Source organism: Micrasema longulum, unplaced genomic scaffold, assembly GCF_059751315.1.
Source record: "Micrasema longulum isolate JH-2025_06_02 unplaced genomic scaffold, ASM5975131v1 h1tg000366l, whole genome shotgun sequence".
NCBI classification, from domain to species: domain Eukaryota; kingdom Metazoa; phylum Arthropoda; class Insecta; order Trichoptera; family Brachycentridae; genus Micrasema; species Micrasema longulum.
In genome coordinates, this window is record NW_028277567.1 from 42,875 (window position 1) to 187,053 (window position 144,179).

General features: G+C 32.0%; 8 protein-coding genes and 1 long non-coding RNA gene across 16 annotated transcripts; 4 read left to right on the plus strand and 5 right to left on the minus strand.

Annotated features, from left to right (window-relative positions):
• Positions 1 to 2,954: 2,954 nt before the first annotated feature.
• On the minus strand, positions 2,955 to 7,568 carry Rm62 (ATP-dependent RNA helicase Rm62). Of its 5 annotated transcripts, none has more exons than XM_088225502.1 (6): positions 7,433 to 7,568; positions 7,156 to 7,260; positions 5,347 to 6,333; positions 4,931 to 5,169; positions 4,068 to 4,246; positions 2,955 to 3,580 (listed from the first exon to the last, which is right to left on the minus strand). In XM_088225502.1, coding segments are annotated over exons 2-6 (1,626 nt in total). In that variant the 5' UTR covers positions 7,158 to 7,260; positions 7,433 to 7,568; the 3' UTR covers positions 2,955 to 3,361. The 5 variants fall into 5 exon arrangements, with proteins under 5 accessions (XP_088081628.1, XP_088081629.1, XP_088081627.1 ...); XM_088225503.1 differs by lacking the exon at positions 7,433 to 7,568 and having other exon boundaries at positions 2,955 to 3,485; positions 3,519 to 3,580; positions 7,156 to 7,284; XM_088225501.1 differs by lacking the exon at positions 7,433 to 7,568 and having other exon boundaries at positions 7,156 to 7,284.
• Positions 7,569 to 10,081: 2,513 nt separating this feature from the next.
• LOC148282181 (uncharacterized) lies at positions 10,082 to 11,966 on the plus strand. Its single transcript, XR_015822155.1, has 2 exons — positions 10,082 to 11,154; positions 11,323 to 11,966. It is a non-coding gene; the product is annotated as an uncharacterized LOC148282181 (long non-coding RNA).
• COX6B (Cytochrome c oxidase subunit 6B) lies at positions 10,093 to 13,918 on the minus strand. The gene is made up of 3 exons (XM_088225506.1): positions 13,848 to 13,918; positions 12,039 to 12,131; positions 10,093 to 10,418 (listed from the first exon to the last, which is right to left on the minus strand). Exons 2-3 carry the CDS (start codon positions 12,125 to 12,127, stop codon positions 10,250 to 10,252), a joined length of 258 nt encoding a protein of 85 aa, XP_088081632.1. The 5' UTR covers positions 12,128 to 12,131; positions 13,848 to 13,918; the 3' UTR covers positions 10,093 to 10,249.
• A 2,279-nt stretch (positions 13,919 to 16,197) lies between these two features.
• Positions 16,198 to 20,942, plus strand: snf (U1 small nuclear ribonucleoprotein A snf). Its single transcript, XM_088225510.1, is given in 5 exon segments — positions 16,198 to 16,364; positions 16,818 to 17,056; positions 19,533 to 19,846; positions 20,495 to 20,555; positions 20,557 to 20,942. Coding segments are annotated over 4 exon segments (669 nt in total). The 5' UTR covers positions 16,198 to 16,364; positions 16,818 to 16,819; the 3' UTR covers positions 20,614 to 20,942.
• Positions 20,943 to 20,996: 54 nt separating this feature from the next.
• LOC148282184 (oxysterol-binding protein-related protein 11) lies at positions 20,997 to 29,597 on the minus strand. Of its 2 annotated transcripts, none has more exons than XM_088225508.1 (6): positions 29,440 to 29,597; positions 28,866 to 29,086; positions 26,306 to 26,467; positions 25,760 to 25,860; positions 24,713 to 24,791; positions 20,997 to 22,911 (listed from the first exon to the last, which is right to left on the minus strand). In XM_088225508.1, the coding sequence occupies exons 1-6, from the start codon at positions 29,453 to 29,455 to the stop codon at positions 22,792 to 22,794; spliced, it is 699 nt and encodes a 232-aa protein (XP_088081634.1). In that variant the 5' UTR covers positions 29,456 to 29,597; the 3' UTR covers positions 20,997 to 22,791. The 2 variants fall into 2 exon arrangements, with proteins under 2 accessions (XP_088081634.1, XP_088081635.1); XM_088225509.1 differs by having other exon boundaries at positions 26,306 to 26,658; positions 29,440 to 29,561.
• Positions 29,598 to 32,641: 3,044 nt separating this feature from the next.
• On the plus strand, positions 32,642 to 53,555 carry LOC148282185 (lysosomal alpha-glucosidase-like). 2 transcript variants are annotated; one of them, XM_088225511.1, is made up of 16 exons: positions 32,642 to 32,944; positions 33,022 to 34,186; positions 34,269 to 34,417; positions 34,502 to 34,676; positions 35,793 to 35,883; positions 37,169 to 37,337; positions 39,012 to 39,081; positions 39,300 to 39,432; positions 40,159 to 40,268; positions 42,467 to 42,583; positions 45,413 to 45,612; positions 45,823 to 45,956; positions 46,045 to 46,196; positions 46,862 to 47,010; positions 51,082 to 51,443; positions 52,261 to 53,555. In XM_088225511.1, exons 2-16 carry the CDS (start codon positions 33,023 to 33,025, stop codon positions 52,515 to 52,517), a joined length of 3,432 nt encoding a protein of 1,143 aa, XP_088081637.1. In that variant the 5' UTR covers positions 32,642 to 32,944; position 33,022; the 3' UTR covers positions 52,518 to 53,555. The 2 variants fall into 2 exon arrangements, with proteins under 2 accessions (XP_088081637.1, XP_088081638.1); XM_088225512.1 differs by lacking the exons at positions 45,823 to 45,956; positions 46,045 to 46,196; positions 46,862 to 47,010; positions 51,082 to 51,443; positions 52,261 to 53,555 and having other exon boundaries at positions 42,522 to 42,583; positions 45,413 to 45,550.
• A 12,203-nt stretch (positions 53,556 to 65,758) lies between these two features.
• On the minus strand, positions 65,759 to 70,385 carry LOC148282186 (uncharacterized). Of its 2 annotated transcripts, XM_088225514.1 has the most exons (3): positions 69,651 to 69,761; positions 67,582 to 69,434; positions 65,759 to 66,100 (listed from the first exon to the last, which is right to left on the minus strand). In XM_088225514.1, the coding sequence occupies exons 2-3, from the start codon at positions 69,113 to 69,115 to the stop codon at positions 65,889 to 65,891; spliced, it is 1,746 nt and encodes a 581-aa protein (XP_088081640.1). In that variant the 5' UTR covers positions 69,116 to 69,434; positions 69,651 to 69,761; the 3' UTR covers positions 65,759 to 65,888. The 2 variants fall into 2 exon arrangements, with proteins under 2 accessions (XP_088081640.1, XP_088081639.1); XM_088225513.1 differs by having other exon boundaries at positions 67,582 to 70,385.
• A 12,460-nt stretch (positions 70,386 to 82,845) lies between these two features.
• Positions 82,846 to 92,630, plus strand: LOC148282187 (uncharacterized). The gene is made up of 3 exons (XM_088225515.1): positions 82,846 to 83,274; positions 87,706 to 87,875; positions 91,463 to 92,630. The coding sequence occupies exons 1-3, from the start codon at positions 83,187 to 83,189 to the stop codon at positions 92,357 to 92,359; spliced, it is 1,155 nt and encodes a 384-aa protein (XP_088081641.1). The 5' UTR covers positions 82,846 to 83,186; the 3' UTR covers positions 92,360 to 92,630.
• Positions 92,631 to 94,413: 1,783 nt separating this feature from the next.
• Positions 94,414 to 95,784, minus strand: Tpc1 (Thiamine pyrophosphate carrier protein 1). Its single transcript, XM_088225517.1, has 2 exons — positions 95,700 to 95,784; positions 94,414 to 95,481 (listed from the first exon to the last, which is right to left on the minus strand). Exon 2 carries the CDS (start codon positions 95,462 to 95,464, stop codon positions 94,532 to 94,534), a length of 933 nt encoding a protein of 310 aa, XP_088081643.1. The 5' UTR covers positions 95,465 to 95,481; positions 95,700 to 95,784; the 3' UTR covers positions 94,414 to 94,531.
• Between the last annotated feature and the right edge of the window lie 48,395 nt (positions 95,785 to 144,179).

Consider the following 144,179-nt stretch of genomic DNA (forward strand, 5'->3'; position numbering starts at 1 on the left):
ATTAAATAGAGTAAATGATTAATACACAACCGTTTAAATACCTCAAATTTTATATCTTCTCATGTTATATATGTTTCAATATATAAATACGAGTGTGTACTGTACAACCAAAATGATCACTCTTAGCGTTGTAGCTTGTAGGTACCTACATCTAATGACTCATCCAATCTAACCCCAAAAATGACTCAACTACATATGAAACTTCTCATGTGTAAACCTACCGAAATTTGATGACGTCACTAAAATAAAAGCTTGCGCTATTTTAAAAGATTATTTTCGAATCATAAAATAAAAAGACAACTTCTTTAGAAATATAAAAATATTATTAAAGGTTAATTCTAACGATAACCTTTGTATTACGAGGGTATTAACGTAAGTTTTTACAGCTACTGTACTTTAGTTCCCAAGCGCGTAGAGTTCCCTATGCTTTATAAAGTACTTCTAATAAAAGCTGCTGCATTTGTGAACAGTAAAGTGTTTCCATGTCTGCCTTTTATACTATCTTTTTTTCTTCCAAAAATGATTTAGATAGAAACCATCGCATCAGCGCGGCGACGCCTAAATCATAGTTCACAAAATAGCATTCAAGCAACCACGATTGCTAACGATAGGCGCCATAGATAATATGAAGAAACTTCTTCAGTAGAAATTACATGTAAAGATTTGTTGAAAATATCTAAACCTTATAGACCAATACTAGATTTTATCAAGATTTATAGATAATTCAACTAAGTCAAATAACTTTTTGAGAAGCAAATATGGAATCCTTCTCAGAGAACTCTCTATCTCGGTTGAAATATCTATCAATCGAAATATTACATACTTGCAATTCGTGGTGTAATGGTCAGCGCGTTTGCCTACTATGCAAGAGGTCTCGGATTCGATTCCCGACATGGTTGATGTGAAGTATTTATTTAAAACGGTGTTTTTACACTAGAATATTTCATAGTCCCTGGACTGGTACCTGAAGCGTAAGACTCATCATCTTACCTGAATGTAAGAAAAATGATCTAAATACGCTGCAATTGATGGATTGATGCAGTGCCCAATGCACCACTAGGTTCGGAAAGATGATGACACTTACATACCTTAAGCAATAAATAGATAAAGAACCCTCCTGCTTGCGAACCATTTTTAATCGAAATAGGTTGTGGTCTCATGGGTAGTGTCGTGGATCGTGGACTCCGGATCAGGAGGTCCGACCAGGTCTACCACAACTTCTTTCCCATTTTCTAAGACGGTTATTAACGACTTTAAGAAAATGGTCTCAAAATCGAAATATTTTGGAAAATCATAAGAACGCAAATATTTATTTAATTAAAAAATTGATCATTTTCAAAAAGAATATAAGGAATTTTTTCATGTCTATGTAGATATATTTTACAAAAGGCATTTTTATTATGTTTTGGAGTAGAGGAGAAAGAAAAAAATCCTCTACTCCAAAACATAATTAAAATGCATTTTTAAAAATATATCTACATAGACAAGAAAAATCCTCATCTGCACCTATTAGCTATTAGCACATAGGACGCTACATTGGTACACCGAAAGCAGCATTTTGTAATATTCATCTTCTATCAACACGTTCGCGGTTATGCCGGCGTATAAGTGTCAACAGCTATGGCCGTTAGTCTCAAAGACGTTGGTAGTGAACAGAAGGCCTGTGTAAAACTGAAATCATTTTAATAAATTATTATGGCAAGACATATTGCGTCTCTATAAGAAACAGTCAGCAACAAGTGTCCCAGTGTGTTAGTTGAGTACTTCAAACTATCAACTGCTGGTTAATTATTTAAAGCTGGTGCGTTCGCAAAACTTACACAAACGCATTGTGTAGTATCTGTGAATAAGCGTATGGTATGACATCGCACGGCATACGCATTATAAACACAATCTGTCTCTCTCGCGCTCAGACATTGACTACTATTGCTTTGTTAGTTGCTAATAAAATATACACAGGATGCTTCAGCGTTCAACTAAATTTTGCTGCGATTCTTAAAAGTTAAAGTATATATTAATTAAGGCATGGATTGAAAACACTGGTTTATAAAGATATTTTGTCATTTAATCTAATCATGTATAGGTCGATTATCTAGTGCTGGCGTGTTTGCAAACTTACACAAACACATTTTTAATGTACAGAATTAAAAAAACTTTCATATTCAATTTGAGTCAAATGTGCTGTTTTTTTTTTTAATCCCTTCTGGATTAGAGCAAAAAATCAGTTAAGCAAATTTCATTCCCAAAAAAAAATCTGCCAAAAATGGCAGCAGAAAACTAGTATTTTTAATATTTTGTTTGTCAAAAATGACAAACACAAAATATTAAATTAAGTAAGAAATGTTCTTGTGAAAAATAAATTAATATACAACATTTTCTAAACCCATTGTATTTTTGTTCATATACACAACCCTCTAATCCAACACGGAATTTTAAAAAACGATGGCATATTGGTAAAAATTTAATATAACCGTATTCGCATTCAATCCCAGAAATATCTTTTTGGAAAGTGTTTATACACTATAAAAGACACTATTTAGGATACAACCTACACTTACTTATAAATGTAGTCATTTAAGATTTGTCCACTAAAATATTCCTCGAATATTATGAAAATGGTGCTATGTAAATTATTTATATTAATAAAAATACAGACAAAATTGTTTAGCATACTTATTAATTTTCGCAATGTAAAATAAAATAATAATAGGGGTGCTTATACAGTTCCAAATTAGAACTGGTTAAAAATGAAAATATTTCATTTAAGGAAATTAATGTTCTCGCACCTTTTTTTAATTTTGTCAGAATATCTCACTAGTGATCAGATTTAATAGTAAACATTTGGCGTAGGCTAAGAAAGTTTTAACAACTTTTAACCTTGATATCCCCCATTCCAATGTGGACAAGTTTTAAATTAAAATGATTTCAGATTGAATAGTAATAAGAACACAAAATTAGCATTATTGTTTTATTTGTCAAATTAACCAACTCATGTTGGAAGGTGTTTAATATCTAGATGTAGTAAAGATATTAATACATTTCAAAAAAATATTATCACAGAAAAAAAACTCCCTCACTGACTCTTCGCGCAGGTACGAACACTCCCCCCGGATGTTGCAGATCCCAGTCACAAACTGACCACTTATTCCATCACGTCCTACAAAGTTCAGCTTAACTCAGCGCCAATAAATAATTAAATATTTGAGAATAAATCATTTTCGATAAAACTAAAAATGGATGATCCTAGGTGATATCGGAATGGATGAGTAAATACTGATGAACTTTAATACACCCTTAAATATTAATGGAATTAAAGTTAACAGATGGTGAGAAATTTTTCCTAGCAACTCTCGTCAGAAACTCAATTCTCAAATCTCTTGTAAGATCCCCCGCCGCGGCCGAATCCCCCGCCGCCCCCCTTGTTGAAGCCACCCCCGCCGCCGCCGCGCCCGAAGTTACCGCCGCGCTTGAAGGAGCCGCCTCCGCCGCCGCCCCCGAACCTGGAGCGCCCACCCCACCCGCCGCCTCCACCATATCCTCCAAAGCGATTGGCCATATCTTGTAGCTTGGGATTTATTTCCTGAAAAAGAAACAGATTGTTTTTAGTTCAACTATCTAAGACGTATATTGCGGCATATAGCCATATTAGCAGGGTTTGTTGCACCTTACGAGGATGGGATCCAGACATTGAGGGTGTGGACACCGAAGGCATTATCAGTTCACTAGTTTTATCTACCTCTCACGCGCATTCATGTCGTGCTATTAAAAAAGCAGGCCCATGCCAAAGGTGAGAGGATAATGACTTTACAATTATTTTACAGAACAGGGGTTTGAAAATTCTGACCAACTAACTGCTTAGTTTACAACAATGATTCTCCATAATAGAGCAGGCAGACTAATAATATTTCAAAAAGTAGGGCTAGAGCAAGAAGACAAAAAATTATATTTAACTTAATGCACGATTTACTGGAATGCATCTGTAGACTACCTCTCGAGATCTGCCGGACCGTATTTTACAAAAACAATAAATTAGAGATAGTAACAAAATTCACATCAATAATATTTACCTGATTAGCTTCCTGTAAGACTGAAACTAAGTCCTTGGCTTGTCTACTGTTGGAAGGTGTAAAGAATGCGTAAGATGTTCCAGTACTTTTAGATCTTCCTGTTCGTCCAATTCTGTGGATATAATCCTCCGAAGAATTTGGATAATCAAAATTGATAACATACTTAATTCCCTCAACATCTGTAAAAATATACAATTTAAAATACATTCCTATATAGAATATACATATAAAAAAATTAATTCATCGCCAATAAATATGAACTTACTCGATTATCTGTAGATAACTTCTACTTAATGTTGAAATACTGTTGACAAATAAGACATTTCTTGTCTCACTAAACCATTTACATTGACTGATATTTGAACTCATCTGTCTAACACATCACAAGAACCCAGGAGATATTGTAACCCACACTGTGGTACGCAGGTTCCAACTCCATGGTGGCCGAACTGATCAGAAAACCCAACTGCATGACTAGTGTTTCCACGGGTAATGGACCGTATGGATGTATCTGACCAGAGAAGGATTCGGCCTCGGTTCAGGATCAGTGATAGCCAGTCAGTATAGAGGCACATGACGAGTTATTGCATTCTCATTCTAGCTTGCCACTTGAGATAGCTTTTACAGACAAAGCCATCAGTTAGTTGCTTTATTTACTAGATCCGGTGCTCAATCACCAATGTAGAACACAATACTCATCCAGCTTGTGCCTCTGAAACAGTGACAGAAAATCATTATGATCTCAATTCACAATCAAATATACTCAGATATAAAAACTTGACTAACTTAAATAAGCAATATTTCAACAAAATCCGAAAAGATATTTTTAAAGGTGAATTATCAACAATATAATGATAACTAACCTAATCCACGGGCGGCAACATCAGTGGCCACCAAAATATTACATCTGCCATGTCGGAATTGGTTCAACACAAAGTCTCGTTGGTCCTGTGTTTTGTCACCGTGCATACACACGGCGTGGAACCCGAACCTCTTGATTATTCGAGTTATATTTTCTACTTTTTTTTTTGTTTCCACAAAAATTATTGTTTTTGCTCCTGGGTCATGAATATTTCCAATTTCCTGTAGAAGATTGTTCAACCTGAAATGCAAATATTTTTCTTTAAAAAAAAAAGAAGAATCTCATGTAAGTATTAAATCACACCTTGCGAGTCAGATCTTCTTAGAGGATAATTTCAATAAAATCACAACATTTCATATACAAGAGTTCATCACGAAAGATTCATAAAAGAGCTTGACAAATGAAAAATGAACTTACTTGTCTTCCTTTTCGTGTTCTTGGCAGACATCTACTATTTGCAAGATGTTGTGGTTAGCTGATAACTCTAGAGAGCCGATATTAATCTGCATATAATCTCCCAAGAAGTCTTCTGCCAACTTTCTAACTTCCCTAGGCCATGTGGCAGACCACATGAGAACTTGTCTATCGGGCCGAATCTGTTCGATGATCTTACGGATCTGCGGCTCGAAACCCATATCCAACATGCGGTCGGCTTCGTCCAGTACCAAGTACGTGCAGCGAGACAAGTCCACTGTTCCCCTTTCCAGGAAGTCAATCAGTCGACCTGGAGTAGCAATGAGAATCTCAACTCCCTGTCTCAGCTCTTGTGCCTGTTTGTGTTTAGGAGCGCCCCCGAACACACAAGCATTCCGCAAGTACGAACGTCCACCAAAGTCTGACGCCACTTGCTGAATCTGCTGCGCCAACTCTCGAGTGGGAGCCAGCACCAGGGCTACAGGTCCCTTGCCACGACTCGTCTCCTGATGATTGATGTGAACGATGGCAGGAAGAATGTAACCGAGGGTTTTCCCAGATCCAGTTTGTGCGATGCCCACCAGGTTGTTACCGGACATGGCAATGGGCCAAGCTTGCGCCTGGATAGGAGTAGGTTCCTTGTATCCTTGAGCCTTAATATCGGTCATGACGTAGTCGGGGAACTTCGCCTCTTCGAACTGTTGGATTGGATTTGGGATATTAGGTCCGCTAACTGTGATCTGATGGGTGCTTCTGAACTGTTCCACCTCTCGCGGACTCCTGTTCAGATTAGACGGGTGAGGATCGTAGAAGTTCTTTTGGAAAGGTCGTAAGTCTCGATCACTCCACTGCCTTCGGTGCAAGTTCTTCCCCAGATCATCCTTACGTCCTCCTCCTCCTCCTCCGCCCCCGCCTCCACCACCACCACCGCCGTATCTGCCTCCCCCTCCCCCTCCAGAACCGCCAAACCGTCCTCCATTTGAACTCTTCCTAAAATAAAAATAAAATCTTAGAAAGAAATTAACATAACACAGTTGGAGGCTAAAAAGACTTTTATACGTGGAAGTCTATTTAAATAGCAAACTTCAATTCAGGCTTCAGACACGCGACATGATAGATGCATTCAAACTACACTTATAACCAAATCAAAAATGTGGTAATTTAAATGTAATATTACTTTATTTAAATAAATATTAAAGCAAATCCATTGAATTACATGTTAATTTACCTCCCTTTTCATACACAAATACCATCAAGTATTCATGCCGTTACGGGAGCATTACAGGGGAAAACGCCGCTGCAATTTTCCGTTCACAATTATATATTTCGACCACGCGTTTTTTAGTATGACGTCATCAGTGACAATACTTTTGACAAAGTGTACAAACTATAAACGAAAGGAAAAGTAAGAAGCCCTACACACCCTATGTAAATCTCCCACTACCTAAAACTATTTCACGTGAAATTACACTAAGCGCATAAATATTAGGCATGTATAAAACGTTACAAACGGACGCGACTCGTGTCAATGGCGTCATAAAAATGACATTCAGCAGCGACGCTGAAACTCAAATGAAAGAAGGCAAACCGAAATAGTATTCTAACGCTTAAAATTAGAAACGCGTGCAACTAAACATGCAATGAAATTGGCAAGTTTAAATACGTTAATTTTTAAAATACAACGACCGGAGACGGTGCAAAAAAAACCAAGCGCAGCCGCCATTGAAAAGTGAGCTTTTAATAAATTAAACAAAACACAAATCCGGAAAATATAACAAAAATCGGAAGCAATAAATACATTTAAATACTTACATGTTGAAGTTTAGCGGAGACTCTGCGTTGATCACGCGATGTAAAGGGATTACACTTGGTATTATTAATCCCGTTTAAGTTGACGGAATGGGCTGGAGCTTATTTCTGTAAAAAAAGGCGATAAATCGTAGATATAAAAACAGGTTGTTACGATAGATGAGACTTATATTCTTCCGTAGGTAGAAAATATACAGATTAACAATAAAATATACTTTAAATCTCTCGATTAAAGTTTCTTATTGAGGATTAATTAAACCACAGTAGGCAACATGCTCACCTGCTGACAGCCAAATTGGTAAAGAAAAATTTTATAACGACACTGAGCTACGAACCGGATGAACAGAAAACCGAACCACCGCTGTGGTACGAGGGACTAGAACTTTACTCGCTGTTCATAAAATATTATCGTCTGTGATTAGTAAGTAGTAAGTACCATAAAAATATTACAATATAAAAATACTTTTTTTTTTTTTTATGATGACAAAGATCAAGATATGGGGCAAAATTAATTATTTTAGAAAATAAGGAATGACTCTGATATATCTTCTATAAATTTACCTTTCTCCAAATATTTCTATCTTACATTTTTTAATTATTTTCGTAATAACATCATAAATGCTTCGAAACAAGTATTCATAATTTATTTTTTATTTTCGTTCTTTTTTTATGTACCTGAATCTGTTTAATTGTGATTTTATGCTGTAAATGACCTTAAGCCCAATGAAAAAAGTAATACATGCTTATTATTTTTATAAAAACGCACTGTCAGTCTACGTCATCTACGGAGTCTACGTTGCGGTGACCGGAATGGCACAGATGAATTTCTAAATCAAATAATACAAAAATAATTACGTTAAATGTTTAGTCTTACATAATTTTTTCGCCCCTTTTCTACAAAAGAAGACTGATTAATATATTATATATCCCTAATACTTATATAATACATTACAGTCATAAACGTAATTCACTGTGGTAATCGAATATTTCCATAAATGATTATCTATATGGATGACACATTTTTTTAAAAAGATTAAAATAATTTTCTGGGAAAAAAACTAAAACCAAAGATAACAAATATCTCAAAGGGCATAAATGGCATCAACTTTTCCTTAGGACAAAAATAATAATCAATCGGGTAGTTATATAGGGAGAAAATTTTTTTTTAGTGCATTTCAACAGAAAAAAAACTATTTAGGAAGATAAGGTTATGGAATCGGACCGATTATTTCCATAACTAATAGTACTAAGTCGTATACCCTCACAACCAGTTTATTTGCATAAACCCCTTAGTACATTTATTCAATTTAAGACCTGTGCGCCGATCAAAAAATGGGGCATAATGACCTAAAATGGACAGCGCGGCGGGTTTTATGAACATTCTGTATAACAGGTCAAATGATATGTTTTTTCTACAAAGTATGGAAAATAGATGATTGCACAGTATTATACTTATGTGTTAAATTTTTGTTTTTAAATACCTGTATTTTAAAATACAGTACCCCTTTATAACCCGGCACTTTACTTCTCCAGTCCTGCCAGTAATTCGGGGTTTCTATACAGGCAGCCAAGTGAGTAGCTCGGTAATGTATACAATAAAACATAGCTTCTGCCGTTTAAATGCGTCATTATTTGGTGATTTTCAGTAATCCGGCAGTGCTCTGGTCCGATATCTGCCGTATTACCGAGAGATGCACTGTATGTAGGCTTTTGCTTAATGAAGCACGACCATTACACCACCGCTTCCAGTGGGATTTTTCAGACAATGAAATATCAAGGTTTTCCATTTCATTTATTTCGAATGAATTAGATACATTAATTTTATCCTTTTTCCTATTAATTTTTCGAAAAGAAACATTTATTGAAAAACAGAGTCAGTTAGCCGAAAAATTAAAAAAGATGAAATCTTCAAAATTTTTTTGAAACCTATTTATAAGTAGCTAGGAAGCCCTATTACAGTGGTTACACAGTAATTATTATAAGTTTATGAAATTACACAGAACATCTAGGCTTGAGAAAAATCACATTGGATTTTTTGTGTTCTCACCGGGAATCGAACCCAGAACCCTTCGTGTGTGAGTCAAATATGTTGGCCATTACGCCACGTGGAAATTGATAAACTGAAATATTGTGATGTCATATTTTTTCCTTTATCACCACGGCATATCCAAGGGATGTCCCCACACTGAGGTTGCGTATGTGACTTGGGTTTCAAAGGTTCCTTAGTGATCGACACTACAGGGGAGCAAATATCACATTCGCTACTACCTAACAAATATTTGCTTTTTCTTTACTTACCTCAGACGACGCAATGAGGAAGTTCAGTGTTTTATTTTATATTTTTATTTGTTAATAGACTATTAAAATAAGCCAAAATTTTTTCATGTATCAAATTATCAACGTTATGTTTTTTGAAAGTATTTCATTTCTGAAATTACTCCGCATTTGACGTCTCAAGTTCTCTTCTGCTTCTTTGCGGTCAGTTCTGCCGATTGGTCTGTTGACTTACCATAAACCGGAAATTTTTCACAACTCTCTTATACCAATGGGTTGATTCCAATTTTATTAATTCTTTTTTTTGTACATTTTCAAGAAACTGCTGTACAATTTAATGCTCTTATTTTTACCGCACATAAGAAAACATTTTTTATACCCAATTTCCCATAGGGCTAAACTTCCTCATTCGCTGTATTATTTCAAAAGCAATAAAAAGACGACCCTAAGATCAAAATTCTACTGAGTAAATTTTGCATTTTCTTTTAAACCGTTGCGTTAATTCAATGGTTAATTCAATTATCCGGATTTGTGAAAATCCGAATAACATCTGGCACTCATTGATCCAGATAATTTGAGTTTTACTGTAAGTAGTAACTTTGACGAGAATTTCACTATAAGGTTGATTTACTTAATAAATATAAATAAATGAATAAAAAAATAAAAAACAGTTTTATTAATGGTTTATTAATATACAACTATGAACATGCCTCCTCGAAAGAAACTTTCATCACAAAACATAAAATAGCAACATATTTAGAAGTGAATAAATATAGGTTGCAAGCAAACTGCTGGCTAAGGATTTGAATATGGAGAAAATAATTTAAATTCTGCCTGGGAAGTTGCCATTGGAGCGCTGCTCATCCCACTTCTCCACCCACTCATCTGGGCACATAGAGGAATACACTCTCCGGAACCACTGGCATGGCTCGTAACTATTTCCCTTCACTTTCTGGCACCTGTGGAAGTCCAAGTAGCTTTGGTAGCAATACCTAGGGAGAAAAGAAACAAGATCATTCATTACACATGGCTAAATGGAAATGTTTTATTGTCACTCACTGGGAAATCGCATGCTGAGGAATACATTTTACAAGTTGTATTTGAGAATTTAAAAAATAAAATATTATGAATATGCAATAAATGCACTAATATTTGGCATAGTGCTATCAATAACCTAATCGATTTCAACCTACAACAATGTTTTGTTTATTTCGCATCATATTTTTATACAAACTTTGCTGAATTTTAATACAAAAAATATTTATCCTTGCTACGCTAAGAATGAATGTCCACCAATACAGCAATAAATCTATGTAAGAGAAGCACGAAGATAGAACTCATAACAAGGAAGACAGAGACGCTGTTCTGTGGCCAGTGTTTGTGTGAAACAGATTCAGTTGGTTATTGATGGTGATAGGGCACGCACGCATGTCAAATGAGCGGTGTATTTATGATATTTAATTTATTATGGTATAACAGGGCTGAATTATGTTTATTTATATAAATTATGGAAAAGGTATAGTTAAACAGTATGTCTCCATGTTTTTTTATTTTGTATCAAATGTTTGAACTTTAGAATATTCTGTCTTTTGGTTGTGGTAACACGATGTTACATCACCGTGCGCAGAGGAAAAAACATAAAACTATGTAGCAAAAACAAACAAGGGCAATAAAATAATGGTATACAATATAATGGTATATAATGGTATATAATGGTATAAAATAATGGTATATAATTGGCGGCCTCCGTGGTGTAGTGGTCAAGACGCTTGACTCACGCTCGGAAGGTTCCGGGTTCGATTCCCGGTGAGAACACAAAAATCAAAATGAATTTTTCTCAAGCCTGGGTGTTCTGTGATGTAATTCACCACTGTAATTGGGCCTACTGGCCTGTAGTGGTGCAAAAAATAAAAATAAAAAAATAAATGAAATATATTCAAGAACACTATCAACTTAAAAGATTTCAAACTAACCTATGCAAATCCATTTTTATCTCACACTGTGTTAACGATAGGAGAATATTAGGAAGTGGATTTTTTAAAACCATGTTCTACAGGTACGTGTGTGATTTGCTAAGCAAGTTTTAAAGAAAGCTATACTAATTAAAACTCGATTTCTTAATTATATTCTCAAATTATTCCAGTGGAAACTAATTTTGGCTCAAAACATACCCTTTTTTTCAAGCTATCAACATCTTCGAAGAATTATGAGGAAAAATAGTATTTCATCCAGAATTGATAAAAAAGATACATCAAAATCTTGTCCATTTATAGCAATCATATTCAGTAGCTCAAAAATGATTTTATTGTATTATAAATCGCTAAATAATTTATTTTATTTTAAATCCACTGGTGTTTTTTAGTATAGCGAAGTAATTTAGTAAGCATAACTTTTTAGAAAGTGGGTTTTAAGAAATTTAAACAAATCTCATCACGATTTAAAAAAATGTTTGATCAGATAGGATGACCCATCTCAGCTTAGTGTTAATTATCTACAGATAAAATAAATACATGATAATATATTTTATTTATTTAATTAGTGGCCAACTTGTAGAACTTCATATGCATTATTGAATTAAAAATGCACATATTTATATTAATACACAACAGTACCTCGTTTGATTCTGATTAGGGAAACGTGGATCGAATGGAGCAGTCCAAAAATCTTCCGGGGATTTGAGTTCCTTCGCTGGCATAGGCATATTGCTGAGGACAAAAGAAAATAAATATTAAAAAAATATACAAGCTGTTTTATACATGAATATAATATTTAAATGTTATTGTAAATAGTGATTTACCATAGAAAAAAAAACAACTGATAATAATAAAAAACTTAAAACTATTAATATGCTATACGTCTATTAAAACAAAGGTCTAATTTTGCGTTCCTCATCACAAAAAGAATCCTTGTACTTTTTTACTTCTTTCATGTAAAGAGACCAAGCATCAGTTGGTGTGTTATCTACAGTTTGTTCCTCGATACTTTTCGGTTTTTTAACTACTCCAGTTTTCAAAACTCTTCCACCACGACGTTTTCCAACCAAAGGAAGAATGGGTTTTTTAATTTCCTCTTGTGTATTGGGTACAGAGGAAGAGGCAGATTCCTCTTGAGCTTTTTGAGCTTCTTGTAATTTTTTAAACATTTCTAGAAAACTGCCATCATTTTTAAATGGTGCAGTTGCAGGAGCTTGGTTTTGTAGTTCTGGATAATTACTTAATTTACTTCGAGATTGGGATTCTGTAGGGGCGATGGATCTCCTTTTGTCCATGCGTTTAAATTGACTGTGTTGTGGTTTCCTTGGATATTTTTTATCTTTAAAGGTATTGTACTGAGGTTCGAGAGATGAACTTCTACTTCGTCGCTGTTTTTTAATTGCACAACTTTTATTAATGTAAGTGCTGTCCATATTTTTTTTTGAAGAATGTTTCCCTAGAATATCATAGGAGTTAGAATTACTACTTTCGTAGGAGTGCGATCTCGATTCAAGTTTGGAAAACCCTGATGGACTGGATTGCAATTTAGCAATGCCTTTATTCTTGGAATCAATGTGAGAATTTTTAAGATGTTCTTTTGACAAAGATTCACTGGATTTGGATGTAGAACTGTCAGAACTTTTTGAACTCGAGGATCTCTTTCGGTATCTGCGAGATTTGTCATGTGTTCTGTGCTTTGGGGAAGAATATTTTTTTCGTCTTCTCGAAAACCTTTCCTCGGATAATGACCGACTTCTTGATTTTCTGTGACGTCTATCGGGAGATCTCGACTTGCTTTTGAATTGAGGTTTTCGAGATTTATCGAGTCTGTAGATCTGCTGCGAAGATAGAGAATAGGTTGATAATGAATTATCAAGATCATTTCTTTTGCGATCTAAATCAACCGATACTTGGGAGTTGAAACCAGGTCTGATAGCTGGTTTATCAGATAGAAAATCATCGCCAGAATAGCCATGAGAGGGCCCGGACGTTTGAGAATGATGACGAAACGAAGTTTGAGCAGTTCGTGGAAGTCCTAGGTTGCATGTTGCAGTGGATTCTGGAGGCGAAGGCGGAGGATCCTCAGCTCCAGGAGCACCCCCGTCCCATGTACTGCCTCCTCTGCCGAGTCGGGACATTGGACACGCAGCTCGCTCAGATAAAACTGCTCTTGTGGTTTGTAGGTTTGGTGACACCTACAAGGAAGAGCACTTTTCGGTGTAAAATTATTTCTAAATTTCGAATTTCGTCTTTAATCCCGCAATGAAGTCCAATAAACGAGACTTATGACTGACATTCATAGATTTCAAAATAATAATTACGTAATTAAACATAATCAAGAATAGGGTAATTTATTCAAAGTAATGAAAAAAGTAGGGTTTCAAAACATTCACTAACTAATTTGACAAAAGTCGGGCTTGTCAAACTGATCAAGTTAAATCCACTTACATGTAGAAAGCTGTCCGACGATTTACGAATTCGCAAAATGGCCGAAGTCGGAAAATACTGTTCACGAAACTGCTTGTCCAAATTCCAAATCTTTCTAAATCGATGGAAAACTATATGTCTTTTTTTGTCTCTGGTAACTGTAGATTATTATTCACAATCTGCAAATGGGTGCGTTCTGTTTTACCACTGTTCTAACACCTGTAGTCTGTGGTTCTAACATCAACGTCATACAAATTCTAGATGATGTTGTTTTATCAAGGTTCTAACTTTGTTTTTCCCTAATACAGGAAGATAATTATTGATTTTTTTTATCTATACCCCTTTTAAAAAAAAAAAATGTTCCAATTAAAATCTTTGGAGTTCCCGGAGTGAATCTAAAAGCCAACAACTAAAATCTTTGTGAAATAATATACCAATAAAGACTGTGATTCCATATTTGTCAACATTTATTTTTAAACAAGAAACAGACAGTAATCTAATTATCAATTATAATGAAACAAAGTAATGTTTGAATGAGCATTCTAGTAAAATGATTGGTAATGGTAATAAGATTACACATTCCCATTCACTATCATAAAACTGCTCAGAGGTGGTATTCTGGATCTTCTCTACCCCCTAGATAGTGATCAATTTGAAGATTTTTACGATAAGAACCCATTTTTCCCATTTGACAAAAAGGCAACAATTATCTCACTTAAAACTTTTTTAACTTATGGGAGACCGGGAATGATAGTAACAAATGAGTTTAAGAAGAAATCAATTTGCTTGTACAAACATTAATGCTGTTGCTAAGCATCTATTCTACTCCTTTCTCATTTCTGTAATGCCCGCTGCGCTGAGATGGATGGTTGTGAGTAAATCGTACAGGTATCGGTATAAAACAACCAAAGTAAGTTTTTAGAGTTTCTTTCAATACTCTGAAAGTTATTTTCAGTATTCGTCATTAATATTTGTCATATAAAACGTAGAAGCAGATCTTTATACCTAAATATTAATGACGAATACTGAAAATAACTTTCAGAGTGTTGAAAAAAACCCTAAAACTTACTTTGGTTGTTTTATATTGTTCTCATCTGAATCTATGAATCCATGTCCGGGAATTTTTCATGTGCGAATGTCAGCTTGATGAGGAAGATTTAAACCATATATTTTTTGGATGCCTTATAAATGATTGTTATCCTGATTTCCTATCTGACCTCTCTGATATTAATATCCCATTCCCCATTCATATTCTAACTCTCTTTTCTCCACCCAATAAACGTGTATTTAAAATTATATGTAAATATCTAATTATAAATGGTGTTAAGCTGTAAATATGTTATATCATTATATGTATATATTATATTAAATTCTAACTTACTAACTTGTATATATATTACTAACACATGTGTCAATATGTAAATCAACTTAACATATTACAACAGAGATGAAGAACATTTAAGAGAAGGTAATATAGAAGTCCTGGCATCTACGGGGCTTGTGACCTGTCAATGGCTGTTTTTATATATTTATTTTCAAAAATATATACAAAATAGTCTTAAATTAAAGTCCTGCTGAGTTTCATACATACAACTCGTCAGCAGGTTCTTATAAATTACATCGATTTTTTACACTTAACCTACATTAACAATAATTTTACTTGAAAAACATTACATATTACATTTTGAAAAACTAAAAACTATCACTAATACAAAAAACTTTTTTCCAATAACCATAATTTGAGCAAAAGTGGCCACTTTACACACTGTGTAACATTCACCATTCTGCCCATATTTGAACATCTATATTCCTTTAATTCTTTCATCTGTTGATGTTTGTGAAGTTAAAGAGCTGAAACATTTATTTATGTGGGTGAGATTCGTCTAATTAAATTATTTCACCTACATACTAGGCAACGCCTAAAAATGATATTTTCTCAATTTCTGTACTTCTTCATGGACCAGGTGGATTTATCAACAATTGATGAAAGAATTGAAGGAATATAGATGTTTAAATATGGGTAGAATGGTGAATGTTACACAGTGTGTAAAGTGGCCACTTAAACCAGCCATTGACAGGTCATAATCCCCGTAGATGCCTGGACTTCTATATTACCTTCTCTTAAATGTTCTTCATCTCTGTTGTAATATGTTAATATAAACAGCTCCCCAGGGAGTTGAATCCAGTTCTTGTCTACAAAAATTTGGACAAACTCAAAATATTGTTGATGTAAATAAACGAAAAAACTCGACACTGGCCAGAACACCCGAGTTGAGAGGTGAAAAGGCCATAAAAAACGATGAAAAAGAAGAAGATTATCAAAGACATTTAAAAAAAATTGTCTTCGTCAGATTTGTTTGTCTATCAAATTATTCTGTAAATTTATTTGCCTTTGATGCCGCATAATCTCTGATCGCCGCCATTTTCGGTTTCGTTTCGTTCTTGTAGAATTTGAGGCTAGGTTAAACGGCGCCGGTGGTGTTGTGTTCTTTGATTATACTGGAATATTATAATACATTTGACTAATCTTCGACCTAAGTATGTATTTTATAATAAAGTGCCATAAACATATTTATTTCTACTGACGAATTTTAGTTTCAAACACTGACGTTTAAATTGACACTAACTTGACCGTACGATTGTATAAAATAAATATATTTGTTGGTTGACTAACTTGTTTTTAAATGTTAATTCCTTATCGTATATGTCAAATAATTTTGCTAAAAACACATTTGTTGTAATGTTATGTTTTAATCTTAGATTTTTATTGTAACCGTAATCGCATTCAATCACCATCTATCCAAGTTCATGAGGACCCGGATTGGATCCCTGGCTGATTTTTTGTTCATGTAATTTAAGATCAAAATAAAGCTCTTTTTAACCCAGTAAAATACCCGACGGCATAAGAATTAGTACGAGTATGCAACTATGTACTAGATACATGATGAATTTTAGAATAATATAAAAGATGCTTATTTTTTTATATTACAGACATGGATATTCGCCCAAATCACACGATATACATCAACAATTTAAATGAAAAAATTAAAAAAGAAGAGTTGAAGAAATCGCTTTATGCAATATTTTCACAGTTTGGACAGATTTTAGAGATAGTTGCTTTAAAAACATTCAAAATGCGAGGTCAAGCCTTTGTTATTTTCAAAGAGATATCAAGTGCAACCATCGCACTGCGGAGTATGCAAGGGTTTCCATTTTACGACAAACCGATGGTGAGTTCATCCTTCATGATTAATTCAAGGCCTTTATGTGACAAAAATAAAGCTATTTAATGGCATTATTTTGTTAAAAAAAAAAAACAGATTTACAAAACGTTATTTCTGCACTATTAAATATATTTGCATGTATTTGTATTTTATTTATTGTTTTTTTGTGTATTTAATTAAAACTTATTAGCTATCTTATCAACATGTCATTTAGTTTATTTTTACTTTATATATTACATACTGAATATAATATAATTAGATGCAGTAAGGTCAATTCTATGTTCTGCTAAAAACAGCCAGACCGCTTTCATACACAAAATTGTAATAAACACATTCTGAAAATAGTGTCAATTACAAAACTGCATTTCTCAATTTGCAAAAAACACCCACAGCACTAGAAAAATCTGACAGTACCTAAAACTGGTCAAATACATAGATTGTTGTTTGTAATAAAAAAAAATCCAATGTATTCATTGTTTGTCATTTGTCGAAGTCAAAAACATTCAAACTGCTGTGTAGATTTGATTATTCACGCGTTTCATAAAGGTGCTTTTATCTCAGTTTCACTTTTCTATGGCTGGCTGCTTTCTACGTAACCTTTCATCGATACCTTCAATTTATCTGTCACCTATAGTATTTTATAGAAATCAGTTTAGAGACACAATTGTTTACATAGTTCGTCGTAATATTATTTTGTGCGGTAATTTAAAAATTAGGATTTTTGAGTTAACCACTTAAACACATCTTCATGCTATCTTCCTCCATGAATACTACAAATAGACAGCTATATCATTCGCGGAGAAGGATACAAAAATGTGTTAGTAGTGGTTAACTCAAAACTGCTGATTTTGAAGGTAGTTGTATTAATTATACCACTATTTCATTTAATTTTTGGTTTTTTATAATTAAACTAATAACATATGCACCGAAACCTTTTTTTTAAAACATTGGTAGGTTGTAATCAATAGAGATCGGATTATATGCAACATAAAAAGCCTGAAATATGCATGAAAAATACTTAAAACATGAAAGTAAAGTGTGAAAATATGTAACATAAAATTACGGTTATTACTTATTTATTAGGAAAAATATAAGCAAGTATTTGTTTTTATTAATGCTAACAATAATCTGTTTTTCTACATTTTCTGTTGTGCGGTTGTGCCTTCTTGCAGTCAACATATTTTTATAAATTGAGAATGAATGTTAAATATAATAAAGCTTTTAATTTGACATAAAGGTTTGAAGCCAGGGTTTTTTGTAAAATATTTTAAAACTTTTCTCTAAGTTTAAGCAGGAATATCTCTGGCAATTCTGAGTTCAATTCAGGCTCAAAATACGAGCCCTGTGTTTCTTTGTTGATGCCGGTTATGACTTACGATTTGAAAAATATCGCAAATATCCCATCGGCAAGTTTTCAATAAAATATGCTAAAACCTGTAAAAAATTGCCAAAATATGCAAATGCAAATAATCTGGTCTCTAGTGATCAATATTGTTATTCTTTCAATCAGAGGCCCGTCTGGCATTTCTGTTTTACACGAATAATGCAAAAGATAAATTTTTTGTATGATTTCTTCCAGTACTACCCTTTATTTGGTCTCTTGCTTACGCACTGATTTGCCCCCCATAATGTTAAACTGGAAGAAACTATAGTAAAATAAAGATTTAAGTGGAAATGCTTAAAATTTGTATGAGGAAATTCAGTGCTACGGGAAATTGTATATCAAAAACTTAATTATAAGCACCTGCCGATGAACTGCATTTTGTGCTGTTCAGTAGGACTTGATAATTTGTATTTCACTTTTTGTATGTTTTTGATAAATAATTTTTTTTTTTTAAATTTTAACAAATAAAAAAATATTTAAAAAACCTGAACTTCCTCATTAAAAAGTTAGGTGTGTTTACCATTTTTACTTATTACCCTTTTTATTGCGCCAATACCAATAAAAACTATTTTATCATGTTTTTACTTTTTAGCAGAGAGAGAAATAATATGTATTATTATTACCATTTTAACAATATATTGTATTACCTCTGATTTTTTTTTAAATGAGTCACATCGCCGACTGTTGCCTGCTTGTAGTAAAATAATAGTACTATTTGTCTTTGGAATTCCCTACATCGCTCTTTTATCTACTAGACATAATATTATATGATAGTGAATAATCTTTGTTAAGTATTTTGTTGTCGTTTTACATTATTTGTTTTTATAAAATTAAGGTACCATAAATAATAAATTAAATGTTTTTGAAATCCCAAGTTGATTTTTATACAAGGAAACCTATCCACTATTTTATTAGTATACTTTTTTTTACACTGTACTGTGTGGAACATATCCACCATGTAAAGAGGTTCCGGTGTACTTACTTAGGTTTTTATTAAATGGCGCTGTTAATATGAAATACATAATATTTATGTACCAAGAGGCCATGAAACTGAATCTAATGTAATCCAATTTGTTTCATAATGGTTATATTTTACAGCACATCCAGTATTGCAAGAGCGATAGTGATGTTATCTCCAAAATAAAGGGAACATTCCAAGAGCGCCCGAAGAAACAGAAACAGCCCAAGATTGTTAATGAAGATGGAGCATCTAAGAAAAAGAAGTCAAAAGAGAACCGACAAAATATATCACAAATGGCACCGAACAACCTTCCCATCGGGGCAACTGTTCCACAGATGAATTCCTTTGGTTTGGCGGGGCCCCCTGCTGAGCAGCCCCCTAACCAAATATTGTTCCTTACTAACTTGCCAGATGAAACATCAGAGATGATGCTGTCTATGCTCTTCAATCAGTAAGTTTTATTTATTCTACAAATAGTACAGTTCTCTTTCTAATCCATCACTCCAAAAACTGGGCAAGTGTCCATTTAGCGCAAGTGGCAGATTATAGTTTATACATACATACTAAAAATAAACTAGTTTATTTATTAAAAAAAAATTAATTGTGAAATTTTTACTTGTAACTGGTAGATTTATTTTATACTTCCGAGTAAAACCATATTTACTATCTTTTAAATAGTAAGTCACTACAAAATTTGACTTCGAAATACTTAATTTGACATACCTGCGGATCATAATAGTTGACAGATTATCAAATGGTGAATTACTGAGAAAATACTGTATTTTTTTCTGCGCACATAGTACAATTTTTACAAATACAAAGCTGCATGATATCAACTGTTTTTAGGACAAAGGCTTTAAACCACAATTTTGGCTAAAGTTGCTTTTTTAATTTTAATGCGGGTCTTAACATTCTGGCAAAAGGATTGGTTAAGAACATTTTTAAAATAATGTAACTGCTTTTTTTGTAATTGTGGCTTGAAGCCTTTGTTCTGAACACAGTCGAAATATTTAAGTAACATGTTAATTTTTTGACTGACATATGAATTGAACAATGAAATTATTTGGATAGGTAAAGTAATGGTTGTAATATTTTATAGATTCCCCGGATTTAAAGAAGTCCGATTGGTACCCAACAGACATGACATAGCCTTTGTGGAGTTTGCTAATGAAGTTCAGTCTGCAGCTGCCAAAGAGGCCCTTCAAGGGTTCAAGATAACTCCCTCACATGCAATGAAGATTTCCTTCGCCAAAAAGTGAAAAGTTAATAAGTATATGTATTGCGATAGTGCTAAAACTTAAAAAAAAACTTTTGTGAACTGTTTTGTGTTTCTCAGTAAGAGACAAGGTAGAACAAATAAGACGGTGTTGCTGAATATGTGTTTATTTAATGATTAAATAAAATCCCATATAGAAAGTAAATGAAAGCATAATACAGTTGTTTACATTCTGTTATGTATTAAACATTTATGAATAAAATATTTCACAAATACAAAGTTCTCTTGGCATTGCACTTGGTCGAAGGTGAACTTTGCTCTTTTATATTTATTACGAGTGTTTTTTTTAAAACTTTAAATATGATTTTAGAAATAAAACACAGTATAAGATAGGTATATATTTACTTGAATAATCATTCTAGTTTCATAATTAAAATAAGATCAACTATAAAATATACGATTTTCAGAAATATGAACCCAAAAACAAAATAAATCAAGAAAAATGTGACTGATGTTGGTCATGATTTTCTCTATTCTTGGGTTTATATGGTCATTAAAACTAATAAACTTGCATTTCGTAAAACAGCTCATTATATAAACAAAGCAGTGAAAATATTATTAACATTTATTAAAAACAATGACATAGATACTCGATAAAAAATACAGTGATATGTATAGATTAGTTTACAATATATGGCAAGACTTGCAGATACATTAACTTCACCTCATAATATACACAATTCCTTTGGAATGTACCCTATTTATAATCTCTAATACACTCAACACATCGTTTTATGACATCATCACATTTTTCTTAATGTCCACTTTAACAAAGAGGCAATTTCAAACCCACGTAAAACTTTCAATAAAAAATGATCTGTCTGTTGTATATATTTTTATTATTCCAAAGTGAATAAACTCAATGAAAACAAAAAATAATTATTTGTTGATGTTGGTTTACTCAAAAAGACTGGAAGACATTATAAATATTAATATTTCGATGCTTCCTCCATAACATAGTCATCTGCAAACTCACTTATTTTTTATTGGGAGTTGACTATAAACATACCATTTATGTTGTTAAGTTAAATTTCAAATGATTTTCCATTCTACAAAATATGAAACCCAGTTGAAATTAAATATAGCATTAAATAAAACTATGTGTGAAAATTATGTTTGATTTTCATTAATGGATATATGTGAAAACAAACCATCATGTCGTTTTAGAAGAAACTATTACACAGACAGGATAGAATGCCATATCACTATGTCTCTGCATACAGGGGTGATATTCTGGATCTTCTCTATCCTCTATAGAGTGTTTAATTTGAAGAATTTTATTCTTTTAAAGTGGCAAGACTTTGCTTCTTATAATGGGCACACTGATGATTATACGTCAAATGGTGTATAAAACTGCTGCAAAAACGAAAATAAAACTAATATAGTTTGGTCAATTCAACTTAATTAAGCGTTTTGAGTAATGCTTAATGTCGCAATAATGTTCTAAATGAAAATTATCATTTTTGATAATTTTCATTTAGATATTTTCATTTTCATATTTTTTGACGTTTAATCATCAGTGTGGCCATTATGTGAAGCAAAGTCTTGTCACTTGAAAATAATAAAATTCTTCAAATTAATCACTCTAGGGGATAGAGAAGCTCCAGAATATCACCCCTGACCTCGCTTTATCTGCATTCATACATCTTCTCATAGTTTTTGACATATCCATCTTCAAGTATTTGTTGGATTTGGTCATGTTATGTCTTTCTCGGAGTTCTTATTTTCTGCATCTATTAACATTCGCATCCTAAATCTGTTTAGCCGTTCTTTCTATGGATACATATTGGAAGAAATATTAAACTGTGCAAATGGTTTCAGGATACATATGAACAGTCTATTAAAAAGAGTAGAAAATTACGAAGGGCTTTGGTGTTCTTATGGAAACAATTCAAAAACATCAGTTTTGGAATGAAATATATCACCATTAATCACAAAACAACCCACATATAATTTTGTGTTTGGTGCACCGGCATCAAAATAAGTTGTTTTACTTTTTTTTGACAGACTGCACTGTATGATATAATTTACAAACAAAACAGTGGACTCTAAATTCTACAGGGTCTATTACACATAATACATTTGAGTAGACAGTGAACACACCCTGCCGAAAGCTTTGTTCAAAACACCGAGTCTGTGTCAACATCACTGTGGGAGATATTCACAGATCCAAATTGCTGTTGTCTGTGTAGAATTCCCAAACACTGGAGTAGGCACTGCATGCTAGCTGCTGATGTTGCCTGAAAACCAGAGATTTGATTTATTTTACATGTATATAAATATACAAAACAGGAGGACATTGTACATTGCAACTTTTATGCTTTACTCTTTTACTCATTTAGTATATTTATATTGCAACTTTTGTCCCCTGTTAAGTTGGGGTAACAAAATGTTATTTGACTTAACCCTTTGAACTGTTAAAAATATTCCTACGCTTCATTACCGTCATTTTGCTTAATCTAATATATGGGTTTAAATCATAATAACGCACATACAATGGTTGTTGTTGAAGAAATCATCACTTAAATCCTGAAGTACAATCCCAAGCATAAATAAACATCTAAATCGTCACTACAACGCAATGACATGTCGAATATTATTTTCCCTACAAATTCATCGTGCTATAGCTGCCATTCGTTATCTCTAGTAATAGGTATGTATTATATTTATATGTCATCTGTAGAGCTGCACAACGGTACCGCACTTCACAATTTAAAAAAATCTTACCAAAATAAAAATAAACTTATACAGCTAATTTTGGTACCTGACATTTTAAACTTTGGAATAAAATGTATTATTTTTTAAAATGTCACTTTTTAAAATTAAAATTCATCATTTGATGAAGCCATAAAGTCACTTTATATGGCGCGCATTATCAACTTTTTTTTCTTGTATTATTACAAATACAAATCTAATTTTTATCAAGTTTGAGTAAATCAACAAAAAAAAAAAATATAATTACAAAATTTTCAATACATAAAATAATTTAAATCTAGCTGCCATAGTGTAATAGTTCATAATCAAATTCAAGCAATCTGTGACCACGAGCCGGAAGATTTGAAACTGCCGATGATTTAATTAAGATTATGACTTTTTGAAGCTTTTTTTGATAAGCTAACAACTTTATTTTGGACTTATGTCACAAGATGTCAGTAGTGTAAAGATTGAACATTCACCGTTTTGTAGTACGATTTTACTTAGTTATTGGGGGAGAAACTTGTGACTCTTATATGAGTCGCCTGATAGGGCAAGTGCGCAGTGACACCAATGGGTTAAAGATATTATATGATTGAGCTTATGCTTGTTATGCTTACCCAAACATGTTTGAATTTTTTAAAAGTGTTTACATACCTATAACTGGGGCAATTACGGATCTCATCGCGGGGTAGAGAAGAAAGAAATTTAGGGACTTTTATTTTTTGCATGCGAATATACTTTGCTTCATATATGGCCACACTGATGATTAAATAAATATGAACATGTGAAATCAAACATGCTGATTTTCATTTAGAAAATTATTGCATTACCCAAAACACTTAAGGTTGAATTGACTAAACCATATTAGTTTTTTAAATAGTTTTATACACCGTTTGACGATTAATCATCATTGTGGTCACTATATGAAGCAAAAAATAATTAACCACTATCTAGGGGGTAGAGAAGATTCATAATACCACCCCTGAGAAACTAATAATTTTATTGGGATTATTTAAGTAAATAATGCTTATACATGATTTTTTTTAATTATCAATTTGCAGAAATTAAATTTTATATTTTTCCCTAAACTCACCCGCAAGAAATCTAAAATTAAAGATAATTTATGAATTGTCAGGTCATAAGCCCTGTAGATGCCTAGACTTCTATATTACCTTCTCTTAAATGTTCTTCATCTCTGTTGTAATATGTTAATTGTATAATATATGAAGCGTGCACAAATACATAAAAAAATTATATGCATTAGCATAATTTAATATCTATGTATGTAGTCAATCTGAGATGGTATACTATTAATGAATAGTTGAAATAAAGGTTCTTTCTTACCTTCAACAAAAGTAAATCTGGGTCAGTGTGAGAAAATGGACTAGGAGCTGATTCTATGGCCCGTGCTAATGCTGCATCACTGCAAGATAAACATATATATATAGATATATATAGTAACGGACGTGCAGATGTTGTTACTTGCCACCAAAATCTTATTATGAAGTCTAGGGAATCATTATTAATGTATGTATACGATACATAAGAACCTCTATGTAAGGTTATATAACTGATGATGTTAGAAAATAAAAACATGTACATAAATGGCCGGTTATAGTTGATGTTTAACATCAAATACAACTTATATCTGTGAGGCTTTCACTGTGGTTGTTTTATTCGGGTGGCTTTGTGTTCTTATGATTTACCCGAATATTTCAATTCTGGGGGCCATTTTCAATGAGTTGTAAATACTCACTATTAGAAAAAGGGAATTAAGTTGTGGTAGGGTAGGGTTCGAACCTCGGACCTCTGATCCGCGAGTACGTGACACTAGCCACGGGTTCACAACCTGGTTCAAACAAAATCGGTTCGATAAGAAAATTAAGCGTTTCGAAGGAAGACTAACAAATAAATATTATAATTGATTACTGATAAGTTATTTAAATACATACATTAAATGCAAAACATTAAAAACAATCTTGTTGTGCAGCGAAAATGTCACCAGCAACTGAAGTTTATTGTGCCATAAGTAAAAAGTAACTTCATCATCATTCCCATATCTGTATCTAACAGTGCATAGGCCACAATATTGGTGAGCCAACAGCAGCGTATTTCTATTATATGTTAGAAAAAGGCAAGAGAATATACAATCTTCTAGTGAAAAAATACCTTTGTAAACAAATATTTAGTGTCGGAATGTAGCATGGTAACTGAGTGTGATAATTACTAAAGCACAAGACAAAGTGTAGTTTAAGTCAATATTTATGAATACAAGGAGTGACAAAGATACTGGTTTGAAGCCAATATTTATAAAAATAAATGGACTCATTTAAATATAAATATTATGGGTAGTAAATGTTTTGAAATAAAATGTAATAATAAAGATAGTACCTTAATTCTGTTTGTTGTAATTGTTGTCTAACATTTGTCATTGCATCTCTTACTGCTAAATGTTCTCTTATTGGTAAAGGAGGACACTGTACACCAATTGCCTGAAAGGTACCAAAATATTACTTAAAATAATAACCTGGGTATAGACGTCTGAAAAAGAGAAATGGAAATTACACTATAATAAATATCATTGATGGAAATTTGGATTGATGTAAAGGAAAAGTTAGTCAGAAGAGCAAAGAGCAAAAAACTACAATATATTTTAAATGTAATGTTTGAATTGAGCTCAATTCGATTTACATAAATGACAAACATCATTAACCATCTAATACACGGTAAAATACAATACTTACATTTGCTACTTCTAACTTCAAGAAAAAAAATCGACCTGATAGATATTTATGCTTTATTTTTAACAGTTGATAAAAATAATGTACAAGATAACATTTTAATGGCAACATGAAATCTTATTTTCCCATAGTGTGTCATTAAAAGTATTTCTAGATAAATATTCCTCAATACTTGCAAAAGTCTGCAAAATTTTACCTTAGTATGTGATTCAGCAATGGCTCGAAGCCCATCAACCCATTCTTGTCTGGCACGAGCATCTGCAGCACGAAGCTTTAACATGTCACCAGAAGCACAGTTGATTGTAAATGTTTTGGAATCTTCGTCACTTGGACACACTACAGCTGCAGCTAAATGGGCCTGTTGTAATTGTAAACCTACATAAAATAATTGTTTTCACGGGAACCTCTTTTCCAGAGCACAGTGATGGATCTGGATTGCACATGAGGAAAGTTTTTTTAATACCTATACACTTTATTGTTTATTTTCTTACAAATTTATCTGCCAGAATTTGCTTGGAGGCAGACCAATTATAATTCACTTTCTTTTTACTGGTAATAAATAAAACAATGACAGTAAAATATTGCATCATAAAGTAAGCACATGTATAAATAATTTTAATGATGTATCTGATACGCATATCCTTATTTTTTTGTATTACATTCTTCAGACACCCTGATACAGTTGATGCTTTGTTAACCTATTCTCAGACTTCAGTGTACAAATCGCTATGACTAGAGATTTCTACACTCAGATATCTGAAACTCATGACCTGTTCCACTGGCTTGTTGTCAATAGTCAGCTTACACCTTAAAGGTAGTCTGGATACTGTGAGACTTTTGACAATACAAGACATCATAACGTATGTTGTGGAAGCACAGGCTGACACTGTTCGTACCAAAGAGCTACACAGAACTGCTGAAATGAAGGTCTTAAGGTCCGCTACTGGAAAAACACTCTGAAACCGAATCCGCAATACTATAATTAGTGATACGTCTGAAATAGAGGATATCCTTTTTTTAAATGTGTTCCTTTTGCAACATTATTAGGTGATGATTATTCATGAATTACATCATAACATTTTTTTTAAAGCGTCCTCGAGGTTATCAATGTGTATAGTCTTTTTGGTTGATCCCCGTAGGTTGGATTAGTTTTAGTTACTGTTGAAAGAGCCACCTTCAGAGTAAACTATGTGTTGTGTAGAAAAAAAAGCAATGTACTTGTAGTTGTACCGTGTTGCAGCGGGAACCGCGTTGAGTTTAATTCAAGTAAGTCATCTTTGTGTATGTAATTTGGGTGTATTTTCTAAACAAACATTGGAATGAATCCAACCTATTTCATTTCAATAATTTATTTTTTATTAACATTAAGATCATTACAGAGTACCTATCCGATTTATTCTTATTACATTACAAAATATACACAACAGATTGATTAAATAGAAGAAAAAAAAAGTCATGTAGAATGAACATACATAATATTACAATTTGTAAATTGCCGTCTTAAGAGAAGTTCACTGATTTTTAGACAGTCAATATCTGAGGTGATACAATTGAATGACACGATTGCTCTACCTACCGGCATAGCCATCTGCAGGTTGGTTCTGCATCGTGGTAGGTAGAACAACCTGTGTTGCCTTTGTCGAAGATAATTATCAGGGACAAATATACTGAATTCATTCAGAATATCTGAATTATGCATGTGACCACCGATTAGTTAAAAAAATAAACACCCAAATGAATATCCCTTCTCCTCAACGATTGGTAGCCCAGCGTTCCTAGTAAGAAGTCGGTCGGGAAAAGTCACAGGTAATATCCATACTCCCCGAGATACAGATAATGCAGACATTTTTTCTGCACTCTCTCTACCATTAATTTGTGTGGTTTCATTTGGCGACCAAATAATGGAATTAAATTCCAAGTGACTTCTTATCAAGGAATTATACAATATTTACAGAATGTGAATATTTGAAAAAATCTTGACATTCCGAAGAACAAATCCAAGCATTTTAAGGAAGTTACTGCGTAGTGAAATTTTACAAAGACTAAATGGTAACATAGCGTCAAACAGCACCCGGAGATCTGAAGACGTAGACACCATTACAAACTTAACTCCATCCACGATATAATGGAAACAAATTGTTTTGGACGCTCTTGTGTACAACATGACAAAGCATTTAGAAACATTGAAAAACAATTTGTTTAGTTTACTCCAGTGTACAATATTTTTTACGTTACACCGAAGCTTCAAACAGTCTAAAGAAGTTTGCATTTCACTGAAAATTCTTATGTCGTTAGCAAATAATAAAAATTTGGAAATTTATGGAAGAACGACGGAAGAGAGGGGACTTGATAGAAACTTATAAGATACTAAATAATTAGTATGACTGCCCCCTGCATGAGATGTACCAATTAAATCCCAATACAAATTTACGGGGTCATAACTGGCAAAAAGCAGTACACAAGATATAGGCGCATCAACAAAGGCTGCCTGTCTAAAACGAATAATAATAATAATGTCATTTATGAATATTGTGAACAACGTTAGTCCTAAGTTAGATCCCGGGGCACGCCTGAGGAGGTGTGAAAAAGTGAGATCACCCGAAGTAGACGATATATATTGATAACAGTGACCGTGAAAATTTGCACACCTGTTCTTGAGGTTATATTACAAAAATGACAATGGCACCATACCAGATAGGTACGTAAAATAATTATAACAGCTGAACAAAAATACTCTTTAAATTTTAAGAACAGACCTCTCCTCGTGGTGGATGTCCTGGGATTACACTATCTCCCGGACCTTCGCACAAGTAGTAACTGAGTACACCACCTTCTGCGTCTACCGAGAACCATCTCTGCTGCCACCCTTTTACTACGTTTGTGTACTTATATAACTGGCCTGATAACTGTCTGTTTATACCGAGGCATGTCTTCATACTCAGATGTGACGAAGACTCCATTTTTTGTTGACTTTTAGCTATAAGAAAAAAAACTTTGAGAAAAGCTATAAAAAAATTAATGTAAATTTTATACATAAAACCATCATAGAACAGTAAAAACCGATGATAAAGTACAAATTTCAATATGTACAAATTTAATAATTAAAGCAGCGGTGTTATTCTGAACGCTCTCGCGGCCGTAGAAAACACTTTTATCTCGCGTATTTTGTATGTAAATACGCGAGATAAGAGCTTTTTCTACGGCCGCGAGAGCGTTTGGAATATCACCCCAGGTAACAAGCAATAAAGACAATTTTTTACATCAACGTTTTGTTAAAATTTAATGCTTGTTTAGTGTTCAAAATAAATGTAAAACATAACAATAACATACTCTCCTTCTGTGACATTAATTTTTGACGTTCACCGTCACAGATTATATATAATTGTTCACCGTTTACCAAGGACACCAAGTCACAAAATTGTCAAACGTCAGATTTTTTAGTACGGTATTTTGACATTTCACCGCTTTAGTTCTATAGTGTGTCAACTAAAAAAAACTAAATCTGATTTGGCAACAAAAAAAAACTGAAAAAAATACTGCAAAATTGAAAAAAAAAACGAAAGGAATTGTAATTTTTTTAAATAAATACACGTTTATTAGTTGGTAACTATGTTGTGAACGAATAATTTAATGTCGTTTATAACATTATTTTTACAAGTCTAATTTGTGGTCTTTAGTAGCGGACATATAGATAAAAGAATATGTATAATTGTCCTAATTCCAAATGATTTTTATCTATCCTTCTCTAATAACGAGCACCTTTCTCCACTAGGTAATTAAATTTCTTTGAAAAAGTTCATTGCAATTTTATAAGGGATTCATGGAAACTGAGTGGATTAAAATAACAGAAAAAATATATTTATGAAATTAAAATAAATTGATATAAATACAAAACACGGGAGGTATCTTGCTGGACACCCCCTGGTAAATACCAGGTTTAAACTGTGCAACTTCGTTAAGCTTAGACTGTACCCAGTAGTTCCTGTCTGCGTAATCAATAGGTGTGAAAGAACTACAATTTATTTTTAATGATATTAATTAAAACGTATAAAACATCATATATTGTACCAAAGAATTATAATATATAGAATGAGCGTATAATTATATAAGAATATTTCGGACTGTGTCCAAAAACTGTCAATCGCTCTCCATGCACTTTCACCGCGTGCATGCGTGAAGTCGCCGCGTAATATTACCAGGTCAATGTGATCCCATCCTATTCCATTTTTATCCCAGCAGTATTTCTACGCTTTAAAATGGAACAATACGGCATAGTTGAATTCAAATCGGGGGTTGCGCACTGAGCGACGTTTACAAAGGAACTAATGGTCAAAATGTAAAACTACGCATTTATGAATAGTTTAGTCGCCTTCAGTTTGATGCGCATATGTGGTTTCTGGACTATTTTTGATTCGATGTATTGTACACATAGAATTAAGAATAGTCCAGAAGGAGCGTAGAATCATATTTGAATATATAGGACTGTGTCCAAAAATCCCCCCACTTTGCCCCACTTTCACCGCGTATGCGTTAAGTCGCCACGTAATGTTACCAGATAGCGAAAAATATAACCATAACACAAATATAAGATAATTATATTTAAAAAAAAAAGCAGTTTGTTAATTTCTCTCAAATCTTATTTTACACGCGGAAACATTGATTGACACAACAGAGTAGAAAAGTAAAGGATCATTTAATAAGAGTAATTGAATTAATGAACTTTGAAATTTAAAAAAAATATTTTACATGAAACTTATATCATATGTTAAATAATATTTGATGTTTTAAAGAAAATGCCGGTCAAATGGCCACCATGGCGTTTAATCCGAAAGGTCAAATTTTCGTTAGTTCTCTGATTAGACGAGCAAAGTGCTAGTCCGTGATTGTAAAGTTAAACTAAATTTTCAAATAGATACCGAAGTGCTGGGCTCCGAGGAATCTTGTATAAAAGAGAAAGAAATTAAAATTTATGCCCTGTCCAAAAGAAAGCCATTTTAATTATTTTCGAGAGAAAGACATCAACGATTTTTTTCGAATGAAGAGTTCAGTAAAACTTTTTACCAATTTCCTCATTCCTATAAATAAAACCTTTTTGATAAGAACATATCAATACAGTCTACCCGATAGTTTTAATTTCCCTTTTGTAATATTGCCCTTTAGAAACAGAACTAATCATTAAAGTTTTACATTTAGATAAATGACTTTTTGTGTCATAAAAACGTTTCTCCTCAAAATGCACTGAGCAAATTTTGCTTCGTTTTGTTGGTTTCCAAAACTCATCTCGCCGTACTCTTTGTATTATTTTTATACACTCCGTTTTCCTTCTTTCATCAGCAGGGAATCTAAAATTCCACTAAATCAATTGAAACTAATATTTTCCTATTAGTAAAAAATAGTGTAAAAAATGGTCTACCCTGGCAATACTAACAAAATGTCAATTTCATTTTCATTGACAATCTGACATGTGGAAAAATAATAGTTTTTTTGAGTACTTAATGCATTTGCAACTTACATATGAATTTGCTTCTTTCAAATGAAATGTGATCCCATACTGTTTATTGTTGATCCCAGCAGAATTTCTATACTTTAAAACGACACTACACGGTATAGTTGAATTCAAATCGGGAGTTGCTCACTGAGTGACGTCTACAATGAAACTAATGGGTCAAAACGTAAAACTACTCGTTTAAGAGTAGTTTAGTCACCTTCAATTTATTCGCGTATGTGGTTTCTGGACTATTCTTTATTCTATGTTGTACATATTTTAATGAAATCATTGAAAATAAATAAACAAAATAGTAGCATTTATAAAACAAAACTTCTAGAAAATAAAAGATAAATAATATCTGATGAACTAAATAATTTAACAGAAATTTGAGATGGGAATACAGAAGTCTATGCATGTACAAAACTTATGATCTGTTTATGATTGGTTTAAATGATCAATTTGCACACTGTGTAACATTCACCATCCTGGACTATATTTAAATAATATGTTTATTCAATTCTACAATCTGTTAATTTTTGTGAAAGAAAAGAGCTGAAGCCTTAATGATGGGGGTGAGATTTTTTCTATTTATTAAAAAAAATAAAAATTTGAAATAGGGCATACATAGATATATTATTATGTGTGCTCTAATAATAACAATGTAATATGATACGGTTTGTTCTCACAAATCAATTGTTTGCTAGCGCGCTAGTAGTAATTGCTCTAGTAAAAAATTGCCATTTGGCAATAATCTCGCCAATGTGCGAATAACATTATGTACAAAAAGTTAAATAAACGATATATCAGTGTCCGAAAATACCTTTAAATCCAATAATAATTTATCGTACAACTGAAAATTTAAGGTTATAGATTTATTTATTTATTATTTAATTTATTTGATACTCTTCAGCATAATCTTAAAGGCCGATGGTTTGATCATGAGGAAGGGTCGCGTTTGCTACAGCGTAATATTGAAATCGAGTAAATTCATTATTTATGGTTTTCATTTATACCTATATTTTACCATATTTGTGCTTGTGCTATATTGTCTATGACTTTTTCTCACTGACCTCTGTTGTGTTTGTCAATAAAAATATTGATATTTATAAAAACAATATTAATGATTCGCGATTAATAGTCATGTGTTAGTGTTACATAAATCATTAATGTTAATACTGTTGTGTATGGTGGTTCACTTTGTAGTGGCATAGTGACAGGTGCTGCATTCTTATTATATTTGAAGATATAGTATTAATGCATTCATGCTGCAAGTTGGAATGATAATCGTTTATTTTTGTCTAATTTTAAATTCACGTTTCTAAGTTCTCGAAGATCAAGGCAAACAAAGTAAGAAAAAAAATATTTATTGCAATTTAAAAGCACGCTTCACAGTTGTTTTTTTTAATGTTTGAAATTATTTTCAGCATGCCGAAATTACCCTTTAAATCTAAAAAGAAATATGATGATGACATTGTATCGTTTGAATCTTTTTGTTACGATACTCCGAGGAGTGGAAGCTCGAAAGATGACGCTTTGACACTAAATGATAATATTAATTACCAATTGTACTACGAAAAGGGAAAATGCTCCGGCGAGTCTTCTGGAGTTCGAGATTTAAAATGCGATAAAGATGAATCCGAGTTGAAAGAAACTTCTCTTTCGGGTACCAGTTCTAAACATCCTTTAAACGTGAAAACCAAAAATGAGTCCAGTCAGGGAAAATTTTACCCTCAAAATGGAAAGTACGCGTTCCTCAATAGGATGAAGCACACCGTTCCCAAGAGGCCCGAGTCACCCGATTCTGGCTCCGAAATAGGCCCGAAGTACGAACGCTTCTCCAGCAGGAACTCCGGTCATTCCAGTCTGCGATCTAAGCTGGCCAGTGTGTGGTCTGGAGTGCTGGTGATGTGTGTGATGTGCGCACTGTGTGCGGCCGTTTGGTGGGGGGTGTGGGGTGTGGTGGGGGGCGCGTGGGGCGAGGAACACTACCGCCGCCTGTGGGAGCGCGCACACCCCCATCAGAACCACCTGGCGCACTACTCCCCCAGTGTCATCGTACACCAGCAACTGGAGCGCCTGGACCCCGTTGTTCCCTTCGAGCCCAAATACCACGACCACAACAACTTGAGCACTAAAAATAAAAATGCGTCCGAAAACATCAAACTTAAGAATAAATCAGACTCCGGCGACCGCGAGTCGAAGAAAAACACAGTTTACGTAGATTTACCTTCGGACTCCCCAGCCGCTCCCGACGGAGAGCAATGTGTGGCGGTACTGGATGACTTCAGGTTAGACTGCTACCCCGAGGGAGGCGCCACGGAGGCGGGCTGCGAGCAGAGAGGCTGCTGCTGGGTCCCGTACAAGAAGAATGTTTACAAGTCCAACAGTTCACCCGGAGAGGCGGTTCTGGGCGTCCCCTTTTGTTTCTACCCTCCCCGATATCGGAGCTACCACTTCACCAACATTACGGAAACGAGACACGGGATGACCGCTTACCTGGAGCGGCAGTTCCAAAGTTACTACCCCGATGATGTCAATGTTGTAGTGATTGATGTAAAGTATCTGTCAGATGATTCCCTCCAAATAAAAGTAAGCTTGCATTTGATTTCCAGGGCAGAAATATTCTTCTGTTGATGAATAAATATTCTGATTTTGTTTTTGATGGTTTCAGATTTATGATGCGGAAAAGCCAAGATTTGAGCCACCGTATCCTGAGGTGCCGACGTTAGCTGGTTCTATTACAAATGCTAAATATCGTGTTATTTTAGAGGCCTCCAAGTTGGGTTTCAAAATTGTGCGCGCATCCGATGGAACTGTTATGTATGTAAAAGTTAAATAAAGAATATCCTCTTTTAAAAACATAATCATCTAATAATAACGTACAATTTTTTTAATGCATTCCAGAATGGACAGTCAAGATGTTGGTGGATTTATATTTTCTGATAAGTTTTTGCAACTTAGTTTCTTACTTCCATCTGCTAATATTTATGGACTGGGTGAACATCAAGGCAGTCTTAAAAAAGCTTCTAATTGGAAAAGCTACACCCTTTTCAACTATGACACTGCCCCAGTGGAAAATGTATGTGCCTCTTAAAATTTTGATTAAAAATTCAGTGTTGTTTTACTATCGTGTACTATCTTAAAACCATCTCAGTTTATAACGATTGTTTTTATCTTATTTTTAAAGATAGGTTAATCTACTTTTATTCAAATGAATTGATGTTTTTTTTATTGTTTTAATTACAATTTTCCGACTGATAAATTTCTTTATTATATTGATTAATTTGTTATGTTAGTAAGATTGCAATAGATAGTTAAAATTATCTTGATTAACCTTCTGTCAGTAATAATACTTACATTTATAATTTGATCGATCATTTTATTATTTGTACTTTTTATGCACGACAAAGTCTTATTTAAAAAATATTTTAAAGGGTTGGTAGATATTACAACAGAGACTATTAAAATTTTAAAGAAGAGAATATTCCATACCTACGTAAATGGTTTATTGTATATGATTATAAACTAATTTTAGAAATACAACTGTTTTTCATTCCGGTGTAAATTGATTTTATTTCTATGGAATATAAAGAAAGAACATAACTTTACTATGTAGGTACTGGTTGCGCGAGGGGTTGATGGGGGAATTGGTTGGTTAGTGGCTGGATGGATGCCAGTGAATAACAGTTTAATGAATTGAAGACTTATGGACATTCAAACATAGATAGGATCGGTAAACAATTTTGTAAATGTGTAACAACGAACTTTTTCATTGATATGAAAGAATTTACTTAAATAATATGTATAAAATTTGGTCAGATATACGTATTACGATTAATAGCCATAGAAACTGATAAAGTGTTTTGTGGTAATACATATTGATAATGGTATATTTTTTAACATTTTACAACAGAGATGAAGAACATTTAAGAGAAGGTAATATAGAAGTCTAGGCATCTACAGGGCTTATGACCTGTCAATGGCTGGTTTAAGTGGCCACTTTACACACTGTGTAACATTCACCATTCTGCCTATATTTGAACATCTATATTCCTTCAATTCTTTCATCTGTTGATGTTTGTGAAGTGTTGAATGGGAGTTGAATCCAGTCCTTGTCTACAAAAATTTGGACAAACTCAAAATATTGTTGGTATATTTTTTAGTTATGCATATTAATAAAGAATATATTTTTTAGAAAAACTTATACGGAAGCCACCCATTCTATTTAGTTATGGAAAATTCTGGTGCCAGTCACGGAGTGCTACTTTTGAACTCTAACGCAATGGGTAAGACAATGTTATTACAGTAAAACTCCAACTATCCGGATTAATAAGTGCCTGATTTTATTGCTTTTGAAATAATACAGCGAATTGGAATCACATTGAAAACAAACTTAAACATGTCTAGCAAAGTTAATTTAACAATTAAATTAAAATGAAGAACTTCTCTTTTATTTTTTATTTCCTGATATTGATCTGGATATTTGGCGATCCGGATGACTGGAGTTCGGATAAACGGAGTTCTCTGTATCGTCTTTAATTTTACAATACATAATTGTTGACAGTTTTACCACAGTGTATATTTTTGTAAGAAAAGATAATATTGTTTATTTGTGCCGTGACACACTTTTTCACTTTATCAGAGTAATAATAATTACTTTTGCAGCAATTATAAATTATTATTGAATACATTAATCATAAAATATATGTAAACTCTTTTGTTTTGTTTATAAGAGATGAGAATAGTTATGCACATATAATTTTAAACTCATTTTGGACAGGTGACAGTATTTATAAAACTTTTACTTAAAATTTATTAGAATGCCAATATAATGCTTTAAAAATATGCTTCTTACCGATTACTTTTTTCTGTATTTTCTGCAGTGTTGAATAAACAAGCTGTATGCATAATTAACGAATGTAATCACTATCTCATTTTTATATCTAATATTATTTTTTGACGAGATATTTGTGTAATTCACTGTCTTTGCTGACTTTTCAGATCGCATTAGAGTGACCATCATCAGAGTGGATGTATGTAATGTGAATTTAAGAAATAATTTTGATACGAGGTAGTAATCAAACTTCCTCATTTCATTGTCTTGTTACTTACCATTGAGCACTTTTAACTAAGCAAACAAAATAAAGTAAATTTGTAAAATGAAACTCCATTTAAAAAGTTATAAATAAGTTGAATTTAGCTCCATTAAGGAAATAATTTATTAATATTGTACAAGTCTGAAACCACACCTATCGACAAAATGAAAAAAAGGATGTTGTGTTTGTTTGGACATGTAGATCAAAAGGATAATGAAAGAACGGCTAAAAATATTGAAGATGCGAATGTCACTAGATGCAGAAAATGAGAGAGGCATGACATGACCAAATCCAATAAATTCTTAAAGATGGACATGTCAGAAAACAGTTGGAAATGCAAAGAATGTGAATTATGTATATATGGTGTTTTATCTTCACTGCCTACATTGGGAATGGCATGATGGCTTGTTTAAAAAGATAATTCAGAAAATCTAAACACTGTTTTTTCTTTGTTCTCATTTAAATTATTTTTCAGATGTAATTTTACAACCTGCGCCCGCTATTACCTTTCGCATGATTGGCGGAATATTCAACTTCCTCGTAATGTTGGGGCCAGAGCCTGCACAAGTAGTTTCACAATACACTGCCCTGATTGGTCGTCCTTTCATGCCGCCATATTGGTCCTTGGGTTTTCATCTTTGCAAGTAAGTTTTTAATTTCAATCTCAAATTTTTGAAAGTTTAAAAATTATACAGTTATATACAACTAGGAATATTTGTCACGGTGTAAACTTAGTTATGTAACATCCGTATTTATTGTTTAGTTTTGGTCAATTTATTTTTTAAAAATATACTTGAATCAATGAATTCTGCACCCAACTTTATTCCTAGCTACACAGGCAATACACTCATTAAAAGTCATTGAAAAATCAAAACTACATAATTGTCATTTAACAATCAATGCCCAATTAATTTATTTTTTATTTAATTTAATTTAACATTAAAATATTTCTTGTAATTTTCTACAAATAACAGATTTATATTCAAAACAAATGTTTGAAAATATGAGGTTAGGGAAAAAGTAATTTAGTATTTTTCGCTTTATTTCAATGCTTTATAAAAAAAGTGTTACAATCATCCGATTTAAGTCAAATATGCGCCGTTCTGTTCGATAACTTCTTGGCAGCGAGAATCCAACTTTATAATGCCCCTCTTGCAGAAGCCCTTGTCTCTATTGGCAACCAATTCTCACATGCGTCTATTGAGGCCAAATTTGTACTCCTAAGCTCGTTGGCCATAGACAGAAACAGGTGGTAGTCACTTGGTGCCAGGTCCGGACTATAGGGTGGATGCATAAGAACTTCCCATCTGAGCTCTCGGAGCTTTTGGCGCGTCATCAAAGATGTGTGCGGCTTGGCGTTGTCCTGATAAAACACGATTCTTCTCCTATTCACCAATGCTGGCCGCTTCTGTTCGATCGCCAGCTTTAAACGGTCGAGTTGTTCACAGTAGAGGGCAGAATTAAGCGTTTGGCCATAGGGAAGCAGCTAATAGTAGAGTATCCCCTGCCAATCCCACCAAACACTCAACAACACCTTCCCAGCCGTCAGTCCTGGCTTGGCCACGGTCTGGGCCGCTTCGTTGGCTTTTGACCACGATTTCTTTAGCTTGACATTGTCGTAAGTGACCCACTTTTCATGACCAGTCACCATCTGCTTCAAAAATGGGTCGATTTTGTTGCGATTCGCAGATGGAAATTCGGTCCATTAGATTTTTTGGCGTCAGTTCGTGTGGTACCCAAATATGGACCTTTTTTAAATCCAGCCTTCTGCAAATAGTTCAAAACGGTTTTATGATCGATATCAGCTCCTGGGCGATGCTACGACTGCTAACATAGCGGTCTACCTCGATAATTTCCATGATTTTATTGACATTTTCAACGGCAGGCCTGACAGAGCGTGGTGCATCATTCACCTCCACTACACCAGAACTAAATCGCTCGAACCATTATTGTGCAGCACGAACCGAAAGAGTATCGGCTCCGTATACATCGAAAAAAATTTTGGTCATTCCCAACGCGTTTTTCCCTTTCAGGTAGTAAAATATGGCGAATTTCTTCCTTTGAGACCTCCATACTCGACGCACGATAGGTCACGACTGAACCAACCAAGCGCAATACTGTCAAAGAAACGTTTGTAGTATACACTCACACCTTTACAACGCCGTATCGTATGATCCGATGTGACTAATAATGAACGAGATATACTTAGTTGAAAAAAAAGGGCGCGAAACACGAAATTACTTTTTCCCCAACCAATATATTATATGCATTGAAATTGTTTTTTTATTGAATAAAATATGTGATCTTTTTATATTTAGATATGGATATGGAAGCTTAAATAAGACAAGAGAAGTTTGGCAAAGGAATCGTAATGCTGGCATACCATTTGTAAGTATTTAAAAATAATAAACTTCAGAACTGGAAATGATCAAAGCTCCATATAATATTCAGATAAACCTGAGCTCAATCTATTTTCTGATTTCCAGCATTGATATTCTAAATTAACATCTTTCATGTATATATAGCATATTAAACAAAATACCTAAGAAAAATGGACAAAAAAAAATATTTTTAATTAAAAAAAATTATATGATTAATCCCTCTAGGATGTTCAGTGGAACGATTTGGATTACATGGATAACGCTAATGGATTTACTTATGATAAGAAGAAGTTTAAAGGCCTCCCAGCATTTGTCAAGGAAGTGCATGATTCAGGAATGCATTATATTGTATTGATTGGTAAGAGCTTTTATTATTTTTGTTACGAGTTTCATCAGTAAAATGTAAATTCCAAACATATACACAAATTTCCGTATTCCGAGACAAAACTGAGGTGTGGATAACTTGAAGGTGCGGATAGTAGAATGTACTTTTCTGAACTTTGTCTCTGAATATGGGCAGTAATTTTAATGATATTTCCTTAGCCAAGAAATTTCCATTTTTTATGTAGGTATGTATGTTTTTTTTAATTTATACAAATTATTTAGTTTTTAAATTAAATAATTTTTATAATGCCATCAAAATTATTATATCTTAGGATATTCTTATATTGCCTTTAAAACATTTCAAATACGAGGGTTGTCCGTAAAATAAGTTTCCCTATTTTTATTCGCAATGAAAACCATTTTTATTTACAACGAGCAATGCATCATTGGAAAGCTTAGACTTTCAGCTATTTTTCTACATAGTTCCCGTTAACTTCGATGTACTTTTTCATCCGGGTCACCATCTTTTTGATTCCCTGGTCATAGAAGTCTCCAGGCCGTGGAGGTAGCTCAGAACCTTCACCGTATGAAATAAAGTGAAACTAAACCGAGAAGTTTTATTTATAACTTTATGAAAATCATTAACTATGTAGTTTTATCAAGAAATATTGTCAAAAAAACATCAATACTATTTGATGTATAATTTTATATAGTTACATTTTCAAATATTCCGTTACTGACATAAAATAAATCATTTTAGATCCTGGTGTTAGTGCTGCTGAAGCTCCCGGTACTTATGTGCCGTATGATAAAGGATTAGAACTTGATGTCTTTATTAAGAATAAAACGGGACAGCCATTTGTCGGGAAGGTATGTTTACAATTATTGACAAGGCTTCTTACACAAATTCAGGGCTCGATTCTTGGTAAGATCACAATAATCAAACCATTTACCACTGTAAATACTTGTATATAATTGGGCCTCCTTTTCTGTGGCGGTATTAAAATAATATTATGAAAAAGTATGTATTTTTTAGAACATATTTTCATGACATTTCTCTAAACTCATTTGGAATAAATCTGTTGCTTTTTTTTTTTTTTTTTATTCAAAAAAGTTGTTTACTAAATAAGAATATAATGATAAATATTTTGTACATAAATAATTAATAATAACATTTCTACCTCTCTTATAGAGTGAAAACTCGTTTTTGGAGAGGGGTTTTTTTTTTTTACATTCATTTTTACTTTGATATATTAGGTTGTTCAAAAAGTAGTTTCGTATTTTGTTGAAGATGGTGTTGAACTTAATTTGCTCTGGCAACACTGAACTGATTTTGACAAATAGGCTCGCGTTGGAAAGGTGACATTTCAAAGAATATTTTTAATGAAAGTAAAGCTTCGTTTTGATCAATCGTGTAAAAGTTATTCCATTTTGAAAATTAATGTGTCGAGTTAGGAAATTCTCGGTATTTTGAAGTTTTACTTCTTTGATGGCAAAAATGCGTCGCAGGCCCGTGAAAAAATTAGTGCAGTTTATGGTGACAATGCTCTAACAACACGTGCGGCGCAACAATGGTTCAAGCAGTTTCGTTCGGGAAATTTCGATGTCAAAGATGCACCTCGCTCTGGGCGGCCCATCACGGAAAAAGTTGATGAAATAATGGAAAAAGTCATAGCGAAAATGGTCATTGAAGAAGCGATCAGGAGCTCCAGAAACAGTCGCAAAGCTAGGATTGAGGAATAAGAAGGTGATGCTATGCGTGTGGTGGGACCACAAGGGTATCATCCACGATGAGCTGCTCCAGCCTGGCAATACTATTGATTTGGATCACTACTGTCAACAACTAACGAGACTAAGTGAAGCAATTAAGAAAAAGCGACCAGAATTGACAAAATCCTATGGCGTCTTCTTTCAGCAGGACAATGCGAGATCACACACATCTTTGGTCACCCGACAAAAACTGGAAAAGCTTGGCTGGGAAGTTTTGACCCACCCACCATATAGGCTTGACCTTGTGCCTTCAGATTATTATTTGTTCCGGTCTCTTCAAAACTCTCTACAATGAATGAAATTGAATTCAAAAATCGACTGTGAAAATCACTTGTCCCAGTTTTTTGCCCACAGACTACAGAAGTTCTATGAGGATGGGATCATGGCTCTACCAGAACGATGGCAAAAGACCATCGATAATTTGGACCCTATTCGGATTGATTCTGTTTATTTGAACAAATAAAAAAATTCATTTGAAATAACTCGAAAAATATGAAATAAATTTTTGAACAACCTTATGTTTATATTTATATATGTGTATTATATTTTATTTACATTTCATTTTTACTATTTAAAACATATTCCTTAAAATTAGATATTAGGGTCAAAGCACCAGCAAATGACCACCCCTTAGTAAATGACCATTGGATAATAAAACACAATATAATAAGAATTGCTACATGTGTCCAGTCAAAAAACTTTTAATACTAGAAACTATGACAAAAGCAGTAGGCGGACACATCTTTTAGTAAGAAACAAATCTATCAGTTTTGAACTGTGAGTTGTCAAAAGGTAATAGTGCGTCTTCCCGTTGTTGTTCTGAGATTGATAGTGTTTTTATAAGGAAAGGTGTGGTTAGTGTTTTATTTGATGCTATTTCTTATGCAATTATTTTAATATATCCATATTGTAATGTGTTAGGGTGTTTTATAATGTTATGATGTAACTAAATCCGAGTATTATTTTTACTGGGGTAGTAGTGGTCATTCACTGGTGATTCTGCTATTTTTTTAGAGTAATATTAATTATAATTGTAATACTTGTATTTCAATAAAAAAGTAAAAAGTAAAGAAACAACTGTGTAATCTTAAAGAGAAATTAAAAATATTTTTCAAAAAGAAAAATCAATTAACAGATATTGCCGGCGCAACAACGATAAATTGAAAACTGAAAGTATTTGAACAATCCTTAAATTTTTGTACTGTGTGAATTAAAAATATTAATTAATTTTATAAATTATGGTATACATTCATTAAGAAAACATTTTCCTATGCATATTTAAAAAATAACATCATTAGGTTTGGAATAAGGCTTCAACTGTTTGGCCTGATTTTACTCACCCAAATACTACAGGATACTGGCTGGACATGTTGTCTTCTCTTCACAAGGATATCCCATTTGATGGACTTTGGATTGTAAGAAAACTTTATATTACATCTATATATATATAAAAGGCGAAGTTTGTATGTGTGTATTCAAAGGACTGAATAACTCGGTAGTCAGATGGCAGAAGGGACCGTCTGTATTTTTGGCTATGTTTTAGTTTTCAAAAGTTTTGATTAATATTTCAGTAAATACACGCAGCAAAAAAATAAAAAAATCAGCGTCATTTAGAATGGCAATTTATTATTGAAAAGCAACACTAAAATATTTTAGTTTGTGGATTAATCAATTGTGGTATTGAAATTGAGACGTATTCCAGCTCCTGAACATTTTTGAAAATTACAGATTGTCCCTTCTGCCACCTGACTACCAAACTATTGGACCTATTTATGTGCGGTACTCAGCGAAATGTAGATCTTTGCCATGAGCATATTATAGCTCTTAAAATCTTCAATTTATTAAGTAGAAAAAATGTTTGGAGCGTAAATGTTTTATTCATCGTTTCACCAGGGCTGCATTCGATGAGAATGCATATACAAAAAAATTAGAATGATGTTATTTTTTGTAAATGAAAATAGTTTGTTTATGAATGTTTACAAACAACATTAGTTTTTTATGGCTCCTAATCAGATTCTTTCCTTAAATTCCTTATAATTATATGTAATTATTTTTATTAATTGAAATTTCAACAAATTTATTTCTTTTTACTGGATTTATGGTAATGCTAAAATAATATTAACTGATATTTAATACATTTTTGAAAATCGCATGACTATATAAAGTGCACCCCTGTTGATAGAAAAGCAGAGTTAGATATTGGCAAAAAGATTTTTTCTATTTTTGAAAATGAATTATTTAAAGTTTTGGAATTCAATAATTTATTTATTTATTTTATTGGGTAAACAAACAGTATGTACACAAATATTGTCAATTTCTTTGTATATTAGTGTAGGACACTCGTGCACACACCAAAAATGGTTTACAGTTAGTACAATAATTTAATTTATGTTAAATGTAACAGATAAGAAATTAAAAATATGTACTTATATATGGATCATAATAAATAATCAATAAAAAAAATATGTATCATAAACAAGTACCTAGGTATCCACTTACTGATGAAAAGTTACAGTATCTTTTTTACATTTTTCTAAACGTTTTTTACATGCTTTGAAGACACAATCAGGCATTTTAGTTTCAAATTAAATGTTAAGCTTACGTTAACCTTTCCCTCACTAAGCATTAAAAAATTACACATGATCCAAACGACCCCAGCGCCTACTTGTATATGGCATCAGGAGAATAAGACATTGGAAGTGTTAATGACCGTGCAATAATTTATTCATGTTTTCGCGTACACATATTTTACTCATTCGTGTATTTTATTCATTTTTGTTAGTTTGCTGAATGCTTATGTACATAAAGTGAAATTGACCAAATCGGTCTATGGGGGAATTCGAATCCCCCCCTTCAGTCTGGCTAGGTTAAAACTCAGCTGGCGGTTAAAGAACGACTAATGTGTTGGGCATGACTGATAGTTTGGGCATGAGTTAAGTGTCATAATTTTAGAGGGCTCAAGGTGCATTATGTGTATAAGTAGGTCAATAAATAAAATAGGTTTAATAAGGTTAATAGGTTTTATTTGAAAGGTTATTAAATAAAACCAAACCTATTTCTATGGTTACGTTAAAGCATTACGAAGCAAAGTTTTGTTAGTAATTTTAATAATGTACAATCTTAAGAAGAATTGCAGTCTGACCTTTCTTCATACAAGCCTATTCTCGTATTTTCTCCCTGGATTATGGCACTAGAGCATTGCTTTTTTTACACACTATAGATATTCACCATTAGCGTGTCCCTATTGTTTTTTTTTTCCTTATAAATTGTTTAGTATAGGAACTAGAACCACCCAAAAACTCATAAAAGCACCCAGTTTTATCTGCTGTCTTCGGGCGCACGGTATACAAATATGATAACTATATTTGAAAAATGTATGGAAAAGAAAATTTCATTCTGATTCTCTGTCTAAAAAAAATTGCAAAATCGGTTCATTTTTGGTCGATTTTAATTAGGCATAAAAGATACGACATGCAGTTCTCTTTTTCGCACAGTATCGGGGAAGCATCTGCAAGACAGTGACAGAAAATGTTCAAATACATATTAATCGAAATTCCCTGTCACCGCATATTGTCAGAATTTATGAAATCCAAAACACAAAAATAAAAATGCGTGTACATATCTAATTTGAACTAAATACAATAATTGATATCAATCTTTGTGTTAATTAAATCTACATACGAGTATATGCTCAAATCTAGCAATAGCAAAGCATTGCCGGGTTCAGCTTGTTTGTTATAAATCTAGGTTTATTTTATGCCTCACATCAAGGGGTTTCCTATTATAAAAGTTTCAGGAAATTTTGTCAAATTGCCTTCTTTTAAATAAAAACAGTGATATTAATTGGTGATAAAATTCATAAAATGAACTTAATAATAAAATGATTTACCATTCAACTTATATTTAAATAATTAAATTAAATATTTTTATTTTAGATTGAGGTTGTTGCAATTTGTTCATTTATCTATTTGGATTAGCGTGAAGTTTATTGAGCCTTTATTAGTCTATATGCATTAATTCATTAGTTTTAGAGTGTCATTTGGTGTGAAGCATAATAGTTGAAATATTTTTATTTGCTCAGTATGACTGCTGCGTAATATTATGTAATTCATTCTTATGAACTTTTAAATTCCGATAATTACATATTCGAATAAACAATAATCCAATGCATTCTTTGATCTCCATTTAGTTTTGTTTCTGTATTATTCTTTCCGAATCGTTTCCTCATATCAAAATGTTTCCAGGACATGAATGAGCCGTCTAATTTCTTATCTGGTCCTTTACAAGGATCCTGCGCTCCAGAGACTTACCCATACTTGCCAAGTATTGGTGGTAAGGAAGGCCTTAAATCTGGAACTATATGCATGGATGCCAAATTTTACGCTGGTGAACATTTCAACATGCATAACTTATATTCTTTGACCGAAGCTATGACCACCAATTTGTGAGTATTGAAGTGTAACAGCAATATGTTGTTCCTCCCCAAAATAGAGAACAACCCCTTGACTTTCACTTTTTTTTGTACACACAATGTTTTGTAATTTCTTTGTTTAGTCAATGTCTTGTATCTTCTTAAGTTCTAACGAAAGGTGATTGGAATATTTTACTCCTGAGATAATATGCGTTGTAGTTCACGGTCTTTTTATTATTTCAGTGCCTTGACCGAAATTCGAGGAAAGCGTCCATTCATTATATCTCGTTCTTCATTCCCAGGATTAGGAAAGTATTCAGGAAAATGGAGTGGTGATATATATAGTCAATGGTACGACATGAAGATGTCAATACCGCGTAAGTTCAATTTACATACGTATTATGAAATAGAGACATTTGTGTATTTTCTAAATTTTGCTTTATTAAAATGCATTTATTTTTTCAGAAATGCTGAGTTTCAGTTTGTTTGGCATACCTATGATGGGATCGGATATATGTGGTTTTATCGGTGATACTAATATAGAACTCTGTCAACGCTGGATGGAATTGGGTGCATTCTATCCGTTTTCCAGAAATCATAATTCCAACACAGCCATCGTAAGTTGTGATGTGCAAATTCTACTTTACTACACAAATTCTTATTTTTATGGCATTTATATATGAGTGTACATATTTTGTTAATGCCATAGAAATATTTAGTCAACATGCATACTTATTATTAAGCTTACATGTTAAATAATTATGTTCAGTACTTAATTTGTAATTAAAACATCAAATCGAATCATAGTGAATATGTATGTAACATTATCAAATAAGGAATTGTAGTGCTCCCCAAAACTGTATTGACATAACAACATAAACATATTGAATGGCAAAGCTACTCTAAAATGCACGACAATATCAGATTTAGTAGAACAACTAGGCGTTAAGAATGACATTTCAAGTAAAAATAAATGTAGAGAATGGAAAAACTGTAAAGGTGTAAAATTAGTACAATATTTTCACTAAACTTCTTAAACAAGTTAGGTTAATTTAGAATCGGGTTGTGGTCCTGCGCCTTGTATTGCAGATTCACGGATCAAAGGTTCCAGGTTCGCACCCTTCTCTACCACAACTTGGTTCCCATTTTCTAACGGTGAGTTATATAGAACTCATTAAAAATGGCCCCTGAAATCGAAATATTTGTGTGAATCATAATTACGCAAATGCTTTTTTTTTCAAAAATAAATTTCTGTGATTTAAAGATTAATTTTTTAAATTAGGACCAAGACCCGGTAGCTCTCGGACCTAAAGTAGTGAACGCTAGTAGGAGTGCACTAAAGGCCCGCTATACCATGCTCCCCTACCTCTATACCTTGTTCTGGAAGGCCCACACTAATGGAGACACTGTAGCAAGGCCTATATTCTTTGAGTAAGTAATTTTTATCTGTACTTTTTAAAATATTTAAATCATTTAATACAAATTTGATTTATCACTACATCAATCTGTTAATTACTTTTTTTGTTTTTGTTTTCAATATTACAAATAAATCAATAAATTGCAAAAAGTTAACTTTGTATTGACTTGAATCATGCAAAAATTGTCAGTGACTTGTCTGCACGGTACTGTTTGCGCAAACTACGAGGGTACCTTTAAAAGTAATCTACCTAGCTATGATAGAAACGTAGTGCGGGGTCGAGCAGGTTGTTGCAAGCTGCGACATGTCTTGTCGTGTCAGACCACTTCAGTTTAGTTCAGTCGCGCATAAGCTCTTGGAAGTATTGGTCGCTGAGTGCATCAAGGTGCAGTAAAAATGGATAAAATGAGTTTAAAGCATCGTACCATCATCGATGACTCCTCCCCTTCTTATTACACAGTAAAATATTGGGCTAAGCAGTTTAAGTGGGGTCGTGAGTCCATTGAAGATGACTCGCGCAGTAGAAGGCCGGTTGAAGCAACATCGCCAGAAACAGTGGCAAAAATAGAAAAAATTGTGCTGCAAGACCGACGCTCAAAAGCTTCTCAATTAGCTCATGAATGTAGAGTTTCAGAATCATCAGTTCTAAGAATCTTACATTAATATTTAGGGATGACTAAGGTCAACGGGAGGTGAGTTCCTAGAATGCTGACGCCTTTCCAGAAGGAACGACGGATTTAGTTATCAAAAGAAAATTTCAACCTATTTGAGGAAGGCGGTGAAGCTTTTTTGCCTCAAAAAGTGACAGGTGATGAAACCTGGATTCACCATTGAGATCCGGAAACAAACCAAGAGTCAATGCAGTGGAAACATAAGGGTTCTCCGCCACTCAAGAAATTTCGGACTCAACCGTCCGCCAGGAAGACTATGGCGACCATATTCTGGGATAATGAAGGTGTGCTATTGATAAATTACCTTTCCCACAAGGAGACGATCACAGGAGCCTACTACGTTGGTGTTTTGAAAAAACTGAAGGCGGCAATACTGGAGAAGCGACAGGGGAAGTCAAGTCGCGGGGTGCTTCTTCTTCATGACAATGCCCCCGTACACAAGTCCCGCATTGCTCAGGCTGCTGTGACTGAATTGGGGTTTATAGAATTAAATCACCCCCCCTTTAGTTCAGACCTGACCCCCTGTAATTTTTATCTCTTTCGACACTTGAAAAAAGACTTAAAGGGACGGAGATTTTCGGAGGATGATGAAGTCAAGTTCGTAGTAAAGGTATCAATGATAGCAGGACACCAAATGCCGAACACTCTTCAAGTGGATCGGAAGATCTGTTGACGAACTACAACGGTCCGCCTTCTCCTGACGAGTTATCTGTGGTTTCCTCGTGACTAGAGCAAATGCGGAGAAGCTCCTGAAACAGGTCACAGCCGAAACATCCCACCACCTATCCTTACATAATATATCAACTATATAACCAAACAAAGTTTTTCATTGAAGTAAATTTAATAGAATAAATTATTTTTTTTGAAGTAAACAAATAAATAACTATCCCTATTTATTTGAACCAACTAACTATTTGAAGTAAATGTAAACCTTGTACATTACAAGCAAGGTAAAAGAATAATGCAACTCACATATTTAAAAAAATATTTAAAAAAGTGCGTAGTTTCGACGTTTTTTCAAGACCAGGAGTTAAAAAAAAAATCCGACAGTATTAACGCGCTCCCCGCGAAGTGAATTAAACGTATTGCTCTAGAAAGAGATTACATCGAAAATCATTTAAAAAATATTCCTTAAGTCTGTTTCTTCACACCTTAGGTAGATTACTTTTGAATCTCCCCTCGTATATGGAACACTGTGCCTTATTCATACGATGCAGGCAAGTATGTGCAAACCTTAGTCCTCATTGATCCTTGACATTGAACCACTTCTCGTTCTCGCAATCATGTCGCCTGGTTATGATGCTTATTTGTTAAAAATGTCTACAAAATTATTTGAAATAAATATTTATAAAAGGTTCCCTGTTTTAACTGTATGCATAATTGTTTTTATTATGGTCGGAATATGAATTATTATTGATCTTCCATATGGCCGGTAACGATTTATACACCTCAATAAATTAGTTTAGAAATTGTTTCAAATAGCAACGTAGATCAGACATGATAATAGCTACTGACTAGAAGAAAATGTTTCACAATCGGCGATGAAGAATACAGTTCTATGTGGGAAATAGAATCAGAATCTTGGATGTGTGTTTTTGATTCAATGGCTACTCTCATGTAAAAATCTGAACCGCAGACTCACTGACCCAAGGTTTGCGCCCTGCTCTACCACAACTTGGTTCCCATTTTCTAATGAGTTATTTTAATGTATTTTAATGTTTTTTTCACCACAACAGGCCAGGAGGCCCAATTACAGTGGTGAATTACATCACAGAATACCCAGGCTTGAGAAAAATCACATTTGATTTTTGTGTTTCTACCGGGAATCGAACCCGGAACCTTCCGTGTGTGAGTCGAGCGTCTTGACCACTACACCACGGAGGACGCAATATTATTACGACAATAGTTTAAGTCCGTCCAAATTTTTGCAGACAAGAGAGAGCTGTTTATATTAACATATTACAATAGAGATGAAGAACATTTAAGAGAAGGTAATATAGAAGTCTAGGCATCTACAGGGCTTATGACCTGTCAATGACTGGTTTAAGTGGCCACTATACACACTGTGTAACATTCACCATTCTGCCAATATTTGAGCATCGAATTATTTCACCTACAAACTAGGCAACGCCTGAAAATGTCATTTTTCCAATTTCTATACTTCTTGGACCTTTAATGGTTATTTACAACTCGTGGTTATTTACAACCATGGTTATTTACAACTCGTGGTTATTTTCAACCATGGTTATTTACAACTCGTGGTTATTTACAACCATGGTTATTTACAACTCGTTGAAAATGGACCCCAAAATCGAAATATTTGGGTAAATCATAAGAACATTTTTTTTTTAATCCTGAAAAAGAAAATCGAGCGGATTAAGGTCCGCCCTTTACTGTAGTGGTTGACACGTTTGCCTATCATTCTTACGGTCCTGAGTTTGATTCCTGGCAGAGTGGACATGAAATATTTATTTTAAATGTGGTATATTGCAATATTTTATTCTTCCTGGACTGGCACTTAAAGCGTAAGACTAATCACTTTACCGTAACAAAATCTATACGTTGTCTAGATAATTGGAGTGCCCTATGCACCACTGGTTGCCAGAGTGATTGTAGTCTCGTTGCACTTCAATCTGTCTGGCCAGCCGTCACACTGCAAGGTTTGTCTTGTACATTCATTTAGAGCAGAACCAGTTGAATGATACGTGTTAAGTCTTCTAAATATATAGACTTTCATATTCGCTAACAATTCTATCATCTCTGTTAAGATATTTGTATGTTTATCTATATACAATCCTGTTTAGTCTACCATGATTTGAACATACTCAAATTATTATTAACATTTTACATATGTATAGTATAAGTTTATATTTTTAAATATTAAAAAAGTTTATTAAGTTTAAACAGGGTTAACGGTGTACTAAAATCGACTTTGGCAAATAAATGTTTGTTGCAGGAGGCAAAATTAGCCGTTCACAATGGAGTCCTGGTGCCGACTTTTATGTATGGAAGTGAAGTATGAAATCGGAAAAACAAAGATAAAAGTAGACTGAATGCTGTCAAAATGTAGTCTCTCAGGCGAATGTGTGGTAAAACTATGTACAATAGGTGCACAAATGTCCATATCCGCACATTGTGTAAAGTTGAGATGAGCTCTATTGACAAAATCAAGAAAGGAGTTCTAGAGTGAATGGACAGTAAAAGAATGGCTAAAAAAAAATATTAGCTAATGTTGATGGATGCAGAAATTGAGGAAGACCGAGAAAGACATGGCACGAACAAATCCAACAAATACTTTAAGATAGACATGTCAAAAGACGGAACAATCGGCACCCGTGCATGAGAAGATGTATAATTGTAGAGGAAGCTAGGTTTGTGTTTGATTGAAGTTTAAATTGTTTTAAATTGTTTTAGATTCCCACTAGACAACTTGACATACTCATTAGACCAGCAGTTCATGTGGGGACCACACTTAATGGTGGCTCCCGTACTAGATCCCGGCGCAACCTCGGTAAAGGCGTACCTCCCTAAGGTCCTCTGGTACAAGTTGAGCGATCTCAGCTCCCCGGGTTGGTCAGGCTGGGGCACCCTGAACGACGGCCAGACTGTCCTCATCCGAGGCGGTGGCATCTTACCCCTGCAAACGCCCGACAGCAAGAAGAATGAGCCCATCACTACAGCGATAATGCGCAGTAAGCCCCTACAACTTTTGGTTGCCTTGGACTCGGTTAGAAGTGCTAAGGGATCCCTGTTTTGGGATGATGGCGAGAGTTTAAGTAAGTACATATTTCTTATTTAAATTTGTACCTTAGCTTAACTGTTAACATGCTGGTCACATTGGAGAAACATCGCCTGCATGTAAATCTGAGTGTTTATCGTATGCACACAACGGTAGCCCTTGGCTAATGCTAGTTTAGTGTTGTTATGTGTGGCATATATGAATAGCACTTGTGATACACATGACCATTGTATGTTTGAGTTTATATCACTGGATTAAATAATATGAGCCCATTGCAGGTGAAGTGAACTAACTGACATTTTAAAGGTGAAGTAAACACATTGCTTATATTACATTTCTGTATTCGGTATAATCCAAAAACCCTTTTTTTCCTGATACTTTATGTACAAAACATACATGTTTATTAAAAACATCAAAATAATTTTGTTAAAAACATTGGCAAAAAGCTCATAGAGTTAAAACGTTGGATACAAAAGATTTATCATTTTGTTAGTTGGCTCGAGGAGAGAGGAGAGAGTTCGCCCGCAATGGGCTCATGTAATTGACATATCGACAGTGTTCAGGTCGAAGGCATTGAACCACACTTCTGGAAAAAGCGGTTTAATTATTTCAAATATATTTCAAATCAATTGCTTAGATCTTGTACACATTCTAGCAAAAGGATTTGAATTGCAAACATCTATTGACTTAAATCGTTTTGCCAGAATGTGTACAAAACCAATGCAATTGGTTTAAAATACATTTGAAATAACGATGTCGCTACACAACAACCGTTGTCTTTGTTATAAGGATAACATTCTTTTACAAAAATCATTTACCAACCAGTTTTTATAAGTATTGTTTTCTTTTTACAGATACTTATGAAGAACGCAAATACAGTCTTATCAACTTTACTGCTTACGTGGATGTTCTTACTAGCGAAGTAGTTTGGTGGGGTTATGGTGTTCCATCAGTTAACAAAATTCTTATTTTAGGACAGTTGCATAATGTTTCAGCTGTGTACCTTAATAAAAAGTCAATTAATTTTACTTACGATATGACCAAACACGTGTTGACAGTTGACAAACTTAATCTCCCCTTAGATAATGCATTTACTTTGAGATGGAAATAATAGAAAGTTGGTTTTATAACATGAGGAATTATCAGTGTGTATTGTCGGTGCGTGTTTAATATATGTTCCATGAAAAATCATGATTTAATTATATAATGTGTGTACTTAACCAATATTAGTGCCATTAGGGTTATAAAAAACCAAAAATTTACTGTGAGATTTGCTGTAATTAATAAAAAGTCACGTGTCTGTTTAAAATTTAGAAATAACAATAAGTACATAATTTATTGTCTCTCAAATTATTAAAAAAATATATTGACATGAAGTTTTAGTCTACCATTGTTTTGATTTGTATGCTTAGCAATGAATATTCTTGCAAATGATTATCTAATTAATAAGTAAGGTTTCATTGTAGTACATATCAATCAATTCAATAAAAATATTTAGGTTTAACATTGAGAACTGCAAACACCCTATAAAATCATTTACAGTAAAACTAGAGAGTTAGGTGTATTACATATTTTAATTTGAACAATTAACAGCGTGTAATATAGAACTCTATCCGTATGATTTAAATTAAATATTATGATGTGTTTGAACCACACATTGATCTCTTAAATTAAATAGAAATTATGAATCTGTAAATGAAATTGTAAAATGTTTTTTTTTTTTATATCATAACATGTGTTTAAGAATACTTAAATGATATTAATTATTTAGTGTTATAATAAATCAGTTTTCTGAAGTAAGTTGTAGTTAAATATATAATGTGGATGTAATTCTTGCAAACAAAAAATACATTTTAGACGAGATCATGTATTATAAGATAACACTGCACAATTTGTAGTAATTTTAAAAAAAGCCCACGGACTATGGATTGTTAAGCATTTAGCCTTTGTGTAACACATTATAATCATTCGTACATCATATAAAGGATACACGGAAAAAAACAGGCTCATTAACAAATAAATTTTACAGGGGGGCAAAAGAAAGTAATAGAAATCTTATTTGTGGGAAACTGAGTCCCCATAATATTTAATAAAATATGTTTTCAATTCATGCAAAATCTATTTTTACATGCCATCATAAAAAAACAAACAATAATGTCTACTTTCAATTAAAAAAACAATGTATGTACTTGTAGATTTAAATACCGATAAATACTTAATTTCACAAAAGCTACTGAATAAATGTAATTGCACTACGTTAATTTATGCATAGTATAAAAATTAACTATGCAAATACATAAAAATATCATCGTTGCGCCAGCAATATCTGCTAAGTAACATGTGAACATTTTTTAAGGAGATAATTTATTATAAAAATATTAATTATATAATTTATGAAAAACACATAATTTTATTTTGAAAAAATACATAGGTATATTTTGTTGAAACAAAATTGTGTAATCTCTTATAAGAAATTCAAAATACTTTTGAAAAACAAAAATCACTTAACAGATATTGTCGGTGCGACGACAACATACTCTTTTTGCAATTTTAGGATGTCAGTTAAGTAAAATGCGCAATTTTATTTATGTTCTAAAAGTTAATGCCGTGTTGTAAGACTTTGTTACCTTTAATTGTTACCATAAAATAGGACTATTTGAGAAAAAAATTCACCATCACCTGTTCTGTTCACATTTACAAATTCGGCATCTGAAATATATTTTTAGCACAGGCATAGGCGGTGTTCGTATCCATATTTGTAGAAATATGTTTTCATATTTACCTTTTCAAACCAGTCCTCGAAGCACACCATGTCAAACCATTTTGTTATAAAGAGTCCCAGGTGGACCTCATTCTATCCAGTTGTCCCACATGCGTTCTGCTTTATATGCAACATAGAGGCTTAGAAGATGGCCCGATCAGCTGTTCCAAAAAACATTAAACTGACCGTGGTTTTCGACGAGTTAATCAAACACTGGCTATTTGTTCTCTTTTACAGATGATTTTTTTTTGCATCAGGGTCATCAGTTAGGTTTGTTTCTCCATAATTCGGTCTGAGGTCACTCCTCGCAGCAGTTTGAAATAGTCGAAGAACATGTTGATTGTTTCTTTACTCAGCGCTGCCCAGGATGATATATTTGCAGCTTGTGGTAACAAGTTTTCTTTTGTTCCTTTTTAGGAAGTTTATATATTAGCACCCGTTCTCTTCCAGAAATATAGTTTTCTTTTCAACAGATTTTCTGGAGATATCATTGGGCCGTTACCCTCAGGTCTAGTAAGTCTATTGAGAAACCCCACTCTGTCATAGTTTTAATGAACTTTATGAATACTTTTTCTTCGGTAGGCGTGAACAGAGTAGGATGCCCAGCTATATTCTGAGTATTATTTAACCTCCCGTATTTCCTAGAAAGCGTTGAAATTGGTATGTTGTAGTGTACTGATGCTAAAGGTAGCGTCATGATTTAGTTTTTGTTACTTTATCTACCGCTTTTTTTTCACCGCAACAGGCCAAGAGGCTTATTACTGAAGTGAATTACAGTACAGAACACCCCGGCTTGAGAAAAATAGCATTTCATTTTATGTGATCTTACCGGTAATCCAACACGGAGACCTCCGGGCGTAAGGCAAGTGTTTTATCCACTACACCACGGGGGCCGCCTTCGGGCATTTCATCACTGTATGTGTTATAAGGTCGATAATTTTTACCATTTTTACAGTGACCGTTTTCATTTGTAATTTCTCACCATTTTGAAAACTTGTGGACAACGTTGTTTGCTGAAGGATGCACTGATGCATTTTGGTGTTGCGACATATAATTTGTTTCCAAATAGCTCAGCATTTACCAAAAAGCCCCATTTTACGGTATTTATAAATTACTGTTTATCAATATGTACTAAATCTCGTAATTTAGTCGACATGGAATAACTCACCCAAAAACAAATACATTATTAATACTTCCTTCTAGACCTTACCTTCCAGGTAACAAAAATAATCTGATGATGATGATACATATAATTTTTACAGCAATATCGCTTAAAACACTAGTCAGTCAAGATGCACTGTAGTTCTACAAACAAATAAAATAAAAAAATAATAAAGCTGACCAACAACTGTGAATTGGTTAAATGCTAATCAAAATATACGCTAATATAAATCAGCCTTACAATTCCTTGAACAAATGAAATTAATTGCTATTATTAACAGTTATGTTACGTGAAAAAAAAAATGTTGTCACTGATATTGAATTTTTAGAAAATAAAAAGTCATAAAAAACATAAATTTTTTATTGGACTTTTCAATAAAGAGGATAGAATTAATCTCATTTTGTCATGTTTTGTATGTTACTCGACAAGTGTGTTTCAATGAAACCGATTACTACTGAGTGAGGTATTATTATTTGTTACTACATTATACATAAGCAGAGCTGATTATGTATTGATAATGTAATAATTTCTGTTAATTTAAGAGTAGGAAAATGTGATATTTTAAGAAATACCAAAGTATGAGGGTGTATTATGTTTTAAAAAATTACCATCTACTTCTTAAATTGGGAAACTGATGTAATTGTAAATGTAAAATAAAAATCTACTGCTTAAATTAATGTTTTTAAAATAAGTCATTTTAATGTATGTCATCCAAATGTATTGGCTCCCCATATACAGTAACAATGTTTATATCAATAAAATATAATCCTTTGAGGCCTTTTTTGTAGGACGATTTATCTCTGGCCTTAAAATAGGCTTCAGTTTCGATAATCACTTCTTCAATGGAGCCAATTTTCTTTCCCTGGAGCATCTTTTTGAGGTATGCGAACAGCTAATAGTCGCTGGGGGCCAAATCTGGAGAATATGGTGGGTGCGAAAGCAATTTGAAGTTTAACTCATGCAATTTGGCCATTGTTCCCATCGACCTGTGATATGGTGCATTGTCTTGATGAAAGAGCACCTTTTTCATCTTCATTTGGGGTCGTTTTTCCGCTATTTATTCCACCGAATGCACCGATAACACCATATAATATTTGCTATTGATGGTTCTTCCTTTCTTAAGGTATCAAAGATGAAATACCGTGCGCATCCCAAAATACGGAGGCCAAAACATTAGCAGCTGACATTTGGTCGCTTTGGGCGACTTTCCCCGGGTGCTGTCCACTCAGGTGACTGCCTATTTGACTCTGAAGTGTAGGTATGGATCTACGTTTCATCCATTGTCAACGCAGCAACACACACAACACAACAACGTTCTGAAACAGCGCTCTGAATTGTCGACCCGTCTAATCAACTGTGAGCAAACACGGTACCCACTTAAAACAGAGCTTTCTCATGGACAAATGTTGATGCAAAATAGTGAATACACTGCCTTCTGATATCTTTAAGGTGTAAACTTCGATTTACGATTGGCCAAAACTATTTTTTGGACTTTTTCTTTTTTTTGTTGTTGAAAGAACTGCCGAATTTGGGCAACCAGAGCGTTCAGCATCATCGGTGTCTACGGTAGCATTTAAAATCTTTTGTCTTGATTGAGCAGAGTCCAAATAATACTTGTTAAGCAATTGCTTTGCTTGAGTGCTATTTTTTCCCATTAAAAAGCAATGCTTTATCAACACGCGAAATTCAGATTTTTCTATTGTTTTGAACATTACAAAAGTAGCATCACTAAAACCACTGTAACTTGTGAACCAAATATCAGATTGTTATTAAATTTTGACACGTTTGAAGATTGGTACTTCCTAAAAATCATATGGGTTTGCCAATAGTGGTGCCAACTATATGTCATCCTACGGACTTATTGAGTGATGTAATATAGCACCGTGAGTGTAAAACTAAAGTGTAAATTTTTCATTTTTGAGGTTTAAATACAAAACAATCATATTTGTCACAAACTTGAAAGTGAATAATGGAAAGAAAATAAATAAAAATAAAAAAACCCAGGTTTTCAAGCAAAGCGAAATCTTCAAACCCCTATATCTCTAAACTACACTATTTGCACATACTACGGTTTTACACTCGAGGTTTGATATAATAGTTGGGTTACTAAGACATGCTAGGGAATTCTGTTCATTACTTTGTAACAGAATATATAAAAAAAACTGCTAATGTATTTTTTTATGTTGTATTTTATATAAAATGAAAACATGAATCCACTTTGTTTTACCAATGGACTGATAACTGGTTTCATACCCTCGCGGTAGCACCAGACTTGTATAAATATGTTCTTAAATGATAAGTTTTCAATTAATTGAAATATTTATTTCTGGGTTTCAATTAATGTTTTTTTAATTGGTATTGTCACAATAAATTGTATAAAATTTCTTCAAGTGAACTAGTTTAAATAAAATTCCAACAAGTAGTCAATAAAGTTTTCAGTTGCATGTGTTTTATATAAATGAAATATGTTACTTAGTGTTCTTTGTTCTTAAAATAAAATTTGATTCAGTATGCATTTGTAGTTGCAACAAGTTTTATCTGTAAATAAACAAACTTACAATATTTACGTTGGTAAATTAATAACACATAGATAAGTCTGTATAGGTAGGGTGTTATAGCAGCAATGTTATTGTGATGTAAGCTATAATAAGATGATTGTAATATTATTTATTCTGGATACTTTTTATAGTGCCATTTTTTTAAAATCACCTCAAGGGCACTGTACACTTCTTGCAGCTACAAAGTGCATGGATGGTTAAAAATCTATCCCTCATTTCCTGACTAAGAAGTGTTTTGAATTAAGAAAAAATTGTTTACAGATATAATCTAGATTACAACATATCGACACCTCCTACGACACTGACACAAAACCCATGAAATGTGATTTTATAGGCGATGATTTAAAGATATTTTAGTCCGGTTTAAATCTAAATATTGACCGATTAAAATAAAGTTTGAATATAAATATTTATATGCAAGTTTTTATTAAGGCTTTAAAAACTTGAAATTTTTAGCAGTTTTTGTAAATATGCACGTATAATATTATACTTCCGATAAAACGTGAAGTAAAATATCGATGGATGATCATACATCATACATACATAATTTATTGGAAAAATATTATTGTATGTGTTTTTATATCATAATTTACATAGGATTTGTTGGAATTTTTTCTGGTAAATTGATTTATTTTTAGCTAACCTTTCAATTTAGGCGTGGGGCATTATCTCCTTTTTTTCTTGCAATTTTTTTCCAAAAATGAGTGCTTAGTATTGATATCGTATTTATTGTCTGGATATAAATAAAACACATGTACAATTCTGTTTCTATTTTGACCAATGCAATTGTCTGACCAAAACCTGAAGTCTCCTACCCCCTTTCATACTGCTTCAATACAAAATTGAGTAGGCAACTTGAGATCTTATTTGCTCCACGTTTACATAAATATAACCAGCGCCCTCCAACATACCCGTTAGAACAGTCATTCCAATACATGAAGGTACTGGACATGAGACAACTGTACCTAAAAGAAGCACTTACACACTTCTGGTCGAACAATAAGGAGAGGTCTCAACAAAATGTCCGTACAAGGTTTTCCCAGAGCATGAATTATGTCATACCCAAAACCCGTACGACTTTTGCTCAGAGCCATCTCTCATTTATCGCACCGAGTGTTTTGTGAGTGAATATTTTGGATGAGCGTATTAAGCTCTCAAGGACAAAAACTATTTTCAAGAAAGGAGTTAAGGACTGGATTTTCCTTAGGAGGGATTTGAGTAGGAAACTCCTTGATGATTTTCCGAATGTTTGAGTTTACTGTTTACCATATTGATTTGCCATTTATATGGCTTATGTATATGTTTTTTTAAAATTATATTTTGTATCTGATCTTATATTTGTGGTGATATACTCATGTATGTGTCAACTAATTTGCGCGTCCCATCTCAACACAGGACTTTTAGTCCCATGGAGTTGGGACTTATGTCTCAAATAATGTACAGTAAACTTATGTATGGAAATAAATAAACAAACAAACATGTCACTTTTGTTTTGCCTAAATCAAACACAGTAAAGTTCATTATTGACAATTTGCATTACATAGTTGGCTGTGAGGTGCAGTTAGCAGCTTTTGAAAGCCAAAGGTAGCTGTCATCACTTTATTTGACAATCCAGCCACTTTTTTATCTTTATTTTTTATTTAATAATAATAATGATTATTAATTTAGTAAAAATGCTAAGAGCCAATTTTACCGTACAACACAAAAACATGTTATAAAACAATATACCTAGAAATAAGTAACATATACAAATTATTTTTTTAAAATTCAAAAATGCTCCTAATAATAACAGTTAATCATAAACAAATGGAAGGAAAGAAAAAAGAAAATTACAGGAAAGAAAATCTTTTATAATTATGTCTATATGGCAGTCTCAGTGTTTGTAGCCACTGCTTGATCAGGGGTGAGGGGATCCACCCTGCAGTGGTTGGAGCTTTTTAGGTGTTGCCATAGGCGGCAGGCTCTTTGCGTGACCCTTAAATTCCATGCTGCTTGCGTGTAATTATTCCATAGTTCCGGAGTGTACATGCAGGTCAAATATATGTGTACAAATATAGGAGTCAAATGTATGTTCTATTTTGATATCATGTCCAGCAGTTTTTCCTGGTGAAATTTGCTTTATGGCAACATCAATGTTTTCACATGTTTTTCAAACATACCTGGCAAACAAAACAAGTCTGGTTTTGTGTCTTTATAGCCAGATGCTTCAGAGAAGTATTCTTTGAATATACCTGCTATATTTCCATCTCCAGTGGTTCTGTTAACATAGTTTAAGTCTATTAGTTTTTTTTTTTTTTAAACCACTGAACTCCCTCATTGTCATAATATCCATTTGAATTTGGTCAGAGTTTTTTTTTTCTTCTTTGTAACTGAATACCTAAAAAAAACTAAAGATCGACAATTTGTGGGTTATGATATTATGCGTGGAGGGGTCGATATACTGCAGCTACGGGCGGAATTAGAAATAATTTTATAGCAAATTTAATTTACGTCTTGTGGCTATCAGCGCGTGGACGAATGGAATTTAGCAACTTAAAAATGACTTTAGTTTACAAAAAATTATATATTCAGCAAAGTAGCAGGTTTGGCAAATGTGTATGATACAATGGCACAAAAGTAAACTGTAAAAAACTTAACAAATAGATCGCCCAATACATCTCTATCTTACTTTGTGATTTTGCATATATTATGTCATAATAATGAATTAATGCCATGTGTATGAAATGATATTTATAATAAATAAAATAATAACAAAACTCCAGTGTGATGTTTTATTTGGTATTTAGGATCACAACATAATGTGATGTAAAACTATTTTTAGTACAAATTAATGTTGTATCAACAAAATAAATACATAAACTATTAATACAAGTAAGCATATTTCGTGACTTATAATTTGAATAAATCGTATAAGTACACACCAAATACATAGCACATACACATAATCAGGTCGAGATGAATGCACATATTTTTTATAGATCGAATTTGTAATAAGATGATATCATTATCAATCCTTGCGATTTGAAAATTACCAATGAAATTTTTGCATAATATTCCATTAATTTTTGTTTTAGGGAGATGATTAAAATTATAGTAACATGAATTGAAATTATTAATTTATTACCAGTGGAGGAAAACATAAAATAAGTTTTTATTAAATTTTGAACTAAAAAAATGAGCAAAAAAGCTGTCGGCAGTAATATTTTTTGTTACGTAAAATGAAAACAGTTTTTTATTCAAACAATGTAAATTCTTTACTACTATTACCTAAAATGCGTAGTATTTATTTGTGCTCTATTTTTTGTACTCATCATTATGCATTCAATTCATATTTTTGAAAAAGTTAATAAGTCTTGTGAGAATTTTAGAAATATTTTCAGCTTAAAATTTTTGGTATTGTGGAAAAAGAGTACTCGCTCTGAACTCTCGCATGTATACATTTTCGTTGGTCAAAACATGAGTTTTAATTTAGGTTAAATTAAATAAAAAAGTTCATACCCTCAATTCACCTAATTTTGTTACCCAAAAACAAATTTCATTGTTTTAAATCTATCTTTAACTTAATAAATTTAATAATAATATTAATATTGAAAATCATACCAGACTGAGGTCATAAAAGAAATAAAACCCATTATTGGTAACGAAACTAAGTGAATTTGATCAACTTTATTTAATATTATGTATTTACCGTATTTTGTGAAAGATAAGATGCACATTTGGTTGAATTTTCAGAGCAAAAAAGAGCATCTTGTGGTCCGAAAAATATGGTACTATGAACAAAATTTTAACTGCTACTGCCTAGTACTATAAAAAAAAATGTGCTGAATATTGGTTGATATCAAATATGTTTGATGAATACATATTCAGACAGGAGCTTACAGTTCTTAAAAACATATCATACAAAGCATATAACTATCTACAAAAAAGTAAGATCAATGTACTACGCAGCAGCCTTGAGTCAAAATACTATTCCAAGTTATAGAAATATCAGTTTCTTTACAAAGCTCACTGATTGGTCACAACTCTATTTTATTTTATTGACAGGTTGTAAGGAAATTCTAGTGATTTTACCAACCAAATCAGAGTGCTGTGTATTTTTCGCACACGTTGACAAGACACTTTTGAGGCTATGCCAGTTATTTATACTCAAAAATATAAAAATATTTTCGCAATATTTAATGTATTTATTTACATTTATGGCAACAAGAATACCTAAATCACGTTCAATTACACAATTCAAAAACAGGTATATTGTGAGTATACCGCCAAAACTGTTTAAAGTCTGAATTCAATGTTTCCACCACATAAAATTTAAAAAATACAACAAAGACTTACGGAACTGTCTACTATTCAGTATTAAGCAATGGAAACAAACTAATATGAAAATAATAAAACCATTTTCACAGTATGCTCACGGCGTTTGTAAAATACTAGTCAAAACATTGCACATTTCACACTATTTAATTATGAACATTTAAGTCTGATTTACACATGGAAAAGGATAGGTGTAAAAGTGGAATACAGAAAATTAACAGAAAATAATATTTTTAGTACCTTAGTGAATTTATTGAACACAGAAATTGTTGCATTAAGTGCTTAAATTATTAGATAAATCATTGGGTGTGCAAAAATAAGTCTCACTATCACATGCAATAAAAGTTGGTAAAAGAAACCCTTAGATATTATATTCTAACACAGATATGCAGACATGTATTAATCTTAGGGGTTGTCTCCGTATATGGGTGTGATATATTTATCTTATAGTTTGTATATTTTTATAAATGTATTTGTCATTTTTAGTAGAATAATTATTGACTGTGATGAACTGAATATTGGCAATGTACATTTATTAGACATTTCTGAACTTGAAGTCGTAATATATTTTTATGTAAACGTAATTACATTTATATTTTATAAAGAAATCTTACTTTTCTACTAGATTAAGTCATAATATGTTTTGTCATTTTTGGTACATAAACCATGGAGTTTATGTAATTTATCCTATTTTATGGAAATAATATATTTACATCTTGCTATCTATTCTGCGTCTTTTAATAGACCACTTTCATAAAATACGGCATTCACTGTCAATCCTGCGTCCTATATACAGATGCAGGATAGACATGTTTTTTTAAAAACTAATTCTAGATTCTGACTAAGACCTAAAATCAAAATTAGAATAGAAGTGATTTTAAAAAAAATGAATAATACCTTTTTAGTAGTTCATGAATCTTTTAGCAGTGGTGGCGCTGCGGACATCCATATATTTTTTTAGAGTATATTATTTTACATTTTGATGTGTATTGTACGTCTGATGTCCAGCAACATTGCCTTTAGACATTAAAACAATTGACAAAACTTGAAAACTTGTGTCACAATACAGAGTTTGCACAGTATTGTATATTATTAACCTACGTAAGTCTGTTCAATTTGTTGAATGCAGGATAATGTTTAATGACTGATTATTATATTATTATTGTCGAAATGCGTTATTGTTATTATCTCTCGATGAACAAACACATGGCAACATTGTGGGATACTAAATTGTCGTCATGATAAAAAAAAACACATGTTGTGGATGTATGATTAGCCGTGGAATGAATAAATAATAAAACAGGGCACCATATTCCTTCTAGTGTAAAAGCAGTTTCAATTGATAGTCTATTGAATGAAACTGAATATATGATGCAAGATTCACTACATATACATCGTTCAAAACCATAAAAACTCAATCCCTTCTAATAGATGCAGTATTGTTGATTTGATGAAAGGACACAGAAATGATAGCGGGATGTATATATATGGCGGCCTCCGTGGTGTAGTGGTCAAGACGCTTGATTCACGCACGGAAGGTTCCGGGTTCGATTCCCGGTGAGAACACAAAAATTAAAATGTGATTTTTCTCAAGCCTGGGTGCTCTGTGATGTAATTCACCATTGTAATTAGGCCTCCTGACCTGTTGTGGTGCAAAAAAAATAAAAAAATGTATATATATATATTATATATGTATGGTGAACAGTTTAATTGGAATATTATTGTAAAATACAAAAATACTATGATTATTCATATGTAACTATAAAACGATGGTTGGAATAATTTCTAGTCCGGAATAAATCTTATATTCGGTATAAAAATATTGAAACAAAAAAGACAATCTAAATGAAACAGACATGTGTACATTTTAACCATACAATTATGAATATTCCATTTACTGTTTCATTTAATAGATAACAAAAATATTTTTAGTGTATCTGCTTATTTACATATTAATTTATAATATTTACTATAAATAAAATATTGAATCAAAGTAATACATGGAAATTGAATTCTGATAATGCGGGATGTTTAAAAAATGATAGTATTTGAATCGAATAATTTACTAAATCTTTGGTTAACAATATATCTTAAATCGAAAATTAATTTTGGTGGGTTTAACTGAAAATATACTTTTCATCTTTGGATTAGCATTTTTTAACAAGTTTAATTACATTAAAAAATAAGAATATACAATTAAATTGACATAATAGCAACTAAGTGAACACATTCAATACACAATCCTTAGAAAACAATGTAATGAATTGTGCCAATAATGAATAGAAAAGTATTCACATTGACACAGGCAAGATATACCATAATAGACTAGGTACATAATATATCCAGGCAGTTTGATAAATTGGACATCATTTACCAATCAACTTAAGATTCAAACATAAACTGGATCTAAGGGATGTTCTCCACAACATAAATTCAAATAATAAGGTACCTTTACTGTAGTATAATCAAGAAAAAAAACTTCATGTTTTTATATCATAACTCTAAGGTAGAACTTTGCTTTGATCACTTAACAATTTGGTAAGCAGTAGAAATAGTGAAAATCAATCATTCACATTTTAATATATAATAATTTTGAATGAAATGACAAAATAACAAAAAGTATACAGTACTAATTACAAAAAAAAAACATTGATACATCCATATCTTTAGTTGAAGTAATTTTTTTTAGTGCTTAATAATAAATTAAGAATTTTGTAAAATCAGTCACATAATTGTCAATTAAAAAAAACCTTTTTGAATTTTTCACCTTATACCAGGTAGTTTGGTCTCATTAATAGGAAAATAAATAACAATGAAATTATGTTTACAATAATATTTTTGGCATTGGTGAAATTATAAATATATATTTTTTGCGGTTGCAATTATGCAACTAAATTGAATAAAGACTGATATTTGGTTATAAATAAAGATAAGTTGTTTTATTTTTGGTGTCAAAAATTCAATTAGTTATTTAATCTGTATGTCAAGTCTAATCATAAAAAAACTTTCATTTGATTTTGAGTGATCAAAATTATTTGGTTTCAGTGGCATAAATTATATTTTTATAGAATTGAAGACATTTTTTTAATATACGTTAACTGTATTATTTGGTTGAATTTTCTTATGGTTAAAAAAAATGTAATTGGTTTGGAATTCAAATTATAATACTTCAAAAAATATTAATGTGTGAGATAATAATATGTGTGATAAAAACTCATTAGTTGTATGCAAATTTCATGCATAAATGGTCTCATATTACAATACTACGAGATAATGCGAACAAAGATGACTTTATGAAGACTACATAATTTTTTAATCAAATATTCTGCATGTTACATGATTTTATCTGAAAATTACTCTCTTTTAGGATATTTGTAATTATCTGAAATATTAAAATATACAAAAAACCTTATAATAGGTGGTTGTAATAGATTCAGTACAATTAAAATTGTGTTGCTCCTGTAAAATAAAATACAATAATAGGACAAATATTTTACAAGTGTAAAGCTTAAATATCCACCAGTGGAATGGCACCATCAAATGTAATATTTATATTTGTTCTAAAAATACCTGTAATCACGCACACACATCGTAAATTACTAATATGGCCCAATTTTTATAAATATGTTGGTGTATGTTTATTGTGAACATGTAGCTTATTTCATTTTTTACATAACACCAATTACTTTAACTGGTCAATTCTTCTAAGAGTTCTTCCGTAGATTTTTGCTCATTCCGGAATTTTTCCATGAAATGTGGTGGTACAGTCCACTCCAAGAACAATTGGACATTTACTTTGAGTTTTTCCGCAGTACTCATTTTTTCATCTATACAAGGTTTGTGTCCTGAAGATTCCAGCGATTCAATCAGAATATCGTCAATCAGTCGTTTATTAAAGCCTGAAAATTTTTATTGTTTTAATTACATAATTACAAAATTGAATCAACCATCACCATAATATGTTGCAGTATTTTTACATTTTTAGTTATGGAAAATAATTGCAAATATTTATCTCAAGATTAAAACTATCACCGAGTAACCTTTAAAGTCTATTTAATAGTAAAGCCCAGTAAACATTTGTGTTAATGACTTGTTTGTGTTTGAGAACATAGAATACAACATAAAATAATTAGTTACTATTAAAATAACTACATAAATATATTAAATGATTTTAATGGCATAACATTTTTTTTTTAACATTTCACTTTTTTACGGAGACAAATGATAAAGTTATGGGGCTGTGGTAGCAGCCCCATAATTTTATCATTTGTAGGAAATTAGCCAAGTTATCCAACTGCAGGCAATCTCATAATAGCGTGCGGGTCAATTAAGCCAACAAATCTCTTTCGCCTTTCGCCTTTTGTCGGTTAATCTGTTACCCGTGTACACTTATGTTTGAGTCGTACCCAGTGTTTGTTAGAAGCGTACTCTGTGTGGATGACGTCAAAGTAATGTTACATCAACTGCGAGCCATTCTGTTTGCGCTCGTTTTTAAACCTCAAAATTACGAATGAAAACTTGTTTTCCCTTCATTGACGACTGTCAAATATGACTATATAATTGGAATTGTAAAAATCCGACCAAAACATTAAATGTATTTTCAACACTATTCCCAATTTGCACTTTATCTAATTAATTTTTACTACATGAAAGGCAAGGTGATCAGTCTTAAGCTTCAGGTGCCAGTTCAAGGGCAATGAATTATTGTTACATCGTAGAACCACCTTTAAAATAAACATTTCAGGTCTACACTGCCAGGAATAATACCAGGATTTTAAGCATGGTTGGCGAACGCGGCAACTATTACTCCACGAGCAGATTAATCTCTATTAGATTTATTTTTCAGGATTTTTACTTGCAAGTTGCAATCGAGTAGAAAATGAAGGGTTCTGGTTCTATTTCACACACAGAACTAAAATCTTCATCCACCCTGCATCATAATAAGTATAGCTGTAAATATTTTGATGTTTGAATATTTTTTATTTACTGAAACACAAAAATTCAATGAAATTTAAAAAATGAAAATACAAACCTTCACCAATATATTATTTAGACTACTGTACAGAATACAATATACAGAAAACCTGATACCTTATGAGCAAATACTTTTATAAGACACCATTACCCAACGTAAGTAATACCTGCAACCTGTAGAAATATAAGCTCTGACTTAAATCAGCAGCTAGCCCCCACCAAATGGTAGAATACAAATCACATACTAAAGATGATTAAAGGCGAGCTGACCGAGTGGGCGTACCCGCGGCGTTGTGTGCGGGTTTCCAAGTTGGGTATTGACCTAGGAACAAATATTAAGGACACGAAACACACTCACAAACAAAAGGCACACATAATTGCAACCCATAGTCTGGCAAATACAAACCTAATTTTTGCAGTCTTTTGGCACTGGATATCTTTTTTAATAGAACAGCGAGTAACAGGCGCATCCTGGTTAGGGCCATGGGCGGCTCTACGGGTACGTGGGCTGCTGCCACCTGGTGAGACAACTTCTCTTCCGGAGACAGGTCCAGCGAGGACATGTGGATCATACAGTCGAGAGTGTGACTATCCATTTCGTTCTTGGTGCGAAATACGGAACCGCATGCGTGGTGCATGTATGCGCACATGTTCCCATGCACGTGCTGCATGTGCTTCTTCATGTGCGGCAGCTGCGCAAAGGGCGCGGCGCAGATGCGGCACAGGAAAGGCTTCTCGCCGGTGTGGTGGCGCGTGTGGAGCGTGAGTGCAGTGGAGTGGGCGAAGGCTTTCCAACACACACGGCAGCGGTAGGGCCGAGCACCCGAGTGCTTGCGTTGGTGTACAGTGAGCTGCGAGCGTTGGGCGAACCGCGAGCCGCACTCTGAGCAGCCGTGGGGCTTCTCCGCACGATGAGTGCGCATATGTTCTTGCAAGTGGCCTTTGAGAGATTTCTTACAGACAGGGCATGTGAAGGGCTTCTCTCCATTATGATAGCATGCCAGATGCTTTTTAATACCATCCGAACGAATGAAGCTCTTTCCGCACAGATAACAAGTGTGGTCGCGGATGTCAAAATGGCCCTTTATATGGAGCCGCAACTTAGCTCCGCAGGTAAAGGTGGCTTGACAGTGAGTGCATATGTATTTCTTCTCTCCTGTATGAGTACGCTCGTGCTGTCGCAGTTGTCCCATGCGAGCGAAGCGCATGCCACATATTCTGCAATTGTACGGCTTGTATCCGGTGTGCATTCTCAGATGTAGCCTCAGACGTTCCTTGATCAGGAATGTTTTGTTGCAATGATCGCAGATGAATATTGAGGGATTTTCCATGACGTTGGAATGAAAAGAAGAAATATGATTTTTGAGATTGCCCGCTTGTCGGAAATCCTTCCTGCAGTGTGGACAGACATGTGGCCTAAGGCCGGTGTGGATGAGGCTATGTTTACGCAGATCATTCTTTCCGAGGAAAGCTTTCAAGCAAACATCGCATTTATGAAGGCGTGGTTTTTGTTGGGGATGGAGATTTTTCTTATTTCTCTTTGTTGGACGGGAAACTTTAGGAGTTCTACCATTTACTTGCGGGATTTGTTTTGGTGGGATATCCGGTTGTGGATTTTCCAAAAGGGGGTCATCCAAAAGGGTCTGTTCTATTTTTATCTCTTCTTTTAATTTGATCGGGTTTTTTTTTTGGTTATTTCTCTTGGGTTTGGGTGGTGATATTAATTTTGTGGCTCTTGTTATTCTCTGAGGTGTAAATGCCTTTGTCATTCTCAGGGGTGTTATGATTTCCTTTGCATTTTTTATAGGAGTTGGCTTGTCTTTGATTCTGTTATTTTTTTTTGGAGGTAACTTATCTTTGGCTTTAAGACTAACCCCTCGAGTTTGGTATTTCACTTTGGTATCTCGGAGGGGCCGCAATTTAGCTTTCATAATCGTCATATTATATTTAGTATTTTAACATATAATGTGTTTAATAATTTCTAACTAATAACTTAAATGCGATAAATTGGCAAATATTTGACTAGAATTGTTAAATTAATGTGCCATGTTAGTAAATAAAATATAAATACATGAAAAAGAGCTACTCTATTGAGAAATCTGAAAGCCTTGTAAAATTATTTACAACAAAAACCCCTTCACCAAAATACAGTAATAAGATTATGATGTCGTCTCGTTAGTTAAGGAGTGCATAAAGCAATTATTCATAAAAGATAATTTACTGTTCCATCTTGAATGATTTCCTTATAAAGAGTTGTCTCTGAAACATACATGCATTTTATTAAGCCCACAACCATATTGTAATAAACTTGGTACGAAGATAAATATAACGATGTTTGTTATAAACATCTAAACAATTGGTTCTTAATAATTATTACAAGATCATCTATAGAATTCCATGATTTATTGACAAGACGTCAAAAATTTGAATTGTAAAACGAAATAAATATATAACAAACAGTATATTTAAACATACCATTTAACTAGCAACAAAACTATTATTATTGATTTTTGTGCAATTATTAGTGAACACAACATTAATATATTTTAACGCCTACATCGACAACGCAAAGTTATCTACACCTTGACGCCATTTGGCATTTTTGTTGTTCGACTAATACTAATGTTGCCAGCGTTGTCAGTGGTTTGAGTTTGATGGTTACCACTGTTACCAGTATAGTTGAGTATGAGACTCTCGAGCAGGTAACCTGTTGAAATCAAGCAAAATATTTACCGGGGTTACTTGATAATATAAAAAAATCTATAAAACAATATCTTTGATATCATGCTGAAATATGAAAATCACCAAATAATCGTTTTGGAAAGTGTTGGATTACGTTTTATTCCACTTACTCTAATAATTTTAATATATTTCAATTGAAAAGCATGAAAGTATTAATTTAAAATAAAATGTGTTAAAAATTGATTTCCAACACGCCTCATTTACATTTGGTGCCTGTTTTTTTTTTTTTTTGACAAATAAATTGCAAAAAAATCTTGAAAGCATGATATGTAATATATACCTATTTAATTGCATCGAATGGTCAAATAAAAGTATAAAGGTCTATTAATCGGGAAATGATTTCATGCACCCACTCCTCTACATTGTTTCAATGTATAAACATAATAATTTATCTGATATTGGAACTGAACTAAAAAAATAACACTGTTCGGACCAATTTGTTGTATGTATTGCTCCCAATATTTCTCTCTATCCATCTATCCATGGGGTTCAAAGGATTGGCGGGGTCCCGGGGATACCTGTTCTGCTGGATGGCTAGGTGTCAGTAAGTCCATAATGTCAATGAAGGAAATAGACGAAATGAGATTGGCACCTCTTCCTGTCTGAATAAGTGCCATTGCAATCAAGATAGAAATATATGTTATTCTGACCAATTTTGCGGACCCGGGTAGACCGCAAGGTAGGGACCGGCCCGCAAAAGATGACGGGGGGTTTTAGCCGGTACGAGTCCGGCACTACCCAGTCAGAAAGACTGGGTGTCCATGATAGATTTCCTCTCAAAAAAAAAAAGGTGTCAGTAAGTGCCGAGATACGCCACGTTGCATAACATTAGTAATACTACCATCAAGTGTCTTACTCTCCAGCGCCCTCGTCGCGAATTTCGGAAATGTAATCGGTACAGGAATGATCTGTATACCAATAGAAATAGATCAATGGCGAGTCTTCGGCGCCATAAAACCTAAACTAAACGAGCTAAGGGAAGGAAAGCTTCAATAGAAAAACCCTCGACCTCCAGTAGGGGGTTAGGCGAGAGGCTAATAACCTCTCCCTGTAAAACACCATTATTACGAAACCGAATACAAATCCTCACTACTGAACCTTGGAAACGACCCATAACTGATGAGGATAGACGGAGTTGGAGGCAAAAGTTGAAAGAGGCCAAGGCTCGATTTGAGCCGTAACGCCATCGAAGAAAAAGAAGAATCTATCCACGTTACAAGCTTTTTCTCACGTCTCCTCTTTTTCCTAGCTCAGCACCTCGTGACAAACACAGGAAATTAATGTAGAGTGTGCCAAGACGTTTAATTATTAGTATCCATTTAATGTTATTTAGTAAAATGCTAAAGACAGCTCAACACGTTGGCCAATATGTTCACCAGTACGCTGGCAAACTCGTATTGGCAAACGTGTAGAGGGGAGTGTAATTTGTGGCTGGCAGAGCTGGTACACACGCTGGTATATGCGCTCGGGCCCGACCTGAATATTGTCGGTTTACCAACATAAATCAAAAGGCGCTGGGTGAACGAATTGTCAAGCATCTACGCGTATGGTCAGTGTTTAATTTAGTATCCACGCCACGAACCGCCGGAGAGATTTTCAACATTTTTCACCCATTTTTCTTTTTAATAACTTAAACCCTTTATTTCAGTGTGCATATAAAAGCGCCATATAAATGATTTAATATGTAAACTACCAATTTTTTAAATATTTTTATTTTTTTCCTCGATCCCACATTCCTCGTAATTTAATTGTTAAATGTTGTACAAGTGGTATATGCCGACTTATTAAATAATTAGCTCTTAATTTGGGTTTATTTAACATAATCTTTTTTGTAATGGCTGTTGTTTTCTTTAACGTAATGACGTAATTCGAAAATACATTTATTAATTTTATTAAGTAAAAATTTAGATTTATTTTTCACCAGTCTTATTTTTTTGGTTGGCTAGAAGATAATTTTTATTTAATAATTATTTTTAGCAATAAGTCCGCCAAAGTGGATGTATTTTTGTATGTGAAGTATAAAGAAAATATAGAAAGCATAGCGGATTCAACCTGCAATATGGATTTTATGTCCACCTCGGCACCTGAGCCATGTATATTTTGTGCGCTTTTGACGTGCGCACCAAAAATTATACACGTCCGCACATTGGCTCGTACTGAGAGACCCTAATCACTAAACCAGCACTAAACGACCTACGAATGTGTGGGCAGTGTAGTAATTTTGTCACCAATACGCGCACCAGCGTACAAGAGTATGGATCTCATTACCCCATGGCTTATATTACCCCGTGTTCCCCTAAATAAGTATTAACTATCCATAATATTAATACTTTAGAGTTGATTGATTGCGTTTGACCCTTATACTCGTGTACAGGAATTTGAGCCTTATTATAGCGGTATTAACGCTAAATCAGGGTCATTTTCGTCTGTTAAAATTTAGTATTCGAACGAGATAATAATTAACTCTCTGTATTTGAGGACATGAATACTGCAGAAAACCAATTTTGACAGAGAATGAAGGTGTTATGTATTGTCAATAATTGTACAGGGCCTCAATTATGACGGGAAATTAAAATTTATCTTCAATTTTATTAAAGTAAAATTAAGTTTTCTGTATGAAAAATAGAATATGTTTATTTTTTTTTCTAAACACGATTAATTACCGGTTACCGATGAAGATACTTTGAATTTTCACACAAATATACACACTTTCATACATAAATATCGATATTAGTTTATACCGTCTCAGTTGAAGATAGCTGTTCATAGGCCCTAGGTAACATTAAAACATTAACCCTAGATATATCTGCTTTTTGTTTTTGTCGCATAACACATATTTATCCACTCATGTCTTCATTTGTATTAATATTTACCTCAATTTATTTTTGAAAATAAACAGTGAGAATATTTTAAAAAAATCTATTATTATCATAATAATATTGATCTCAAAATAGTTTTTTAAATGAGCTAAGAGAATATGTTTTTTCAACGTTATTACAAAAACATTTGCCTCTAAATTATTTTTTAAAATCCGTGAGAATATTCTTAAATCCCTTTAAATATAATTACTATGTCAAAATATCAATGACTTGGAGAACATCTTCTTCTATATATCTATCTTCTATCTATGTATATATTTTCTATCTTCTTCTATCAATATATATAAAAGGCAATGTTTGAATGGTTCTCCTCGATGGACTGGATAACTACCGGACCGATTTACGTGCAGTATTCAGATAAATGTACATCTTTGCCACGAGAAGGTTTAGAGCTCATAAAATTTTCAATTTATTAAGCGCAAAAAAGTTGGGATCGTATATATTTTTTTTATCCATCACCAGGGCTGCATTCGCCGAGAATGCGGATAAAAAAAATGGATGGAGGTTATTTTTTGTGTATAAAAAAGCTGGTTTTTAAATGTTTACAAACAACATTTGTTTTTTTATGAATCCCAATCAAATTATTTCATTGAATTCCTTATAATTTCTCCCCATTTATATCTTTTTACTGAATTTTTTGTTATACTAAAATAATATCAACTAACATTCGATACATTTTTGAAAATCCCATTCCCGACTAAAATGCATCAAGAGTGCATCCATGAGCAGAGTTTGACATTTGCTTAAAGAATTCTTTATTTGAAAATAATTAATTATTTTATGTTTTGGAATTCAAACATTCTCACCCCAAGACCCTTAAACTCCTTTACAATGCTCTTATTAGATCCCATTTGGATTATGCATTATTCTTGCTCGAACCACTAACAAAACATTTGTCTTCTAAACTTGATAAAATTCAATTCAAATCACTTCGTCTTATTTCTGGCTGCATGAAATCTCCTCCAACTAATATCTTACAGGTTGAAAATGTTGACCCCCCCTTCACATTAGAAGACAACAACAAGCGGATTCGTTCTTCATCAAACGCATCTGTTTTCAAAATCATCCTGTTCTGTCTAAAGTCCAATATCTTCATTCCATTTGCAATAATTCTCCTCTTTGGCGAAACAAAAATCACCCTGCTCTTTCGATTAGTCACGAGCGTTTTTCCTATTTTACTACTAAGATTTTTCGATATCATACATTACCACTTTATTCTTCTCCATATTTCAGTTTTTTCTCAAACGTTGAAATTCATCTCGATCTTGGCTTTTCAAAATTTCAAACCACTCACAAATCGATTTCTTCTATTAATATTGAATTTTCAGAAATTATTAACTGTAAGTGGCCCAATCACAAGTATGTATTTACCGATGGTTCGAAATCAAATAATGGCGTTGGCGCTTCCTTTCTTTGTGAACAAGACAATTTATTTGGTATTTTTAAACTCCCTTCTTTACTCTCTAATTTTAATGCTGAATGCATATCAATTCTGGAATCTTTAATCCATATTGAAAAAATGAACTATTCGCAGTCCGTTATTTTTACTGATTCACTCAGCTGCTTAAAATTACTTCAGTCATCCCCATTCAGTTCTAACTTTTCAATTATCATTTGTAATATTTTTGCTTCTCTTTTAAAATTATATCAATGCGCCAAAAATATTGTTTTCGCCTGGATTCCAAGCCACATTGGAATATCAGGCAATGAAAAAGCGGATTCTCTTGCAAGGTGGGAATCTGAAGTTGGTAATTAAAAATACGACCGGGTGGATTTCTCAGATATTTCTTATTTGATTAGAGTAGTTAATTTCGATGCTTGGAAAGTGGAGTGGAATTTTTCTAAATTGTCAAAGGGAATTTTTTATAGTAATATCCAGCCTGATATTCCCTCCAAACCTTGGTACAATAGCGCGTGTAAACCCAATAGGTCTAGGATTGTAACTTTTTGCCGTATTAGATCTGGCCACTGTTGCACTCCATCCCATCTTTTTAAAATTAAAATTTTAGACTCCAATGCCTGCGAATGTGGAGGCATTGGAGATCTTAATCACATTTTTTTACATGTCCTTTGATGACTGGGAGGAAAAAAATATTTGATATTTTACTTATGTTTTTTATAACCTTTCCAATTCATTTATCTCAATTTTTTTCTTTTACAAATTGTTTATTGATCAATTCTGTTTATATTTTCTGAAGTTCAAACTGTTCCCTATTATGATTTGTAATAATTGTGTCATTGAAATAATTATGTTTAAATGAATTCTTTACTTTTTTACAATAAATTTATCTTACATTTTTAGGTTTATGTAAAATATTTTGTCATTATTACTTCCGACGTTTAATTTTTAATTTTAATTTTGATAGTTATAATTTATCATTAATATAAGATTAAGTTTGTTAATATTTTGATTATTTTGTTGTAATTTTTCTAGTTATTAAGTTCTATCTTCCTTCTAATTTTACTGTAAGTTTCTATTTTCTGTTAAATAGGCACTATCAGGTTTTGGTGGGTTTTTCTGTTAGTGCCTATTTCAATTTATGTTGAAATTTTTATTGGTTTGGATATGTGTTTATTATTACAATTAATATTTTGATGTTATTCCTGTACTTATATTTTTCTTGTCTTTTGTTTGTATGTATATTGTTATTCCTGTCTGTTTATGTTTTTCTTATGTTTATAAATGTAACTTGTTTTTGGCCGATGTTATCAAGTTTTGGTAGTAGGCCCTAATAAAGAAAAAAATAAAAAAAATAACACGTACTTGGGTACCTACTTAAATTCAATTTTATTACTTTTAGATTTGGAATTCAATCATAAACAAGTACCTACTTGCTTATGAAAAGTTACAACATCTTTTTTACGTTTATCCGAACGGTTTTTACTAGACATTTTTAGTAATTTTTTGTAAGTATACTTAATTATGTTTAATATTAAGAGGAAATGCGGTCCGACTTTTCTTCATACAAACGTAATATAGTATTTTCTCTCTGAATTATGGCATTCGAGAAATTGTTTTTTTACAATAACAACAACAACAACAACAAACTATCACGCCGCTTCCCCGTAAGGGAGGCAGAGAGGATAGAACGCCACATCACTCTATATTTGCATTCAGATCTAGCTTCCTCTACATTCATAGATCTTTTCATGCACGCGCACCGATTATTCCGACCTTTACCATGTCCATCTTCAAGTATTTGTTGGATTTGGTCATGCCATGTCTTTCACGGTCTTCCTCTATTTCTCCATCCATGAACATTCGCATTGTAAATATTTTTAGCCATTTTTTCGTTGTCCATTTGCTCTTTATCTTCAATCCAGCGCATAGCTCTTTTTTACACATTATAGATATTTACCATTGGCGTGTCCCTATACTATTTCTTAAAAAAAAAATGTTTGTTATATGAACTAGAACCATTTAAACCCGTAAAAAACACACTTTTATCTTCCGTCTTTGGGCGCACGGTACACAATTATAACTTTTTTTGAAAAACATTTAACATACCGATACAGAAAAAAATATTTTTATATTCTGTCTAAAAAATTACAAAATCGGTTCAGTTTTGAGGTGCGGAAAACGGTACAGCGAAACGTCAATTTTGTCTATTCTAACAAAAAGTCTGAAATGCAATTGTCTTTTTCAAGAACAATGTTCGAACACCTATTTATCAAAATTCTCCGTCCTCACAATTTATGTAAACCAAAACACAAAAATAACAATGTATACGTACATATCTAATTTGGACTAAATACAATAATTGATATCAAACTTTCGATTGTGTTAATTTAATCTATTTAGCGAGAACTCAAATCTAGCAATAGCAAAGCATTTCCGGGTTCAGCTCGTATTATATAAATATAGTTTTTTTAAACATAGTTTTGCAAGCGATATTGTTGGCCAAGAATGTTCTACTTTGGAAGCTATGACAAAGTCTATAAAGACTCCCTTAAATTGAAATATTATTTGCATAGAAAATTGAGTTACGAATGCCATTTTGTTCATTATCTCATTACGCGTCCATGTAGCTAAAGAATTATTATTTTTTTCCGTTAGTAAATAGTGTTTTCAGCATTCTGAGTTAATCTCCACTTGCTGATATTACTTATTTGATTTTAAAAACAAATAAAATTTGCAAAATGGTCTATTGAACATGCTATTGAACTAGGGCAGCGATTGCGAAAATAATTAAATTGTATTCTTAATAACATAGGTATGTCGTTGTTATTATCATCATAGATTACTTGTCTTTTCTGAACCACTCTCGTGGCACGAGAAAACAGTTTTTCTCGTGTATTTTGTATGAAAGTACACGAGATAATACGGCCGCGAGAGCGTTTGAAATACCAGCCCTGATATTCTAACTAACCCTTTATAGAACATCTAGAACAAAGTGGTGGGATAAAACGAATATATAGAAAAAAAACTAAAACAAACATAAACAACATGCATATTTCTATAACTTACATTAAAAAAAAAACGAAAATGTGCATTGTATTTTGACAGCAACAGTGTTCACTTACTTTAGGGCGTGACACACAATACACTTTGGTTTCTAAAAACAATATGAGTATGAAAAAGTGTGAACTTGTTAGTGGTTGAGATGTTTCAATCATTGGAAAATTTAAATTAAAATACGAAAAAAAATATTGAAGTAAAGCTACATCAGTCATTGAGCAGTGTGCGGCGGTTGGAAATCTAAACTCTATTTACAGGTATTGAAGTTTAAGTTAGATATTAATTTCATAGTAAATTCAATTGAAATAATATGAAAGGTAATGTTATCAAATATCTTGCAGCTGCAAAACACATCTTCTTGCGGGGCTTCGTCGGGTCTCCCTGACGTTGGCCATCACTATAGCGAAATCATCTCGGTCCTGCGCTACTGTTATATTCCGCAGCCGGACAACTGCTTATTGGAGTACTCGCCATAGTGATTCCTAGGAAAAGATGACCAGAGTGGTTTCCCGTTGCCTTCTCTGGTGGATTTTTCTGTCGGGGTTACCTTCCCTTAGCTGGTTGGTTCTGGTTTTAAAGCGCCAGAAATTCGCCTTTCATCCTCTCGTTATCTGCTGTGATCGCACCGTTATGAGTGTGACCCCATTGCCCAGAGTTCGCGACGTGGAAGGTAACGAGTTGGCGTAGTTAGAAGTGTTGCCGGGGAATGCAACTGGGCGTTCGCAGCATTTTATAAAATCAGACCCTCCAGCAAGATGTGACTCACTGCAATCGTAATGACAAAACGCACAGAAGGATGGAATTCTAGCAACATAAAAATAAAAAAGTTTACAAAAAATAAAATACATCGAAAAAAGTAGTAAGTTTGGCAAGTGCGCATGACATGATAGGTACTACGGCACAAAAAGTAAACAAAAAAACTAAACGAACAGAGCTTTCCATAATATAATACTATGGTTATATTATGACAAAAGCAATGACTAGGTACTAATACTAATGTAGCTCCCTTTAAGTGCGGATAAGATGAGGAAGAAATATGAATTATGTTAGGTAGGTATACTCATTCATAGAAAACGGAATTGCAATAAAATAAACTTATATGCATTTACGTAATTTGTGTAGATCGCTCCGGATCGCTCTACAAATTGTTATGAAAAAGAGAGATTGCAATTTTTGCGTATTTAGTGAATGGAAACGTTGGGATAATTGGCTTTTTGCTATTGTATAAACTGAAACAATGGCGAAAGTTAGATGGAAAAATGAGTGCGGACAATAACACCCAAACAGTGGTGTCTTCACGACTGGTGATCGCAACTTTTTATGCGTGTTGCAAGCGATATTGTTGGCCAAGAATGTTCTACTCTGGAAGCTATGACAAAGGCACCTACATATTATGGTACATATCGCGGCCCGCAGGGTAATTATTACTAGGTAACGTGAAAATCCTCCTCCGTGAATGCTACAAATAGACGTGTCATACATTCAAATCATCATAATAATTTTGATAGTTATAACATTAAAAAATATAAAAGTAGATTGTAATACAAAATAAAACATGCATCGTTTATGTAATTATATTAATTAATAAATAATAAAAAAATGAATTACAACATGTATATTTGCAGCATTCGCGGAGGAAGATACAAAGAGTTACCTAGCTGCAGATTATTTTACCTGAAGCAAAAGATGTCTCGTTAGGCGGAAGTGCTCGTTGGTCAATAAATAAAATGGTAAAACTAAACCATGAAGTTCAATAAATGCTTTGTATCAAATAATAAAAATACGTGTTTGGTAATTCTATTTTAATTTATGATTTTTACCAGTGACCGGGTTTCGTCGTGAAGTTTTTTAAACAAAATCAATATTAACTCGAAGTGAAAAAAAACAGGCAGCTGCAAAGTATATAAAGTAATCACTCAAACCAGCAAGTTACAGATCATAAAGACGTATAAATACCTAGACTTCAGTATTCCTATCAAAAAGTTTTTTCATACATATATCTAGGTAATGGTACTTAATATATTTTGACAAAATGAAAAATATAGTCAACATTTTTGGTGTGTATAAATCTTTGTAGACAAGTACTGGATGTAATCCCTTAGGCTGCTTATCAAGATCGACAGCTATTTCAACAGATATGAAAAACATCTTTAAGAAGGTAATATTAAAGTCTAGGCATTTTCAGAGCATACGAATTGTAATTTGCTATGTTTGAACATCTACATTATCTTCAAAATTCACTTACTAAAATCAGATGAACTAATAGAAGAAATATTGGTGCTGAAACATTGACAGGATGGTGAATGGCAAGCTAAAATTATTTGACAGTTACAAGTGCAAGGTATTTACTGTACTTTTATTATTCCCTTTCCACACCTAATGGTGCATAGGGCATTGCATTGATACACCAACTGCAGCGTACCTTGATCAATTTTATTACATGAAGATAAGACGATCAGTCTTACGCTTCACGTGCCAGTCCAGGGGCTATGAAATATCCTAATGTAAAACACCTTTATAAATAAACCTTTCATGTCACAGGAATTGAGCCCGAGACCTCTTGCATGGTAGGCAGATGCTTTTAGGCAGGTTTTACTTTGAATTTATTATTTCACTGTAGTTTTTTTCTTTTTAAATAAATATTTGCGTTTGATTTACCGAAACATTTAAATTTTGGGGGCTATTTTACACGAGTTGTAAATAACTCACTATTATAAAATGGTTTATCAGCTGTGGAGAGCGGGCTGCGAGCCTTGGATCTTTGATCCGTGATTTCGTGACACTAGCCACGGGACCAGAACCCGGTCCGATGATTATTGTGTTTTTAATTATATAGGTTTAACTGTTTATTTCTTTAACAGGTGTCGGATTTACCTCATTTAATAAAAGCAGTCTTTCGTAATATACCTAATTATGTACGCTAAATTAAATAATATTTCATTTTAAAGAATTTTGAACACAACAACAGAAATTGTATAATTGAAAGTAAATACAGTAAGCAATACAAATATCTATATCTACTGCCCACACAATATATTTTTTCAAACATACCATGGAAATATTTAGAATTCAGAACCGTATTAAGTATTTAAAGAGTGACGATTAGGCACATAAATGGGATATTATTTTATATATTTATGTCCAAACATAGGCAGGATGGTGAATGCTATCTACAGTGTGTAAAGTGGCTACATAAATCAACCAATGACAGGACATGGAAGATCTTCAAATGAAAAAAAAGAGCTAAAAAATACCTCCTTAGTACTTTGTACTATTCATTATGCTAAACGGTAATTTATAAATGTATTTTATATAAAATAAAACGTGTCCCACCGAAAAGTCTCTAGACTGTAGGTAAAAAAAATAGAAAATGTCAATTAATATTATGAGTAAACGCAGTTCTACAGCACTGAAAAAAAAACCCTTTAAATGCCTAGGCCTCTATATTAGCGTTTCTTATATGTTCTCCACCTCTGTTGAAATATATTAATTTTAATAATTCAATATGAGGTAAAATTCAGTAGTTGTCTAAAAAAATTTGGACAAACTCAAAATATTGTTTAATAATATTTTTTTAAGCGTACCTAGGTGTAGAAAATATACCTCTAATAGGGAAATATAACTTTTTTTTACAATTTTAAATTAATAAGGATCTATGAAATACTTTTGGGTAGAAATAAATTAATTTGATGAACTTATTAGTACCGTAAAAGCATACAGCATGGGACTTGAATGTAATTTGAGACGAAACTTCCGCGGCACATAATATTACATGTGGTATCATTGCTACTCTGGCAGTGTCCTTCCAAAGTTTTTGCTTGTGAACGTATAATTGCTGTCAAGAGGAAATTTAGACAGAGTAAGTAGTATTTATTGAGAAATCGGCATTGATTTTCAATATATATATGTTTCTGAATCACATATGCCTCAAAACTTTATTATTAGTAAAAAACTATAGTGATCTAAGTCGATTTAATAATACGATTTCGTGAGGCACTTTTCTGTAAACAAGTCAACGCCATATTTGACACTTTCGGCGTAGGTTGATAGAGTGAAACTAAAAATTCCCAGAAATTAAAACATTTTTTTTTGAAAGGTAAATTGAGACTATGCTCAAATTAGTGCATAAGTCTCAATTATTAAGTCTCAAATTGTCTCCAATCTCTACTGATAGTAATGTTTAATAATTAGGAGAAAACTCAGTTATTTTATAATTAGGTACGACTACAGTACTTATTTTATTACAGAAAAGTACAGACTGTGAAGACAGTGTGTGCATTTTAATATTTGTTTATTGTTCTAGCATTATACGTGTCTCAAATTACACACAGTCTCAATTTTGAGTTTTAAATTAGATTTTTTTACGATTTTTGAAAGAGGTTTTATTTTGTTTTTGATTGGATTTAAAAAAAATTGATGACGTAAATAGTTTCAAATTATATCAAGCTTTTTAAAGCTGAAAATTGTTTTATTTAATTTCTCTAATAGTGCATGACATATTTACAATATTATTAGTGGAAACACAATACTTTTAAAATTTTTATTGTCTCATGGTTAAAGCAGTAAAATGCTACATGGGAAACTACGACTTTCTTATTGTGTCTCATGTTTGCGACATTTGCAGGTAAATTGGGACAACAACAAAAGAATGAAGGATATTAATACGTCCACACATGTGGTATGCTTCTGTAACCTGAAACATAGACTCAAATTTGTGTTAAAATTTGAAAGCGTAATATTTATATATATCAAAGTATATAGTCAGTTGAAGTTGAACACTGTCTCAAGTTATATGCTTTTACGGTAGCATTTTTTTTTGGATAAGATAATATAATTCCCGCGAAGTCAGTCTAATGCATTTACCACGCTCCTAATACGTCACGATTCGGTTAAATTTTGAACTTTGTGACCGTTTAAATTGAAATAGAACATCCCCAGGAATCTCGACGTTACAATTAACAAGGTCAAACATGTTGCGCTTTTGTAAATACATACTTTTTAACAATTACATTTTTAAATTATGAAAACATTTCTCCACAATATCCATATCGATTTTTAATAATAATTATTTCTTCTGGATCAATTTCACATGTTTAAATGGGTACCTTTTCGTAGTATGTGATATTTCCCTATTGGAAAGAGCGCATAAATAAAGAAAATTAGGTACAGTAAAAAAAAACAAAAAGTCAACAGCTGTCGCCTATAAGAAAGCGTAAAATAATGTGAAAGGATGCCTACTTAAACTAGATATATATATATATATATATATATATTATACAACTTTTGAAAACTGCGCAAATTGGAAATCACAAATATTAAGCACAATGGTGAATGTTATACGGCTATCACTTAAATAATAAATCATAAGCTCTGTAAATGCCTAGATCTAAACATTCCCCAATAATTCCTTGTTTGAGATATTCATAAAAAAAGTTAATACCATCGTCTCTGTTGAGATATTGGTCTCTTTAGATAAAATCCTAAGAGGGATAACATTTGGAAATCTCAAAATATAATCAGAGAAAAACTTAATTTATTTACTATCTAAAATTCATATTATCCATCCGGTCCTGGATTGAGAGACGTCTTCTCGCTCTGAATACCCATTTAACGAAAAGCGGCTGAGCACCTCGTAGTAAGAGAAGATATCAAATACAGTGTATACAAATTCATTACCGGAGTTTTTGTGTTGGTCGATTCGCAAACGACGGAAGTATAGAAGAAAGTTGCTCTTTCTGGGAGGAATCCGATTAGAGATAGTCCATTGTGGGAGATATTGTTAGTCAGCTCGCTGCTCCGGTGGTATACGGTGTAGGTACACTGTGCGGTATGCACTTCGCCAATAGTGAGTGAAATAATTAGTGGTGTTTTTTGTTTATTTACCTTTATACAGAAAGACTTGCGCTGGTGACAGTAATATAAAGCGCAAAAATGGTGCGGAAAATGTGGATGCTCTTTATACTTACAATGGCGAGCAGTAAAGCTGAGGATAGTAAAAACGGTTATTCGGATGATAAAGGTAATTGCATAGCAATTTCCAAATAATTATAGTGTTATGAAGAACCGGTATGTAATTTTAAATACGTTTTCAACTTCTGTTCAAAATACGGAGCTAATAAAAATAATTTCGAGTTAGGTAGGTAAGTACTAAAAAAATAATGGATTGTTTGCGTTCCGAAACCTGAAATAGGATTTTAATCCTTAATTCGAAATAATAAATTTTAAGAAAACATAAAAAAAGTTTTATGTAGGTAGGTTATCGTGGATATCTACGAATTTATTATGTTTTCTCAATAAATAAATCTTTGATTTTACAATGATCTTTGTTAGTTTTCACTCAAATTAAAAAAATAAAATCACACAAGCAACAACAAATAATTTAATACGTCTTGAAAATTGAAGTTGACAGTAAATAATATAACCGCGGGATGCGCGCGCAGATCTTGGTTGAAAAATAGAACGCGTCTATGTTTTTGTAATTTGACCACATTATTCATCTAATGTGGGTATTTACGACACAATATTTGTTGAACTGAATTCTGCACAAGATCTTGTACCGTTTACTGATTAATATAATACGGTCTATAAAAATAACAAATCATATATTGGAACAGATTTAATGAACGATTACGGATCACGGATGTACTCTTCTTCGTCTTTCCTTTATTCGCATTAAATAACTGGTGTGTGGTAGGTACCTACACAAGGCACTGCATTGATATTAGTACACATATTACAAAAGCGTATCTCGATTGTCTGTTACATATACGAAGATATGATGGTGGTCTGGGGAACAAATAAAAAAACTATGCCAGTTCAAGGAAAGTACGAAATACCTACATAATTATATTGAAGAGGTATTATTAGATTACACAAAGGTACCTAATCTATAATGTCAGTTACGCGAAACTCATAAAACATAATTACACGAGATAGGTACCTACCCTATCAAGAGATTTATCGATTTTGTCAAGCAGAATTTTCCATATTGTGAAAATTTCGCCGGGATCGTAGAACAACGATGGATGAGCGAAAAATGCGACAAAGACTTTCTTTTACACTTCAGTTTGAAAAAGTTATATAATGTCTCTCTTTTTCAGGTTTGAAAAAAACATATGTATATATATAACTAAACCAAGTATCAAATGGTATACTCATAGAATTAAGAATAGTCCAGAAACCGCATACGCACATTAAACAGAAGGCGACTCAACTGGTACTCATAAATGAGTAGGTATACGGGGGCAAAAGCCCCATTAATTTCTTTGTAGACGTCGCTCAGTACGCAACTCCTGATTTTAATTCAACTATGCCGTGTTGTTTCCTTTTAAAGTTTAGAAATACTGCTAGGATCTTAAAGAAACACGATGGCATCAAATTTCATAGGTAATTAACAAACGAATGTTTAAGTAGCAAATGAATTACTTAAAAATGGAATTATTTTTCCATCTGTCAGATTGTCGAAAAAACAAAATGGAAATTTCGTTAGTGTTGTTAGGGTAGAATTTTTTTTTACCCTACTTTGCTCATTTAATAAAAGAACTAATGAAAGTTAGACCTCGGATTAAACAACGCCTTGGGGGACATTTGAACGACATTATCTTTAAAACATCAAATATTATTTAGCATGATATAAAAATATCCGTTTTGTGTCAAATGAAATTTGTTTCATATTTTAAGTTCAAAATTCATAAATTCAATTACTCTTATTAAATGACCCTTTATTTATCTAATCTATTGTGTCAATCAATGTTTCCGCGTGCACAATAAAATTTTAGAGAAATTAACAGATTGCTTTTTTTTAACCTTACATTTGTGTTATGATTATTTTTTTTCCCATCAAGCAACATTACCATGCGCGCGGCGAAAGTGTGTCTAAGTGGGGGAATTATTGGACACAGTCCGATGTATTCAAATATGATTCTACGCTCCTTCTGGACTATTCTTAATTCTATGGGTATACTTTTGTATGTACTTATCATGTGACATAAAGTGTAAAAAAAAACCGCTCTCACGTAAACTTGAAGAACATCTCATGCGGCGTTGTTCTACGATTCCAACGATTTGGTCATTTGAATGAATTGATTGTAAAATTTCTTACGAACGGGCCAATTTTCATATAGTAAATTCGAGGGTATTAATTTGTAATCTAACTTGTTACTATGTATAATCTCTGGGTTAACCATTCATTATTCCACCGCTTCATCCTATCCCTAGATTATAAATCGGTAAATAATGGCATAACTAACACCCATATATTATTATTATGGAAGTAAAAAACATACCACCCAGACAGAATTATATTATCATAAAGCCACTTCATCCCGAAGGTTGTCAGTTGTCATAGAGTACACATGTTTGTTTATTTTTAATTCATATTGTGAATTCTAGGAAGTGGCTTAGATAATATAATTTCTCTTCCTAGATTCGACGCGTTTAGCCGCTTACCGCGTCTCGTAAAAAATATCCATCATAGTAAAAATAATAGCGTAATATTAAAATTGGCTCTATAATACGTGGGTACTATTTATAGTTAAGATTTTTTACAAAGGCTATCGGGCCGCTTCGACCGCCCCCATGCCCCCAGGGCAGTGGGCGGGGGCGGTATTATTTGTCTATAATCTAAAATAAACCACTTCCTTCTTTTGAGAAAAACTTTAGCAGTTTTGAAATGAAAACAAATCGTGCTTTTATCGTCATCATGAACCATTTATTGATAACCGTAATTTTATTAGTCTACGATAAAATTAGTGAACCAACAAAGGTTTATTTTAAAAAACATATCAACAAAATTTTAGTCTTAAGATGATATGCGGTGAGAGAGCATTTTGAAAAACATATATTTGAACATAGTTTTTTTGGCACTCTCTTGCAGATGCCTTCCCGACAATGTCCGAAAAACACAACGGCACGTCGGACTAATTATGCCTAACGAAAATCTACAAAACCGAGGTCTCACATTTCAGATTTCCGCATCACAAAACTGACCCGATTTAGTTTTTTTTTTTTTTTAAAGAAAGAGTATCAGAATGAATTTTTTTTATAGGTACCTTTTGTGTTCTGCAAAAATATTTATTATATTTGTATATGTACCGTACGATCGAAGACGGCAGATAAAATGGATGCTTTTAAGGGTTTTTGGATGGTCCTAGCTCCCATAAGAAACATTTTATAAAAAATAAAAAAACGATAGGCACACGCCCTGCCCACGTTTACGCCAATGGTAAATATCTGTAGCGTGTAAAAAATCACTGCTCTAGTGCCATAATCCAGGGAGAAAATAGGGAAAAACGTTTGTAAGAAAAGTCTGATCACGTTTCCTTTTAGTACACGACGAAAAAATAACGGTTCATCATAAATCATTTAAAAAAAAATTCGGACAAAAAGAATATTTTGCTGTCGAAATGAAAAAAAATAAGTAGTAAAAATAATAATATAATAAAAAAAAATATAATTTGTATTGTTTATTTTTTTCTATTTGATAAATTTACAGTAGCTTAAAAAAAGCTGTTTATTTAAATAGGTACAATTAATACAAAATGTTGGATTCGCATTTTTTCCAAAAATATTCAGATGCAAGTTTTAAACATCTGAGGAATCATTATACGAAGTATTCCACTTGCATTTTTAATGCTTTCGCTATTATTCATAAATATGTATAATAGTAAACTTTTAATAGTTTATTGCAACTATCTTGAATAATAACTTTAGTCATGGCCTCCACTTGCCTATTTGGATCATATTCCAATGTAAAATAATAATTGGAATAAAAAAACTGCGGGCAATGGGCTTCCAATATGAATCTGGTGGGAATGAAAATCGCAAAATAAAAACATTTTCAGAGTAGAGGAGGTTCAGGGTTTTTAAAAAAAAAAAAAATTGTTAATGGATTATCAAACCAAGCCAAAAAAAATATATATATGTATCGTATTATCAGCGTTATGATCTTTTTAAGTTTTGTAATTTTGAAATTACTCCGTCCGTTAATTTATTAAATTTTACTCAAATAGTTTTTTTTTAAGTCGTAAATAACTTGTACTAGAACACGAAAATCGCCTTGAGGTAGTGTGGGATTTGAACTTCGGACTTTGATCCATGAGTCCACAATACTACCACAGGACCACAGCTCGGTACAACATTTTAAAATTTATTTTCGACTATTTCAAAATGATAAATAATTAGTTAATCACGATAACGAAAATATTTAGGTGCGAAGGTTTTCACAGTCGCTGTTATCAACATGTTTCTTTTTTGGGTGATACCGTGTGTGTTGGATTTGTTCCGACGTTTTGGCTACGATTGCAGGAGCCATCTTCAGGGTAAACTGAGTCGGAACAAATCCAAAACACCCGGTATCACCCAAAAAAGAAAGATAACGAAAATATTTGTTTTAAAATATGTACGTACTTTTTTAAATTTCTCAATTGAAGATAATATTTTTTTGTTGCAGAAACTCGTTTTTTGCCTCTGTTTTCTGTGGGAGGCGCTACGCGACCACTGGCGCCCTTACCTCCGCCGGTTGCTCCCCTTCAGGGGGCGCGATGCGCTTCTCGCCTGGAAACCGCCTTGGATCAGATCAAGAGAAGGCAGATGTCTAAAGCTAGAACTGAAGAAGTGCCAGTAAGATACTCGTAGCTAACAACATAAATTATACTGGAACCTCGTTTTACACGGTTTCAAAATAACACGTTCCAAAAATCAAATATATATTTTTTAATCATTCATTCAACAATGCGTAATAGTAATATAATTATACTATTCAACATTGGATTACCCTGCATCGCTGTTTTACTTACTTGCCGTATAAACATGATAGTGATAAATCTTTGTTACGATTTTTAAAGTACAAATTTTGATAAAAGGTATAATAGTAAACAATTTTACTGTCTTGAAATCCTCGATTGATTTTGATACAAATAAACCTAAATGGCATTGTTCTTTTTTGGGTATATTTTTTTTATACACGGTACTGTGTAGAGTGTATCCCCCGTGTAAAAAGAGATTCCAGTATATAATTATTATAAATGTAGGTTCATACAGACTGATTTATATGTAGACGGTCTATACACACATTTATGGGAATATGTACATTGAGATAACTAGATAATACAAGAGATAGAGCAGAGGATCTTTTTAGAAAGGAATAGATAAACTTATAATATACGAAATCAAACACTGATTTAAGTCTACTGAACAAAAATTTCGTGACAATTGTTTCGCCTTGTTAGGGCATTTTCAAACGAATGTCTGTCTTTGTTTTTATATTCGTAAAAATAAAATAATGTGTTCAGTAGACTCAAATCAGTGTTTGATTTTTTATTTAAGCATATAATAAAGAATAGTCCAGAAACCGCATACGCGCTTTAAACAGAAGGCGACTCAACTACTCTTAAACGAGTAGTTTTACATTTTGACCCATTAAACGCAACTCCCGATTTGAATTAAACTATGTCGTGTTGTGTAGTTTTAAAGTATAGAAATGCTGCTTCCATCAACAAGAAACAGGAAAGGAACACATTTTATGTGTAAGTAGCAAATGCATTACTCAAAATTTTTATTATGTTTTCACCCGTCAGATTGTCAAAGAAAACAAAATGGACATTTCGTTAGTGTTGCCAGGGTAGTCAATTTGTTGACGCTACTTTTTATAAGAACATTGATTTTAGTTGATTTATTGGAATTTTAGCTTTTCTGCTGACGAAAGAAGAAAAACGGAGCGGATAAAAATAATACAAAGAGTACGGTGAGATGAGTTTTGGAAGCGAAGCAAAATTTGCTCAATGAATTTTGAGGAGAAATGTTTTTATGACACAAAATGTCATTTATCTAAATAAAACTTTAATGATTAGTTCTGTTTCTAAAAGGCAATATTACAAAAAACTTACTCGACAAAGGGGAAATTAAAACTATCGGGTAGACTGTATTGATATGTTCTTATTAAAAAGGTATTATTTATAGGAATGAGGAAATGGGTAAAAAGTTTAACTAAACTCTTTATTCTAAAAAAATCGTTGATGGCTTTATCCAGAAAAAAAATTAAATGGTTTTCTTTTGGACAGGGCTTAAACTTTCAATTTCTTTCTCTTTTATACAACATTCTTCGAAACCCGGCACCTCGGTATCAATCTGAGAATTTAGTCTAACTTTCCAATCACGGACTAACACTTTGCTAATCTAATGAGAGAACTAACGAAAATTAGACCTCTCGTATTAAACAACGCCGTGGTAGACATTTGACCGACATTATCTTTAAAACGTAAATTACTATTAACATGAAATAAATATCTGTTTTATGTAAAATAAAATTTGTTTTATTTTTTAAGTTCAATGTTCATTAATTCAATTACTCTTATTAAATGACCCTGTACTTATCTACTCTGTTGTGTCAATCAATGTTTTCGCGTGTACAATAAGACTTTGGAGAAATCAACAAATTACTTTTTTTTTAATATCTCACATTTGTGTTATGGTTAGATTTTTCGCGATCTGACAACATTACGTGGCGATTTCAAGCATGCGCGCGGCGAAAGTGGGACAAAGTGGGGGAATTTTTGGACACAGTCCGATGTATCTAAATATAATTGCTCCTTCTGGACTATTCTTAATTCTATGGTTATAAGTTTAAATATGGAGTTCTACAAAATAAACACCAAATCAATCAATAAGGAATAAAAAAATCTGTGCATATTTAAACCAGTCGGCATTATAGAAAACCAACTGGTCTAGGAAGTGTGAATAGTCAAGTACTTTAGTAGGTAAAATATTTCGGTAGAATTTCACCCATACTGTGAGACTTCAAGGTGAATCATACATTTCCTGTATGCAAACAACAGATTGTCAAACATTCAAATAACCAATAACAAACTGCTGATACAAGCGGATATAAAATCGCTGAGACACACGGAATTAGTACACAACATAAAGATCCAACCAGAAAGTGAAATGAACACCGGACAATAACTATATATATAAGTGGTAGCATATTTAGTTGGTCAGTTCAGACAAGCCCAGTCAGTTCATACAGTCAACTCCAGCATGTAGACCAAGTGCTCAGTTACTTTATTTATTTTATCATGAAATCAATGAACATCAATACACAACATCGTTTTCTTCTGTCAACCTCCAACTGGGTAAGAGCTCCCATGCTCCATCCACAAGCATAAAATCATATAATACATGTACCAACACTTAAAGGTTTTAGCTCTTTTACTTGACAAAAATTAACAAATGAAAGAATTAAATGAATATGCAGGTACTGAGAAATTAGACATGAAATCTAAAGACAGCTCATACTTGAGTGAGTACGCCGTGCCGACCTTAGGGGTTACAAGAGTAAATCGACGAAGCTTTTGACTATTCACTTCTTATTTAGCTGTTTATATACTGTGATATGTATGTAACATATTGTACATTCGATAAAATCAATTTTTCAAAAGTATATTTAATAAATATAAAATTAATTAATATATATTTAATTTTGCATACATAATAAATTACAAAAAAACTGATATGCTAAAAAAATTACATAATTCTAGCTTTACGATTTACCCTGATGGATGTATGACACACTTACACTAAAACTAGTTTGAACCCCACCATTCTCAAATTGTGTCATATTTTAACTATTTTTTTTACGACAATCGAGATTTCATTTTTAAAATGGTATAGAATTTTTAAAGATATATCTAAATATATATGACACATCAGCATTGCTTTAAAGGGTGAAAAATTACTCCAGATGTGCTATAATACAATACTTTTAAAAAAAACATTTTTTTTGCACCACAACAGGCCAGGAGGCCCAATTACAATGGTGAATTACATCACAGAACACCCAGGCTTGTAAAAAAATCATAAACAATTTTGTGTTCTCACCGGAAACCAAACCCGGAACCTTCCATGCGTGAGTCAAGCGTCTTGACCATTATACCACGGAGGCCGCCGATAGTTAATTATTTTGTACTATTTTTTAAATAATAGGAATTATTTTACAAGTATCATAATATAAAAATCCAATGATAATCATGATACTGATTAGTAGAATCTTCAAGTGAAAATGATTTAGTTGAATTTTATTATAAATTTACGCGACTCTGTGGCACTAAACTGAATATATTTAAATATAATAAAAACTAGAATCATTGCAGAAACATAATGAAATTCCACTGGAACACATATTTTTATTAAACTGTGATCTATATTTTTAGGTTCAAATGATTGATCTTGATGGATACAGCTTACATCAGCACCTGAGAAGTGCACCTGTCAACATGTATGTCACGCGGATGCGGGTGAGATTACCCCAGAATCAGAATTGGGTACGGATAGAAAGATGTTTCTTCGATCCCAGAAATGTCTCACTTGAAACTAGATTGCTGTTCAACGATTTGACGATCAGTGGAAGTGTAAACTTGCTGGAAGGAAACGATGACTTGGAGAAATCTGAAAGCTCAAGAGATTATGAGAGAGATACTTTTTATGATAAAAGAGACTTTCAAGGACGCATAAGATATAGAAGCGATGATGACGAGGATGATGATCGATTGAGGAGTAGGAATGATTATTATGACAGGAATAGAAGAGATTGTAACATGATTTTGAGACTACGTAAAGCTGGAATAGGTTTCTTTACTCAGCCGTTGAATCAGTCCCCAGGAAGATTTAGTGTTAAAACTGATTCTGAATTCATTGAACCCGGATTCATAAGTGTGTACGCATACGGATGTGAGAAGTATATATCAAAGAGAAGAAATGAATATGATAGAAGTTATCGGGATGATTATAGAAATCAAGTGGGCAAAAGACAGAAAAGACAAATCGACAAATTCAGATTTGAACCATACTCTAACGATGACAGAGGAGACTACTATGGAAGATCAATTGGATACTGGGATCGAGATGATATTAATGACCGGGGCGAAAAATCGAAGCTGTTTGGGAACGAAGAGGAAATAGATGATTTCGATGATGTTTCTAGAGAAATGGAAGATATATTTACCAAAGGGATAAGATCCTTACTAACAACATATATGCAGAAAGAGTTGCAGCCGGCGATTAAGGAAACATTAATGAGGAATTTAGGTTACACTTTATCTTATGGGTGATAAAATTAACATGTTGCAAATGTGTGCTAAGTTATAACCAAGCACAGTGGTTCAATTTAACAAACTATATTTACTTAAGAGTTTCAAACAGATTTAAATTTCAAGACAATATTGAAATTAAACAAACAACTTTAATATTATGAAATAGTTTCTGTTGTGTTAACAAATCTTAATATTATAACTGAAAGACAGTATAGGGGATTTGAACTGAATAACGGTACTGGCAGTATTATGACTGAGATTTCCTAATAAAAATATATGTAAAAAAAAAGATTTATTTGTTGCACATTGAAAACGAGTCAAACAAAGTTGGATTAATTTGAAATTAGTATTGAAATGTTATTTTTGGTGTCAGGTCTGATTTGAATGACACCGGTTTTAATGATATGTTATAGGTGTTTTACAATCAATATGTTTAAGCTAGCAAGATGAAGTGATGAGCATTGTGAGCGACTGCCTTGTTACTTGATATACTCATTCAGCTATATGCCACTTATAGATCTCCCTTTTACTAATTTCCTAGCACCAACCAACCTGCATGGCTTAGGACATTCTGATACACTACTGCCAACATAATCTGGCAAATCAACTCACGCTTTTCTAATGATGGCAAATAGAGATCCGGAGGGTGACTGAATTTCGCAGGATCGCTTTTAGTAACTTTCACTCACCGAAACACTCTTCACCAATATTGAAATCAGTAAAAACATATTAAAAAGCAAATAACGAAATAAAATCTTAAATAGTTCGACTTGTCGTGTGGCAGTTGGGGCGTTTACCTGCAGTGCTTGAAGAGCCGGGTTTGATTCCCGCCCAGCTAAGAGTGAAATATTTATTTAAAAGGTGTTTTTTTAAGTAAATATTTTTCAATCTTCGGAAGTGCACACGAATTAGTCATATGAGTTTGTGTGTCAACTAATTGAGGTACACTGAATTTGGTGTACCAATGCAGAGTGCCCTACGCACCATTGGGTGTGGATAACAAAATACTTAGTAAACATGAAATGTGAACAGATATGAAATATTCAACAAGTGAAATTAACTAAAAAGTTGGTAGTCAACAAGTTTGTTAAAAACTAACATAGGAACTAGTAAACATTTTGCAGGGTTAAAATTAACAATTAATTAATCAATTTGATACGGAGTATTGATCAAGCTCCTTAGGTTCTTTATAGACCATCCAGCACTTTTGTCCAAACATCCTCAAGAATGGTATTATTCATTATTACTTAGAGATAATTCAACCAACTATATGGAAATAACAATAACATATTTAACTAAATAAAAATGAGTGAACACATTGGATGATAGGGGTCAGTGTTTTATAAGCTCCTGACGTCACTGCAATTAACACACAATGTACATATGTACTTGAAAAATTAAGAACATTTCACTATAATAAAGTAATATGAAGTTCGTATCTGAATTTAAACAAAAACTATAATTTTACCAATGTCATTTGATTACGATGCACTGCAATTAATTTTATTGTTTTTATGAAAAAATGATTATTCTACAACTAGTGTTTCTGATATGTATAAATATATATACGAGTATATATTTATATATACCCATGTGAAAAAAAAAAAAAAAACTAACTACTGAAGAAAATATGCTTCAGAGGATATGAGATGGTATAGTAATTATTAAATACTTGCAGCTCAGTAATTTAATATTTTTAATAAAAAAAATATTGAATGCAATAAATTATTTTATAATATTCTACTACAGGTTCTTCTAAATATTCAATTTATAATAATTATATTACTATGCATTGACCGAATATCAGTGTCAATAAAAAAGTTCATTAACTTTAAATTCAGTAAAGATCTTGTAAGTTGAAATTTTGAATTACTTGCTACAAAGAATAATAAATAGTATACATGGATTCATTACCTTAGATTACACTTGAAACAGAAGTTTTACAGTACTTTTTCCAACATAATATAATATGTTATAGTCAGAATATTTAAAAAATAATTATAATATGAATTATAAAATGTGTTAAAAACTAAAACCTTGAATCACAAAATTTAGTTTGTAAAATTACTCGCTAAAGTTTGCTGCAATTTAATTTAAGTAATATGAATGATTATATTTCATGACAATGTATTTTGGAGCTTTATTGTACTTCTAAGGAAAGTTTTGAAGGAAAAATAGGGAGTTGAGAGGTTAGTTAAATTTCCTGAACAATCGGCAAATTTCTTCAAAGCAAGTGAAATGTAGAGCAGACACTATGATTGCTTTCATTAGACTGGGAACCAAACCTTTGTAGAGCGCGGTAAAGCCTTCGGTTCTTACAGTATTATTTATACAATGAAAAAATCCATTACAATAAAACTGTTTACCAAAGTTTTGTCGATAATTTTGAAAACCTTGAATTTGCATTCTTTTTTTTGCTAAGTCAAACGGATAGACCGTAAGCTTAGCTAAAAATCCGGCAATGGAACCGGCGCACAAACTGGATGGAAATGATCCATTAGAACCTTTGTTCAACGAAGAAAAATAATTGCTAAATAGTTTGTAAAACATAAATTGCACTCCAGAGTGCGGAGCTATTTGAGCAATAGTGGGAAACAGACCTTTAAACATCGAAAGCTGTCCCTCCGTTTTGAACATATGACGCAAAGTATGCCATACCCCGGTATATAAGCGGGAATTTTTCTCTTCAGCTATAAGTCGAGTTCTCACTGTATCAAAAGGAAATGATACAACCGTTGCAAAAGATCCCGCAATGGCACCACAGCTAAAGTTCACAAACGGTGTCAAGGAATCTGGTATATTGGTATCAGCTTTGTAAATTTTCTCTGTGAGCATTTCGTAAGCCCAAAATTGCGCTACTCCGTAAGATATTGATAAATATTGGGCTGGAATATGACCACTCCATAACGCCGTTACTGACTCTTCTTTTAGAATAACACGTAAGGCTTGCTTGATCGACGAATACTTCGAGCCTAGGGCGATGGGTTCCACTTGAAGTTGAAACCGTATTTTTAAGACATCTAACGGCTGAGCGATACAACGGGTAATGGCGCCAGACGCGCCACCGGCGAACATATACTGCCATTGGTCGAGTTTATCTGCCGATTTGTCAAACCCGACCATCACTTAACACCATTAAACTAAAAAAAAAAAACATGTATTGTTAAGTCAGAGCTCTGTTTTGATACTATATTTAAATAAATCTATAAATAAAGCAGAACTGAAAACATTCCACAAATAAAGATGAATAAAAAAAAATAGAGACTACTCTCTCACTATGAATTGCACAATGCAAACACTTAAATAATACTAATTTAACATAATGTTTTTAAAATAATGGCAGAATAAACATTTTTACCGTGAAACAATTCATTAGATAACCTCTAAATAATGACAAGTTTAGTGACAAGTGACAGTCCGTGCAAGTGACCAGTACAAATAATGACAATCGAGTGTAAATAATAGTGTGGCCTGTCGAAACAATTCCAATGAAATAATATTATGTGAAAATTTTTATCGTTCCTACTCAATTCCCGCAAAGTATTTTGTAATGTCATATTATTTAACATATTGTTATTATATTATTTTTGTGGTACGTTACGGATAACATAAAAGCAGGTATTTTGTTTTTATCAAAGAGTGTTGGTAAGTAAAGCAAAATTATGTACAAAAATAAATATTAAAGATTATGTACATTTATGAAAATATAAGATGACAAAAAATAAATTAAGACATTATTACACAACTATTAATTAATGTATTCTGAAACGATAAAGTATATCACGTAATACGTATTATAAACCCGAAAATTTACATGCGTTGTAGGTAACTTTTAAAACGTTTTTTTTTTCATTGTAATACGCATGTGTAAATTATGACAAAAAATATCAATTTATTTACACAATTTAATGCAAAACAGCTATGGCATTCTTAGAATAAATTCCTCTTAAAATATTTAATGATATACGAAACCCTTTCATTAAGCTGTTCCCCAATTGATTTATAGACAAAAATTATGGAAATAAATATAAGCAAAGATGAACTTTGCGAGTAAACATTAAATTTGCATACCAAATATTAATAGTCCATTTCAACTAAGCCACTGTAACTGTTGCAATTTTTTTTTGTGATATAAACATAATTTAGTTTTTTTTTATTTATACAAATAAAATAATTTAGTCCACCAATGTTCAAATAAGGTGAGTTACTATTATTATTTCATTTAGAATACAGAACTTATATAACTTCCAATGGTTACATCACCGGAAATGAGTTTACAGAAACAAAATGTTTGGAGCCATTTTTTTTTACAAAATAGTACCTACCCACATTACAAAGTATTTTTTGCAATGCAGGTTCAATGGTGATCTAATTTCGTCGGGTCGTTAGGTGTGCTTTAGTTCAGTTGGATATATAAAAAAAGTAAATGTCAAAAGCGTGGGAATTTCATTAATTTCTTAAAACGAGTTTAAGAAAAAATGTAGAATTTATGGAATATTAATATTATTTTTCATGTTGGAACAGGGTTGTGGTCCCGAAGTAACATCAAGTACGGACTTATTGATGAAAGGTTTGAGGGTTAAATCCCGCCGTACCAAAACTTGATTCCCATTTAAGAGCAGAGTTATTTAGGACTTTAAAATAATGGCCTCAAAATTAAAATATCAGTGTTAACAATAAGAATGCAAATATTATTTTTCAATTACAATTTTTTTTGACATGTCCATTTATTAAGGTATTTAAACACTATAGTTGGTACAATACCGGGACACATTATAATGATGATTAAATTATCATTATCAAATTTTGATTAAAAAAAATGCGTAACTGACATACAAATTCCACTCTCACCAAGTCTACTATATACCATTGTGTCTTTCTACTTTCCTTTATATTAATTTTCTATGCATAAACATGTCCTTAAAAATGCCCATTGGGTGTATATATAAATAAATAAATAAATACAATTGTATACCTAGAAATCAGAAAAGTCAATAGTTATACTTTAAGCATTTTTTTTTCTGAAAAGTAGTTATGTATGTGTGTATGTGAGTGTTATGTGAGTGTTTTTAAAAAAACTTTTTAAGTAAAATATATTTCTTGTTTGAAAAGTGGTGTTACATTTGGATTGCTAATTTTGTAATTTAATTTGTCAGAAAGTCGTGTACTCGTATTCATAATTTGTACATTTTTGGTTCCGAATATTTGATACTCTCGAAGCGAAGAATGCAAGGAATCCACGGAAGCAAACTGATGTATGTATATTTCTGTAGGCTGTAGATTCGTTCTACATATTGTATATTTATACCTACATAATACAATATTTTACTCTGAAAAGGTTGCATTAATATTAAAAAAGATTGTATATTATATTATTGTTTACGAATGTTAAAAAATACATACATGTATTCAAATAAAATGAATTTCGTAGAATATCAACCTAGATTTACTTGGGACATTTCAGCAATTTTGGAAACGTTTTGAAAGACAAGAAATTAAAGCATATTCAGATGAGATATTGTAAATTGTAAAAAAAAAACCATTAAAAACAAAACGTAAAAACCCATATAATAAATTGGAAATTTAAGTACACAAATAGTTTTAACAGTGAATGTCGCCAATTTTATGATTGGATATTTTTTAAGAAAAATTAAAACTTATGATGGACTTTTAAATATATATTTTTTGAATTCGTATAAATTATCCATCATTAATAAAATACTGCCTTAGGGCAAAAGGCACACTCTAGTTAGTCAAAAATTAGATGATAACTAAACCAAAAAAACATTCTTTCTTATGAATATAAAATGTGTATTGATGTTTTTTGATGATATTTCTTGATAAAACTCAACAGTTAATGATTTTGATAAAATTATAAATAAAGCCATCAATAAAACTTGTTGGTTTAGTTCTACTTTTTTATTATTTTGACCAACTTTGCTGTAAACGTTGTGAACAATTTACCATTCTTGAAGATGCCTACTTAGGCGAAAGCGCTCGTTGATCAAAATAATAAAAAAGTAAAACTAAACCTAGAAGTTTTATTGATAACTTTATTTACAATTTTATCAACATCATAATATGTGTATATCATTTGATTTTTAAAGAAATAACCAGATAAGCCTTTAATTTAGAGGTCTGTCAGACGTGGGAAATAGAGAATATGAAAGTAAGTTATGAAAAATACACCACAACACTGAGACCAATTGACAAAATGTTATTTTTTTCTTGCAATTGGCAGAACTAAACCCTGCGACGATAGTTTTACAGTTGGTCATTCAACCAACTGTGCCACGGCACCGTCCCACACAATTTTAGTTTTAGGACCATTTAAAACAAAATACAATTTTTGGCAATCGTTCGTTAGAACCTTATCAAAGCAAAGTAATGTATTGCTTTAGGGCGGTATGTACATATTTAACCGGCAGGTCTTTCCGGTTACATTTCTCCCACGACTGACGTCACTGTACTGGTAAAGTACAGTTGCATTAAAATGTGCGTGTTTTCTGATGACGTCATTTTGACGTCGAATCATCTCAGTAGGTACCTGCCTATCTCGTTTATGAAAAATAATTAAAGTAGGTAACTAAATGGTATAATTCATAAAATATACCATTTTAATTTTGAAAATCAATAGATTTGAAAGAAAAATGCATTTTATACTACAGTTATAGACGAGCAAGTGTTAAATTTAGGTGTTTTTTTAAATATTTAAAAAATATTTTTTTATTATTACTCGTATTTATTCGGATAATCAACCGCTACATTATCACATACAAAAAAAAAAAAAAACAAATAAGAGATAAGTCATTACAGGTTTTTCACAAGTAGCACCACAGTAAGTTAAAATAATATTGATATGTCTAAAAAATAGCTAGTGTCGTGGACTCACGGATCGGAGGGTTCGAGATTCGAACCCCACTTCACCTTAAGATTCCCATGTTCTAATAGTGAGTTATTTACAACTCGTTGAAAATGCCCTCCAAAATTGAAATATTTGAGTAAATAATTTCGCAAATATTTATTTTTATAAAGAGTTTTTTGTTTAAAATTGTAATTCGTGTTTTATCATTTTTATGTTTTTAAACGTAAATCTTAATTTATTATGCTTTAAAAGAGCCCTTCAAAAAATAAATATTATCTATTATTATTATTATTTAAATCTTAAAATAGGGCACACATATCATACATATTGTTATGTGTGTTCTAATAATAACATTGCAAATATATTTAATTTATAAATTGTTTATCACATATGTCTTGACCATTATTTTAAATTTTGATATGATATTTAAAAAAAATGTAAACTACTGTTTCTATATTCAGTTTACAAAACGTACCATCCATATGGATTAAAAATGAAAGAACGTTTTTTTATGACTTGTAATAAATTAAATTAAATACATCTGAAACTTACACTAGTAAAAACATGTACTTTTTGGTAAAAAACCGTTTTAAGAAGGGACTACAAATTGAGTAGTTTTTAAAGTATTATTTGTAAGAATAAACGAAAAATTCAGAGTACGTATTAGGTATATTGTTCAAAAGAATTTTATTGGTTTATTCAAATGAAAATTATTATTCAGTTATCTTAATATTTAGTATAATCATATTTATTAAATATCACTCTCTTTGCATATTTTAAAAGTTAACTTTTTATTTTCATTTTAGGTAATCAGCATTTTGTAAATTTTACAGAATATTAAATAAACATTATTTGTGTATATTCTATATTTTTAGGATTTAATATAATTATTTTTATTTTAACAATAAACACATGTTTACAAAGGTGACTATTTTACAACGTTTCTATTGTTTCCATGTGGACGAATTATTTTGATATATTGGCTATTAACCATCATCAAAATTGAATAGTTTTTTCAATTTAAAATAAGTAAAAGAAAGAATTTGTAAATATAATTGATAATATTGATTATTAAGATCCATTCAGGAAGCAAACAAACTGTTAAAAAACACCTTCACACCTAATTTAAATAAACCATTCTTACCTGGATAACCCCTTTATAGAATAACTGTTTTATTTAAATAATAAAATACAATTGAATAAAATTATTCATTAAATTAATATTTTATAAATTTAACAAGATTCCAATAAAAATGGAACACGAAATCGTATATTCTCCCAAGCATAATAATAATTTTCTTTACATTGTTTAGGGCACACAACATTGATATACCAACTGCATTGTATAATATTTTACTAGAATGTAAAATAATGGATTGATCTAATGCTCTCTCTGGTTAATTTTTAAATACACACGATGTCCAAATAATTTAGGAAATTTGCAACAATGTACGCATTATTATAATACTTTATAGTTGAAGTTGAATATGATATCTAAATAATAAAGGGTAGTTAAGTAAAAACACACATTACATTTTCATATTTATTTTAAATCATTGTAAATATAACAAAAAATGGCACAACACATAATAGGATTGTTTATTATTAAATAAAATGACTAAATTGACAAGAAAACTTAATAGTACTTATTTCACTAATTGAGCACCAAGAAAATTGTACTTGATAAATTATTTTATTACAACACAAAAAAATCGAAATTTATTTTTATATTCCTAGGGCATAAACATATATTGTCTAGGAACATTTATGAATTAAAAAAAAGAGTTATTTCAGCATTTTTATTTATTTTTCATTTTATCATATTCAAATATTTTTTTGAAAATTTTAATCCAATATGACAAATTTAATTATTTACAAATTGAAGCTGTAGTCTTTCGTATCATGCTAAAAAAATAAAGTTAAATATTTTATTATCTACCTTAAAATTAATATGGCACATATGAAGAATAATAAATAATTTTAAGTATTTACAATTTCTTACAAAAATATTTAAATAAATAACTTTGAAAGTTGTTTAAAACTTCGTAAGTTTTTACTTCAAAAATATTTGGTACAGTGTTTATATTAAATAATTGAGATTGTCGTCAAATATCATTACTAGTGTTGATAATACTACATGTGATTTACAATAATACTTTAGTTTGGAAGATAAAATAAACGAAATAATAAATTTCCAAAGTCCGAATGTAACCATTTATAATTTATCTTAAAGAATGACAAGAGATAAAGAAATGGCCCAAAAATAGTGCTTTAGCTATTAATATTTGTGCACAGGTAATAATAAAAGCAAAAATCTAAATTGACGCAAACACAGAAATTCAAAAACAAATATACAATCTTACATGTTTGAAAATAAATGTGACTGTAAACATGTAGGAAAGTACAAAGAACTGTCTTAACTTATAAAGGCAAAAACCTTAACATTTTCTAGGACTTACATAATTAGTGGAGGGATAGTTTTACAACATAAATAAACTGTTGTATTTTTGTACTATTTAAATAAATTAACTATACTTAATTGGCATAATTCACATGTAACCATTCGTCGAAATAACGAATGCACAAAACAATAACTTAGTTACTTTTAAAATTGCACAGATTTACAAAATCGAACTGACGTCTTGTAGGATTAGCTCTTCGTCGCAGACGGCTGCTTTTCTCGACTTCAGTACGTTTGTCAGTCGTAAACTCACATTTTGTTTTAATTTATTTCTTCATCTGACAAAGGTCGGTCTTTCTGGTTCTACCGGTGCCGCTGCAGATCTTTTCAAACAAACGCAACCCACGTACACATCCTCCGGCCAACTGGACGTCCTATCCAAGGAGTAAAGGATCAGCTTGTCTGTCAGCTGCGTGCACTCGTAATGGTGGTTACAGCAAGAGTGCCTGGTCTTCCGAGAGCAAATTATTTCTTTGATTTCCATTGGCCATCGGGTCTCGTTCCTGTTGATCCTCACTTCGAAAGGACAAACGGTCTTGTTCACAGCGTTGTCCAACTTGGAGAAGGGAACGTTCGTCGATCCTCGCTCGATCCGGGGCATCGCTCCAGAAAATTGTATCATAACAAAAAACACGAGCACTGAACAAACATTCAAACAGCATAGTTTAGTTTGAGCGGATAAATGAGAGAACTCCATTTTAAAGTTTTTCTGCATACTGTTATTCTAAGCGAAGTTAACGGTTTTGATTCGGTTCGCGGTTTGAATTGGCCGCGCGGAAATGCTAACAGATGAGCTTTCGCAATGATCTCAAGGTTCACAATGAAGATGATTCAGGAAATCTGCGGATATTTTATACCTCTAGCCGGCAAAAAGGACAGACGAAGCAGCGGGGACCATTTTCCTGCTAGTAAAATTCAGTTCAATCTCATTGGAGCCGAGATCGGGTGGGGATAGACGGACGTGCGTAAGCACTCATTCTGTGTGCAACCGTTCGCGCTTAGGCCTCCGTGCTTCGTAGCTTCGCAGTGTAGTGGCGGGCACGAGCACTCCACTCACTCCCGTGAGTGATATCTACATGGGGTTCGATTCTATGCAGGGTCGATCAAAATGGAAGTATGCAAAAAAAAAAACGAAAAAAAGTCATACAACGTAAACACATGGCATTTTTTTTAGTTAAAGGGATGATGCTGATTTAATTTATAAAAGAAAATATTTTTTAATAAGACGTATTTGAATTCAACATGTCGCAACAACTCTTCAACCCACGAGCGCAATATTAGCATAATATTGGCGGTGATAATTACATTTTAAACCCACACAAAACCTATGTAAACTATTTTACTAAATTTCGTTTGCGGGTACAAGGAAATAATATTTTTTAAAGGGGCATAACGAAACATACGGTTTTTAATTTGAAAACACCGTTTATTGCTTCGGGTCTTATAAATAAAATGTATTATCTTTCATTTATCTTGTTTAGTAACACAAATTGTTTTTCATCATCATCATCATTCCATGTCCGCTCCCTAGTTAGAGCATATGGTGTCCACGAAGAGCCGCCAGGCAGCTCTGACGGCTGCCAGCTCCTGTGTATCCTCTCAAGACAGGTTCGCGTCCCATAGTTCTGACATGAACTACCAATAAACAGTTAGCAGCGTCGTTCAGGAAGTCCGGAACCTGATGCCTTGTAAAGTAGACAAGCGTGGTTAGGGTTCTCAGGAGGCATCCTCAGTATATGGTCCAGCCAACCGTATCGCCTCCACTTGACGACAGTTATCACCGGAGTTTGCTGCGACCGTTATCTTATTTCTTAATTCCTTACAAAGTCATTTTTATCATTATTTTTATTTTGTATGCAGTTTTTTTGCATGATATAAATAATGATATTTTATAAATTCTGCACGTTAAATACCAAATAACTTTCTATTCAAAATTTATACAAAACGTGGGAGCAAAGGTAATAAAAAATATGAAAAAAACAGAGAAAGAGACAAATAATGTAAGAATTTCAGTAAAACTATTCCTAAATATTTCGATTTTTAGAAAGCCGTATTAGAAAAATAAGAATGCCACTGGTAGGGTGGAAAGCTATGTAGGTACGAGTGTAAGGACCAAGCTGACCCGAGTCAGCAAATTAATGCATAAAATATTTCTTATTAGATAATATTATATCGAATATCTGAAGGTATAAATCAAAGGTTGATCCCACTTTCATTTTAAACGATAAGTTTATTTATTGAGTTGTGTTATTTTTTTTCAAATTAAAAAATGAGCATCGAAAGTTTAAAAAAATGTTTGCTCTATAATATATTGTGTTTGCTTTTACGTTACATAAATTATTTTATTTGATTGCAAGCCTTGAAAATCGAATGCCAAGTTGACGAAAGTGAGCAATTTCGACACCTCCTTCTGATCGCGTTCATTCGAGAAACACAAAGGAGAGAAAAAATAACAAATAAGAATAAAATAACGAAGGAAAAAACTTTTGAGTCGATTTTTTTTTTTTTAAATACTGGAGTTTTTATTATTTACTCAAATATTTAAATTTTCAGACCATTTCCTAAAAGTAGTAAATAACTTGTACTGAAAAAATGGAAATCAAGTTGCGATTGAGTGGGATTTTAACCTCGGTCCATTAGTCCACAATACTTCGTCAGGACTACAACCTAGATATTAAATAAGAACGCCTTTCTCGAAAACCGTAATGAATGTTTTACTATAAAACTATTACCTTAAATATGGGGGTTGACATAAGTTAACTGTTGTTTTTTTTTCCAAATGAAGAGAATAAGATGACAAATAAGTCAGTAATGTATTCTCCATCATTATTTAACAACAAATTAGTTAATAATGTATGTATTTTCCTTATTCCATTTTTGTTTTCTCCTTTATTCCCTCGCCTGAACTGAAGGATTCTGCCTTTATTTCCTAGATTGAAAATGCTCACATTCGTCTACTTGACATTCCATTTTAAAGGCTTTCAATCAAATAAAATAATATTTGTAACGTAAAGGCAAACACATTATCTTGTAGAGCAGAAAATTTCTTTTGAATGACATAGATAACCTTTACCATTTTGTTTTACTTTTGATGCTCATTTTTAAAAATTTGGCCATGTTTAATAATCTTTACAAACAAAAAACAATATAAAAACAGAAATTCCTCATTCCACCAAGAAATGTCAGCGTAAAAACTCAATCTCATAAATTTATATTTTAAACCTTTTATAATATATTTTTTTATATACATACTCGTATTATGTTCATGAATCATTATTGTGAGCACGTACTGTGGTCGTTTTCCTTTTCCTTTCTCTATAAATACCGAATGGACCTTCTCGCTACAATCCGTGGACCAGTTATAGGTCCTGTTAGATATATAGATCTGGGGGCTTTCAAAAAATTTTATAAACTCGTTTCGGTGAATTCCAATGTGATCATGTCTAGTCAATTTAATACATTGAAAGATTCATTTTCCTCTCAATCCAACGAAGTACATATTTTGTTTGTACTTCTGGGTTACCTTCTTTCAGCACAAAGATGCCAAGACTACCAGATTACAGAGAGCTTCCTAGGACAGCTTTTCTCGTTCAGCAAAGAACAGTTGTTGCTTGTATGAGGGCACCGCCAAGGAGACTTAAGTCCTTAGATGCGGTGGGCAATATGCGGTGCCTAGGCCATACGATCTTTCCCAATAAACGCTGTATTTCGGCTCTGAAACTGAAACGACTTTGTATAATTTTTTTATGTAGGAAGATGTTCTTTTTTAATGGCATCAAAATATTTTTTATTTTTCCATCATTAAATATGCGTGTTATTTTCAATATAATTACAAGGTTTTACATTATGTTTATACGCTTCTCGAGAGCCTTTAACTACGCTTGCGCACTTAAGAACGGATCAGGTTCTTGCGGTTTCAAAAATCCACGGTTGACATTTTGTCGGAAGTTCACATCTGAGCCGCGAGACGCGAACTTGATTTGGGAGAACGCACGAGATTTAGCCGCTGACAGACAAAGGACATAGATTAATAAAAAGAATATTTTTTATAAGAAATCCCTTACTAACAGTTAAGGAACAATGATACTTAATTTGAATAACTGTCAAACAAAACATACGCTATCAATAGTAAATAAATAATAAACAATGTTATGAGTATGTCCAGATGTTTGTAGTTATCGATTTAAAAAACTGGTATAAGTAAAAGCACAAAAATTGTAAAATTGTTTTCAGGCGTTGCTTGGTGGGTAAAATAATTAAGCAGATCTCATCAACATTAATAATGGTTTCAGCTTTTTTACTTCACAAAATTCAATAGATGAAAGGGTTGAGGAAATGTGAATGTTACACATTGCGTAAAGTGGCCGCTTAAACCAGCCAATGATAGACTTGTAAATGCCTAGACTTTAATATTTCCTTCTCGAAAATAATTTCTCTCTTTGTTGCAATGTAATTTAGATCTAAATAAATAATAATTTAAACATAAAGATTATGGGATTTCAATCCACGCTTGTCAGCGTAACGTCATACAAACGTAGTTTCCATTTCAATATAATAAAGTGTCAGAGTGATAATAATATGTCGCTACGTAACTAGTATCTACTCACCTGGGATCATATTATGCTGGTCATACCTAAATAAGTGAACTCACATGTAGTGCGTAATGGGTATTGTAGACTTTCATTTTAACTGTAGATAAACAATTTAATTAGGTAAATCAATTACTATTTTGGGTCACATATAACTGTGACACATCTTTTTTTTTTTTTTGAATTTGAGCATTACGTAATAATGATTGAATTTTACATCATTATTAGGGTTACATGAAATTCACAAACATGTTTTTTTAATAATTTTAACATTAATGCTAAAATAAGTTGCGCCTGATTGCACGCAAACCGCTCTACATTTTCAGCTTCATTTTCTTATCAAATCATTTGAGCCTTTCTTTAAAAGATTTATGACTGAATTATTGCTAATCATATAGTATTTGTAAAAAAGACCTATACAATAATAAACAAAATATAATGTGGTAAACAGCTTCAAGAACTCTTAACGTAAAATCGCAACAGCATAAATTGCCAAATATATTTCATAAAAATGAAAACAAAAAAAAATAGTTAAATGTTTTAAGTACATCAACTACTTAAAACAAAACAAAAATAACATCAATAGAAGAAACTTATAGTAAAACAAACAGGCGCCGTTGTTCAGTTGGTTAGATGGCTAACCGTGAAACTGGCGTTGCGGGTTCGATTTCCGCCAGTTGCAAGAAAAAATCCAACAAAGATTTTTCCTAAATTCGTCTGGGTGATGTGGTGTATTTTTTCTAGATTTCATCCAAATCCTTTCTTTCCCATCTTCTGACAAACCTCTAAAATAGAGGCTTTGCGGGTTATTCCTTTTTAAAAAAACACATGTTTAGAGTCCTTAATTTGCTTACAAGAGAAATTTCTTCTTTGGAATAAAAAAAAATTGATAACATTAAAGTATAAAATTGAATTGAGCATTCATAAGACGCCAGACTGATATTTGGTGGAAGATTGGCTTTTTCAAAATATAAAAATAATAACAGGAGAATCGAAAAAAAAATTAAGGTTTTCGTTATTAAAAATATAAATGATAAACGTGCTTGCTATTTGAAATAAAATGTTATTAGAAATGTCAACTAAACATCAACATTATCGAGTTTTTTTTTCAAAATCAAAAATTTGTTAAAAAAACGGAAAAATTCAAATGTATGAAGCCCACGAAAAAACTAAAATATGTTATATGCTAACATATTACAACAGAGATGAAGAACATTTAAGAAAAGGTAATATAAAAGTCTAGGAATCTACAGGGCTTATGACCTGTCAATGGCTGGTTTAAGTGGACACTTTACACACTGTGTAACATTCACCATTCTGCCTATATTTGAACATCTATATTCCTTCAATTCTTTCATCTGTTGATGTTTGTGAAGTTATGTGTTTGTGAAGTTCTCTGTTGTAATATGTTAATATAAACAGCTCCCCAGGGAATTGAATCCAGTCATTGTCTACAAAAATTTGGATAAACTCAAAATATTATGTTATATGCAACTACTACGGGGAACAGAAAATTAGTATGACATAAACAGTCTACAAAAACGAGAAAATAAAATATTTAAGCTAGTACATGTCTTTTTTTATCTAACAGTAACTAGTAACTAAAAAACTCTTTAAACAAACTAACTAATTAAATATATCTGAACTCTTTCAACTTGAATCCTTATAATTTATTCATTAATTCGGCACTGATGCAATTGTAAATGAAGAACTAAAACTTGTAGAAGAACAAAGAATTGTACTCGTAGTAAACATGGACAGAATACAAGAATATCAGAACAGTGTCATATATAACATTCTAAAACGAGACAAAAATAGTCTAGACTAATAAACCAAGAACTGAAATTATACAATAAACTACCAGACAAAATTAAACAAAAGACTCAGACAACATTTACGAAAGATTTTAAAAATATTATCATACACAATAAAATAAGAATTTAAAAGAGAAAAAATATTTTCTCAAATTAATGTAATCCGTAAGGAATTAACAATGAATTTCAAATAAAAAAATACGTAACAAATTTGCTATAAAAGATCAATGGTTTTCGATTAAAAAAATATTAGAACGATGAATTAATAAATTTATATATTAGTAAACTCTTACCCCCAATATCCAACTTGCATTCTAAAAAAATAAAAATTTAGAAAGAATTCTTAACAATTCCAAATCAACAAATGGTCTTTTAGAAAAAAAGCTGTCTGAATAAAATTACCCGTGGAGATTTTTATAGTAAATAAAGTAATAGTTAATCGAAAAAGTTAATAAAATAATGGTATGAAAGTAAATAAAATAAAGGCCAAACTGCGAAAAAAAATTAGAGCTAACAAACACAGTTGCGGACTAACTAGAAATATTTTCTCTGAATTAGCAAATCATATTATAGATACAAATTATTATTTTATAAAAAAAAGCATAATAATGAATTTAAAAAAAATATATAAATAAAAAATAAAGGAAATCTGAAAAAACTCTTCTGTATTTCAAAATTCTTCACCCCTGATTTTTAATATTTCCAAAAAATATGATAATCCACCCTTCTTACCCACTTCACCCTACCCTGCCTTACCCCCTCCAACCAACCCCAACAGTACCTAATTACTATTATGTATTCTGTACACCTGATGATGGGTAATCGGAATACCTGACACTATATGTGTTATAATATTAAACTCGAGTGTGGTCTGTATACCTATACAGTGTTTTATTTTTAAATATTAAATAGTATAAAGACTGAAATAATTTAAGTATTTGATCGCTATGATATATGCACCAATCGATATAGCCAATAGAAAAGCGTAGAAATGGCGAATTATAATCAATCGATTAATAGTTATTGTACTCAAGACATTTAGTGCTTTTTCATACTAAAATTTGATAGTATGAAAACACACTTAGATAACCATTGAATTTTTTTATATAACCCGTATTTCTTGTCGGCTTTTTTCAGAAAATATTTTAGCACAAAAACATAGGGTTTTTCTCTTAAGGAAAATTAATTTATCCTTGCCAAAAAGGCCGTGCAGATATAACGTCACAGATTTTTTATTAACGAACAGCTTAATCCAACAATAAAATTCATTTACACATTCGTCATGAGACCTGGATATTTTTATTCTTCTTACGTAAACTACTCTTATCCTTTACGATTGGGGGCGGTGCTAAAAAAACTCCTGACGTCACTACAACCTGGAGAGATGTATTGTGATGGTAAGTTAATTCTAACCCTCCAAGCCTAGGTCTAAGAGCCGGGAAACTGAGTGAAAGGCGAGAGCTCTCATACCTATCGCTAAAGTTATACGCAAAATCCCACAAACTAAAACAAACTACAGTAAAACAATGCTCCTCTTACAAACCTTAAGCATTGGACTTTTAGATAGGGAGCGAGCGCTCTCACTTTCTCAGGTTTAACCGCTGGTCCCCCGAAGGCTTCTTTTGTGATATAAAGGATAACATTAACATAAAATATAAAACGTGTTTATGTGTTTCATCACCTGCACTGCAGAACCTACATCTAAAAGTTTCAAATTCACCTTTTTTTTACATTTCAATATTTTTTTTCTTTTTATTTACAAGTAAGCAAAATCCCACAAAGCCACTTCTTTGTAATAAAAATCTAATGCCAAAAAATATTTTTACTTTGTCTTGCTCAATGCTGAGAGTCGTGATCTCCAGGGGAATCAGGCACTGGGTGTATGATACGCTTCCACTCCCCCCGGTCCCGGGACAAATTGAGGGCAGCGTTTAATGAGGATCTCGTTGAGGCCCAAGACAGTAACTAGCCGACCGCCGACGCTAGGTATATTATGTACTTGCGCAGTCCTACATCCCGCCGTATATTTTTCTAAAATTTTAGAATTCAAACCGACGAGCGTCCAGCTCAAAGAATTTTTCCGAATCGACAAATAAATGAATATGTTTCATTTACATTATTTATTGACAATTCTTGATGGAATTCCATTGTAATGATGTAATAACTTATATGTAAACATAAGTTATTACATCATTAAATAGATTAAATAACGACTTATCAAACTATGCATCACAATTAAATGAATTTGAACATACTTTTGATAAAGAAAAAACATAATAATTTTACATGTACGACATAAAGGTCAAAAGTTAGATAGATTAGAAATTTTAGAAATAAATAGGATAAAAAATAATAGCGATAGAATTTTAATAAATCAGCAGATATAATTTAAAAACTCACCCTTATTAGACCCCTTAGTTAGACCCTGCACATTTTAATAAAACAATAAATATATTTCTTCATAACATAAAATATCCTCTTAAAGTACACCGCCAACACGTGTTTCGATCATTTGTCTCACTCTGTTCCATTGCAATATTGCGTATTGTATTTTTTCAACTTATTTTAAATGTACCTACATAGATAATATTTAGTTTTATATAAATGATCCTACACTGTATAATATTCACCAGTCTGAAGATGCCCATTAGAGGGTGAAAGCGCCAATTGGTCAAAATAAATAAGTGGAAGTTTACCAAGTATTTTTAAAATTAATAACTTATATGTAAATATAAGTTATTACATCATTAAAATGAATATATTGTAAATATATTCATTTATGTCAAAATTCCAATATAAATTTGTTTTGAGACAGTCGGCTCCAGCATTTCTGTGGTGCAAACAAATATTTTGTTTTGGCTTTGCTTTACTACCCCTAGAGGAAATAGTTCGGATGAACCTCAACCTCATTAATTAAGACTTCAGTTATTAAACATCACCAAAAAGCAGCAGATGGAAGGATTGAAGAAGTATGGATGTTCAAACATAGGCAAAATGTCCACATAACAGTAGGTTACCAAAATTTCTGACATCGGCAAATATAATACCAGACAGCAACAACACTACCACATTAAATAAGCAAGGATTAATGCGGGATAGTAAAAAAAAAAATACTTTTGACTAAACACTACAATTTCACAACTTGACTACTTGAAAAATCATATTAGGGACAAATTTGAAATAGAGACGAAACATAACATGAGTTGACATTATAATATGTTTATATAACCCTGACAGGTTTTTAAAATTGTAAATTTAAATAATTGATTTATAATCATTAATTTTAAATTACATATTCCAGCAGCTTTATTTAATCTAAATCAATTGTAACCTTAGGCAAATCGTTTTAAACTTTACGATAGAAGAATTTTAACGGAACTGTTATTAAAATATATTGAGTTTGTCCAAATGTTTGTAGACAAAAGACTGGATTTCATCCCCTAGGGAGTCATTTAAATGACAAATTACAACAGAGATGGAAAACATCTTAGAGAAAGGAATATGAAAGTCTAGGCATTTACAGGGCTTATGACGAATGACAGGTCATTTGAACCAGGTTGTGGCCCCGTGGTAGTATTGTGTACTCACGGACCAAAGGTCCCAGGTTCAAATCCCACTCTACCACAACTTGATTTCCATTTTTCCAGCATAAGTTATTTACGACTATTAGGAAATGGTCTGAAAATTTAAGCATTTGAGTAAATAATAAGAACTCTAGTATTTTTCTTTATCGTATAAAAAAATAAGCCTTGTATACCTAGACTTCCATCTTTCTCTCTCTAAAATGTTCTCCATCTCTGTTGTAATTTTTTGAAGTGTTATTGCTTTATAAAGCAATCAATTCATTCATTGAGAGTCCAGATTAGCTGGAGTTGGCGTGTTTTCGTGCTCCTGGGGTGATATACCTAACGCTCTCGCGGCCGTAGTAAACACTTTTAACCCGCGGACGTTGTATGCGAGATAAGTGTCTTCACGGCTGCGAAAGTAGTTCAGAATAGCACCGCTGGCCGACATACCCGCCACAGATCTCTTTTTTGTTCTGCAAGTTCTAAGACCAACTATCACATGCACTCGCCTATCCCTAGGCTCCACAGATATGGTAATCAGTCAGATAAGGCTGATATATTTGGTTTTGGACTTGACTGTTACAAAACGAGTTCGATTCATTTTTTATTCTCGCAATATACTTTCTAAACATGCCTTTTCATATTTATGTACATATTTTAAAAATATGTTTATTTAGTATTGTTATAGTTATCCGATTTTTTTACCCATATGCATTTTTTTTTCATTTTAATGTGCAATGTATATGCTAAAGCAAATTTAGGCCGTTTATGTAAAATGAATAAATAAATATAAACGTGGTGTAGTGGTCAAGACGCTCGACTTACACACGGAAGGTTCCGGGCTCGATTCCCGGTGAGAATGCAAAAAAATAAATGTGATTTTTCTCAAGCCTGGGTGATCTGTGATGTAATTCACAACTGTAATTGGGCTTCCTGGCCTGTTTTTGTACATAAAATAAAAAAATACAAAATACATAATACAAAAACAAAGTGAGAAAAAAAAAAACAATATCTCGAATGTGTAAATGATAATGTAATAATGTAAAGTGTTTAGAAATCAATAATATTTTGTGTATTACACCGTTCCACGCCCCAATCAATGCTTGAATGAGGATGTTAGTTCTTTAAAAAAAATATACATTTGTTAATAGACAATCAAGTTAAGCCAAAAAAAATTTTTTAATACTTTTATGTATCGTGTTATCATCGCTACGATTTTTCAAAGTTTTGTAATTTTGAAATTGCTTCGCCGTGACGTCACGAGTTGTCGTCGAAAGTAGAGCCCCGTAGCTGTCAAAATAAGCAAAACGTTGAAAAAATTGGCAATTTGAAAACCGGAAATCTATCACAATAATTAACAATTAACAACGCTACAATTTATTGGTTATTGTTCACCAGAACCCGTGACGTTTTAAAGTAGTTTTTTTTTTTTATACATTTTCGAGAAACTTCTTCGTTCGTATAAGCTCTAGTTTTTCCGCGTGTAAGAAAACTTGTTTTTATATAAAAATTTTCGTATCACTAACCTTTCTCACTATTACATTATATAAATATGTATGTATATTAGATAACTATATTTGGAGTGACCTTTGATTCAAGTCGTCATATTATTTTGTGAAAATCAATACTGGCGTAACAAATGTGGCACGAATGGTCATCGAAATTCTAAGAATTTTGAAATATTTGGATTCTCGTTTTGCTTATGAGAAATCCACGAAAAGTCCGTGTAACATATTTGTTGTATTACGATCGTGTGCTATTTTTAATGGATTAACTTTCACTGCCAAAGAAAGTAAATTAATCATCTATTAACAGTATTTTGAGTTTGTCCAAATTTTGAGAGACAAGGATTGGATTCAACTCCCTGGCGAGCTGTTAATATAAACATATTACAACAGAGATGATAAACATTTTAGAGAAGGTAATATAAAAGTCTAGGCATCTACAGGGCTTATGACCTGTCATTTGATATATCTTTTCATCATTAACATATATCTCACTTAAAAAAAATAGCATAATAACAATACTGGAAGTAAAAACAAATTGGTAATCCCGAAATTGAAGCTAAGTAAGGTGAACACATCGTTTGTGGGGCATTGCGAACGCCTTTACAATAGAATATCCGACAATGTCCAAATTATGACGGACAATAAATGAAAATTTTTCATAAAAAGCGTACTTCTAAAAAAGGCCTATTATGGACTTAATGAATACATAGAAGATAGCAGTATATGGAACTAACAGTATTATTTTATTTGTGTAAGTTTATTTGATTATTTTAGAAAGGTGTAGTAATTTATTGAAACCTGAATATCTCTTTGTGTTGTTTTGTTTATTCATTTAAATATTGACTTTCAATAAGCGTGTAAATTATACCTAATTGAAAAAAATAAAAAATAATAATAATTGGCTGGTTTAAGTAGCCACTTTACACACTGTGTAACATTCACCATTCTGCCCTTATTGGGCAAACTCACTCTCAACTCAAAATATTGTTGATAAATCCACCTGGTCCATGAAGCAGTATAAAAATAGAAAACATAACGTTTTCAGGCGTTGCCTAGTATGTAGGTGAAATAATTTAATTACCTGAATCTCACCCGCATAAATAAGTCAAATCAGTTCTTTAACTTCACAAATATCAACAGATGAAAGATTTGAAGGGATATAGATGTTCAAATATGCGTAGAATGGTGAATGTTACACAGTGTGTAAAGTGGCCACTTAAACCAGCCAATGACAGGTCATAAGCCTTGTAGATGCCTAGACTTCTATATTACTTTCTCCAAAATGTTCTTCATCTCTGTTGTAATATGTTAATAATTATCTTTTAAATAAGAATATGTTGAGCTTGTGTATTGTTACTGTAATTTTGTAAGTGTGTACAGTTCTAGGTGTGGAACCAGAATCCTGGACAAGTATTTTCGACACCATGACTACCAGGTAGAAATCCTGAAAGAATAAATCGAGTGGAGAAAAGTCCGCCTCGTATTGTAGAGGTAGACGCGTTTGCCTAACATGATTGAGGGTTTAATTCCCGACAAGGTAGACAAGAAATATCTATTCAAAAAGAATGCTGACGATGTCGATGATAAGAACTCATTATACATGATTTTTTTTTGCACCACAACAGACCAGAGTCCCAATCACAGCGGGGAATTTCAACACAGAACACCCAGGCTTGAGAAAAATCACTTTTGTGTTCTCACCGGGAATCGAACCCGGAACCTTTAGTGCGTAAGTAAAGTGTCTTAACCATTACACCACGGAGGCCGCAAGCCCCCAAATCATTATGATATGTTATAACAATTATTTAATTATACAGGAAATCTTATAAATATATTTTTTACATGATGTACAGGAAGTCTCAATATTTGAACAATATCTAAAAAATATTATATTATTATCAGTTTGCCTCACTCCTCCCTAGAATGTTGTTGAGAGGATAGAACGCCATATCACTCTGTATTTGCGTACAGACCTCGCTTCCTCTACATTCATACATCTTCTCATGCACGCACGCCGATTATTCCTACTCTTGACCCGTCCATCTTCAGGTATTTGATGGACTCGACCATGCCATGTCTTTCTCGGTCTTCCTCGTTTTCTGCATCCATCAACATTCGCATCGTAGTTCCTTTTAGCCTATCTTTCGCTGTCCATTTGCTCTACATGTCCAAACCAACGCAGCACCCCTTTCTTGATTCTGTCGATAATGCATGTCTCAGCCTTACACAGTTCACGGTACTCGACATTTGTGTACCTAACGTACTTCGTTTTACCACACATTCACCCGAGGGAACCTACTTTCATCATTATTTTTCCAATTCCATACTTCGCTCCCATACATTAGAGTCAGCACTAGAACTGCTAGTTTAGCCTCCTGCTATAAACATTTGTTTACCAAAGTAGATTTTAGTGCACCGTTCACTCTGTTCCCGGCACTCACCCTCCTTTCAATAGCTTTCTCAGCCTTTTCATCCTCAGTAAACATACTTCCCAGATACACAAATTCTTAAACCTATAGATTATAAATTAAAAGATATTTTAACAGAACTTGAGAACTTTTTTCGGAAGGGAATATGGTAATCTAGGCATTTACTGGATTTATAATGTGTTATTGACCAATTTTAATGATCTCACCTACGTCAATGAAGGTTTATTTTTTACTTCACAATTATAAACAAATAAGAATGAGGAAGTGAGATGGTTTAATTTTTTAAATTTGTTTTTAGACTATCAACTAAGCCAAAAAAAACATTTTTACGTATAGTATTATAATTTTGTAGTTTTGTAATTTTGAAATTACTTTGCGTGTGACGCCACGAGTTCTCTTCGGTGAGTTCTGCTGATTGGTAAATTGACTTCCCGAAGCCGGAATTCTATTACAACACTCATGTCATTTGTTGATTGAGAAGAACTAGTGTCGTCATTCAAAGTGGTTTGTTTTTATTATTATTTCATACATTTTGAAGAAACTTCGCCGCACAATTTAATGCTCTAATTTTTACCGCGCGTATGTAAACCTTGTGTCCTGGGAAAATGAGAATTGAGCTGTGGTAGACCGGGATTTAGCCTTCACAACAATTAACAAATTATCTACTCTTCTTAATGTTTATTTTTTGTAAATTTATTGATATTATTTTAAGTTACTAGAATTCCACTTGTCCATGCGCTTTGTAGCTGCAGGACTATTGGTAATCTTGTTTCAATATGTAAATGTTATCAACTATAAATTTTGTAAATGGGGTCTAGAATTTCAACAGTCCATGCGTTCAGTAGCTACAAGACTTGTTATAAATATACTCCTATTTTTAAAAATGAGATTTTATGTTTTTATTTTTATATTATTTGAACACTTATTTGTTACTTCATTTGTATACTTCATTGTTAAATTAAAACAAAATGTAAATTACAAGTACACATACACTCCACAGCGTGCAGGGATACTTATTTATTGTACAGCGCCCTTGAGATGATTTTTACAAAAATGGCGCTGTATAAATTATCCAACATTAAATATTTATTTTTAAATATAACGGTAAATTTTACACGACGTGTAAAAATATCACTAAAACAAGCAAATATCAGGTAATGAATTCTGCAAATGCCATATTTATTTTTTAAAAGGTTTTCCATTTCAAATTAAATTATCCAATAATTTAGATTTTATTGAATGCCTAGATTCCTCTATACATGCGTTATTTACAGGGCTTATAACCTGTCATTGGCTACATTAGACTCCGAAAGTTCGGTCACGGTTAAATACAATCTATCATGGGTTATTGCAACATTTTTCTTCGAATTAATAGCTCACCAAATAATGGCGAAGCGATTATTAAAACAGGAATTTCGGTAAAATAAAAACGGATCAAACACCGGATGGGAAGGTATTATACAGTCAAAAATAATAACTAAACTTTCAAGGGAATCCAACGCCGCCTTTAGGAGTTAGGAACTCTGAAGGATAGGAATTATTTATGAGGCGCCCCATAATACCACACATAATAATACAATCATACGAGAAGGTGGTGGTTGTTGTTACTTCATAGTAGAATGACATCAAAACTAATATTTTGTATACCAATTAAGATACACTATAATATAATTAAAAAAGAAACAAAATACATAATGTTTTCGACAACATTTTGCACTAAACGTTTTAAACTTAAAACTCCCTACATTTGAAAGAGATTCGTAAGAGTATTTCAAACTTTAAGACATTCTAGGGTGAATTTTTTGCTGTTTTAATAAGATGGTTTTACAAATATTATTATTGACTGAACAACAGCTTTACTAAACGTTCTACTTTATAGGTTTTTATTTTTTTTCTACTTTAACATTATTTTCCACTATACCTGAAAATAATTGTAGGCATTAAAACTATTGTACCAGTTGCACTGTCCTAATTTTTCTAGTTACTATGGGTTATTATAGGTCGGTGAAAAAAAAAACAGGACTTAAAAACAAAATTCTTTTATTTATTTTACTATAGGTTACCATTATTATTTGTTAAAGCACTATGGGCGTACGTATGCTAATAAATTATTTGTTTTTTTAATGTACAGAGTAAGTGTTTTAGTGGATTAGTGGGTTTATTGCAATAGAGCAATATTTTCTTTAAAACAACGAAACAATATATTTTTTAAAACTCTTTTATAATATCATCTACGCTGGTAAAAATTACTACTACTACCATCACGCCATTTCCCCGTAGGGGTAGGCAGAGAGAATGGACCGCCACACACGTCTATCCTGGCATACAATCCTAGCCTCTTCCACATTCATACATCTTGTCATACATGCCCTTCGGTTCTGTCTGCTTTTGACATGACCAGATTTAAGATTTTGGTTTATCTGATCATGCCACGTCTTCCTTGGTCGTCCTCGTCTCACGTTGCCGTACTTTCATACGTTGCGTTACTACATTCTTTCGTCGTCCATTCGTTCTACGTGACCAAACCATCTCAGAGACCCTTTCTTAATCTTATCAATTATATTTGACTCAGATTTACACTCTCGCCTGATTTCATCATTCGTAACCCTGTCATACATTGATTTCCCGCACATTCGTCTAAGAGATCGCATTTCAACCGCGTTCACTCGGCTTTCATCCTTCCTCTGCCAGTTCCATGTTTCACTTCCATACATAAGTATTGGGACTAAAACTCCGTTGTGCACTGCCAGTTTAGCTTCGATTGACATATTTTTATTAGAAATTACTGTGCTTAGTGCTCCGTTCATTTTGTTGCCCGCATTCACTCTTCTTTCAACATCTTCTAATAAATTCATTCTGATAAAAAAAAAATATGGTTAAAATTAAGGCTCTAAAAATCAACAGATAGAAGAGAAATATGAATGTTTATAAAAAAAACAGGAGCGGAGAATATTACATTTTTACTGAAAACTATTCAACTTATTTTTCAAATATATAATTTACAGAATATTATTATGTATCATAGTTAAAGATCATCATAGGCTGATGTTACATTTAATTTTCAACTTAATCTTTAAAAGGACAACATTTTATTTTGCTATTTTTATTAATGTTATTTTGTTGTTAATATTTGGTATTGTTAGTGTTGCTTAAAGATTTAAAGAGAGAAGGAAATTGTAAATTTTTTAATAAAAAAAAACTATTGATCGAATATTTATTCCCTTTTCTAAGACAGGTTGCCAACACATTGAACATACATTGGAACGCTTATATCTTCAGGCTATTTGGAATAGGCAATGTGATAAATCTTTCTTTTTTTTTAATACCCGTAAATGTCAGAAGCTAGCGCTGTGTTGCATCAGGTGATCTGTTGGTAAGGCAATTTCAGTAGGACATGAAAAAGAGATAAAAAGCTCTGATTAGCGCGCAATCATTGATCGGATGCTGGGATCGAACGCCAGCCCTTTCCCCGAATCCAGATCGTCCAAACTGCCCACAATGATTCATGAAGTATCGATTTTCCAATAATCGATGAATAATTCAAGCGCTCCCCTTTTATGCGCCTGACCGACATATAAAAGTTCATGTTAGCAGAATCTCTAATGGTGGAATCGAAGAATTCAGCGAATTGCCATTGAACTCTACGAAGGTTTTTTGTCTTTAAAAAAATGATATAGTAAATTTTCTCTCGTGCAATGCTTTATTTTAAAATATAAAAATAAAATAACTAAATATTCGAGAATCCTACATACATCATAAATCCTACAGGCATTACACGTGCGTACGTACTACTTTTTTATTTAATTTAATTTAATTTTCTTTTTATTCAGGAAACATACTGTAAAATTACATAGTTTTATAGTATACAAAGTAAGACTTAACTCTAATGGACCAGTGAAGTTTCCATATTATATAATCGTTATATCTAAGGTTATCAATTCATTATTTTTATTTTTTTAAGTACAAAAAAGAAGGGGAAGAAACATTAAAAAAAGTCATTTAAAAATTAAAATCAAAGTAAAAAAGTTATTTCAAAATTTTGTAGTTTTATTTACATAAATAGAAACAACATAAAAAATGAAGAAAAGAACTTGGTAAAAGTAATTAAAAGGTAAGAATTAAAATAAATAAGAATAAAAAAATCATGCTCGAATGCGAAAAAATCATTAAAAAAAAACATATCTTTACACATGCATATTTTAAGGGATTCGAAAAAGAAACGAAGAGAAGAAACTTCAAAGAAATAAACGACACTAAATTTAAGTTATTTTAAATTAAAAAAAACACCTTAAAAAATAATAACGCATTAAAGTAAGAAAAGCAATATATTATTTTTAAAAGCAATTCTAAAAGTAATATAAAGTATAAAAACATGTCAAGCGCAGCAGACAAAAAAAAAAAAAAAAAAGTACATTAAGTAATCTTTAAAATTTAAAAAATCCATTTAAAGAAAAGATTTAAAACTAAATGTAGTTAATAAAATTTTATTCAAGCGATATTAGCAGTAATAAACATTTCAGTAAAGAAATTCAAATTAAAATAACGATATTAAATTATGTAATGTGATGTGATGTAAGAGAAAAAGGGTTAGTACTTATTATAACAGATCAATTACTACGTATCTATATTAATAAGTTCGCATGAACGAATGTAAAAAAATAAATTGCATGAAAATATAGAAAAATTGTATTTCCCGGTAATTCACCGTACTTTCCATGACCCACTATTATAACATATTTTTAAAATTGTGATTGGTTAAACTTTTTATCATATTACACGTGAATGCATTATATATAACTAGTAGAAGAACATTAATCCCTGTTTCTCATCAATTTTTACAAAGGGATACTTTGATATAATGATTCAAATTAAACCTTCAAAGGTCAGTTTCATCCAGTAAGTATGATTGAAAAAATCTCAGGTTAATTGTGATACTTCATGCCTATATATCATGTTCATGATTATTGACTGGAACTTGAAAAGCACATAAGTCTGATTAGATGCAGTACCCTATGCATCATCAGGTGCGAAGCGAATTAGGTATGATAATTAATGTTTAAATAACAAGTATATTTTATTCAGAAATCTTTAAACACGTATTCCCCATATTATATATCCCCAATGATAAGCAATGAGATTCTATGTAAGTACGAAAAGCTAAAATAAGATTATTGAAGAATGATATTTAGGATGTGATTCCCCAAAATACTAGAACTGTCGAACGATAGCCTCGTAAATTATATGCGTGGCCAAAATATAAACATAATACATACCTACATTATAATAAAAGCCTGCGGTTATTGTATTTCCCAATAAGAATTAGAGCGAAGTTTAATATCGATCAATAGTCGGAAGGCCGCCGATACGACGAATTAGGTTATATTTTTACTTTTTACAAGCAATGTCCGGTGAGGAAATGAATAGGGATGCGCTGACCGTCTCACCGTTGTCTGGAGCGGTTAAAGACGCGGAATATTTGGCACATTCTTATAATGTTACACACAAAACCGTGCAGGCGCAACTCGGCACGTCACGACACGAGACCATTGACATTGCCCGCCTAAAATCAGGTGGAAGGCAGTGGGTATTCTATTGTATTCTCTTTTATTTAAATTTATTACGCCGGTAGGACCTGGAGTCCTGGGTGGTAGATAGCAGACGCTACCCTATCTCCAGGAATTGCTAAATGTGAACTCCGATGACCTGAATTTTCCAAAAAACTTTGATGTCTGCTAGAGATGGGTGCAGACGCGCGGCGGGTGATTTCGTTGAACTCTGCTGATTAAAAAGCGATTAAAAACTTCGCTCTTTTTGATATGTATTCTGCCCGACCGGCTTCAGAGGGATAATTTTGCCGAACCCTTTCTATGTGTATGTCGGATGTATCAACGTCGATCTTGAAGTAAATTAAATGGGAAAAAATGCAATCGATTCATTAGAATACTCTCGTTATGAACTGTGACTATCGTACAATGTAATTGATAAGAGTTAATTTAGTAATCGACAACGTATAATATGAGAGGATTGCAATGGTTTATTTATGTATTAAGTTTGTTTGTTTTTATTTATATTTTATATTGCTGATTTAATTTGTTCATCAAGGTAGGTTTAGATTTTCATAAATACGTAACGGTTTCTTTAAAAGTATCTATATATGAATTGATTGCATTTACTGCATTTATTTTGACATTTAAATACGTTTTGATAACAATTTCAATAATGCCCCCACAAGGCAAAATAGCTGTCAAAAAACATATCAAAATACTGGTAGAACTAAAAAAGTGTTTTATTTTATTGACAGACGATAGCAAAATAGATTTAAATAAGTTCTAACCGAGTAAATACCTACTTAGGTTCATTTCAATGACAGATACCCATATATTTTTTTAATCGTTTTATTTAAAAATAAATATTTAGGTTCCTAATTTTCCCAAATATTTCAATTTTAGGACAATTGTCTAGTAGAAAATAACCGTTTTATAAAATGAGAAACAAGTTGTGATAGAGTGGTAGACCTCAATCTACAGAAGCTATTGAAGAACTGCAGAAGAACGTCATATGGTCAATGTTCCCACTAACATCTTGGGCCTTAATACTTTATGTCTGCTGAAATAAAGAATGTTCGGGACATATCAAAATACTCCAAATTTGTATTTTACTTGCGCAGGAAGTAAAGAAAATAAATAACCGGAAACGTAATTAATCTAGAAACTATGGTCACCGAATAATTCAGGCTAGTTACACTTAGTTGAGATTTGTAATAGTAAAAAAAAAGTTCTAAAATTATTCGATGTGTAAAAAATGAGCTTAACTAAAATTGTAAAATGTTTTCCTCAGCACGGATTTTCCCAGTGACGAATATTTTCTTAATTAATTGAAAAATAACTAAAATAAGCTCAGAATATTAGTAAGATGTAAATACCTACAACAATTGGTAATATTTAAATACCGTAGTTAAAAACAGGAATAGGACATTATTATACTGAGAGATGTTTTTTTTTACGTATAATGAAAAAAAAATCAAGTAAGCTTAAAATACAGCTAAGAAAAAGGAATAAACTTAAGAAATAAATTTAAAAATATTTTATTTGTATATGGCACATATTGAAAACACCGTAGGTATATTTTGTAACTTTAATTGTAATTATAGAAATATTTATTAAGAGCAATTATAAACGACATCATGAGAAGACGCGACCCTCCATTATTGTACACAGTAATGTTTTTTACTTAAGCAATGTGAAAACTTAAAAAAAAAATTCATTTGCATAATATTGTATTATTACTTTGTGATATACCTATCTTTCTGAATAGCTTAAAATATAATGTTTTCATAAATCCGCCTTTTCATTTAAATGTACAGGTTTGTAATAGATAAACAAAATAAGTATGAAGCAGTCATAAAATTAGTTTGAATATTATGTATTATATCGGTGATTTATGAGAAACGAGTTTGAGGATGTTGGGATTGCTAAATATTCCCGGAAAACAACATTTATATTTGTAGACAATAAAGTCAAGCATGTACACTTTGTGGGCATCTTTACCGACTTGTTCCAACTTGACAGCAGGTTATATTTAAAAAAAAGGAAGTATTTGGCTATGTCAATATACCGGTTTGGTTTGGCGGAAGAAACAACACGTGGAACGGTGTGAAATCGTGATATCCGATTTTATAATAGAAGAAAAATGATGTAAATGACTGGTGTTATCAACGCTTTTATAATAGTACCTACGTATTTTTTTTTAACGTACCTACTTTTACTTTGTTGTTTCGTAAAAGAAAAAGAAAAATCCGCTTGATTTTAGGTATATTAAATTTTTTATTTGGGTTATATTATGTCTTGTTAAAGGTGAGAGTTAAATATTTGAAAAAACGGTCTCGTTTTTAAATAGACGTAAACAAAAGCACGAATTAAAACATCTTTTTGTTTTTAAACTGGAATCGTTTGATTGAGGGTTTGAAATATTTTTTTTTTTTTTTTTTGCGCATTATTAAATTAGATAACAGCAAATATTATTTATATCTTTTATATACTTACTGTAAACTAATTTTTATTATTTGTTTTTTAACATTTATTTGTTAATAACACTTTTTTATACGTATATGTATATTTTGTTTTAATTCTTTACAAGTTATTTACATTAAAAAAAAAATTTTTTTCTTCTTATTTCCATATTTTTTTTATTTTTTATTATGCAAAGTTTCACTTTTTATTTTGCATTGCAGTATGCTTTTTATTGTTTCTACATGTATATATATATATATTTAATGTGTTGTTTATTTTTAAAATTATTACTTACTATCTTTGTACTTACCGATATAATTTTTGTAAATGCCCCTTGGGCGTATTGTAAAATTGAATAAATAAAATAAAATTCATATTATTAACTAGATATTGTTATCTATGTTACAACAAATAGCACTAGTTTGTCAATGTCAAAAGAGCGATAAAAATGTTTACTAAATATCGTTGTAAAAACAATGTCGTTAAAGTATCAAAACATTTAATAAAATTCAACTCGATATTAATTTGGTAAAAATTTCTAATACGAAATTCACCTAATTAAGCTTAATAATATTCAAAATAATAATTCTTATAGTGTAATGAAATGTAGTAAGTTTTATTTGGTAAGGTTGCTATGCAGGTTGGTGTGAACAAGGCTGAAACAAGGAATTCCCCGCAAAACAAAACATTGTAATTTACATATCATAGTATATTATGTATATGCACGCACATGCACTATAACAGGGCCGGCGTTAAAAGATTGCGAGACCAATTTGCTGGTTTTGATTATTGCTATAAAAATCTTTTTATGAAAAAATTAACCGTCATAATTTTTTTGATTAATCGGTTTTAAGCAGTAACTCATAAAATTAAGCATTTATGTTCATTTTACCTAATGTGAGAAGAAACAAAAACCGTTTTCAAAAAAATATTACATTTTAATGAATAACAATTTACGAGTAAGTAAAACAAAATTTAGGTTTAAGGCTGTACTCTGGTAAAACGCACAAAAAGTAAGAAAATCAAACAATGTTTCTACTTTAAAACGTCGTTTTTCCAAAGTCCGCAGTACTAAAAAAAATAAAGTAAATAAACATGAGATTGAACAATTCGATAAAATAATAAAAATACATTTATTAAGTATGATGTTTAGCTGGTGATACGTAATCAATATAACCCATTTTTTTCCTCATGTTTTAACATCCACACGTCTTTAATTTGGAACCTGTATATTTGCTTGTGGGCATAGAAATATTGAAACTATTTACAATTTTTGTGTATTTTCCATAACTTTACCTGATGACAAGCCTCTAAATTAGAGGCTTAGTTTGTTTTTTTTTAAATGTATTGTAGTAAGAACTTATAACCATATATTATGCTTCAATGAATTATCACAATATACTTGTTTTGTTATTGGTTGAGGATCCATCTGTTAATTTTTTTCGAAGTAATTATCTAATAAAGAAACTAGCTTGAGGATGGGGATTTATGAGCGGTCTCCGTAATGTCCGAAATTCAAGGTCCGATTTCCAGTTAAATCTTAGTAAATAATATGTTTTTTTCATGATTGAGCAACTTAGCCTGTTGTGATGCGAAAAATTCCATTTTTAGATTTGAGTAAAACACTTGACACCTATACATATAAGTATAAATGCCTTAATCAAGGAGAAAATCCAAGTAAAATACAGACTCGTCTGTTAAAGACACTTGGCTTGTGCTAGTCGACGGAGGGAGGGAGAAGAGGGAGAGAAAGGAAACCAACACGCTGAAACTATTAGACCAATACTTCGACAGGTTTATCGGTGACTGCAGCCATCCTTCTAACTGAGACAAGGGACAACTAGAAAAGTGGGTTTGGCTTATATATTAGAAGTGGAGCTGGAGATGAATTTCGATTCTCAGTGATGAGGGAACGGTGGAAAAATAATAGGAAATAAGAGTAGATAAGCAAGAGCACCATCCTTTGGAATTTTCCGTTAGAACTGATCGAGGGGTGGTGGGAAAAGCGAATTGCCGACACTGCATAAGTGTCAACAGACTATTTCGTATCGCAATCATAACGATATCTGATGAGCCTTCATGACGTACGTACCTACTCACTAAGTAGATCCAATATTATCTTTGGTGGCAACATAAACGCACTAAGGTCACAGAAACGTAAATATCGTCAAATCAACATATTTTTAGTGCGGGTTCAGAATATTTTGCATAATATTATAGATGCCGCATGATGATGCGTCATAAGTTTAGATTCGTATTTTACACATTATTAATTAAAGGTGTCCCTCGAATCTAAAAGTGGTTTTATTATTTCAAACGGGTCTATATAGAGCATTGCGCTTATTTTCATTTTTTTTATAGTAGTAAAACTCAAGCCATAATTTGCTATAAACAATTGCTTACATAATAATAAGGGTCTATGCGTCTAGATTAAATGGATTGTTATTCCATAATAGTGTTCGCAGCGACCGTTGTGCTTCCAAAAGCTGCTCTTGAAACAGTTAATAAACAGAGAAAACGGAAGATCAATGTTATTGATTGGCAAGTTAATGTACGAAAACATAACAGAGAGGCCCTTATTAAGGCCTATAGACCCCTTTTACTCTAGAATCTATTTTCCTTTTTTTATAACGTCTATGTCGGTTAATGATAATAATGTGCTTTAGGATGTTGAAAGGAGGGTGAGTGCCGGGAACAGGGTGAATGGTGCACTGAAATCTACTTTGGCAAACAAATGTTTATCGCAGGAGGCTGGCTAAACTAGCAGTTCACAACAGAGTTCAAGTGCCAACTCTAATGTATGGGAGCGAAGTATGGAATTGGAAAAATGATGGTGAAAGTAGGTTGAATGCTGTTGAAACGCGATCCCTCAGGCGAATGTGTGGTAAAACGATGTGTGATAGGTGCACAAATGTCGAGAACCGTGAAGTGTGTATGGCTGAGACATGCATTATCAACAGAATCGAGTAAGGAATGCTGCGTTGGTTTGGCCATGTAAAGCGTAAGAACGACTAAAAGGATCTACGATGCGAATGTTGATGGATGCAGAAAACGAGGAAGATCAAAAAAGAAATGGCACGATCAAGTCCATCAAATACTTGAAGATGGACATATCAAAAGAAGGAATAATCGGCGTGCGTGCATGAGAAGATGTATGAATGTAGAGGAAGCGAGGTCTGTATGCCAATATATAGTGATATGGCGTTCTATCCTCTCTGCGTACCTTTATGGGGAAACGGCGTAATGGTTTATTTGTGTTTGAAATAAAAAAGTGTATTAATAAAAAATAAAAATAAACACAAAATTGTTATTAATTACATTGTGAATCGTTTTTTACCTCTCCTGTGAAATTTGCATTTTGCATATAGACCCTTATTTGAGGACACCTTCAATTGTCATAATATATTTTTTTAGAATAGAAATATTGGCGTTCTTATCATTGACCCAAATATTAAATTATCTTTGGGCCATTTCCAACGGGTTGTAAATATCTCACTATTAGAAAATGAAAATCAAGTTGGGGTAGAGTGGGGTTCAAACCTTGGACCTTTGATCTTTGCGTCCGCAACACTAGCCACTGAACCACAACCCGATTCGTTGGACCACAAATCAAATAAGATTCTGACATCATGTAGTGAAAAAAATTTGAAAAATGACGCCGACGCCGGCTGACGTAAAGCGACAAGATGGTATAAACCATTATTGCAATTTACTGCAATGAAATTTCTCAAAATAATTTTTTAAAAATAGTGCACTTACCTACAACCCTGCATTTGTAGAATCATAAACCGCTTACTGAGGTTCAGCAGTGCTTGGTATATTTGATACGACGGTGCGCTTTAGGTTGACCAACTAATAAAAAAATATTCTACGCTAAATGATTTACTTTAAATATATATATACAGTATCCGCTGAATTATTTTATAATTCCTTATCTAACCTGCCTAGCGCGTCCAACCAGTGAGCTGCGGTTTGATTATTTACCGTAATTAAATACAATACATACAAAATATTTATTTAATACTCAATCACCACTTTTTAAACGCCTTTTTTAGAATTTTTCACCAGTGACACGGCTTAGCGGCGACTTTTCAGTCACATTCAGTCACACTCATTTTTCAATGTGCTTTATTAAATATTATAATGCTGTTCTACCAAGGAGTGTCAGTAGAGAAGCTCGATCTATTAAGAAACCTTTAGTTTTTATGTATCTATATGTTTATTTTACTAGGCCATTTTCTGTTAATCATAAATAACTGTGTTGAAAAACAAGTTGTAGTTCTAACTCGGTTATTCGAATGTGGGAGCTATGTGGTTCGAGCCTCTTTCCTGCACGAAGATGACTTATCCCTGAAGCACTGGTCAAAACTGTTAAATTTCCGAACACCGAAAGGTATGTAAGCAATTATGATATATTTAAGGAATATTTTTATGTTTTTTTATATTTTTTATTTCCTTTTTTAATTAGGTACTATAAAATAAAAACGTCCCTTAAAATCTTTTACAGAATATTTTTTAATCTTTTTCTTATATTACACAAAAATATTATACCTGTCTATTTATTATAGGAGCAAAAATTCATAAACATTTCTTGTATACCCACGAACAGGCCATGCCTTTGTGGGATTTTCAGTTTACTATTTTTACTGTTAATATGCATCCCATTAATCATTGCTATGTAATTATCCTTTATTTTTTGAAAACTCTGTTTTACTTCTTAGGTAAATTGTTAAAAAAACCAAAAAAATATTTTTTTTAAAAATTTCAAAAAAAATAAATTATTAAAATTTTATTGCAGTATGAACATACCATCGTTTTTATTTCAAACATAATTTTGTGCTTATATTCAAATTTCAAACTTGTCTTTTAAAAAGAGTATCTACATGCGAAATGCCAATAACGAAAACTAGGTTTTTTAACACTAATCAAGACTATTAAGACTAATAGCTGCTGTGAATTACAGCACAGGACACCTAGGCTTGAGAAAAATCACATTTAATTATTGTGACTTCACAGGGAATCGAACGATGAAGTCAGTATGTTAGCTTAGAATCTTATGTATAAATTTGGATGTTTGTACTATCTTTCCAAATAAAGATCTCATCGTGATTGTGTTATTTCAATTATTTAGAACATCAGTGGGTGTTAGACGTCATACAATTGGGTATGGTAATTTAAATGACTCTATTAAAGAGATTATAATTATTCAGTTAGCTTTTCATTGTCAAATGATTAATACAACATCTAAAAATTGTTTCTTAGATGCTCTCTTTTTAAATCAAAATTTAATTTAAATCTAAATATTTAAATAGGCTTATGACCTGTCATCCTGTCATTGGCGGGAATAATGATACAATAAGAAATATGAATATAAGAATACATTTTAACGTGTAAAAAAGAATCTGGCTGAAAGAAGATGGCTACTCTCAGGTAAAAATCCTGAAAAGAAGAATCGATTAGAGATCCGTCCACCTTGTTGTATTGTGGTTGGAGCGATCGCCTGCAAAAGTAAAACTTCTTATTTTACTTTCAGAAATATATGAGGAAGCACGACTGCATTTTTAAAAAGCCGAAGAAACTTTCAATTTAGATTCTGACGACGATGTGAAGAAAAGAAAAAAAAACATGAAAAGAGTTATTTATCAGAAGATTTAGATTCGTCTGATCTTGACAAATATGTTGATGAGAATTGAGAGAAATAGAATAAGAGGCTGTTATTTATATTTATTCAAAATAAATGTGTCGAGTAATGGTAGCAGGTTATTGTATTTATTTTTAACCTCTTGTGGCAATATTGTCATGACAAACTTACCAAAGAAGTTACAAGTTTGCTTTCGCAACATTGTAGCACCTTTGTAGAAATAAATATAGTGCAAATTTGTTGAATGATAACTAGAAAGTTTGATTTAAACTTGCCTCAAGTGTAAATACATGTTTGCCATAGCAGTATTCACGTTTTGGACAGTTTACTTTTGATACTTTAAACTTGTAAGTCTGAATCATATGCACCACTAGGCATATGGAAATGATGACGATGATGACCTGTAACTTTTTATTTGCACAAAAAAAATTGTCATCAACCCATATACATAAAATAAATAAATCGTATGATTTCCCAATTTTGCGCGCGTTTTACAGGACTACAGCCTTATTTAATAAAATGTGTATAAAAAAGAAATAATTTTTGTTGGAAAATATATAACATCAATTTTATTGATCAAATAATAAACATTTATGATTTATGCGAGTATAATATGAGGCATACTTACCATGCAGTGCTAAAAATACAAATGAATTATTAAAAATAAATATGCATAAAAAGGCTATTGATAGATGTTTTACTTTTTCCTGCTTAAGGATGAATTTTTTGACCATATTAAAATTTGAATGACGCATTTTCCTTTACGTAAAAAAAACTAAAATCAAACTCCTTTTGAAATAACGAAAAACCAACAACAAGTTTGTGACTATAATAAAATAAAAATATCGACTAGCAACAACGAAAAAGAAATGACATTATCCTTATTGTATTATGGAAGGAAGTGAGAAGCTTCATAAGGATGTGCAAGATTTGGCACCGTGTTATATAAATCGCCTTGTAAACACTTACGGTAGACTAGCGTTAGCTTAAGAAGCTATATTAAGATAGAGTGGGTACCCAATGAAAACATATCCGTTCAAAATATTAACATTTGCAAGGAACAAGAATAGACTTGCGGGAAATCGACAGAAGGAAATGTTAAAACGGTATAAACTAGGTATGTACGTATATTTTAGTTCCGCCTGCGTTGTGTTCTGGTTGTAGCTATTGGAAGTTGCACCAAAAAAGTTTGAAGTTAAGGTTTGTTGGGTTTTCGTTAAAATGTTATTTAATGTTGGGAGGTTGCTCTCGTTCAATCCTTGAACCAGTAAAAATAGCACAAAAATGGATCATGAAGATCATTCTCAAAAAACCCTTGAGGTATTCGACGGAAGATCTATTCGCTGAGTTAAAGATATTGGATGTAAGACTATTGTTTGTAAGGTGCCTACTACTTAAATTTTATGATAAATTAAGTGAGGTCAAAAGAACCCAACAGAATATAAACACTCGTTCAGCAACACAAACTAACTGTATTGTCCCATTTGTATCAACCACCTTTGGTAAAAAGCAGTACAATGTAGCTGCTCCAAAAATATTTAATGATTTATTGCCAAATATAGAAGACTCAAAATGTAAAACAAATTTTAAAATAAAAATAACTGCACATATAAATAGTGTAGCGAGAGATTTTTTTGAAAAATATATGTAAATCAATAAACGTAGTACTTTATATAATTGGTACACATGTTATTTTTATTTTTATGTATTTCATTACTTTATATTTGTTTTATTATATATTATACTATATTATTTATGTTTAAGTAACATGTATTTTTGGCATATATATATACTTTATATTGGTACACATATTATTTATATTTTTATGTATTTCATTACTTTATATTTGTTTTATTATATATTATACTAAATTATTTATGTTTAAGTAACATGTATTTTTGGCACATATATATACTTTATATTTGTATTATAATGATTTTTAATTTCTTACATTTGATTAGCTAGGCATTTATAATTAAGAAGTTTTAGTTTTTCTTTTTTATGTTATTGTTTTATTAGTATAGGACTACTTACGCTCTAAAGATAAAAAAATCTCCATCTTAGAACAGGCTGTGCCATGTTAGATGGATACTATTATAAACAGAGAACACTCCATTTACATTTTACGTTAATTGGTTTTACATAGATTCCCTGTTACTAAGTATGTATTTAAATTTTTTTTGCAATAAATTTATAAATAAATAAATTATTATATTTATGAAACAGTGCCTTATGATTTTCTTGTTATATGAATCCTTTAAAATATTTTATTATTTAATTAGATTTTTACTTTAAAAAAAATATTTTAAACTTTTACTGAATGTGTTTTAAAATTTTTAGGTTTAATTTTCGTTTCTAAATCTAGGGTAAAAAGTATTGTATACATTTTCTACGAAACAGTGCTTTATGATTTTCTTGTTATATTAATCCTTTAAAATATTTTATCATCTTATTTGATCTTTAGAGTTATTTTTTAATTGTTTTAAACATTTTTTGAATGTGTTATATAATTTTTAGGTTTGATTTTTGTTTCTAAATCTTAGGTAAAAAGTATTGTATGCGGTAATTAAACCAAATACGTCTATATTATCATTTTTGTAAAAGACACTTTTGCCGTGTATATTAAAAATAAAATGGACTAATATTTGTTGCTGAAAACTAAAACAAACATAATAATTTGTCAAAAATGCAAGATTTATTTAATATATAAAAAAATTTAAATAAAGGTTTCAACTTTTTAAATTCACAAACATCAACAGATGAAGAATTGTAGGAATAAAGATGTTCAAACAAAAGCGAAATGGTAAATGTTACACAGTGTGTAAGTAGCCACTTAAACCAGCCAATGACAGGTCATAAGCCCTGTAAATACCTAGCCTTCTATATTATCTTCTATACAATGTTTTTTTTATTTTTGTTGATATATGACTCACAAGGGAGTTGAATCCAGTTCTTGTCTTCAAAAACTTTGACAAACTCAAAATATTGTTGATAAAACCAACTGGTCCAAGAAGAAGTACAAAAATTAAAAAGTATTTTCAGGCGTTGCCTAGTATGTAAATGAAATAATTTGGTCAGAATCTCACCCACGTCAATAAAGTTTTCAGTTCTTTTACTTCACAAAGGTTAACAGATTGAAGAGTTGAGGAAAGCGGATGTTCCAGCATAGGCAGAATAGTAAATGTCATACAGTGTGTAAGTGGCCACTGAAACCAGCCAAGGTCCCGTAAATGCCAAGACTTCTATAAAAGGATCTTCATCTCTGTTGATATATACATGTATAACATTTTTAAACTGAATTTAATTTATTTTATGTTCATCATTTTATACGTATACAGTATTATATCTGTATTCTTTTTATTTGATTATTAATTTAAACTATTTTTTTCAATTTAAATTTATTTATTCATATTCACATTACAAAATGTAATATATTTATTCATACATATAGAAATAATTAAAATAATTAGGAATATATAAAAAAAAACACACAAGTATACATAATGTCTGAGAACTCGATGACAAACTATTATTAAATAGTTTATGGGGACAAAATATATTTTAATACTTTGTTCTCTTTATAATGTATTAATATTGTAATAATGTGTATATTTTATTGAATGAAGACTCTATGAAAAAAAAAAACTTTTTGTCAATAATATTTTTAAATACTCCAAATATTTGTTTATTGGGACTATAATTCACCCCCATCAGAGTTATTAAGATAAACGTATTACAAAATATATGGAAAACATTTAATGCATTTTTCATGACTGGACATCCTTATTCCCTTCTCTAAGATGCTCTCCATCTCTATTGTAATACGATAACTTTTCATGGTGCAATTGGCCTTTGCGCCTAAAACCGAAGTTAAACAGAAAATAATTAATTTTTTTATAACCAAATCGGGTTATATAAAAAACGTAAGTTAAAACAAATTATTTTGTCAATATTGACGAAAACAACAACTATTAAACTTTTTATTTTAAACTGAATTTGATATACCTATAAATGTGATGGGATCCCTTCATAAAAATGTTGAAAACACATAAATACGAAATAATGAAGCAAGACTTAAAAAAAATATTTTATGTGTATTCCTTATTTATTTATTTACAGGGCTTATAATCTATAATTTGTTAGTTTAAGTGTCCACCATACGCACTTTGCCGTATTACACATTATGTCCACACTCATAGATCTTTAGGGTATATACATAATACCAGCGGCGAATGCTGATTTTATTTAAAGGTACCTTCGCTATAAAAAATATCATAAATTTGTAAATAATATAATTCATACATAAATTGCTTTTTTTCTGTGGTTCTGTGTGCTACAAAAACATCTCTCATCTATTAAATCAACTCAAACGACGATTATTATAGATTTCGCTGTATATTGTTCATTACTTTAATTCATAACTTATATTATTCATAACGTATTAACAAACAATGACATAAACAAAGACCTAACTATGTTGACTAAATGGACAAACACAAACTTACTTACACTTAATGAAAAAAAATTGCAATATTATCCATTTTGAATCTAGAAAAAAATGTCATAAAGTAGATGCTTACATAAAAAATGAACGACTTACTGAAATTGAACATGTCAAATACTTAGAACTAACAATAGACAGACAATTAAAATGGACAATTCATATCCACAATTTAATTAGCAAAGTGGCGACATTATCGAGTCTTTTTTAAAAATCAAAAATTGTATTCCAAAAACGGAAAAAATTCTAATGTATGAAGCCTATGTAAAAACTAAAATATGTTAATAACCACCACTATATTTAAGATGTTCGAATCATAGTATATTTATTTGTATGAAGAAATAAGCTGGAATATAAGAGTCAAACGCTTTTCCTAGATGTGGGTGAGGTTTTATCAAATTATGCAAACTAGAAGAAATATACGAAAAAATTTAGAAAAATAAATGGTTTAATGAGTAGGATGGTAAATTCAAAATAATTTCAGGTGATTTAGTAGGTCAAACAAATAACTTTTTTTATGTAATAAATTCGTTTGAAAGAATTAACTTTATCAAATAAAAACTAAAAAAAGTTAAAAATAAAACAAACAAAAAAAACGAGACTTGCTTTGCTCCTGGGATTAAAAACAAAAGGAATGAGTACTTACCACATTCTGAATAGAGAAGTCTGAGATGCTGTAAGGATCCAAAATCCTTGTCGGTCGATGGTTAGAGACATTCTACACTCGCATCTGCAATATTATATAGGCAATACGATGGACTTCCGGTCACAGCGAATGCCAGTCGCAAAAGTCATTATAAAGTGGCCCGGAGATCTGCAAACAAAGAAACAACTGACCATAAAGTCGACACAACACACCTTAACATTGAACTTCGAGAAATGAGGTTAGTTTATGACACAACAAACATTCTTCAATGAAAAACGACCTTTTATAAGTATTCCTTAAAAACATTTATATAAAAACCGATATAACTTCATAATCGTGTCAAAAAAGATAAGCCGGCTTTCATAGTATAATTATGTAATGTTTAGTTGCCAATAGAAACCAGCGTCCGTTTACAATGAGAACTTATTTCTGTTCTTCGTATCTTCGTTGATAACCCACAATTACACACATTGTTTCAAATCATGTTTACTGGAATATTACATTGTTTATATAGAAAGCTAGATTTTATTTTATGGACAGTTGAAGATAACTTTGTTACCTTGTAATCGGGGATCACAAATAGCTTATTACAAGAAATAAGGAATAGGCCCATTTCACACGTTCAGTTCAAATACACGCGGCACGGTAAAATAAGGGTGGATTGTCATTTTTTTATTATTTTATATTTATTAACAATTTATTCAGCGGCTTCTCTCAGATAAAAATCCTGCAAAAAGAAATTGATTGAAGATTGGTTGGAGTCATGGTGTACTGGTTATTGTGTTTTCCTGTCATAAAATAAACAAAAAGTTATTAATAAACAATAAATATACACCCTGTTATTTTATCGTGCAGTGTGGATTTTACCATAATTTAAAATGAGCCGTACGTTCATGCATTTTACTGACATTTTTTATTGCCTGAATTCTTGTTTGTACAATATTTAAAAAATAAAAACTTGGAGACAATTCATTATTTGTTTCTAATTTTAGAAATTTCTACTAATTAATTAATTAATATGTAATTTGGTAGGTAATTTAATAGAAAAGTTTTTTCTGTGTCGGAGTGGATAAAGAATACAGTTTTGTGTATGAAATTGAACCATACCCTAGAAGAGTGTTTTCGACTACATGGTTACTCTCAGGTGAAAATCCTGATGAGAAAATCGAGTGGAGATAAGTCCTCTTCATATGTAGTGGTCCTAGGTTCGATTCCTGGCGGGTTGACGTAAAAATAAAATAAAATAAAGTCAAATAAAATAATATGAAATGAAATAAAAAGTTATTCTTTTTTATTACTTAATAATAAATATTTTTATGTTAATTTATTATGAACTAGCAAGTATTAAAGCACGAGTCATAGCATATTGGTGTCTAAAATTATGTTTTTTACCTCTTTAACTTGAGTACGCGCTCAAATTAAGAGCTAATTGAACAGGTTATTACGAAGAACATAATTTGGAAACGAACACTTAAATATTACCTATTTAGTAGTTCAATGACGTATATGAATTGTCAACATGAGAACAACTTGGGCTGTTGGACTCAAAAGTGCAATGGCGTTACTAACCACCTAAATATGTGGATTGGAATCCGAGTGTTGAATTTAATTATTATTTTATTTACGTCAATTTGTTCAGTGACATCTCCGATATTATTCAAATTTTTACTTAATATTCATCTGAGTCACGCAAAAGCGTTCTAAACAATTTTAGAAACTACTGCTGTAAGGATAACAGATTTTGTAATAAAGCGTCAAATTAATCAAAATTAGTTATAAATTTATTCAAGAACCATTCATAATATTATGGTCTTGTAACTAAATATCGATTCACATATCAACATAATAAAAATTCCTTTCAAACATATTTTTCTTTACCATCCTTATCCGCACACAATTATGCAAGAATAGCACTGGATTGGTACCTACGGCGATAGCAGCGTATCTCGATCATTTGTTGGACGAAGGTGTGATAATTATTATCATTAGCTTTGTGGGTAAACATCTCAATAAATATTGGTAAATATTTGTGTATAACCACTTACCGACTTTTCTATATCTACAGGATTTGAGTCGTACACCCGTCTCTTCATCAGGACACTATTTGCGCTAACATACATCACCCAACCTTTCGAATACCTAGCGTCAATACGAAATATTGTCAGAATTCGTTTACATAGATCGTGTTTCACTTTTAACAGCTTTTTTTAACCATATAGATATCTATCATACGAGATTACAATTATTTAAAAATAGTTTATTGAAAGCTTTTGAATAAAACTCCCGTTGATCCCCTTTTCTCTTACATCACTTCACATTACATACATTAATATTGTTAATTTTTATCAAATTTTTCTACTGAAATTTGTATTACTGCAAAAATTTCTTTACTGAAATTTTATCAACAACCTTTGGTTTAAAATCTTCTCCTTATATTGCTTTTTCAAATTTCAAATTTTAAATATTAAATATTACTTGCTATACCTGTTATTCTTTCTTTTTTCTCTGCTGCCTTGACATGTTTTTATACTTTTAAACTACTTTTAATTACTCATATTGTAAATGTATATAAAATCAATATATTGCTGCCCTTACTATGTGTCATTAATTTTGAAGATGTTTTTAAATTGACTTAAATTTATTTTCTTATTTAAAGATTCTTTCAAGATTCTTCTCATCGTTTCTTTGAATCCCTTAAAATATGTGTGTGTATATTCATGTTTTTCCTTTTTAAAAATATGTTATTATTATTTTATTTTATTTTTACATCTGAACATATTTTTTATTCTTTATTTTAATTCTTAACTTTCAATTACTTTTACAAATTTTCTTAATTTTTTTACTTTAATTTGAATTCAACAATATTTTGAGTTTGTCCAAATTTTTGTAGACAAGGACTGGATTCAACCCCCCGGGGAGCCGCTTACATTAACATACCACAACAGAGATGAAGAACATTTAAGAGAAGGTAATATAGAAGTCCAGGCATCTACAGGGCTTATGACCTGTCAATGGCTGGTTTAAGTGGCCACTTTACACACTGTGTAACATTCACCAATCTGCCTATATTTGATTGACATCTATATTCCTTCAATTCTTTCATCTGTTGATGTTTGTGAAGTTAAAGAGTTGAAACCTTTATTTATGCAGGTGAGATTCAACTAATTGAATTATTTCACCTACATACTAGGCAACGCCTGAAAATATTATTTTTTCAATTTCTATACTTCTTCATGGACCAGGTTATTTATCAACAATAAATATCAACAACTATTATAAGACGTCACTCCCCATTATGTACACATGAATTGTTTTTTCTTTTACGTAATGGGAAACGTTTATGTAAATATATGTATTTAATTAATGTAAAAATTGTATTTAGCAGTAATATTGTATTGTATTCATAATGGTTATCCGAATAAAAATAAAAATAATTTTTAAAAAAGTTACCCACTAAGTCTAAAGACTTTTCGGTGGAACAATTTTTTTAAAGACAGATTCATTTTACACACATTTATAATTATTCATATTATTTTTTTACATAAATATCTGCTAAATATTAACAGAGACTATAAAGTATTTAAAAGATATTTCTTCAGTCATTTTTTTTTCAATTGAAGATCTTTCGTGTCAACGATGGTTTACGGGAGATCCTTGGAATAACGCAATTTAATGTTCAAAGCATGTGTCCTATCAGCAAGTTGGTTTCATATTTTTGTGAAACTACTATGGTGTTTTGTTTTTTTAAATATTAATTTTTGTATAAAATTATAAGTGTAAATTTTAAAGTTTATTTTTGTTTTAAATTGTGATATAAAATTGTATTCAGTTAATATATGTGCATGTACTTGTAATTTTCTCAAACTAAACGGTTTGGGTAGGTAAGAAAAAAAATCCTTAAGGCAATGTGCCCGCCCTTATATGTATATAAAGTGTAAAATAAAATAAAAAGATAAAAATGGTGAAAGTGTACAGTCGGACTTTTGTGTAAGTGTAATTACAGTTCTAACGAAGAGACGAGTTTGTCTTAAAACCGGTAGACAAAGAAAAGTCAAAAAAAATATTTACTAACATTTATTGCGAGACAATTAGACTTACGCTTCAGGTTAAGGGACTTAATCATTCAGGAACAAAAATATAAAAACAGAATTTATGAAACAGTGCCTGTATTGATATTTACTTATTCGTTTTACCTATGCATCAAAATGACTACAAATAAATATTTTTAAAATCTTTGAATTACCATTGAATTTCTAAAATGTTAAAATAGTGATGTAACACACTAAAAACAAAAATAAATAATCAACGAAAGATTAAGTTTTGTGATTTTATTGAATAAAATTTTAGTACACAGTAATTATCGGCGAGCTTATTGCTTAAAATCAAATTAATCCTAAAAAAATATGGTTAAAAAAAAGCATACAGAGTGAGATTTATGTCAACAATCAAAATAATAGCACAATAATATAAATCACATTTGAACATTTCTTTCCTTTTAAATAAAGTGTAAAAAAAACTGATAACGGAAAACGGATATAGGAAAGGGGTTGTAAGGATGAAAATTCGTTTAGGGGTTTCATGAAAAGATAAATATACGTTCCATAAAATATATCGAGGAAAAAGCTTTTCTGAGATAGGTATATTATTCCAAAGTCGAACGACTTGCATAAAAAGATTAACCAAGTAAACTTTTCTTGTACATATTGTACATAAATATATCAGAATGTTTGCATACATACAAAGTGATTAAGCATAATCACTTACTGTCGGGCAATGTATACTTATGCAAATGAAAACATGAAAACACACCGCGCAGCAATCTCGCACGTTGATCTCTCTACAATACCACTGACTCAGATTTGTCACCAAGGAGCATCAGACGAAGGGCTTACAAGGACTAAAAAATAATCTCTCGAGAATAATTTTAACGCCTCGAAACAAGAAATACTAATAATGTTTAAATAACTGTCTCAGAACGAAAAAGCTATCTCTAGTTAAGATGACTCACCAGCAAAATAACATATTTATGTATCCTTTTACTTCTTAATTAACTTACTGAACATATAACTAAATGTAAATTGCTGTAATAAATATTTAACCATAAATAAAAACTTATTAATTAATGTGTCCAGGCGGATAGAGAAAACAGTTTCGTATGTAAAATATATCCAGAATCCAGGACGAGTGTTTTCGACTAGATGGTTGCTCTCATGTAAAAATCTTGAATAAGAAAATCGAGTGGAGATAAGTCTGCCTCGCTGTTTAGTAGTTGTCGCGTTGCCTTGAGGTTCTGAGCACGATGCCTGGCAGGGTGGACGTGAAAAATGTATTTTAAAGGTTGTTAAAACTACAGTATTTCATTGTTCCTAGACTAGCACCTGAAGCCAAGGACTGATTACCTTACCTTAATGTAACACAATATCGAAACGCTGCATTTGGTGTAAAATTGCAGTACCTTATGCATCCCTGGATGCGGAAAAGGAAATGATGATGATGATGTTAATTATTATATAACATTAATTTATTTCGTGAATAAATATATATTAATTTTTATAAAAGGTATACATATGTATATAATTTACTTATAATTAATGTTAAAATTGTATTCGAAATTTGTATAACTTTTTTTTGCATCTATCTATGGTAAAGAAAAAAAAAGAACCTGTTGACAAGTCAGTTTCACGGTTTGGTGATTTATTTATTTTTCTTTTTTGTATCTATTTATTTATGTATCTATTCTACTATGAAAAAAAATATGAGAATTCGAGTATTGAAAACAAAGGACAAAATTTAAGATTTTGTAGCAGAAATAAAACAAAAGAGACTGCCAGCTTTGTAGAACGTTGTATCTGTCGCACCAATCCGGTGTAGAATAATTCATATAAGACTGAGAGAGACAGCGCTTTACCTAACAATTAAGACTGATTTAAGTGTATTCATATAGTTTAGGATCATTTTGACCCAAGCTTTAAACGACGAATTTTAACAGACGAAAATAAGTCCGATTTACTTAAAGAGTAGAGCTCAAATTATTATCCGCTAATGTAGTCTATCACTCAACATAGCACGGCACTATAAAATAACATAGGGCATATTTATTGATAATATTTTTTATTATTATTTCGTTTATCAATCGGTAGGTAAAAAACACGAACCAGTACACCATCAGGCCGACTAATCTCCACTCGATTTCTTTCAGTATAATTTTCACCAGCGAGTAAAAACTAAATGAATAAAAAATAAAAAATAAAAAATAATAATAATACCCACCCTAGTCTTACCGGACCAAGCGGATTGGGGCGGTACATGTGAAACGGGCTAGTACATGACAGACACAATCAATCAATTAAAGAATAATAATATATTATATATAATGGTTTGCGTCTGGGTAGATATCCTGGGCGGATGAACAGTACTTACAGTTCTGTGTGCGAAATAGAGTGGAGATACGTCTTCCTCGTAGTATAGTGGTTGCGCGTTCCGCATGAGGTCCCGAATTCAATTCCTGGCAAAGGCGACGTGAAATATTGGTTTTATAGGTGTTTTTTTAACAAGAATATTTCATTGTCTTAATTAGCACCCTTCCTTTATAAATCAGAAATAGTGTATTTTACGTACCGATGCAGTGCCGCATCGGACGCGGATAGGGTACGAATAAATTATTATCTCTTTTTTTTATATAAATTAAAATGACTATTCCCTGAGTTTAAGATATCGAATGCGAAACAGTTGTTTGTCAGGTGCCTACTGCTTAATTTTATGATAACAACTTGTACGAGGTAAAAGAAGGTAAAAAAATATAAATACTCACATAGAAACACAATTTAACTCTATAGTCCCATATATAACAACCTCTGTCAGTAAATAGCAAAACAATAGCTCCAAAAATATTTAACAGCTTAATGCCAGATATAAAATAATTCAAATGCAAAATAAATTTGAACAGAAAAATTACCGTAGCTAGTGATTTCTCAAAATATATATAAATATCTTTATATATGTATATAATTATTCTGTACGTGTGATGTCACAGAACTCCCCCTGAACGGCTTAACCAGTTTACTTGCGGTTTTCAGCGAAATGTAGATCTTTGCGCTGCGCGTGTTCGTAGATATTTAAATTCAATGAAATCTGTAAAAATAAAGTTAGAAGCATAAATTTTTTTATCATCGACCTACCAGATTTCCATTCGACGAGAATGCATATACAAAAAAATGGACGGATGTGGTTTTTTTGTGTTTGGAAAAAGTTTGTTTTTGAATATTTACAAACAACATTCGCTTTTTATGGATCTCAATCAGATTATTTCCTTAAATCCCTTATAATTTCTTCCCATTTATTTCTTTTTACTGGATTTTTGGTAAAATAATATTAAGTGACATTCAAAACATTTTTGAAAATAGCATTCATGAATAAATTGCACCCCTGTTGGTGAGAAGAGCTGAGTTTGACATTTGCAAAAAGAATTTTGTATTCGAAACTTGAATTATTTTATGTTTTTGAATTCAACCATAAACAAGTACCTAGGTACCTACTAATCAATAAAAAGTATTTTTCCAATGTAATAGCAGGCAAGCCAATGTTCGGGCAGGACAATGTCTGTCGGGTCCGCTAGTTATTTATATGGTTCTAATAAATGCATGAACATCCACTATTTTTATTTTATTTATATATAATCGGTACTTACGTATGTAGGTATATTCATTTATTGAAGGTTTTATTATATTTATTACTGTATTATGTATGTTCAAGTATATTTAATATTTTTTTTAAATACACTTTTAATTTCCTTGTTTACTTATTTATAATTAAGTAGGTTTAGTTTTCTTGATAACTGCAATTTAGCAGAAGTTGACGTAAAACTGCTTTAAAAGGCTCCATCTTAGAAAAGGCTGAGCCATGTTAAATGGAGACTAACCTTACCAGAGGACACTCCATATTAATGTTCAAATGCTATAGTATTATTTAGATTCCCTCGAACTAAATACATTTTTGCATTTGAAATATATAAGTAAAAAGATAAATAAAATAAATATGTTCATTAAGGATCTGATTCCACAGAGAGGAGTTTATATTTTGTTGGCTCAAAGGTAGCTCTACTATATATAGGCCCAAGGATTTATAACCTTATCCCAGATTCATGGAAGTTTGGGGGGATTGCCAGGCTAAGGAAGGTGTTGGCTGCATTTTTAATCCGTGATAGTCGGGGGGAGTCAGAGAAATTGTTGTTCAATGTAGAAGAACGAAAATTGATTTTTAGTTTTACTGGTAATGACTTAGGATTTAGATATTAGTGGTATATTTATTCAACAATGTTTGAGTATGTCCAAATTCTTGTAGACTGACTGGATTTCCTCCCCAGAGAATTATTTAAATATAAATTTATTTCAACAGAGAGGGAAAACATTTTTGAGAAGGGAATATGGCTGTCGAACATTGTTGAATTAACTACCTGGTAAAAGAAGAAGTATAAAAATTGGAAAATTGTTTTCAGGCGTTGCCTAGTAGGTAATTTGATTCAGCCGGATGAATCTCACCCACGTGATAGAAGTTTCAGCTCTTTTACTTCACAAAAGTCAACAGATGAAAGAGTTGAGGAAATGTGGATGTTCAAACATGGGCAGAATGGTGAATGTTACACAGTGTGTAAAGTGGCCACTTAAACCAGCCAATGACATGTCATAAGCCCTGTAAATGCCTAGACTTCCATATTACCTTCTCAAAAATGTTTTCCCTCTCTGTTGAAATAAATTTATGTAAATTAATTATTTGCTTTTAAATCTGGAAGCAGGGCACACATAAACATATTCTTACATGTGCTCTAGTAATAATACTATACGTGTATCTCATTTATGAATAAATTTACATGTATTATGTCTTCTCTTGGCGTAAGTATAGCCTGTGAGCTGGCCAATACATGACAGATGACATTAACATAACCATAGAAAAACAAAGCAGTTAAGCTCTCAGAAGTAAAGCAACGTGAATGCAGCAATGCTTGAACTACATGTCAATAATATTCTAATAATAAATAATATTATTTGGCCATACGGAACTTTAAAGCACACCTTGGTTTAATTACTAATAGTATTTTATCGGTTAGGTAGTGTATTAAAAAAAAATGTTGCGTACCTGAAAAAAGCACAAATAATTATGTTTTTGTAAATGATGTCAGTAGCGACACTCAGAGAGTGGCTTTGTGACGTTTTGACATTTTTTATAAGAAATTCATGGCGTAGCCGAAATACTGTTATAAAAACGAGGATGTTTTTGTTGATTGACGTTAGCAGGCGCTACCCAGGGGCGACTTTGTGACGTGAGAAATTATTTTAAAAAGAGATTCATGGCGTAGCCGAAATATTGTAATTAAAACGAGGATGTTTTTGTTGATTGACGTTAGCAGGCGCTACCCAGGGGCGACTTTGTGACGTGAGAAATTATTTAAAAAAAGAGATTTATGGCGTACCCGAAATATTGTAATTAAAACGAGGATGTTTTTGTTGATTGACGTTAGCAGGCGCTACCCAGGGGCGACTTCATGACGTGATGAAATTATTAATTTAAATATTTTTTTTCATTTTACATAGCGTAGCCGAGATAAGAAATTGCGTGGTGTTTCGAAATTTAACCGTTTAGGTAGCCGCCTAGTTACAATATTATTTTTGTATTTGTATAAGTCCTGTTTTATAATGTTTATGTATTTATCGCTATAAGAATTAAACTAAAGATAGTTTTTACTTTTAATCGCTATCCGTTTTTAAATTATGTTTGTAACACTCAGTAATATTTATTTTTCAATTAATTAATGT

Coding starts and splice junctions, on each gene's coding strand:
- Rm62 (XM_088225502.1), bottom strand. Junction 5,170..5,346: donor GAACACGAAAAGGAAGACAA/GTAAGTTCATTT, acceptor TTTGCATTTCAG/GTTGAACAATCTTCTACAGG. Junction 4,247..4,930: donor TGTTGCCGCCCGTGGATTAG/GTTAGTTATCAT, acceptor ATATTTTTACAG/ATGTTGAGGGAATTAAGTAT.
- COX6B (XM_088225506.1), bottom strand. CDS start 12,127: ATGCCTATGCCAGCGAAGGAACTCAAATCCCCGGAAGATTTTTGGACT. Junction 10,419..12,038: donor CCTAATCAGAATCAAACGAG/GTACTGTTGTGT, acceptor TTTTCTCCCTAG/GTATTGCTACCAAAGCTACT.
- LOC148282184 (XM_088225508.1), bottom strand. Junction 25,861..26,305: donor TTGCTGAATCACATACTAAG/GTAAAATTTTGC, acceptor GGTACCTTTCAG/GCAATTGGTGTACAGTGTCC. Junction 24,792..25,759: donor TTACAACAAACAGAATTAAG/GTACTATCTTTA, acceptor TTTATCTTGCAG/TGATGCAGCATTAGCACGGG.
- LOC148282185 (XM_088225511.1), top strand. CDS start 33,023: ATGCCGAAATTACCCTTTAAATCTAAAAAGAAATATGATGATGACATT. Junction 45,613..45,822: donor GAAGCTATGACCACCAATTT/GTGAGTATTGAA, acceptor TTATTATTTCAG/TGCCTTGACCGAAATTCGAG. Junction 51,444..52,260: donor GGATGATGGCGAGAGTTTAA/GTAAGTACATAT, acceptor TTCTTTTTACAG/ATACTTATGAAGAACGCAAA.
- LOC148282186 (XM_088225513.1), bottom strand. CDS start 69,115: ATGACGATTATGAAAGCTAAATTGCGGCCCCTCCGAGATACCAAAGTG. Junction 66,101..67,581: donor CAAAAGACTGCAAAAATTAG/GTTTGTATTTGC, acceptor AAAAATTTTCAG/GCTTTAATAAACGACTGATT.
- LOC148282187 (XM_088225515.1), top strand. CDS start 83,187: ATGGTGCGGAAAATGTGGATGCTCTTTATACTTACAATGGCGAGCAGT. Junction 83,275..87,705: donor CGGTTATTCGGATGATAAAG/GTAATTGCATAG, acceptor TTTTTGTTGCAG/AAACTCGTTTTTTGCCTCTG. Junction 87,876..91,462: donor CTAGAACTGAAGAAGTGCCA/GTAAGATACTCG, acceptor CTATATTTTTAG/GTTCAAATGATTGATCTTGA.
- Tpc1 (XM_088225517.1), bottom strand. CDS start 95,464: ATGGTCGGGTTTGACAAATCGGCAGATAAACTCGACCAATGGCAGTAT.